The 144,179-nt window shown below is 32.3% G+C and overlaps 1 protein-coding gene across 5 annotated transcripts; it reads right to left on the minus strand.

Moving 5' to 3' along the window:
* Positions 1-3,444: 3,444 nt before the first annotated feature.
* LOC132950545 (prestin-like) lies at positions 3,445-110,528 on the minus strand. 5 transcript variants are annotated; one of them, XM_061022055.1, is made up of 4 exons: positions 110,356-110,528; positions 34,102-34,217; positions 5,536-6,446; positions 3,445-4,818 (listed from the first exon to the last, which is right to left on the minus strand). In XM_061022055.1, exons 2-4 carry the CDS (start codon positions 34,112-34,114, stop codon positions 3,724-3,726), a joined length of 2,019 nt encoding a protein of 672 aa, XP_060878038.1. In that variant the 5' UTR covers positions 34,115-34,217; positions 110,356-110,528; the 3' UTR covers positions 3,445-3,723. The 5 variants fall into 5 exon arrangements, with proteins under 5 accessions (XP_060878038.1, XP_060878039.1, XP_060878037.1 ...); XM_061022056.1 differs by lacking the exon at positions 110,356-110,528 and adding an exon at positions 85,406-85,426; XM_061022054.1 differs by lacking the exon at positions 110,356-110,528 and adding an exon at positions 72,110-72,489.
* Between the last annotated feature and the right edge of the window lie 33,651 nt (positions 110,529-144,179).

Consider the following 144,179-nt stretch of genomic DNA (forward strand, 5'->3'; position numbering starts at 1 on the left):
AGCAAAATAGCGTAGTTACTATACGCATTCAATCGACCGAGGAATTAATAGTCACAGAAATTTGAGCAATTTTTTTTTGTATTCGTGATGTAAACCAGCTATTCATCTGCATCATTTATTAAAACAGAAACTAGAAATTATAAGGTATTAATTATTTATGTATTCGTATATGGCTTATTTAAATGAAACGACGGTATCACAATATTATTTATTATAACCACATAAAATAATAAAAATAATAATTACACAAATAACAAATAGAAAATTCTCTAAAAGTAGACGTCATATAAAATCAGTAGTATCGAAATATAATGGTAATAATTAATTTATAAAATTATTATAAATATATCATAAAATTACAATCGGACGTCAAAGTTCTTGGTCCATTCAATTGCCTCTTTTGCAATTATTTCTTGAATTCATTCGATGCCCTGATTATATTTCTATACTCCTGGCATTCCATTCGCTATAAATGATAATATTATTTTCGAATCATTATAACTGTCAGCGTGGTGCCGGTGATACTTTTTTTGAGGATTCGGTATTTTAAATAATAGACAATAATAATAATAGGTACATGTGAGTATACATATATGCTATATAATAAATATTACTAAAACAGTAGTTTTAACTACTCGAACTAATTTTTTCCAAAACAAATCGCAAATATTAAAAAATAGAGTATAGTATAGTATAGTATAGTATAGTTTAGTATAGTTTAATTTCATATAACATTACTAGGTAGTAGTTATTTACGTGTAAGTTAAATAAATACCGGCGTACCATAGAACGATGTTAATAGCTTTGTGGTACATGGCTTAAGGTTTAAATAATAATAAACATTATCCGTAATGGTGAAAAGTTTCAACTGTGCATGTTATATAAACAAATAAAATCACATTGCAACAAAATAACTAAATTCGTTATTTTTTGTTTAATATCTATTGATGTCAATATTTAAACTTTAAATGTCTACAAAAAACAATTGTACATACTATAAAATAATATGTACCTACCACTTAGGTACGTATATAATTTTAGTATTATTAAGTGGCTGTAAAAAAAATTAATAATGAGTAAAATTTTTATTAAATTTTCTAGATTTTTCCTCATAAACAAATATTGTATCAAATATACCTAAATAGAAAAAAAACTAATTAATTTGTTGAATTCCATCAAAAAAAGATAATCAATTTTGTCAAAATCTGGTTTTGAGTAACAATTCTCATTTTACCCTAATTTTATTTATTTATAGCCTATTATAGGTATTCCCGATTATTTTGAAATGTCAAGACTTGTTCACTTTCAACCCTCCGAGGTACCAACTACAGATTGAAGTTGAATAAAGAAACCACCGTCAAAGATTAGAATTTTTACTGCTCCTACAAGTGACGCAAGATACAAAAAACAAAATTCACATAATTATTGTTAAACCAATTTATTCATCATATTCATCTATCAGATCATAATTGAAAATCGACTGTATTCATTATAATTATAATATTATGTGGTAAGTGTTATCATGTCGTTGTAAAAGCCTAGGTATATAAAAGATTGTTGGGAAATATAATACCTAATATTATGTTATACACATTTACAATTATTAACTGGCTGCAGGCTAGGAGATCATATATCTTTCAAATAAATTCAAAAAAATAGCAGATCTAACTGTATTATATAATATATACAAAAAAGATTACAACTGTGGTGGATCTTTGGAGGAGGGGCTTTCTATAGCCCCTGCTTGATACAAAACTATGAAAGAGTCATATATGCTGAACAAATTTTGGAAACCTATCATACAGTTCAAATAAATAACAAACAAAATACGTACGCAGTTAGAAATACAAAATTCCAAAATAGGGTGTCAGTAATTTAATGTTTTTTTAAGAAAAACGTTAAAAATATAATAGTTTTTTATAATTATAAAAGAAAATTAATTTATCATTATAAGTACCAAATCATATTATTTCACATATAATATACATAAATATACGTATAGAATGCATAGCGGCAATATACTACACGAATTCGATAAAATTCAACTATTATAATCTATATTTTTCACAAAAAAATAAACAATATAACCATAGGCGCAACTAGGGTTAAAATTCTAGGGGGGGGGGGGGCTAACGAAACTATTTATTTAAAATAACCCATATGGGGCTTATATCTACATCAATAAGGGATAGTGGGGGGGGGGCTAAATCTTAATCAGGGGGGGGGGAGCTAAGCCCCCTAGTCCCCTAGTTGCGCCAATGAATATAATAAATATAACTAATAGCCGAACTTACATCATATTACCATCACAGCCCCAGGATCCACACTTTAATTGTTGAATAATTATATAGTAAACACGAAAGTTACAATCATAATATTTCTAATATCATGATAGTTTAAAGAGATTGTCTCAGTGAGGACAATAAAGACAATAATAATATGATAGTTGCTGTCACAATGGCATCGCGTAGAGCAATCACCCTATACACTAACAAACATAATGGGACATGATGGGTCATATCAGTATCCTGGTAACACCTTAATGTTAAAGCAGTGTATATTATGTAGTTGATGTGTGGATCATTCGATCACATCCCATTCTAAAGGTTAGTACAATATTACCTCTACGTAATGTATTTAAAATGGATGATTTTTTTTAAATTTATAGATGAAATATTCTATAGGGTAAGTAATCGAACTCAATTTTTGATTATTTAGGTACATATTATTATTTATCAAAATTAAACACAATTAATTTTTTGCGAACGTTAACGTCATGTGAAACAGTCTTTACCAGCGGTCTTTCACGTAGCTCTTGTTCTAATAATAAATATAATGGATATACACTTATAAATTATAATCCAACTTGACGTGTGCCATAAATGTGGTATTTCGGTGGGTACCTACACTAATTAAACGACTACGTTGTGAAAAAAATGTTAAATTGGAGTGACCACTTCATGAAAAAGTGACCATTTTATGAAATATTTTCGAATTTGTGTAAAAAATTCGTTTCCATTTCATAAAAAGATAATTTTTCATGAAAATATCGATTTCGTAAAGTACAACATTATTCTCATAATAACTTATCTCTTTTTTGTTATTTAAATGCATTAATCTATAGTTATATTATATTATAAACTATATGTTTACAAATTACAACTTAAAAAACTCATCAATTGAAATATACGTAATAATATAAACTCGTACTTATAATTTCATAATTTCTCAAGTAAGAGACTATTTATTATTCATTGTGATGTTTGGAAATAATAATTTTACAGGGTACTTATAATATACAAATTATAAAACAGTATATTTAAAAAAAAATAACAATATACATTATAACTTAACCTATATATAGCAATATTTAACATTAAATATTTATATCAATAATTACAAAACAATTGCCTAATATTATAAAGTAAAAAAATAATTGTATACTACAGTATATAATAATACATAATATTTTATATATTTTATCTTAACTAATAGATATTTATAAAAAAAAAAATAATAGGTAGTTACGAGTACATGGCACCGAAAAAAGGTTAAATACCTATTGTATGGTCGATTACAATTACAAAAAAATATTTTTTGTTTTATACCAATAACAACATTAACGTTGATTAAAAATTTCCGTTTTTTCACAAAAAAAATAATAAATGTTTTTTCAATGGAAAAAAATAGCTATGCACTTTGCAAAGTGCGTCGTTCAATCGTTTACTGCAGTCCATTTAGTGTTTTGGTCGGTTGTGAGTCGTACGTCGAGTCTTGGATTTTTTTGCTACTGCACTGGCGGAAGACGACCGCGTCGTGCACGGTGGGGAAGAATCGCACGGATTTCACGTCGTTATTACATCGGACATACTCCAACGAGCTGTCGGGAACGGCGGCCAGATATACGTCGAACCCGTCGGACACGAGCGATTCGATCGACTCGGACAGCATTTTCACGCCGGCCGCGTCGGCGTACTGCAGGGCCGCCATGTCCAGGACAACGCACAAAGGTCGCCGGCCACCGGTCGCGTGCTTGCCGTCGACCACGGTCACGGTCATGGTCATGGAAGCGTCGTCGCAGCCGGCCCTGGTCACCTCGACCAGCTTCCTCTTGAACATGTACCTGTTGATCACGTTCAGGCTACCGGCGTACCGTACGATCTTGACGTCGGGCACTTCGACGGCGTCGCCGTACAGGTCCAGCCTCACGTACAGGTCGGTGTCCGGTAACCGGCCGAGCTCGTGCACTTCGTTCAGCACCCCCTTGACGAACACGAACAGCAGCGACACGACCACGCCGACCATTAGCCCGGTGTCGATGTCCAACACTATGACGGTGGAGTACGTGACTATCCACACGGCGCCGTCGGTCTTGGACTTGCGCCATATCTCCGGGAAGTCCAACACTTGCAACAGGAGACCCTTGAGCGCCACCACGATGATGCTGGACAGCACGCACCTGGGCAGCGGTTCGAAGACGACGCCTATCCAGAGCAGCACGACCATTATGATGCCCGCGGACACGATGCTGGCCATCTGGGTCTTGCCGCCGACCGTCTGCTGAGAGGCGCTACGCGACGGCGACGCGCCGCTGGGCAGGCACGAGAAGAACGACCCGACGACGTTGCCCAGGCCCTGGGCCAGCAGCTCCTGGTTGGTGTCCAACGGGTATTTCAGTTTTTCCGACACGAGCAACGCCAGCGACATGGTGATCGAGTAACCCACCAATGCTATTACGCATGCGTCCATGAACACCGCCGAAAACAGTTTGACTGGCGGCACCTCGAACGCCGGCAGGCCTGATTTGATTTCACCCATCTGCAATATTATGATTGAATAATTTAAGTTCATCACATTTAAGCATTGCGTATTTTAGATACGTAAGTTTAACTTGGCCACCTTAAAAGTTCAACGCCAAAAGTCAAATGACAAGAGAACCGTAGTTATGCAATTATTATGCAACTCATATATTATTTTGTAAGATTTGAGTACACGCTTACTTAGTTCGATACAATTATACAAATGTGCTATAATATGTATGTCTTCAATGCACGTATGTTTGTTATTTATTTTTTTTGCATATTTTAAATTTGTCATTTGGGAAAACTAATTATTTTATAGGTATTATATATTGCTGTGATGCGACCAAGCGCGTAAAGTGGGCCTAGATTATATATATGGCGAATGACGAAGAGGAAAAATATTAACTAAAGAATTCTTTGAAGTGTGTGATGGTCGCAAGGATATTCCCAGATTTCTATATTATAATGCTAATTTTCTAAGGAAAGTATTATTTATGAGTTATGACTATAGGTACATTTTAAAATTTCTGTTCCATACTCATAGTATTACTAGGTATTAGGTATCATTTGATAATACTTGAATTATAAATATTTAAATATAAACAATTTTTTAAAAACTATTAAATAAGGTAAATATTTTGCCCGATAATCAGATCAAATTTAGAACCTTTGTTGACTTATCGATAATTACAGTTGATAACTATAGAGCCACGTGAATGATCTGTGTATTTACCTGAACCATATCATAGTCCTGGGCGATAGTGGTCACTTGGAAAAGCACGGTGGCAACGATCGTCACGATCAGTTCGATCGGCAGCGGCATGCACAGCTTGCTGTTGATCCTCTCCTTCAGGTACTTGTTGTACACCAACAGAACGGCGATGGTTGTGACGGACACGGCCGTCGTCATCCAGTTGATGGTGTGGAAACGGTCGGCGAAATCGTAGAACGTGTGCGGCACCTGCATCATGCCCACCCGCCGGGCCACGTCCACGCCCAGCAGCTCCTTGAGCTGTGACGTGAGCACGATGACGGCCACGGACGCGGTGAAGCCGCTGACCAGCGTCTCCGACAGCACGGTGCACAGCAGCCCCAGCCGGAACACGTACATGAGCAGCTGCACGAGCCCGGCCACCATGGTGACGGCGGTGGCCACCTGGATGGCCGTGTAACCGGTCCCGGCGTCGGCCCCGGTGCCGTCGGTCGCGTACATGGTCACCACTTTGCCGGTCATCAGGCACAGGACGGACAGCACGCCCAGCGATATGTGACGGGACGTTCCCAGCAGGCTGTACACCAGCACCGGGAACACGGCCATGTAGAGGCCGACGGTCGGCTCGACGTTGCCGAGGATCGAGTAGGCCATACCCTGCGGGATGTTCAACACGGCCACCGCGATGCCGGCCATCGTGTCCTCCGCGAAGTCCTCGGACCAGCGGTAGTTGAGGAACAGCCAGTCAATGGACGGTATCGTCTTCCGCACGTAGTCCATGCACTTCCGTTTTTTCTTGGGCGGTTTCTTCGCGGCCGGCCGCCGATCCGCCATGGCCGGGGCGTTGTTGTTGGCCGACAACGCGTCCACCTGGTACACGTCCCGCTGCGTGTTGATTTCCGGTTGACGATCCATCATCTCGGTCTTGGCGTCTGTAGGGGAAAAAAAAAACCGAAAACCTTACAATATGTCACAGCTGTCGCACATGTTTAAAGGGGAATTTTTTTTCAGCGTATAAACACGTTTGTACGAAAAATTCAATTCGATTCAAATTCAATTTGATTCGGCAGTATAATATGTATTTCGTTTAAAAATTCATATTCGTCGATAAAATGGTTTAATTTTAAAATAAAAGTGTGGACAATAATTGTTAACGGTGTGTTTACCTATGATCCCGTTGACGATCATTGTATTTAATAAATTGAAACTTTAAATCATTGTATAATATCTTCAAACAAATAAAAAAGAGCAATCAGACAAACTACTGTGCTAACGACGCGCATGACATTATGCGCATGACATTATGCGTACACTAATAATATGTTGTGTGAACTATAACACATTCCCGAATATCTGTGTGTTATATACTACTCAACATTTGTATTTGATTTCAAATTTAGCTACGTCCAATTGATATAATATTAAGTGAAGTGTTGATGACATAATATTGTTAATCACGTGTCACACTTTATGTATTGTTCATATTCCTTATCATATTATAATAAGTACGTATTAAAATATAACACTATAATATCATTTGAATATATTATATTTTGATGACCAATAAGTCAACCGAATTATAATTCAATTTGATCAAAATTTGACATTATTACGTTTTAAGAAAATAATAACTTACACCGTGTAACATATTATTAAATTAAAACTACATTTTTGAATTTCATTGTTGTTTATGTTCCCGCTATTTTAGATCAAAAAAGTGATCTTAATGTGTTTTAACTTTGAAGTAGCTTTAACTTCTTTCTGCCTATTGAAACATTTAAAATTATTTAGCATACTTAAATTTTTATAAAGAGGTTGAATGAAAATGGAATTGAATTTCATGAAAGTTTAAAAAAAATGTCATAAAAAAAACAAACTTACACGTGCCTTATAATACTATTTTGTTTAGATTTTTTTATCATATTTTTTGTAAGTATTTATTTACTTTCAATTGGCCATTAAACGATATGAATAACAAATTATTGTATTTTATCTTTGACAGAAGCTAATAAAAGATATTTATATCTATGTTATTTAATTTTATCATTGCATCAAATAAATATTTATTCATTTCAAACAAAAAATATTTTGCAATAGAACTTCTTTTTAAAACAGCATAACAAGTATGTAGTTAATTTTCAAATTACATTTAAGAACATTTAACTGCACTTGCTATACTGCCATCTCAAAATGTACTTGTGAAAATCAAATGGAGACAATATTATGAGTGAAAAAAGTAGCTAACTTGCAACCGAAAAATTGTGTAACCTGGACCACTGTCGTTGTATTATACTATGCTAATGATGTTACAAGACTTTTTTTTAATATTTTATGATGGCTTACTGTGAATTATTATATAATATTTAACTTAAATAACTAGGAAAACTTTTATGGATAAGAAGTTGTGATAATTAATATTTAATGAAAACTTAATTAAAACTAGTAGTACATAATATGAAACCTAGGTAATATTAATTACGGATGAATTCTAAAATAATGAACCATTAAAATATTTTATTCTATTATATGTTTTAAAATAATAAATCATTAAAACTCACTCATTTTTGAACTACGATGAAATATGTTTAGTTCTGCGTATAATATAATAACTAGTAACAAAACTAGGTAGGTACTTGATCACCAAAAATCTATTGAAAATAACCAACGCACCTTTGATGAATACTATTAAATGGGAACATGATTTTTCATCATTTTATATTATATGTAGAAGTGAAATATTTTATCTAAAATTGTCAAGTGGATCGAATTAAAATTATACTTGTGAATCACATTGTTAGGTATAGCCGTATAGGTAGCGAAATAAGTATATTAATATTTGTGTACTTCACCTGTAATAAAACAATACGGCTTTGACGTAAAATTAAACATCATTTATTTTGTTGAGTGGTTTCTGAATTAATTTTAGATAATCATAAAATAGATGCCTTATTCATAGTTCATACATCTTGATTTTAATGATAATGATCTGTTAAATATTATTAACCACAATTCAAAATAATTGTACAAAACGTGATCATGACTTATTCTGTTCGTTAAAATCATAAAAATATATTTGTGATTAGTATATCATATTCGATGAGTTATCAGGTACTATTGTATGCACTACTAATAAATTATCTCATCAACCGTGTCAAGTATCAACAACCATGATAGAAAAATAAGTTAATATTATATTGTAATAATTATTATAAATAATAATAATAAAATATAGCACGATACAATCACAAACAAGTAGGTACCTAGCTAATATAAAAAAATAAAAACATATATGTATATTTTCAATAAATTAAATTAATTTGTAATGAATAGTTGTCAAACAGTGCCTACTAAGTAGACATTTTAATGATTATTATTAAAAAAAAAAACCAAACATATATTTAATATTTTTTATATTTTATTATGATGAAAAAAATTCTAAACTGATCCAAAAGTTATAATAGTAGTTAAACCGAAATTGCGACAAATCGTAGAAATATTTTGTTTCAATATAGCCACGAAACAAAATTGTATGGTTTTCCTAAATCACATAAATCGTATAAATTATATAAACTATAATATTAAATGATGCTGCCGTACATTTTGCAGGCCACTATAATAATGTGTAACTCCTGGTGTGAACAGTGGACATGATGACCATCCGGTATCCAGTGACCAGTGTCCATATCCGCAACAGCTGGAACGTGTACCTAACTACCTATACGTTTTATCGGTGCACCTAACCGCTATAAGAAACCATTAATAAAACAATAATAAATGTATGGATAACCACAGTTATAGATATTTCATACATGGGTTTAGATTACAGAATTTAGTTTACATTACCTATAAAATATCTATAATCTTGTGAATAACTTCGTTACTGATAACTGATATAATTTAGGTTGTGTAATTGACAATATTGTATTACGCGATACTACAATAATAGTACAATTTATACCTCTACAGGTGTAATAATATTATGTACAATCAATAATATTATAACAATATTACACGTCATATTAATTGGTTTAATTCAATTAGAACTATTTTTATCTATCATAAAACTATTTAGTGTTAAATAAATTATACATAACACCAACACTTCTAAATGCATAAACTTATCTCGAATGTAAGTTTGTAAAATTATAACGCACGGTGTTGCATCATATAACATATAAGGTTGATGTCACCGTATTATCCTAATCAACCTAAGCTATATTATGGGTCCTAGATAAATGTACAATAAAATTTACGAATTACTGCAGTCATATAGATTTATAACAAACATAAATAACGAGGTACATAGAATATTATAATCTTACTAACAGCAAACGATTTTATATTATAATATAATTATAAATGATGTATTTATAATACCTCTAAATCAATAACATTTTATTTAGTTAACATAAAATTCGTTCATTTTACTTTCATAGGGACTATTTTGTTATTGGTGTGGTCATCTAAGTGATTATTACACCATATACTCCATTGATCATAATATTATTGGTGTTGTACCTACAAATTAATTCGTATGTTTCGACAACATAAAATTGTTTAGTCAAGTTACTACCTACTATAGTGTTATAAATATTCTAGTATTTTAAATCTATACATATTAATGAAAGTTTGAATATTGTGTTCCTACATTTTTCTTCCAAACGTGTTATTAAATGATCTGCATTTCCAAAAAAAAATTCATGCAATAGTAAGTTCTATTGATTTATAAATAATTCACATATCGATTAATATTTCGTAAAAATGTCTCTATATCCTTTCAAATTGTATGTCCATTAATAGGCAGGTACCTAGTTATTGTTTATTTTTTTAATTAACATTTTTATAAAATCTGAGTAGAGTGAGTATAGGGGCTATATAAGTAGTAACATTAAATTTAGTTAGGTATGTTGTATGATGTATATATCTCAACCATTTTAGGGAAAATCAAGTTACACATCAAGTATTCATATACAAATGTTGTGTTTTATTATTATTTTTAGGTTTTAACTAAAATGTAAGCAAAATAATGTAGGTAATAATTCACACGAATGACAAAGTACGAGAATAAAGACTTTTATCAATAACGAAGAAAGACATAATTTCTGTACGTTTAACTTGACCGTTTTTACCATATTCAAATCATACTTGATACTTCGACATTTGTATAAATTGTTAGTAATATATTTAATTTAATTTATGTTTCTAGTGACAAATTTAATACCATTAACTAACCATCTGTCAAGACTCAAGACGAGTAGTATACATAAATAATAGCTGTGTATGTGTGCCTGTGTGTGAACATACTACATGAACAATAACTTGACAAGTTACAAGTTGACTAGTGAATACAACATTTTTTTTTATAAACAATAAAACCACAACGATATTATATCAACAGTAAATCCATATACATTGTACTTGGCATAAGTATTAATGTACATTGTGTAAATCTTATAGCCAGTATTATTTTTAATTAAGGAACAATACAATTTATAACTAATTTAATACTTAAAGTTATTCAGAAACAATCAAATTATTTCAAACAATTTAATATATTTATATTCAAAAGAAGATAAATTTATATATTTTCATATTATAACATAATATATAACATAGATATTAGCAATAAACTTCCTGTACCTAGTAAAACATAAAACTGATGTAGAACTAATGTGTTTGCTTGATTAAATTGATAGGAAAAAACACTTGTTGCTCGATACAATATTTCTATATAGTATAGTATCATCTTACAATTTATTAACTATTAAGTATTCAGATTATTCAACCGAAATCTAAATACAACAATATTATGCCTGCTTGTGAAACGACTTTATGGGTTATTCATTTTATTATTGTTTGTTGAAACGTAAAAAAAACCATATCTTAAATAATTAATATTATATACAGTTATTTTTTTTTCATGATGGATGATTGTATACCATATATATAAGGATATAATATTATGTTTATTGTTTCGCTTTGTGATCACATTACTAATTTAAAAGTCCGAAATTAACGTAGGTAACAAAAAAAAACAAAAAACAATTAAAACTCCTCTATAGGTTAGGTAGTGGGCGGTTAGGTGACTAAATGCGTTCAACATTCAACATTTCGTTGACAATATTTCTGTGAACTTAACACGGGTGTTACGTGGGTCGACGATAAGTTTTAACGTGACAACGGAAAAGGAAAAAAAAAAGAAAAACGGAACATTAAAAGCCGTCGTCGCTATAAGCGCGGTCGTTTTGTCGCCGAATAACATTTTGTCGTCCGTGTACGTTATTACACGGAGGTGTGCACATTACGTATAAATTACAACAGCTTTGTACTAGAATCTTTATATTGTATATATAGGTACCTACACATAGATACATGTATAATATTATAATATTATATAGGTATTATATTATTATTCACAGTGGCGCGATATACAGGGTGTAACAGATATAACTGACTTTTGGAATAACTTTTGTTCTAATCAATTTTTATATATATATATAATTTGTCGTCACTTGCGTTACACGTATAATATTATAAAAAAATTATTTTTATTTTTTAATACTAAAAATAAAAAATTTAAAATTCGATTTAAATTTTTTTGTTCAAAATAGCCAATTTGTGAATCTGATTATAAGAACAACTTTGATAGTAAAAACATTTATCTAAGTCAAGTATTTATTTTGCTGACATGAGTATATTTCTTAAATTATTTACTAATCATATATAGTTTTAACAATTTTTGTCATACTAAACGTATGTGGCATAATTTTTTTTTTGCTTTTTCGTCAGGTCTTTTTGTTACACCTTGTACACATATACATTTCGAATTCCGGCCGGCCGACGACGAAGAACGTTTTTCTTTCACTTCAGTCTATTATAATAATATAACATAATATTATTATCATAATTTTGTTTGTTTTGTGTCATATTTAATAATACTGATGTGACGTGTACACTCAGCGCAGCAGCCTTTGCCAAGTCGTCGGCGTTTATTACTTCGGACGCACGTGCTCGTGGCGGAAGGGCAAGACGGAACGAAAAGGACCGTCGAAAGCCCATTATAGACGTATCCATATAATATTATTATACGCGTGTGGATCACGACGGCGAGCTCCACGTGACTTTATAACGTCTCGAGAAGAGATCCGGTGCCCCCCCCCCCTGTCGCCCGTCAGCCCCGCGAGAACTCTAAAAATAATGTAATTTAATTAATGCGATGTTTACGCAGTCAGTGTCCGGACTTGTTGAATGATCTATTCGGGTTTTAATGCACGGACGTGTATATAATGCATGTGTATAGTATACAGTGTTGTACGACTCGTATAGTAATAATAATCGTACTTGCTGCAGTATAATATAATGTATTGTATATATTATTATTATTATTATTATATATCTTTTGTCAGCTCATAATTCATTCTCTCCTGGTGGTGTTTTGACTGGGCCGTCACCGTCGTCGTCCGTCGTGTTCCGCGCGCAGACATACCAAAACACATAATAATAATAATAATATACACAATGCGCACGCCATCCTTCACCCTGCTCTCTCCCCCCCCGATGTAGCCGGGACCCTGCTAGCCCTATCTCGTTGCGTTTAACCAAATACACATGATAATATACACAAACACGCCGGAGAAGAACCACACCAAACGGAGCTACTCGAGAGGGTGCTGTATAGGCTTTACACGAGACTATCCGGAGTCGTACTATAAATATTTACCTCTACGCGGCCGCCGCCGTTAACGCGCTCGGAGACTTTCGTCGTCGCCCACACACGTAGAGCCGGTCCCTCGTGTAAACAGTTCGAAACCAATATAATAATAATAATAATATATACATATAAATCGAAGCGGTCGCCGCGCAGCTCATACAATATACATATTATTAAACATAAATTATTATATATATAGGTACGTGCGCGGTCAGCTCCGACGGACGTGTAGGTATAATATTATTATTTATTATCGCGCGGAGAGGCGTTTGCGGGCGGACAAACCGCGCGAAGTAGGTGTGTGTGTGTGTGTGTGTGTGTGTGTGTGTTTATATATAGTCATATAGTGACTATCCTGTATAATATTGCTGCAGCAGGTAGGTCGACTGGACTGTGAAAATCGTAATAATGGCAATATTGTGGCGCACGCGGATCTGCAGAAGGAAAACAAACGTGAATGGATTTTCCGACCGACATGCGATCGTCGTGATACAACACTACGGAGGCCACCGCTGCACCAGTCCAGCCTGTTCACACGGATCGTGCCGAAGTCTTTGCATTCCACCTAAGCGACCCTACAGTGACTAACCTGTATAATATCGCTGCAGCGGGTACCTAAACAACCGCGCCGGAGTCACGACTGGGCCGTGAAAATCGTAACAATAGCAATATCATCGGATCAGAAGGAAAACAGACGCGACTGCACTGGAAAACGTACACTCGTAAACCGTCGCGGATATGCCGGCAAAATGGATTTTCCGACCGACGTGCGATCGTCGTAATACAACACTACGGAGGCCACCGCTGCACCAGTCCGGCCTGTTCAGACGGATCGTGCCGAAGTCGTTGCAATCTGGTTGCATTCTACCTATAATACCTACCTTAGAGTGGTCGGCCGAATACGAATAAACGACAGAAAATCATATTACGCGGCGTGTATGAAATCTCGAATACCGCTCGAACGATGGTATAATAATATAATATTATTAGTATAGTATTATTAGTAGGTAGGTAGGTAATAAGATAACAATTTAGGTATCATGGGGAAAGAGAAAGAGTTTTTCGGAATAATATCACTGCAGCCTGCGAGCAAGTTTTTTTTTCTGATTTCAGATTGTCTAACAACAGAAAACGAACCATATAGTATGACGTAGTGTATTATGTTTTGGAAACATTTTCCATCGCTTTACAATTTTACATAATATGGATACCTAGCTAGAGATTAGACCGGACCGGTGTAGTTAATTACAGTGGCAGTGTTTCGTCAATAAAAATATTGAGTACAAATTAAATGTTATATTGTTTTCACGTAACTCGAATGTTAAAACTTTAATTTTTCAACAACTATGATATTTTTATTCTATATGGGTTATTCATTTTGTGAACAAAAAACCTGAAAACCTAACCTCTGAAATATGATATATGTAACTATATATTATATATATATATAAGTATATAACTAAATATTTTAAAACTAGGTATATAGAAATGTACCGTATTCCACTTTGTTTAAATTATTTTATTATTATTTATGTTAACGGGTGATCAATCTTATTATTTTTTTTTTAACTGCGTGAATGAAATTACTTTATTTATCAGAACAGTAAAACTAGTATTTCATGGGTTTCAGATAACATCATTTTTTCCCCGTGGTTTTAATAAAGTATAAGTATATTGTAACTATCGTTGAGTTATTACTTGATAAAATATTTATAAATATTTATAACTCTTAATTTATATTATATAGTCTTCAAAAAAAAAACTAAAATACGATAACTATTATTGCGTGCTGCGTTAGTTATGATCAGCGGTTTCATTCATTTTTTATTTTATTATTTGTAATTATTTTTTATACACTATTTGGTAAATTTATTATTTTGGGAATTGATAATATAATTATATTTTCTACATATGGAAATAATTTAATTTTATCTGTTTCTATACAAATAACATAGATAGTTGTAATATAAAATAATTTCTGTGTTTTTGTGTGTTGTACAAATAACTATTGTAAAATATAACGGAGTAGTTTATTTTGTAAGTTACGTACATTATATTGTCTATAATGCAACCTTAAAAACTTAAATCAATTTATTGATATGATTATAGTTTATAATAATTTAATCATACATATTAAATATAATCATTAATTTTATAATAATTGTATGTAAAATAAATGTTATACAGTGAACAATTTTCATATTATGCTGGTATCTATAAATTTAAAAATAATTATTTATATTTGTAGGCATTACATGTTTTATTAAAATTCTTTACATCACAAAAATATATAATTTTAATGTGTAATATAATTTATAGTCATATTATTTCATAATAATATATTGTCAAATACAATAATTATAAACTTTAACACTTCATTATAGTTTTTTTTATAGTTATGAGTACACTAAAGTAATAAGTATACTTTAAATACTGAATTGATAATATAATCGTATTATATTAGTAATAATTTATTACTTATTAGTTGTTAATTATTATACATAATAATTAATATAGGTAGGCATATAGCACATAGTGATATGAGTTATGATTTAAAAAAGTCTGTATAATGAATAATAATATAGGTAATATGTTATTTATCTTTAATTTCATGAAAGTAATTGGGTACAAAGTTATAATATTGTCTTGAAGAAATTTAAAATTATTACATATTATACACATCCTAATATATTAAATATTAATACAAATAGTTGCTAATTAGTTTTGCACTAAAGTGCAAATATTGATTATTCCTAAGTATCCAAACACAAATTATAGTGATAACAATTACTATATAGCTGATAATTTTTATAGTAAGTGCCTACACTTAAAAATAGTTGAGCATGACACTTGAAATATATCTGCGACCGCATTTAACCCGTATCTCAAAATGCCACCAATCAAAAAAATAGTTTCTTAAATTATAACTAGAAATATTACTGATCATAATAATAGCTTGTAAACATGCACACTGCAAAGACGTTATCATAAATATTTGTCTTTACGTGGTAGGTACTATTCGATTAGATAATAATTAAACAATAGTTAGATGTAGGTAATAATATTTACAATATTTTGTTGGAATAGTATGCCTCTTCGATCAGCTGACATAACTACAACTGTATGCTATTAAGATCGCCGATAGCTAATTGCATTGAATATAAATACTAGTATTTAAAATCAAAGCTAATAGGTACCAATTATGCCAAATTAATTTTAATCTTGTCAATATTAATATATTTTGGTGTCAAAAAATAAAAACTCTTATAAATGATCAAAGTAATAATTGAATTGATGCTTTTATATACCTACCCTAACTTCTCATCGCGTGTGTGCGATACATCTGGCTATGGTGACCGAAATTTCAAGCTTGGAATGTTTTTGTAATTATTTTACCAAGACAATAATAAGTGACTTTTAGATTCTGAGAGACACGTGCAACAGATATAAGAAATAATTAATAGATATTATCACACAACGTTTCACGACAGCATTCAGTATAAATATAATAATATAATACATACATTTTCAGTGACCTATTCATCATCTCCGCCCTCTAGACTAACATGTGTTCATTTCGGGAAGTTGGTGATTGCGCGTATGCGTGAACGATGAAGTGGTTCTAAACTTAGACAAAGGTCGTAAACACAAAATTAGAGTGATTGAAACCATACAAATATTTTGAATCAGACTCGCGAGTCACTCCAATAACTATTAAAAACGATAAAAAGAGAGACGACAAACGACAATTATTGAGATCTGAGTGTATACGGTATTCATATAAATTATATTATAACAAAAGCTGCCTTTCACGGATTTCACGATGGTTTGAACATTTATAATAATATTATTAATAATAGAACATTTTCCGCTAACTTACAATTACTACACTTTTTTTAATTGTTTGCAGTAATTTTGGTCCCGTCACCAAAAACAGTGGCGTGACGAAGGACTTTATTTGAGGCACGTGCCTCAGCTTAAAGGGTGGTGGGTGTCCTGGAGACTAGGTGCATTTCACATATAGTAAATAATTTATTAAGTACACACTAAGACTCAGCCAATCATTCTCAGTTACCATTTAAGTAAATACGTAATTATTTATACAAGTAATTATAATTACTAATATAAATTATTGTGCCTCATAAGTTAATGAAGTTCGCCACGCCACTGACTGAGGAAACCTCTTATCGGTGATACAGGAGAATCTAATCTGAACTCCTAAATGTAAGAAAAAAAATGTATATAATGATTAATGATCTAAAATATTACATTCGGATACGACGAGGACGGACATGGGACATTACGGACAACGTGGCATCTACGCCGCACGATCTCTCGCGAAGACGTGATCACCGATGCAATAATAAGAAAATAAGATATAGTAAGAAATAATATGATATAAATCAGATAACAAGATGATAATTTTATTGTGATTGATATTTGGCAATGCGATATATTGTATAATATATGTGACGATATAGCAGCGTGTACGTTTTGATTTGATAAGGACGAAGAGCAAATTTCGTAAAATGGGGTGAAACGAACCGTTGACGAGTATACTCGTGGCACGCATCAAAACTACGTGAGCAATAAAACTACCCCTTCCAATCACGACGTCTGTGTACGTCGTGTACTCGTGTGACACATACAATCGCACATAGTATGAGGAGTTGTGTGTGGGTGTGTGTGTTTGAGAGTGTCAGAGAAAGACCGGTGGGGATAGGATTTGTGGCGGGGAAGCTTTCAACGAAATGAAACCATCAACGGAAGGACACACTGATATATGTGTATTGTATATATATATAGGCCAATAGCATCAGACCTCCTCTCTGAGGAAAATAACGAATATTTGCCGCAGTCTCGCGGAAAGAAAGTAATCACACCGCCGCCACCGCCGAATAAGAAAGCGCCTCGACGGGGTGTGGGAAACGCAATGGGGTCGAGGGGTTGATTTATGTACGATCCGTATGTGTGGACTGCGAAGATGATAATATAACTAACGAAATCTTGTCGATTGAACGTCCTGTGGATTTTCTAACGACTATATAGGGTTTTTGCCACGTACACACACGTTGTTATTTTAGTTTATATTATATTATTTTTTTATTATTATTCGTCTCAGACACATTCACAGTCACTTTTTATACATTCAAATCGTTCGTTTTTATTCTCGTGCCCACTGGAAAAACCATTCTGTTGTTCAAACTACGATTTTGTAAGAAAATTGTCTACGAGTATTTAAAATTTTTCAACAGCGTTGATAAAGTTGTTATTATAATATTAATATATTTCTTTTACGGACCAGTCGTATATCACGAAACAATCAGCCTTGAGCTCAACTCTGTGTGTCAGATGTTATGACTAACTATGACTCAACTGGTCGGTTCATAGTGAAACAATAATATTATGAATCGCAACTCGCAAGGTATTAGTGTTTATCAACAAGCTTTTTCTATTGTTTTTATATTCAAATCGATTGTATACCGCACAAAAAACTTATAAATATATGATATATGCTGCAGCTATCTATATTATCTAGAATAATTTAAAATCCTACGAATTCATTTTTGGGTTATCTAAAGTGGCCACGCATATGACAATAGAAACGATAACACGAACCGCTCCGGAGCTGCTACACAATAATAATATTATATTGTGTATATTCTGTTAGGCTTACGGTTAGTCGTTGTACATAATAATATTATTATTTATGTGTGTTAACTTGTAGTAAAGTTTTTGAACCACGCAATCAACTTATCTCCATGAATCATGATTATTAAATTATGGTACTACATAAATTTCCGAATTGTATTTGATGAAAATGTATAGACAGTCACCTCCCACCGTGTAAATGGAAGCATAGAAGTAGGTAAGTGTTCATTGTCGGTTATTTTTTTTCTCTCAACGGTTAGTTAATGAAAATAACTAATAAGGATCGAAACGCGTATTGTGTGACGAGTTGTAGCGGTAAAGAGTTTAAGCTTTTTAACAGTTCAGACGCATTACCTTAATTGAATAAATATATTTGTAGAATGCGTGGTCGTCGGTTACAGTTTTTAGTAGACGATAAAAATCCCTTCCGAGTTCTGACGAATCACTACCGTAAATATTTAATTTATAAACGCACTATTCGAAAAACACATACGATTTTAAATACAACTTAGATTTTGGTAATTTCGTTGGACTATTATGACACTATTGTTATAAATTATAATATGTCACATAGAGCTTTCCATATTGTATTGTACCTATTTTATATTTTTATATAACTTAAACTATTGACTTCTAAAGTGTAATATTATATAGTTTTTAGCTATTACAGTAAGTTAGTTAGCTATTACTATTAAGCCAAACCATTTTCAAAGTGATACATACAAACATAGTATAATATTTCCGTCGGAACTCGAAAAGTTGATAATAAATGTATAAAATATGACATAATCTCATAACTGATATATTATATTAATATTATTATTCATTTTGTATTAATTCATTAACCATTCGATGGAGTTGTTTCGATCGTGAGCCATGATAATTTATTAGCCGGGTTTAATATAAACGTCCAGTTACCCTTATATCCATCACGTGATTTATGTACGATACTAAGCTAAAGAAATGTTAGTTAAATAAACGTTCCATATTATTATATATACCGCCGCAAGCCACTCGTATCTAATAATTGTGTTCGTAATAATTGATAATAGTATTTTATGAGTTATTCGATTTTATAATAATACCTCCGCGCGCGCGTATAATCATTAAAACAATTTATATGGACACAAATTGGTTGACGGGCATTTTCTTCCCAACTATTTTTATTCATGAGACACATTTCCTCTCCGACATGGATCATTTTCTCCTCGTGTATATATTTTACGTACGGTTATTTGTGGACTGTTAATGTGGACCTATCAATACGGCACCTGACTATTAAATATCTCAAAATAATAATTAAGACATCTAAGCGATAACTACTAATGATACGAATGAGGTTGAGTGTTTATACCAAATGTTGGAGATGTTCGATAAGTAATACAAATTACAAAATGTAATTACATTTTACGACAATTTATACTACACAGTTATTGTTGAGTGTACCTACCTATTTTGTTACTGTTTCATTTTTTTTAGTAATATTATTAAGTTTTTATTTATAATGGATACATGGAGTATTACACAATATTGGCAGTATTTTGCACAGTATACGTAGGTAGGTACCTACAAATAATTGTTATAAAAAAAAAATATCAAAAAACATATATTATAATTGTAATTCAAAGACATAAAATAAAAATATAAGGTAAAGATGACGAATGGGGAAAGATGACAAATTCAGGATTTCTCAAAGTTTATCACAGATAGCAGCACGTCCCTGCGTGCATATACCTCCATGTGATTTGAATAATATGTTACTCTATATTATGGTATAAATAGTCGTATATTGACGTTGAAGCGAACTACGATAAACATTTCATTTACAGCGTATTTTATTGGAATTGTTTAATGTCAAAACGCAAAATATCAGCAGACCACGGTCAGTTTTTCAACTTCTTTAATATAATATTCTGAAAGAAAAACTCAAAACTAACAAATACCTACTAATTCATCAGAGACCTATTTCGTTTGAAATAGTTTTGGTTAATGATAAACGTTCTGTTAATAAAAATAGCACGAGGGGAAAGATGACGAATATAATATATAATACCTACTTATTTATATATTATATAAATATGTACCTGTGGAACTTTTGGTTGAATATATCTAAATTAATAATTATACATAGGCATCTATACTTTTTTATACTTTCGCAGTTTTTTATTCTTTCTTTTTCTCAAAATAATAACCACACATACCTTTACACTTTGGCTATTTACACTATTATACTAGTTATATAGCTCGACTTCATCTGGGGAAAATGATCTATGGATATAAAACCATTTATATAAAAAAAATTAATACTAATTTCTACCAATTTCTGCTATTACAATTATTATAATCTGTAACCAATGGCAATCATTTACCTATAAAAAAAATTTCCAATTTCCATCGTGAACCACAAAATTTTTGTTTGAGCACTTCTTTAAAATGCATATTTTAGAAAATCCTTTCTTGGACATCTAAAGCATTTAATCAACCACTAATCCAAATTTCAAGTTCATACACTTTGTAGTTTTTGGGAAGTAGCGATCAGTGGATGAGAGAGTGAATGGTATTTGACTTATATTTATTATATACTATATATAGATTGTTACTGTTATAGTCATAATGTAGGGGTAGGTGCCTTAATACTTAAATGGAAATGTCCAAAATTCACGCGGAAAATGTTCCAAAACTCGAGGAGAAAATATCCTACATTCATTCAAATTGTTTGTCAAGCACTCGAGCGCATATTATAATATTATATACCTATCAACGGTGACGTATAATAATATCATAATTGGATCGGTAGTTGTCGTATTCGCGTTATACCCTACTGCAGTTGTTCGCGTATATTGTATAAGTGTCTGTTGTCGGAAAACTTTATAATCTTCGCGACGAAAACCAGCGATTCGGGACGGTTTACAAGATGAAAAACAACCGTCGGAGGAAACGCGCCACTCGTTTTCGCAGTTATAATAATAATAATAATAATATCTTGTACAACAACGATCGATATTTATTATGGTGTTATAACGTTGTCCATCAAACGAAAGGGAGAATGACGATTTACCCCTGTTCTTGGCGCCCATTCAAACGTCCCAACATAACACGCCGCCGTGTGTCTAGATGCGGCGAATCCTACTTGAACCACAGCCAGATAACTATGTAATTAAAACTAGTTTATTGTATTAGCATAAATCTTCAAAGCGTGTGTCGTTGACGTGTGTTTTGCCTGTGTACTCTGCATTGTAGTGCGTATATGTATAGTTAGCCAGAAATGTCGTTTTGTCGGCCAAAGACACTAAAAATCGACCGTCAAGTCCGTTGACCGTAATGAATTTAATCCGTTTTCTATATACACACACAGCCACGCATTATAATATTTAGCACCACATCCACAATATCCATTCCCTGGTGGTTTTAATAATAATATACAAAACGATATAGCACACTGCGAGCGTTGCAGAGATATCAGAAGAATATTAATATTATCGGACAAATTTCTCGGTCACGTTCAATATAAAATATATGTTACTCGACTCAATGCGGAAGCTGCAGATTGTATTGTTAAAATCTTTTCAAAACTTATATTTTATTTTGTCAAAAAGTGCCCAACTACCTAATAATAGTAATTATAGGCTTAAAAATATTGACTCAGTGACAGTGTATGTGTATCATATAATTATTAATATATTATACAATATACCCATATAATAATAATAATAATAATAATAATAATAATACTATATTATAATATATTATCTATCGTGTTATAAATTATAATAGGCTGTGACATGCAAAGTTCTCGTTCTCTTACAAAATCCGTTTTATCTATCAAATCGTTAAGAACAATAATAGTCGTCGCGGCGTGCGCAGTGTCTAATGCGTTTAGAGGTTCGATCGTTTCTCGTTTAGTGTATATATTTTATAATGGGTACGATCGACGGTTTTATCCCATTTCGGATCGTTTTCAATAACGACGATTGATATTGAATAGTATACCAAACAGTTTACGTCTGATCACACCGATGCATCGACTAATTTATATACATATACACGAGTGGTCTTTACCACTATTTATTGTATTACCTGTAATGTTTGCGCAGTTCCTCTGATACGTATAGTCACCTATAGTCACAGGTAATCACTATAATATTATAATTTATAATATACTGTAATATTGTTCTCGGGCCTTGGGGGTCGATTGTTCCGGAACAAATTGCACGGGAATAATAATTTTCGTCGTCGATAAGCCATCGTCGACTCTACCGCCGCCGTCCTCGTCGTTAAAACTCGTGCCAATATATTATATAACTGCGGCTAGGGACGCGGAGAATTTATTGCTACACGTCGTCGCGCCAATTGTTTTACCCGCTGACACGCGCGACTGCGGTACAAAATATCAGTTATTTGTGCGACAGGCCGCACACGGGAGGTGACACTGCGGCAGGCGTCGTCACGCGCGCAGACTTAGCTTTGGTCGGCTCTGTGTACAAACGACAGCGTTTCGAAAAATGTGTGTCTACGACAGTCGTTTTGCCTCGTTTGCCAGCTGTAGTCATATAGTTACCAGTTACCACCAGTAATATGTGTTTTTGCGGCGTTAATAGGCTACCGCCGCTCAGAGTTAGGCAGTGTGTGTGTGTGTGTGTGTGTCTATACAACATATAAGTAACATTATATAGTAATTCGAGTAGTCTGGTAACACGCGGTGGCCTCATGACCCTTGAACAAAAAGCAAATTGTAATTGTTTTTGTCGTACACTGGTGCTCCTCGCAACTTTATAGAAGTTCAGGGGAGTATAGGTACCCGTGTAATAACTGCGGGATTATTGTACAACCGTCAACTTACCGTCTTAACTATATAGAGAAATCCTTGTAATACCGTTTGCATAAATACCCATATTTAAAGGTTTAATTCTAATTTTTAATATCAGTAACCTTCCCAAAGTCAATTGAAATTCAAGTGTAATGCCGTCGATACTTTTTTTTATGGCATTCAAACAGAAAACAATAATTTCAACGCACAAGTACAGTGTACACACTTTCATATAAGTATTGAAATCGATATCAAACGTTTTAATTTTAACACCATTTAAATCCATAGGTATTTATTAATTTTTACACTGACATCAACGGTGTATTTATGGGTTGTTTGCCAATTTTCAAGATGATTGAACTTTCAACAATATGCTCCTGTATCCTATGTTTTCGAAACCAGGAAGTCACATTATGTGTAGACTGTAGGTATACCAAATCATTAATCAAAGTATCAAAGAGCTATGAAAATACAATTTCATTATGTACCCCTTTCCATTTAGCGTTTACTCTATTAACGCATTTGTATTCAGCAGAATATTGCACTCTTCATCAAGCACTTCATTTTGGCCCAGAATATTAATCAAAACTTAGACATATATTCAATAACAATTCATTTAGGTCTAACCAGTATGAATGAATTAGTATTTAGCATATTGTTCAGTGAATTGTTTTGGACTGATTCATGCATGCATATTACGTGTATTACATAATTACAACACTACTCGTAACATTGTTGCACATTGTGCTACTGCACTGATGTATGATGGCAAAAATGAAGGTGTACCGAACAATGATTTCGTACAATAAATGTACTTTATATTGATAAATTGATTGCTGAGTGACTAGTTAAATCTTTGTTGATTTCGAAAAATAATAATACCTAATATTATTGCATTTAAAATATTAATAACTGATTTGCAACTTATTTTCTATAACAATATTGAGGAGTGATGATGCTAATTGTATACGTAGGTACATTGTACAATTGTTATTTATTTTTATTACATTTTGTAATAAGACAGTGTTCATTATTGTATATTTTTGTTTTATGTAAAATAACTTAAGAGAATAATAAATATTATTTTTCCATATTTTGAATTTAAATTACCAATGGCTGTATTTATCGCAATATTTGTCTCTCAATCCTGAAAATGATGTACTTTAAACGTTTTGAGCGCCATAGATAATAGCTTTATGAAATGGTCATTTTAAGGTAGACTCCCACAGTCCCACTCGAAGTGTATCAGTATCAAGAGTGTATCTCAAAGTTTCTTGTAGAAATGTTTTTTTGATAAAGGTAGACAAACTTATGAGTAATCTTATATTACATTTTAAAATCTTAGATTTAAAAAGAAACATTTTTATGAATTCTCAACTCAAAATAATTTGCTAATTTTCGTGATTTTTCCGTATTTTGTCAAAATTTGAATTTTAAATGCTTATAAATAAAAACTGTGACTAAGGATTTTTAAATTTTTTCATCTGCCTTTGAAACAATAACCTAGGAGCCTTCTATTAAATTTTCAAGCTTTTTTACTTAACATATAAAATTTTATTGATATTTATAGAAAAAAAAACTAAAAAAATTGAAAACTGACAATGTCCGTAAACAGCTCAAAAAGAGTCAAAATATTTTCAAAATTTTATGGTGTATAGAAAATGCTAACATAAACATTCAGTCAAAATTTCATGTCCCTACGGTCATTTGTTTTAGAGTTACACCAAAAACCAAAATCGATTTTCTCGAAAACAGTTTTTGCGTAAAAATTCTCGTTTTTCCTTAATTTTTCTTTTGTTTTTCACGTCGCTTTTGAAAACTACTGGGAAGTTAGGTTAGGTTAGGTTAGGTTAAGTTAGGTTAGGTTTTTACTTTTGACCCCCAAAGTACCAACTAGATTCACTTTCCTATCAGAAAAGTTACTGTTGAAGAAAATCCAAGCACTTTTACTGTCCTAAAAGGTGATGACAGTCACAAAAAAAAAAAAATAAAAAAAAAACACACATCATTGTAAAATCAATACATTCATCGCTTCGCTCAGAATCTAAAACGGAACTCGATATTAATAATAATATTTAGTAGGTAGTTAATGTGACACAAAACGTTTAGTACAATTAAGTTACAATTAATCAATTTCGTATCTCGAGTATGCTATTCACATTAAAGTACGTATACGTGATATCATAGTGTAAATGTAATGTTTAAGTATTGCGTCATATCTTAAACGGAAACGTGATTATTCCAACCAAGTGCCTGGATTGAATAAACACACATGGTTGAATGCATATAGCTAAATGGGTATATAGTATACATTTGAAGTATACTGAGATACAAGTCTCTTGAAGTATAATATTTAAGTTCAATACGATATTCTATATTAACTTATATCTTTAAAGGTAGATTAAAATAACGTTACAACTGTGACAATTAATAAACGTGGGGATATCATTCAGTGGCTTAGTTGGACACGCGTTTCGCATAACTCCATCACCAATCCACATGACACTATGATGGTATCGTATAACTATTATTATAATTCAACTCTTCTACCCCTCTCAGGTTTATCCTAACGATCAATAAAATATGATTTGCAAATTCTAAAAACCAATTTCCAAAACGTTTTCTTGAACGTTGGGGTGGCTTTGGGAAATATCAACCATAATAATAATATATTGAATAACTTATTTTTTGATATCTATATAATATTATTTAATCATCAGTTTATTGCCCATCAAGATTATTTGCGAAAATAAAAATAGATTTATACTTTTACAATATTCAAAACAGATGGCAATAATAATTAAAAATAATTGTTGTATTGCGTTATCGTCTCAAATGAACACGCATATTAGATAAAAAATATTAAGAATTATTAAACAAGAATCTAAATATACCTACTTAACATAATCCGATTATCAAACTCGTATACACATCATGCATCCAAAGCGAGATATTAATGTGCGATTTAGTGTCGCTTTTCAAACTCAACGATATTTATTTGGCACGGTGTATGTGTGTTTAATTTTAGTTGAGTTTCATAGCAGTATAGATACAACTTACAAGTACTATAATTATTAGCATAACTTACTGCCGTGACACAATAATATTAGCTACAATACAGATATATTTTGATGTTAATTGGTAATTAGTCAAAGTATTGGATATATGAACGAATTACTTTCCATTTGGCGTTTTGGCATGTCATGAGCAATTGAGCAAAGCAAATCGCATAGTACATAAAATGTTTACTTCACGAAGTTTGCGCTTTTGTATACGTACAGACAGGCCACACCGATGGACGATCAGAGAAAAGCATTTTTTTTTTTTTACAACAATAAAATCAAATATTGGAAACCTACTGCAAATGTTGAGAGCTCGTATTATATTATATTATACGAGTCTAAGACTGAATAGTTATTGTAATGAGAGCTAGTTAGGTACTGCGACTACTGACGTAAATTATTGTGCTTAAGAACGCGAATGGTCGTTGAATTCTAATCGAAGGCGGCGAGTAAAAATTGTTATAAAACGAAACTACAGAATATTATTCAGTCGCAAATGTCTCAACATGGGTAATCATGGTGTAAGTAAACGCAACGACCTTTCAATCCATTTTAATTACAATTATATTTATTTTCACCAACGAAAATATTACAATAATAAGTTTTATTTTACGTTCGGACAACGTCTGTGCGTCCGGAAATCGGCGAAACTAGCTGAAGCTCCTCCGCGTACCTGTATAATAATATAAAATGGTGATTTTGGAAGCCTTGCTCTACAACTATAATAAATTATGTTTTCTTTAAAAATGAATTAATCTATATTCTGATTTTTAAATTTTTAGTATACTTAAGGTCCATTATTTTAAATAGGTACTTATATTTTATATGTAATTTAATGAATATCCAGGGGCCTGGAGTGTTTCGGTGATTGGCCTCAGTCACTAATGTGTTCTTCGCTAGTTCCCTGATAGGTGACAGCCCGGGTTTTTAGTGACGAATCTTCTCCCCACATGAAACACGTGTCCTCAACCAACCGTAACCCCACTCCAAAATGCTAATGGCCATAGTAGCCGTTGCTTAAGAGTTAAAATCAATAAAAAAAAAATGTCTTGTGGTGATACAAACATATTTATTTCAAATGATAATCATCTTTTTTCCTGTAAGTTCTTAAGCAAATAATATTTGCAAAAAATGTTTAAGGGTATAAATTTAAACTACAACCAGTTGTTTCTAAATTATTAATTTTCTTCACTAATGCCAACATGCATGATAGGTTTAAAATATATATAGGAGCTGCCTATGATGATTCGAAGATAATAGTTATTAATATTGTATTATTAAAAATTAAATTAGATTAATTATTTTAATAATTTAATGATGACACAACCAGGTTAAAACTTTTTATTTAATTTATGTTGACAATATCAGATACATATTTTATTAATTTAAAACTTTTGTTAATTTATCATCATGTCCATTCTATCCATTCTATACTAGTTAATATATATTATGTTGTATTTATTATATGTTCTATAGGTACTGAGCCCAATGTAGTGCGTATCGATTATCAATCAGTAAATAAATAAATAATTAAAATATTGGTATTTTATAATTCGTAAAGAGTATAATAATAGTACTTAGATTAAATATTACATAGTATATCTCCAATATTATTCTTAGTCCCATCACATATATAGTATACAATAACTCGGAAACTAGGTAGGTATATACGTGTTAAAAATTCTATATACATGCATATGGAAATTATCATAAAAAACGTCTAAAGAACAATTGACGGAAGAGAGGAAAGGCCGGTTCTCATATGAAAAAAGTTATTGTATCGCAACAGTACCAAAAAATCTTAGTACCCGAAAATGTGGATAAACTAAAAAGTACCAGTAATCGTGATTTGAATAAATGCAGATTATCTTCGAAGGACGAAAAAAATAGGCAGTTGGTGAATCGCCATCTGTAATATTATTATATATTGCTGTTCTACTTTGTACCTATATATACATATATATACACACACAAGCCAGTCGTATGTCATGTTGTTACTTTGAGCCTTCGCGTTTATATATTTGCATAATATTGAGCACATCCGCGTCGTAGGAGCTTGTAAAAAACTGGGTAAACGCATAATATCACGTTACGACACTGCGCGATCGTCGCGCGCGCCTTGTTGTCGAACACGACCGACGACGACAGCATCTGTCCCGCGGCCCTTTGGCGATTTCCCCACCACCGTCTGTTGGGTGTGTGCGCAGCGACTCTCGGGCCCGTGGAAAGTCGAGCACACTTGCGTGTAATAGTCGTCCGTTCGGCATAAACTTTTCGCCCTACATGTTCCTATATACCAAAACACCCCCCCCCCCCCCCCCCGGTTGTGATGTGCCACTGTTGTTCTATTCGCCCCTCGGTTCGCGTGTCGCAAAACTCTAGTCACAAACTGGATTTGCATAATTTCGTCTTGGCCCCCGCACCGGTGCAGTGTGCGTATGGGGGTTTTGTGCGTGGCTTGTACCCGCCACGTCGCACTGCAACTCTGCACCGTCGTCGTAATGCTCCTCCGCGGGTTATATTAATGGAGTTACTATATTATATTGCGTTTATCGCTCATCGCGACTTTTGCAACTGCCACCGCAACCGACGACGCCGCCGGCGGTAAACTATCGAAAGGTCTCCGTCGGTCTGTTTATGTAAATGCCGATAATTCGTCCGAAACCGATCCCTCCCGCACGTCATATTATTCCATTCCGTATGCCGATGATAGCAATCTGCAACCGCATACGGTGTAAGTTCAGAACTCCAGTCGTTTCATCAGTCCGATATATAGGGTGCTTATAATATGGTGAAAGTTTATTTTCTGTGCTCAGTGCCAACAGTCTCATCAGAAACCGAAGTAGTAAATATTTTCAATTCATTAATTGCATCATTACAAATGTTTCAATAAGTCATATAGTTACGCGGAAAATAAGAAAATCCTAAATTCCTATTTCGGAGGAGGTTGAATATTAATGAAATAAAATTATTTACTTTGAGGGATCGATACGGTTAATTGCTGCAGTGAACTATCGCGGGAACACGGGAAAACAATGATATAAATTATGTAAAAAGTTTTAGGTATATATAATAATATAATCATAGGCATATGATATTTTTAATCAACAAGTGTTGTAAACGATCGCATGTCTTAAGAATAGGCATCATAGATATTAAATACTAATATAAAAATCATCAAAATTCTTCTGGGGTAAGAAAAAGTAGATATATGCGTTACTCAATTTTAGAACAATACGACTTAAACAATTTGTGAATTAAAAAAGTCCTCAGAATTATTCGTCCCGGAAACTCGTTTTGTCGTATTTAAAGACCTCCGGGCGCGTTAAACCCGATGTTTTTTAGGGTTACGCCAGCTCTGCTGTACAATTCGTTGTATAAATCATGATGAACAGTGGCCAAATGCTAATGACATTGTAATTGCGCGTCCGCATTACATATATATATATACATACACTCTCGTGCTTATGTATGTGCGTTTATACGAACAATATACACATATATACGTTATATATTATTATATATATATTATGTGTGTACTCGCGTATACATCTGTCTTTTTTCTCCATAAACGCTACTGCCAACAATAATAATTTACTATAAACACAACCGTAATAACAATAATAATAATCATAATAATGGCTTTACGAGTACGCGGCGGCGGCGGCGGTGGCGGCGTTTCTAAGGGTTTTGGACATTTCATAACATGTGGCTCTTCTGTAACACCATTAGCGCGGATCGAGGGCCTATATGATGGGACCGAAAATGTCATTATCATTAGAGTTCACAGTCGTTAGCGTTTCCCGTCAGATCTCCGAACTCGCGGGTCGGAACGTTTCGAGTTTTTGACCGTTCACACCCTCCCCCCAGACTGGTGCGGTGTTCGAGGTACTCTACGCCCCGCGCCGCCACCAAAGTCGACATTATTTCCTGTACACGAATTGATTAAAAAATTACCCAGCTGATGAGTGCCATCGGGATCATCTCACAAGACTATAGGCATATGTACCACACGAAACTTATGTTCGTGTGTTGAATCGATTATGTAATTGAATGCAGGTATATATATAGTAACCGTAAAGTTACGGTCAAAACCGTAATATCATATACGGTGCTTTTTCAAAAATGTTTACGGTGAGAAAACAAATTACTATTACGAGTGTCAAATTAAAATCGTATTACGTGAATAATACAACAAACGGTATAATATTCTGAATCCAAAGAAAATAATACGATGAAATATATTTCACGTGTTATAATATATATATATATATATATATATGTTCATAAAATTCGTATGAGTAGTTTCGACTAGTCTCGTGAAAAAATATGTTTATATACTGAACAGTGAAATTACCGGATGACTTTTACGTTTTAAGTTTATGTGAGAAACGTTATATATTATATAACAAATAACAATACTATTTACTAATATAATATATTATATAGGTATATTGCATTTCATCATATTCTATTCAAGAAGTTTTGTATTATACGTTATTATATTATTATATTAGTTTCTCAGAGTTACTACAAAATATGACTATTACTATTGAATGATAATAACTAAAGCTATAGTTTGATATCAGAAAAATGTCAGACATAATATTACGTACCTATATATAATATATATTGCATACACAATGATTGAAGTACATTATAAAAATTAGGTATGTGTGAAAGGAATCGCGGACATATCACCTCCCCCCCCCCCGGACATTTCCTCCCACGACTGTTTTCGGTGTAGTGGGACATTTATTTTTGATGCGGACATTTTCCCCCCATTTTTTTTTATGGATACTATTTAATAATATTATTTTATGATTTAATATGAATTGCCTAACATTTAAATTGTCTAATATTTTCATAAATATAATAAATTATATATGTATATTTTTGATCAACTGAACTACTATTGAATCAAATTCAAAAGCAATTATTAAATTGTTAAATATCCAAACTGGTACAGTTTTAAGTTTTAACAAAAAATAAATAAATATGAACAAAGGCTAAAAAATATGTGTTTAGAAATAACAAAAGAATCAGTAATCAAATGTTTTTTACAAAATATATTATTTTTTTTTTTTTTATTGATCTTGAGCCCGGCAGTTGAGGCCATTAGCTATTTTTAGTTTTTACTGTAGGTTATTAAGTCGGTAGGGGGAGGAACACGTATGTGTTTAGTTTGGCAGAATTTTTGATTGGGCACCCGTAGGTATCTGCCATGCCCGGGTGGGGGTTGGCGACACTTGTTCTCCGGACACCGTGACTTGTCCGAAGAAAAATGCCGCCCATGACCTAGGAATCGAACTCGGGTCGACTGCGTCGCAGCCGACGCCTTAGTCCGCTCGGCCACTCCGTCCCCCATATAATTTTTATGTCGGGATTTATAGCCATTTTTATTATTTATTAATTATATTTTATTTTAAACTTATTTTGTTTTTAATTTGTATTGTTTCAAGTAGTTTAGTTGATCAAACATATACATTCATAATATATATATAATCTATTATATTTATGAAAATAAAAAATTTTTTTTTATATATTTCATATTTTATTCAAAAAAATAATTTTACATTAAATAATAAATTATACTGTATTATTCAATTCAATATTATTAGTCAATAATAAACTTTTAAAAAAAAAATGGTGGGGGGGAAATGTCCTACTAGACTGAAAACAGCCGAGGGGGAAATGTCCATTTACCGTGTGCAAGATGAATCTTATGTCGTTCTATATACACAGTTTTTGAATGGATTACAGTAGATCAAGAAATTGGAACTCCAAGAAATGTTTTTTTCTATGACTAAATTACTTTCTACAGAAAATATTTTTTTGGAAACTTCAAAAATCTAAGACACGAAGTGCTTGGTAGAGACCAACAATAAAAACAATAATATCTTCTAGATATAATAATTTATAACATTATATTGAAATCTAAAAATATTTAATTTTACGTTGACAAATATTTTATTTTCTGGATTCTGGCAGGTAAAGCTTAATAAATTCATAGTTTGTCACAGTTGAAATAATCGTAATATATTTAAACTAGAGCTAAATAGTTTATTTAAAATTAATTTTTGATAGAATTTCATATAATATATTTTATAGGTACAATCTGTTGAAAGTAATGGAACAAAATTGATAATTATGTAATAGTACAGACACCTAATATAAAACTTAATCAATTGGTAATAATTGTTATTTCCCTAATTATTTTCTAAAAGATACAAACATTTTTCCACCTGTTCATCTGCCCTCTCCCCTCAATCCAACCACTCCATAAAAATCAAAGCCATGCGCCCTCTTTGGCTTTCAAGTCTTAACAAACCATTTAACAGGACACTGTGTTATAAGTTATAAGTTATTAATTATATTATACTGCATTCATAAATTTATTTAACTCATTAATAATTGAGACCGAGATTGAAGTTCTAATATAAAAACTTACTTGTAAATAAATGTTTTGTATGCGTATGATCTTTGATTTTCTTAATTTAATTATTTATTATTTGTTTCAAGAATAAGGCCAAAAAGAAAAATAGTATATTAAAAAAACACCATTCTGATTAACATTGTTATTGCGATACCTAAAATTAATAATCACAATAAAAAAATCAATACAACAATTACAAATTATAATATCAACCAAAAATTGGTTAACTTCAACTTGATAGCAGAATCAAAGAAAAAATCAAAATATTTTTCCTCATTAGAAGTAGTTAATAATATATCGAGCGGTGACTTAAGCCCACAATTACAACTATGTGTCGATGAATAAAACAAGGAATGAACGAAGGGTATACAATAGTACACATACATAGGTCCGTCAATCCTAGATATATAATAGCATAATATTAATTATTATATTTATGTATACCGCGGAAAAAACTACAAATGTATCAAATTAATACAAATGAATAGGTAAATTACGAAAAAAAATTGTATGATGAAACCAATGGAAATATCTATAATAAAACAATATAAATTCTATTATACTATAATAATATTATATGTATAGTATAGTTTAAAATTAAGAATAATAATTTTTTACGTGTGAAGCTCCTTTAATACCTACATAAGTAGAGATAATAACATGAAATGATAGAAATTACCTAAATAAGTTAGTATTTATCGTTACTATAATATCTAATAAGTATAATAACTAATAATTTATTGGTACTTTAATAACTTTAAGCAATGCAATCAGACCTGATGTTAACGGAATATGAATTATTGTTTTCAAAACAAGATTTCCAAAATACATGATTTTATCACTTTAAATATAATAATAATGAAGTCTAAATATTAGTTGCATTACTTCGATAAATATATAATTAATGTTTAATACTTACGGACAAAATACATGGTGTGCTTCCTTTATATCTTAGGTTTTCGCGGTTGAATAAATTTGTGTAACGTTTTGACTAATGTATTGGTTTGGTTTGAAAATAAGACTGACGCCGATAGCCTAAATCAAAAGTTATGAAAGAGTAAGTACAATGTCAACTAATTATTACTTTAGAACAACTACCAGTCATTATTACAAATAAACTGTCATTAAAGTTGTTAAAGTAACGAAAAAAAAAATAATAAATATTAATTAGAGTATTATACATTTATATAATTATATATACTTTTGTAACAATTGTTGCATATATTTTCGGTTGTTCAAAAAACCAATATGGGTAAACTTAAAAACGATTAAATATTTACTGTAATATACCAGTTTAGAAAGTATTTAAACATGAAATTGCCATCAAGTAAATATGAGTTTCGATAAAAATTTCCTAATATCCACAGAGCTTATAATAAAGAAAAACGATCATGACCCTTTGATGTCTAATAGCGTTGTTATTGGTTTTTAACGCTACATGAATTCGTGTTTTTTTTACGTATCGCATAATATGTATTTATGATAGAATGCTTCTGGAACAATAAAACGAATTTTTTACGGTCAATATATATATCATATATATATATATAAAATGTATGGCCACAATTTTAATAGGTATATATTTATTTTATTTTTGGACCAACAAAAAAACAAACAAACAATAAGCATTAATTGAAATGGAACAAAAAGAAAACATTAATTAATATTGCCGTACTAAAATCATTTATATAATATATAGGTACGTGCTTGTGTGCGTGTGTATACGTCGTATTGTTTTTTCACGGTCTGGCTCGGCGTTTTTTGATCCACGCAAAACTCGTTGAAACTATAAACGCATACTTAAAACTTTGGTGGTTTTTTCTTTTCTTTTCGTAGTCTGTCCTATCCGATTCAAGCATAATTGATGCAGTATAAAATTAACGACCGACGGAACAATGGAATTCTTGATTATCATATGTTCGTGTATAATAATAATAATAATAATAATAATAATACATATCTGTCTTTCTCTCTTGTACACGCGTCATCATCGTAGGTATACAAAAAAATAAATACACACTATATACCTATGTCCGACAAAATGCTACTGGCGAAATTTTTCCCAACTGTTATATAATCGTATTTTTTCCGTTTTTTAATTTAAACGGTCAATAATGATAATAATAATAATAATAATAATAACAACAATAAATTGTGTTCAGGGTCATCCCTTTAAAACGCGATGCCGGCCACACCGGGTTAATTAAACAAAGCCGTCGAACAATTCCTGCGTATACCTATTATTATTATTATTATTATTATTATATAAATATATGCACTCGCTTATAAAACGGTTTTTCGGATGGTACAATAGGTAGGTAGGTAGGTATATGCCGTTTGATGTTTTTTTTTGTATTTATTTTTTATTATCAACAACGCGGTATCGCGCGTTCAAACAGCGTCAAGGGGTCGCGTTTTCTTTTCAACCTGTGCTCGAGAGATACGCGTCCTGCTCCAAACTTTTGTTTTCGTCTTTGATGATAATAATTCGCTTTTGTGGTACGCACCTATACACCGAACGTCAGTCGGTCGAGTGGGTGGGGTATAACGAAATGCGGTTCAGACCCACCCGATTAAGCTTTATACCTACCTGTAGCTGTATACTATATAGTGTCGAATTTACAAGGTATTTCAACTTTCAACTTTCAAGACATCTGGTCGATTTTTTATCATTATATTATATTGTTCATTGCACGTAATATGAATTTTAACCAATTCGTTGGCATTCGTTCTAATCATATTACTGAAATATGTAAATCTTTTATGGCCAGATGTGCCCAATAGGTTTTTTACGATGTCAGGTTCCGCGAATCATGATTATCGAATACAATGATTGTTCGACTATAATATCTTGTGTAGCCGTAATATATTTAGGTAAAAAATAAATAATTCTGCCGGTATATTCAGTACCTACTTATTTTTTAAGCTTTGTATAAGTTAAAAGAGGAAAATTATACTTTCCAATTAGGTACCATCACCAACGCGAAAATTCCATAAACATTAAATTATTATTATACGAGTATAAGGATAACGTCTGTATCCGAAACAATAAAATTACAATTATTGCTTTTAAGTTACAACTTCATTTTCGTTCAGCCGTCATCGTACGGATCATTTTATTCGACGGTTATTTTAATCTTGATAGGTTATATACCTATATACCATTCGTATTCGAAGTGACCGTAAAAACAAAAAGCATGCACACTAACAATAACGTCAAGTGTGGTAGCGCAAGTACGCACCTTTATCATAAATGTATACCTAGGCCGACCGCCTTTTCGATGTTACAAATTACGACTGTTGTTTTAATAAAACAATTAATTGTAATTATACGGTTCTCGTAACAATAAAACTACAGTCGTATAAAACGTCGAGCCAAAAACCCGCGAGTGGATTTTGCGTATTTTCTGACGAGAAGTTCCTAGTGTATTATTATAAGCTAACATTAGATTATTATATGATGATATCAGTTTAATAAGTACCGAAGTATTATATATACACACTGAATTTCTTTACTATTAAGTATGATTATTTTTTTTTTTTTCATGAACTGGAATTATGATAGTTTACGTTTAGATAATAATCTATTCTACATAACAGGCCATAACAGTATAATGGCTGCCCCATAGTTAAACGGTTTTGAGCACAAAATTAAAATCCATTTGTTTTCCACATTGTATATACAATTAAACGACCATAAGCGACTGAACAAACTTTGACTTTATTTTACACCAATCGATAAAATAATCTTCGATAAAAAAAAAAAAAGTAAATTTGCTATATACGTTTGCATTTTGGCGAACAATGCACACAATGTATTATAACGGTCGCTTACACACGTCGTACCTAACTACCTATACAGTCATTTAATCATATATAGCCGCTATATGCGCTTTACATATTATTTTGTTTTCATTTAACGTGCTGATATACATAATGTACAGGTATGTACGCTTATAATTTCCATTAAGGAAACACGATTCCGCTCCCACGTTTAGTCATGTTCGCGGCGACATCATGCGATGACTTTTACTTCTCGGACCATATTTAAATATTATAATATATTTAATAAGCGAACGCGCGTATAACCTGTGTACACAGAGCGTCGTCGTATTGTCATCCCGGAGACGTTTTGTTGTCTTTAGTTTTTCGGTCCGTGATTGTTGTCGTATATACGTTATAATTTACGGTTTGGAAGTATTATGTTTTTTTTTTCGTGCCCCGAAGAAAATGTGCATGGGTTTGGTATACCCTCTCTCTACTAACGACAATCGCCATACCGGCCCGCTGCACAATCGGACAATCGGAGACTTTAATAGTCACAACTCACAACTCGATCTGAGTGACATATTAAAAGCCAATTAGATAATCCCGTCGAGATAACAGGACGCAGTCGACAAACCAATCTAAATAACACGCTTCCGAATGAACTATGCGATAAGGAAATTTATATTCATCGATTGAATATATTTTTTTTCTCTCCGTATGGGGTTACGACATCACAATAATTATTATTCTACAAAAGACTGCTGCGTATTACTATATCTATATACCGCGATGAAACGATAAATAATAATTGACCATTCGTGCAAAGTCGATGAACTTATTGTGATTTTAAAACAAAACCTATATTAAGGGAGGCTTATAATATTATATAATATAATGTGTTATACGCGTTGTGCAATATATTTTATAATAATCCGACAATTTTTGAGATCGTTAAAAGTTTCGAATTCACTTAGCTACCTCCTTTCGTTGTTACCACCTCACATTTAATATGGATTTATTCTAATTCGTTGTCAGTTTAATTAATTTGGCACTCGTCCAGCGGGTTAGCACAAATGCACAATTGACCACGAACATGCACACGATTTTGCGCGGTACAATTTACCGTCTCCACAACAACAATTCGTCTCTCTGAGTGTATGTAAATGAATGCAAATGGTCACACATTTCTATTTTATGCGTTTGCAGTCTCCCTCCTCCTCTTCCTCCGTCGAAATTTAGTTCAGTTTCTTTTTATTTATTCCGTTTGTTTAAATAATTTATTAAGGGGATTTCGTAATTTATCACAAGACTGTTGGTTCGATTCCCACATAATGATCTGTATACGTAAATACGAGTGTACCCAATCTCTCAGGTTTTTGTTATAAAATGTACTAGGTAGTAGGTAGGTATGCAATTTAAAGTGGGAAAAAAATAAAAAATACCATACAGATATTGTTAAGGATACCTCTGTAGATTGTATTACATTACAATATTATTATCGTGCATTTTATTATAATATAATTTAAATATTTTTTCAACTAACTGATCCCTCAAATACTATATAACCACAGGAGTTCGAGTACCTATTTCATTAATATGTATTACACACAGTCACTAAATGGATTTAAATTATTGATTTGTCTCTAGTATAATGCTACAACTAGGTTAGGTTATATTAACCTATAATATTATTTCTGTAACAAATAATATGTTGCTGTTTCCACTTCCAAATATTAAAATTCTTATTCAAAACGTATAGTATACTCCTATTTTATCTTAGTTCTTAGTATAAAGGGTTCTGTAAATCGTTGACAGATGATGCAGTGGCGAGTTCTAAGGGCCAGAAGATTCTGAATCATGAGCATTATAACCATATGCACTCAGATATGTTTAAAGAACACAAAGTAAATAGTAAATATTTAATATACCCAATATAAGAATGTGTGCACGATGCGTAGGTTTATACATTATAATATAATTATTATTATACGTATAATATAGTATAATTTATATAACAATAATATACGCATAAGTATTATGGGTTGTTATAATAGATAAATCTACCTATGTTTATATTAAATTTAAAAAATCCACATGCCCCCGGGGTTACTCAAGTAGGTATTTATAACGCCACTGGTTAACTGAATTTATTTATTATTTTTTTCTATCAAGGAATTAATTTTGCGATTATTATTAGTTTTAAATTCCTGTTTGTAATCCAATATTGTATTTTAATTATCGCATTCCTCAAGGCCCATGGGTGATGTGCGATTGAAAACTTAAACAATGCCTAGCGCGATCTTTGTTTTAGAGAAATCGTATTATTTCCATGACGACGGACATTTAATTCAATAAATTTCTCAGGAATCATATCGGAATAAAAATTTAAAAATGCGAAACGTGTTCGTCATTCTGTTATCATCATTATTTATTAGTATTTTTTTCATTCTCCGATTTCATATTTTATCCGACAGAATTGTTTCCTCCTCATCAGCTATGCATGTGATCCAGCCGATTATTCCGATCTATTAGTCCGACGGCAGTCGATTTCGACGCGGTGATGAGTATAGTGACGACCTACAACAACTGCCGGACTTTAATCTCAGCGATTTTCCATAGATCGATCGATCGATCAAAATATAATGGTGTGTGTTGTACGCTCTCGATTCGCGTATATACCTCTCAAATTTATTGGCATCGCATAAATGTCATGGGTTCTGCCTTCTGCCACTCGAAAGCAATAATTGACTCACCGTGGTCGCCACTATCGATCGCCAGACGCGGACAACTGGCGCCGCACCAATCTATTTGGTTTGTTTTTTTCTCGCTCGTTTTTATTTATATTATTATTATCATTGTTATTATTATTATTATTATGATTATTTCCATAAAACTCACGCGATTTATGAATTGGTGTGTATTTAAACGTCGCATTATTAATCTACGTCTGCCCGCGATTTCACTGCACTATATATAATATAACATAACGCGTTACGAGCGAACAAAATATTATTTGCGTACATACTGCATAATACGAAATACACGATAAATTACGTTGTTTACAATAGCGGATTACTGTATCGAAAAACGCGTATATATAATATTATTATAATATTCGCATTCTCCCGTTTGAAGCACATCATATTTCACAGATAGATTTGTACGCATTATACTTGAACAATTCACGGTCCGCGTACAACAGTCGGTTACCTTTTGTGTAGGTACAATATAATACAATATAATATACGGAGAAAAACATAATTCCTTACGGTATATTATAATATATAATAGGTATGCCCATGCACCAAAAGTATAAAACTACAACCGCGGTCAACCGGCGTCATCGACATATTAATAAATACCTTTTACCTGTTAAGCCCGTTTAATTCGACGCGAGGTCTAAAGCCGGGTTCACACTTCACCGTGTAAAATAATCACAGTTACCACGACAGTTACCAAACGATACCGCATAGTTGAATATACTCAACTTTCGACCGTGTGGTTACATTTATGTGCGGAAAAGTGATAACTAAAATAAAATATAATATTATGTTATCGCATCAGGTACAATATCCATATCATTGGTATTGCATTTTGGTATAAACATAAAAATACGAAATCACACGACACGGTGTAGTAGTGTGGACCCGATTAGGTTAGTAACCGGCTAAGTAAACCCGGCTTTACTTATGTTCACTTGATCTCTTTTGATCCTCTTGTCGTTTTAGAAACTCGCAACGTTTCGGTGGCGACGGCAGTCTGATTTCCATCCTATTTGCGCGAGCGTCTTACTAAAAACTCGCTCGCCGATGGACTAACTGCATCGATTTGTCATAAAATATGATATAGGCTGTCGTTAAAAAAAAAAAAAAACTTTTATGATAACAGTAATGGCTGTATAATAATTATAGTAGCATCGGCACGCAGACACCGTCTCGTGCGTCACTCATCTCGTTCGTCTCCCTTAACTCGAACGGACAATTTCATTTGTAATAATTCGGGGGTTGTGGGGGTGGGTGAAAGGACGGTGGCGACGAGTGGTGCAGACGGATATCCCGTGACATGATGGATTAGACGGCGTCATAAAACGGGGTTGCTGCCGTTAGTCGTGGAAAAACAACAACGCGGGTAATTAACTGTTGATTTACGCCGTTGGCACATTCGGAGATTGAGTGAGAACTGCGCGCGGAGAGGGAATTGAAACTTGCTGGGTAATTTATCACGTCCGCGCGTTCGAAAAATTAAAAAAATAATTATTATATATATTAAACTTTGATTAAAAAAAAAGAAGAGGGATAGAGACCAGAGAGACGAAACAAAATTAAATATTATGATCGTGTTTTCTTTTATTCGTCGTCCATTGGTACAATATTATCACGTTGACTGCAGTTGTTATAGTCACATGCCGAGATCTAACCAATTTGTTTGGTGTATTATATTTTATAAACGGAAAACAAATAATATGAAAGAAGTTATATAATAATAATAGTAGTAATAATATAATATGAAACCAGAACATTGTATATAACGCTGTACAAAAGATGGAATGTTTCAGATTTTCTTTTTAGTGATCTAAGTTGTTCTTATCGTTGAAATGCGATGTTTTTTTAAGCATGATAATTATCTATACAATAGGTTTCATCGACAAACTACGTGGTTGACCATATTCAAGAATATGTATAATAGGTATATTATAAATAATACATATATAGATGGATAAAGACTTTCAAAATAAATACATTGATTGTATGGCAAATCATTGTGATAGAAAATAATTATCACAAATTAAATTCGAAATAATAATAATTAGTAATGACAAATATTTCATTCGAATTGTTAGGACCTACTTTTTACGTAATTTGTGTTATTATTATATCGTAATATGAGGCATAAAACCCATCACCACGGATGAACGGAGTCGGCATTTTTCAAATCATATATATTTTTTTGTATTATTATTATTTAAATCTTATTAATATTTAAATATACTGTTGCTCGTAGACAATTAATGTGCAATGGTAATTGAGATGTACCATAAACAGCATAATATTTATTGTTATTACAATATTATATAACTTTTTTAATTTAGAGTTAAGTTATTACTGTAGGTAATTCCATTACCTACCATTCATTTTACTATTAAATAAAATATTATTCATAATAACGAGCCACAACAACTATTTTAGACCAAATAGAAAACAGATATAACATAACTAACATTAATATTCGTGTTGAAAACTGGTATACGATAGGTATGTACTATTCGGTGAAATCTATACCTTGAAACCCATAGCGCTTTCAATTATAACCCCCTGTAAAGTTAGGTATATGAATGCATACTATAATTTATTTATAATAGATTTGGTTTCTTTTGTATTTGTATACATATATTATATAATAGCTAGTAAACTCTATAACTGGGTACAAGTCATATAATTACTAATATTTATCGATGGGTAACTCTCAATAATCGTGTGCACGGGGCTAGTTGTCGACAATAATAATACGCATTAAAAAACGGATAGAGGTGCATCGAAAACATTCGATCACTGTATTATTATTATTTGTAACTTATATCGTTGTAGATGCTATATATATCGTAGGTACCTCTGCGTACAATAAAATAGGTATTCGATTGGTCGCTTCGCGTGCGGTGTAACTGCGGCTGTGCCGCCGTCGTTATTTTTTATTAATTGTACCGGTCGATCCGAGCTAATCAATTAATTTAAAACCGTATAGTTTACGATAAATAATGTTATGTGTTTTGAATTGAATGGCATTGTGTGTCGGTTAGACGGATTTCGTGGCCGTGCGGTGGCCTCACGCCGAGTTACTCACATGCCAAGGTTAGACACACTACTACTATACCTACACCGAAATATCAGGCAACTATACCTCTACCTATACCTACAGTCTCCTCCGCAACACATCCGAGTCTTTCGTGTATATTATATTATTATATATATATATTATACTATTATTATGATCGTATCACGTCGTTAGTGTAGTAATAATAATAATAATAATAATGTGTAACTGCAAAGAGCTTATATCGAATGTTTGTCTCTCTCGCGCGAGAGTCTCCCGATGGGTTCAACGTATTCACAAAACTTCGACGTCCATTTAAATAATACATAATGGAAATTACTGAATCGAGAATACTCGCGCGCAACACTATTCCAGTTATTTGCATATAGTGAGAGGGTACACCTATCTGTGTGTGTGTGTGTGTGTGTGTGTGTGACGAAGATATTTTTGTTACCGTATTGTTTGTAATGCATTTGTTTTTTGTTCTTTTTTTTTTTTATTAAAATTTTACACAATAATTAACTTTTCGCATCCGTCCGTGTGATGCAATAGCGAAACGATAATAGCGCCGTTTTAAAAACAATCAACGCGGTTTTATTTGTTTTTATTTTTCTGTCGGGTGAGTCGAATAATAATTATTATTACTGCGGTCGACCGATGTGTGTTTTATTATAATAAATTGTCGATACGGGTTTGTTACGATTAGATTTATTATCACTTGGCAATGTAGCGTGACGTCAAGGAAAACTCTATAGATTCTACGGCGGGCCGGATAGACTGACGACGTATCGGATATATAATATACCTATGCAGTATTATTATAATGTTATATTTTTCCGGTTGGCGGCGATTTAAATGTAGGAGTAACGCTATGTCCAAAAATAATAGGTAGGCACTAGATTAGATCGCATTAAACGTACAAAATAGGTACACAAAAAACCATTAACGAAACGAGAATGAAAAACGGCCAAGTCGGAACTATATTTCACCGCATTTAGTCAACAAAACATTCTCCGCAACCAGTTTCTGACATTAATCACGAAAACACTTTAGAATAAATATGAATGGCTTTCAGTGACTCTTCAATTTATATTTTCACTGAAACGCCGTTGGTAAAATAATTATTTTAATTAAATGCGTTTAAGCATTGACAAAACGACATCAACATGTTTGTATAACCGGTCGTAAAATCGAGTTCTCGAAGCAATTAAAAAAAATAAATAAATAAATAAAAATAGGTATATTATTTAGTTAAACAGTATAATAACTAATAACTAATTTAAAATTATTATTGTTTGATCATTGTGGGGGTGGTGAGTTTCGTTTTAATCAGTTCATGCATATCCATTTCTGACCATTTATGCATTCAATAAACAAGAATAATGTTTTCGGTATTTTATTTTATTTGTTCAATGCCTAGTTAAAATTAATTACCTTATCGACATAAAATTGATTTACACGAGTATAATCCCTATACAACGTCGTTGGAAAGTCTTTAATTAGCATCTGCCTTTTTGGTATTTTTAAACTACCTAATGCCCGAGAATCAAAAACATAACCTAACAAACCAATACTCTAAATGTGTATGTATACAAGTAGGTACATAACAGAAAGTGATGCACAGTGCACACAGTGACCTAAAGTTCAAAGTCCACTAAAGAATATACTATTGGCTTTCGATATTTTGTATTCAGAAACTATATTCTGTACTTTCGATTCGATAATATAACGATATTATTATTGTCATCCATTTATTATATCATTGGTGTATCTTTTGTTCGTATACATTATGTATGTACGCATTGACCTCATCCTCCTACTACTTATATTATTATTCTCAACCCATCCGATCATTATTTCGTATATACAATTCGGTAGGTCACATAAAAATTCAGTTATTGATTAGTCATCAGATTTTATAGTTCTTGGACATTTTTGTGACCCCAATTTCCTTTTATTAAACCGTTGTAGACACTAGCAGTTTCGATTCATCGCTACGATATCCTCGGGCTCCCCACGACCCCCTCCCTTTCGTTTACCTAAGCACTCGCCCTGCAAAAGCCTGATAAACCAATTTTAATACGAACTCATTGTATAATGTTATTCAGAAAACGTTTTTAATCAAATTTTGCTATTAACGTAGTTTCGAAACATTTTTAAAACGATAAAAATATGGTAATATTATCCCGTTAGTAAGAAAAGTACATATAGGTATTTGTATTGAAAATGGTTTTTATCAAACAAATATTTAACGACCATTTTCAATTTTTCATTTTTCATTTTCAACAGCTGATGGGTTCTATACTCATTATTTGTGTAATAATCCATTATAACGTATATTAATTTTAAATACCTTACAAATCATTATGAAATCAATTTATTATTAATTACATTTTTCGGATCTATTTAAAATGAAACAGAACGGTCCTGGATTTTTGCTTATCTATTGATTGGTTCCACAAATCTTTGCATTGACAACAATATGTATCGATTCCACTACCTACGCAAAGAGTAATAATTCGATCTCGTCACCTAATCATTTCATCAAAACTTCAGTAAAGGATCGACCATCGAGTCACCCTATGTAACTTATAGTTTGAAACGAGATTTATAAAGTAACTTGCAAATACTATTAAAATATTAGAGGTATGTTAGTCGTTATGTGTGCATGCGTCTTGTCCACTTTATACCTCCTACGTTTACGTATAAGTATTATTTCATATAATATATGCGGATTGAATGGTATTCGAAAATTCCACTTCTCCTCGTGCTGTTTCACGTTACTCAACAATATCGATGACCGATTAAATTATATTATAATATAAAAACGTATTATTGTTATTTAAAATTGATAGTGTTTTTTTTAGGTTTACGACCGAACAAAACCAGAAGAAAACGTATGGCGTTTATATTATTATCTTTGAGTGTGGACCGTTTATAAAACGACCATAGTTTTTGTGACTATCTTTTGCTGGCAGAAAGAAACAATGCGTTTCCCTTACAGAAAGTTGTAGTGCATACGTTTATTATTATTACACATTTATATTCTGTTCTCGAAATTCGTGATAACAATACGAAACTTGATAAAAATATAGCTCCAACGGACTTTCACAATAACTTGAATAACTTTTTACTATACTGATAAGGTTAAATATGAAAAGTTTCGTGGTCAAAGATTTTTTTTGTTTTTACGATATGTACGAAACAGCATAGTAATATATAATAATAATAATATATACAAATTGTACATATTATATACGCTGGTATAAGAAAATCGAACGACTGTCATATAGAATCTAATCGCACTGATCTCGACAATGTTTTACGGTCTTGTCGTTTTTGTGGTTATCGTTTTGCGCATGTTAAACGAAAAATTTGGTCGGTATACATATGTGAATATAATATAGTCGGTATATCACGATGTTGTTTAACTTTGTCGAGAGATTACGTGGTTAGACGGTATAAGTATATGTCCCCGGTCTACATAATAATGCACCTATATTATATTTCGTGGTATACCTATATTATTATATTATATACACGAGGTCCTCCGTTAAATTATGCATTCGGCGGTTGTCCCGGCAAGCGCAGAAAAATGTCGGATGTCATGTAATTTTCGTCGGTGACCACGACCGCGGTATTATACCTGCGTGCAGATAGTAAAGGACAACGGGCGACATAAAACCGAATGCTTATTTACAACAGCTCACCATGTTATCATTATGCACCTCAGCTGCAGTGGGGTAATTATTGTGGTGAAGAGGGTGTTTCCCACTGATATATTTTACCGGAGCGGACACGTTATCGTTTTGCTCTCGCCCCCAGACGTTTTTAATAATGCGCATTATCAAAAAATAAACATACGAATTGGTTTGTGTTATTTGATTGAATCAATTATATTTGTTTTAAAATAATATATACAAGAATAATATTATTCGGTAATTTTTGTATTCATTATGTATATGATGAAAGACTAGGGATATGACGACCACCCCTTGTGGTGCTATTATATGTGGAATAAAATTAATAAGGTAAATTCATTAATTTATTTTTAATATAATTTAGGTGGTTTTCTGTAGTTGAAAATAATATATGAGTGAGAAGGAAATAATATAGGGGTGATGATTGATAGACATCGTGAGGTATGTATTCGTTTGTTTTCCTCTTCTTAAGAAGTTTTCCTCGAATAAATCCTACCTATCCCATAGTCGGGCGCGATTTTTGTGAATTTTGAATTCCTCGCTGAATAAAAGAACCTCCGTATACAGGAGTAGGTAGGTAGTTGTAGGTACATAATATTATGATTTATACTATATATTGTACAGTCGTCCGAAAACGGTCCAGAACAATACGTTTTAAAACGTCCGAGTAAAAATCATAATAATATTACCGTTATAACTTATAAGCATTAAGTAGGTATATACATAATATACTATTATGCTCAATGCGCGGCGCTACAGCAAACGAGCGAATCGTCGCACACAGTATTATTATCGATTGATTGTTATTATTGATTGTAAATATTCCTTTAGTGACGGATCACCCCCACGTATTGTTCCTATGTACGCATTAAACGCCGTCGCTATTTGTTCTGAGTCAATATTATATATATTATACAATATGTATATGTACCCACCGTTCGTAAACTATATATAATACCGTTACTGTGGGTCAATATTATATATAATATTTTAATGAACCCATTGTAAAATAACCTTATCCGTAATAATGAACGCGTTCATTCATATATTGTCTTGTAATATTCCGAATATACACATCGATGTCAATGCTGTATACCTATTATGCGACAATATATCATTATAAGCTATATTTTATAATATGAATTATCATAAGACATGTTCAAAAAAAAAAACAAGTTGGGAAAGCTCACTCTGCGAGCATGCTGAATTCCCGGTTTCTAAACGTATTTTAATACAACGCAATAAATTGTAATATTATTCCATATTATACAATTTAAAAAGAATTTGGTAACCACTATATTTTGCATTTTGGTACTTATTTTTTGTAACGTTTGCTACCTAGTATAAATCTATATTAAATACTCGTATTTTGAATTTTTTTTTAATACTGGCTAGTATAAATTTACTTTGAATAGCACCGTTATACAATTATTATTTATTTATTCAACTGTAAAATATTTATATTAATAGGACTCTCTAGTTAAATGTATTATTCTAGTTTATAGTTTTGAATTATGAATAAGTACTAATATTATTAAAATGGAAAAATTAACGCTAACAAGCGTAACTATGCATGTATAACTAATGGATGGACGGTCACAGCGGGGATCAAACTTATGTTTAGATACCTAAAAGGCTGAAGACATCAGTAATATTTTCTTCACAATTTTTTTTTTTTTAAATTTCTCATAGCTACCATCTATTTATAAAACAAGTGGATAACTATAGCTATACTTATAAGTAAACAATTCAGTGGATTTAAGATTAAAAGAAACGGTTTTTAACAAACTGATTACCTATGGTATTATTATGCGTAGGGTGATTGTTTTAAAGGTAAGTACTCGTCTTCTCAAGGTCTTAATATTTTCGGAAATACATTTTTACATTATTTGAACTTTGAAGTGTTTACAAAACATTTTTGAGAAAAAATTATATTTTGGTAATTTGGAAGTTTTACTTTTTGGAATGTCAGTATCCCTCCTTAGTTTTTATATTTCAAAGAAGAATATTTTTTCTGAGAATAAAATAGAAAACAATTAATATTTTGCAGAATATCCCTGTGGCATTATTTGTATTTGACTTCGCTAAACGTTTAAATACTTGTAACTAATTAACTATACCAGTACATAATTTGATTTTATATATATTTAAATTCTCAAAATAATGTTCTGCTACAATATATTATTAAACTAAAAAAGTTTGTGCTGTTTTCAAAAAGCTAAAGATTATAAAAATTATTAATGAAAAATAGAGAAAAACATCATTTTAATTTTTGGAAAACTGTTGTTTGGTAATTACTGCAATATAATTTTAAAAAATATTTCTAAAAACGTAAAAACATATGAGAAAACGAGTGTTTGTCTTTATATGATTATAACGACTATACCTAATATTATAATGTTCTAAATACGTCGTATTGTTTCAACAGAGCTATGACAAATATACGTTTTCACGCACAATGATATATAAAGGTAATAACAATAAATAATAAACAGAAATAAATTCTAAAAAAAAAAAAATATTAAAGTAAGAAAACTGGTGGTGATTTGTTAGCTACAAAAATAAAACATTAAAAAACAGCAGTCTAAATGTGTTTTCACTTTCTCGGGTTAAAAATAAACTAGTCGTTATTCGTGATTTAGCATTTTAAAGTAAACTCACGAATTTCGTCCCTGACATTTAAGTGGTCTTCTAAAGTCTACTTTGTGGAAACCAATATAAAGTTGGGTATAGTGCCCCACACACTTTAGCGCTGCTGCCGACCATTACACATCAGTATTTTTTCCAGCTCTTAAGGTCATTGTTTTATTATATGAACATAAGAAACATTTTCTTTTTGTATATATAATTTATATAGGTAGTATATACATAAATAATGATAACCACCCCAGTCTTTCTACTGTTGTATTTAAGAAAAGTAATAATACACCAAAAGTCGCTGCAAAGTTGTTATGGAAATGTGGTATTTTTCGTCTTATTAATTTTAAACATTTTTTTTTTTTCAGAGACTGAAAAACTTTCTTCGTAATAATTAAGTTAATGAAATAAAATGTTTATGAAACCAAAAGAGTCCAAATTGTTTAAGTAAGTGAGCGAGTCGTGGGTTTATTATAACGGGCATGGTATTTGAATGATAATTCTAATTAGACGAGGTCGTAATTATTATGAAAAATCATTTTACATGGCCTTTTTTACGTTTATAATTTCCGCCTTAAAAATAATGAATTTAAAAATAAAGTCTATAGAATATAGAAAATATGTTCCAAATAGTGTATTGTGAAAACGCTATAATAATACAACATATCTCTAATTTGTAACAAAGTTATTACTTATTGACAAATTTTGTTTTATTTATAACGGAATTGTATCATAAATAATAATATAATAAATGACAGTGGACCTTTAGCAATATACGCCTATACGAAATAAATTATGGTGAGCTACGGGGTTTATGGAATTATTAAATGGTATGTTGTAGAAATGACAATTAATCACAAACATTCAGACACATGATGTTATTTAATTTTAGACTCGATGACATTTTACGACCCAGCAGATACATAATTATGGAGATGAGCAATTTGTCTTAAAAGTTATGATATATCTTTATAGAATAAAAAATGCTATAACGGTGTACAATTTTCGTGATCTCCAAACTGGGTCTTTGATTATAATATTTCATTCCTATAAAATATATAAAATGTAAATATGGTTTTATATTAAACATATTTTTGTAGAACAAAAAACATATTTTTATCAATAATTGTATAATAATATATTAATATAATGAAGATTGTTCTTTCTATTTACACTATTTGCATACCAATATAATATATCATCAGACATCAAGTATTCAAGTATTTGCATTAACGATTTCATGTTTTTTTCAACATAGCTGTGTGTAGATTTATAGCAAATATCGAAAAAAATTGTTTATGTATAATGTTACGGTGACTAATTTATTTATCACACAATAATTTATAGCCATAGGCATCCAACAAAGTTTCGCTAAGTGTTTTTCATAGTATATTTGTAGGTACACAAACAATCCAACGTACTTATAATATTATAGTATCATATCGTTCGCACCTAACCTAACCTAACCCTACACCGTTCAAGGTCGTAACCATACGTACCTACGGTTATTCGAGATGTTAAGTCCCCAAAGTATGAATAGGATAATAATTAATCGTCCATTCGTCGTCACGTGCGTAGGTACACATAATATAGATACATTATTATTTTTTTAAAACGATTTTCATGCGCGGACACGGTTCGTGGAGGGTTTCGCAGCACTCTTCTTCTGCCCAGGACCCAGCTAGGACTTATTTTTGTTTCAACAAACCACCCGGGGTCGAAATAAACGTGACGGGACGTGGGCAAAAAGGTGTATCTTGAAATCGAATAAATATTCGTTTACTCGGATGTAGAAAAACGATTCGTATACCTACGAAACGACCGTGTTGTGTTGTCACCTGCGCCAAACGGCGTGGGACGTAATCGAGTTTACCGTTACAGTTCTGTCGTGCTCGTGAGTATAACTACACCTATAAAATATACGTTTACGAATAATTTATTTTATTATTATGCCATTACATGGCAGTGAAGTCGTTGTATATTGTTGTAATAAAATATATAAAAAATTGTACCGAAAAAATCGAAAAACTGTTTAAGACATATTTTTATACTACCTATAACCTATACTGAATGATTATTATGAGTTGGTATTTTATATACGTCTGTGTGATATTTATAACCATATAGTATTATAATACTATATAATATTATGATAGCGAATGATTGATAACTGTCGGCCAGCTCTTTTGAAAAAACGTCAATCATAACAATATATAACTTACTTATTGTACTTATTGTAATTCTATACGAATATATAAAATATACCAATACCATAGAATAAGTATAAACAATTGTTTGTTTTTTAAAAAAAAAAAAGTATATATATTATACAATAGGTATGCGGAAGATGTTTACATACACAATTATAATACAAGTACTTTAAAGTTTTGAGTTCTATCTTAGTACATAGCATTTTAATTAATTAATACACTATATTTTGTAGGTATAATTTATCAACTAAATCGAGCTTATCCGAAAGAAGACATTCGTGAATGTAACAGCTTCTCTGTCATAATAGTGTTATTGTTAAACTCGCTTTAAAGTCTGAATCATCAAATATAATATTATACTATGTTCCGTCACACTATAATAATATTACATTATGTTGTACTAATAAATTTGTGTACGCTATCCATTTGCCGGCGGTGACATAAAATATTTTTCCTATACCTATGTAAATTCTTCGGATTTCGCGTCATTATATACCTACGTGGTTACGTCGTATACCACTCTCGTCGACCGCCTTTATTCGTGTGTCCGTCCGTCCGACGAGGAAATATTTTAAGGGCTACGTCCGCGTCGTCGTCGTCGTTCGTCGCGTTTGTAGCGCCTAATGACGACCAAGTCTTTGACACTCGTCGTCGGGGTGGAGACCGACTATAATGGTGAACCGGTTTGCGGGGTGGGCTAGAGGGAGGGGAGGTGCCAGCAGCACCAGCAGCAGCAGACACCGGCGTAATAATAACATAGCGGGGAAAAATAAGAGAAGAAAAAAAAACTCACAAAACCTTCTCGGGCCCGAGTCGGCAGTATCATTAAGATAATGTGAAATAAATTGAAGGCGGGCGGTAAGAAAAAAAAAATGCTCGAAAATCGCTCCCGTCCAAGACACACACACACACACACACACACACACACACACACAAACGAGGACGTTGGCATATGAATGCCTGTACACCACACACAAACAGATACCACTCTCGCTGCACACGGTTATCGTGGTATCCTCTCGCCCGATAATAATCGTTTTTTTTATGCGCGTTTTTTCCTCGTTTATTAAACGCGCGCGCGTTACACGGCCTCCGCGGAATTCTGTTCGGTTTCTCACGGGCAGTACCTAAGGATTTTTCACCGGACGGAGACGATTAATAATGTTTCTCCAGACTAATCGACTAATCGGATGTGTGTGTGTGTGTGTGTGTGTGCATATATAGGTCGTACATATTTACCGTATTGTAATGTATATCAATATCATAATATTATTATCATTATGACGTGTCTGCAGTATAATGTATGACGGACACGTTCGCAGACCACTATCCATCCACCCCGAAGAAAGTCTCATCCTGCCTGCACATTGTCATAGGGATATAATGGTTTTGCAAAATATATTATTTTACGTGACGTCCGCGAGTGGGCGCGAAAACCGTTTCGGTTGTAAACGTACCGTTTTCGTTTTAGCACCCGTCAAACTATTTTGATTTAAAAACTTATAGCAGGTAGGTACTATTAATTATCCGATTACAGTTGTTACAAGTCACGTTACATGAACATCATATAAATGCTGAATACACAATATGATATATACAATTGATTTACGCGTAGTACAATACAATATACAACGATCATATATAAGTGTTAGGTATACTCCTAGACGGTGATTTCATAATAAATTTATGCAATTATGATATTTAGATAGGTAGTAATACAGCGTAAATAATAAGTAAGTAGATAGTAACAAAATATTGTGTACCTACCTGTGTTAAATATGTCGAGTATTAATGTCATAATTTGTTAATATATATTCCTACAAAAATATTATTGCAATAACATATTATATTTTATATTTATTATTGTATACGCGGTTTACTGTAACTTCGAACAGTGTTTAACAAATTATAGGTATTATTATACTACTAACGCGTCTACGCCATAGTCATATACTTTCAGAAATTAGATAAACTATTCATGTGAAACACGTAATCGATTGGAATAATATTGTCGCGTCAGCTGTATTCGTATTTATAATTTATAAAATATACTAATTAACGCAATAGGTGTAACTACTATAACTTATAATTAAAATATAATTTATTTTTGTTGTAACGGTTTGCATAAAAAAAGAGCAAAACAGATTTATTCATTTGTTTTTATTACATAATGTTTTAAGTACGATAATTATTAATCCCTTTTACATCGAAATCGTTTATAAAATTATTTTAACTGGCGTTTGGCATAAGTTTTGTTTGTGATTTAAATAATAATGATGATATTTTTATTATCAAAATATATTTTTTCACTTATAAACTTATATAGTTATATGCTTAATGTCGAGACCGGCAGACCTATATAGTTTTAACATTTAGACATTTATCTAAAAGCTGTTTATTTTTTCAATACTATTATATTATTTTAATAGGTCAATTATGTGATTTATATTATAAAACGTTATACTACGAATTTGTATACACTTATTTTCTAAATATTTGGTAGTTACTCGTATTAATAATGTACCATTTATTAGCTTCTCAAATAATTCCAAGTACCTATTTCATTTATTCCTTTTCCCTGTTGTCAATACACTTAAATATATATCATGGAAAGGGATACAATGACTATTAACTACTACAGTACCTATTTTATAAGTGTTTACCAACTCGATGTCCAATCTAATTATATATTTTGAAGTTTAATTTGTCATGTCAGATCCACGTGAATACGTGATTAAATAAATACTTGTTTAGCAATAATTTCTTACGAGACACATGAAGCACAGATAAATGTTGTTGTTTATTTTATATCGTAAAACAGTAGTTAAAACATTTAAGTATAATTTAAAAGTAAGTAACAAATACCTTATGTAAGTTTAATTATTAGCTCAAATACTTCTAGTGAATTTGAAAGCGTACACAATTATTTCAGATAATATGTAAGTGCATTATAATATAGACATTATACATGAATGGAAAAGTATCTATTTATTTCGACTCTACCATCTACAGGATATTATTTTATAATGGCACATTCATATTTAATGTTTTTTTTTTTAAAAAAAAAATGACAAACAGAACTAAATTGTGCTCAATGAATAGGATAAAGTGTAAATTTCGCTCACCGTTTTAGTGGTCGTAATAACGTATTATCTATATAGTGTCTATGCATAGTTATCTATCTATATTGATCACACAATATTTCTAAGTACTGAGTAGGTATTAATAAGTAGACATTATGTCACGTGTTCACCAAAGCACGCACAGACTGAGCATAGCAAGTATAACAATTACATTCTTTTTATAAACCATAATTTAAATTTTATATTAAATCAATTTTTTGAGGTTAGCTCATAATATCTTTTGCAAGGTAGTACTGAAAAATAGATAGAGACAAATTATTAGTATGAATTTATACTACGAGTGCAATACTTATAGTCGCTCCAAAAAACGGTATTGAGTATTAATATTTAGTACAACTTTTTGATGTTTCCCAGAATAATTTTCCGGGACATTTATTATTCTAATGTATAATATTACCTTCTGGACCGATATCATTAAATGTTTATATTGCATAATAATATGTGACAAGCACGTCAAGGAATTTTTGATCCGGATGTACGGGACGGCTTCCATTTTAATATCACAAAATAAACTAAACTAGTCTCAGATGTCATATAAATCTTTAATTTCTTAAATGAAATTTTAAGAAAAAAATTTAAACTAAAAATAGAAATAAAAAAACAACACTAAAAAGATGATATAAATTTAAAAAAAAAATAAATAATGTTTATAAACAAGCAATTATACAATGCGATAAGGACGCTACATGAAATTACTGCCTATCTGAAGTTATAATATATGGTAAGATATAAAAAGTGAACAGAACAATACATAAATTATCTTAAGATTATTTTGAAGATTTTCTGTAAATGATGTCAGTGTATCGATGTGATCTATAATATTAACACGAACGTAAATAAATATTTCAAAAATGTTTAATTATATCTATTGAAAATTAAAATGCTAAAACTATCGTGAATATTTCAAGTCCATTATAATAATATTACTATTATAATCAATATTGGATAAGGAATAAGGATAATATTCCCATTTTTCATTCACCGTTATAAGAGGTGTCTGTCTTGATAATTTTTTATTCTACATATATTAATGATAAAAAAACGATTTTATAAATATTATCATAACTTATCTATAGTTGAATCTTAAATATTATTGTATGGATCTACATCTATATATTACGCATAAAAAAAAATTAGATTGAAAATTAATTAGGTAGAGTCCGAGTTAGGTTAAGTCACTGTAATTTTTATAGGAATATTAAAAAAAATCTAAATGCATATACTATAAATATGTATCAGTACCACAATCTTTTATTGGATATATTTTAAATGCGAATTCAAAATAAAAGTAAAATGTAATTAAATGTATGCAATACACTAGTCGTTGCTAAAAGAAATTAAAAATAAATAAATAAATAAATACCGTAGAGAATTTTTTCAATAGCTATTTATAACTTTATTAAATCTCTGTAATACAGAATTTATACTATATTATTTATTTTTGTAAACATTTAAAATAATGTATTTTTAATTAAATTAAGTGACAAAAAAAATTCAATTTTAAATAAGGATATCGGTGTAAAGGAAATTGTTTTTTTTTGATAACGGTAACAAACTTATGTCAAATAGAATATTAGGATTGGAAGATATAATAGAGAGAGGATAGATGGGAAAGAAATTTGTACGAAGTGAGAGGGGAAGACTATCAAAGAAGATGTGTTTGTGAAGGTATGGTGAATATTTTATACTTCTTGAAAATTATAGGCTTTAAGCCTTTAACGTTTGTAATATGAAAATAAATTGTCTGAATTGACTTTACCTTTCAGATTTTTTGATTATTGTTAAAACATCATAAACGTGTTGAAACCATGTTTGATAGTATTTATATTTCTTCAGTAGATATTACAATTTATAATTATTAATTGGTAATAAATTTAGGTGTTTTTGGTTATTAAAAAAAAAATAACCAACATTAAACAGGAATTACATGAAAAATAAATTATCAAAGTTTATTTCAAAAAATATGTAAGTAAATAACCATAATATACATTTATAATAATATTATAATGTTCATTTTCATATTGTTTTAAGCAAGGGATTAACAAAAATATAAAAAAATGTTATGTAGATTAACAAAACCGAATTACCGAAAAAAAAATAATATAGAGAATTATTATAATGGATAGGTACATTAAATTTTTAATTAAATTAACTAATGAGGTAGGTATAACCAATGTTTAACTTCTTCTTCACGTTGCTCATGCCTCTTACAGCCTGCACTATACAGGATGATTCACCGTGTATTTTTTACCCCAACTTTTTTTTAAATTATGATTTTTGGAGTTAAGGACCATAATATTTTCAAATAATAAATTATTTATATCATTTAAGGAATGTCCTATGACGATACTAATTCATTTTTTTCAAATGAGTGCCTGCATTCTTCTTGTCGAAATTTTTAATAAAATTATTTGAAAATATTGATATATCTAAAACGACATTTGAACACAGAATTGTTGAGTTAAGTTTGTGTAAAAAGGATATTAAGTCCACGATAATAGGTTTGAAAGATATGGGGGCTATGATTATTTGAAAATTATAGTTAGTAATTTATATTAATCCTTTAAAATATTTGATAAACCTTTTTGTAAAATCATTTTTAAGGAATATTATCCTTAATAATTTATTATAATATACTTTGTATAATATTTACTACTTAGTGCTTAATTAACTCAAAAACTAATTGTTCTAATTTTGATTTAGTATTTAAATACAATTTTTTTTCAAAAAAATCATCTGCATAAAAATACTTACAGTAAAAATTGTTCAGATTGATTCTGATTTATAAAAAGAAGTTTAGATAGAAAAATCTAAATAATTGAAAATATGGTCCTTTAAAAATATTTAAAAATTCCAAAAATTGGCATTTGAATCAATTAATTATTAAAGGGAAACAAAAATATTATTTATAATACTCGGCAATTAGACACTATTAATTTGCATAGCATTATAATTAGCTTTTATGTCAATAGATATTTAAACCAAACATATTATTGAAATTTAATTTTCAAAATAATATATTGTTAAAGATATATTAAAAAATATTATTAAAAATAAGCATTTATATTGCCTATATTATTACTCCTTGAAGAGTGTTACATTATGTTTTCTTCTAAAGAATAACCAACTTAATATTATTTATGAAATATACAAATATCTTGTAATGCGAGGTTAGAAATTGAAATTTATCCATACAATTCTATTCTCGATAATATTTTCCCTGGTATATTACTATACCAAAATTAATTTTTAAATATAATCTAAAACTATAATAGTACTTGATTTATATCTTAAAAATATGGTAGAACTTAAAAAATACGATGTTTTTCAAACAAACACAATTAATATATAAATTGTCTAAATCGATTTGATTAGAAAAAAAAACAATTAGTATGCTTTTTACATTAATTAAAAATTACATCAAGGATCGAATATAAATATCGACTATTTATTTTATTGAAAAACAAATGACCTATATTAATTTTGTATTTCTAGTTTTCATATAATTATTATTGGGAAACATTTAATAAAATAACCTGTGACGAAAATATGTCATCATATTTCAAGTTAACGATATGAATTGATTTCTGTTAAACCGATATTTTTCAGTTAAATAGATATTTTTGATGATTTTATAATAACATTTACGTCATACTTAATTCACAATGACATAATTATTTCTAAGCTGTTTACTCATATTGTACATAAAATACGTCTACAAATGTACAAAGATATAATTAATTATAAGCTAATAAGTTAGATATGTAATATGTATTATGTTCTACATATCAATAGTTTGTACGTCATCATTTGTATCAATAACGTTAAAAATGTTGTTTACTAATAATAATTTATTAGTAATATACATTGAATAAAGTCATATTTACTATTCAATAACGCAACAACGTATACTTCTCAATAATAAAATAGTTCTGTTGACATTTTTATTTCAATTTTAGATACTGATATCAATCAAGATTTCACTTGTCAAAATACTTGAATTTTTTAAAACAAGCTTTTTAATAAGTTTTTAATATACCAATTAAAAATATCTTAAATACCTTAAAGTAATATAATATTTATAAGCGTTTAGAGTTCAAATTTAGACCAACTTTGTCGAAAATTTTCTAATTAATTTGTAAAATTTGCATAGATAAGTTTTAAACAGTTTAAAACAAGGTTTCTTACAAGTAGTGAAACTGAAACCAAAAAATTTAAAAATACATATTAAGCAACTTTTTTATATAGACATTTTAATTTCATTGTGCATAAAAAAAAATTCAACCTACCGCATTATTACTAATTAAAATATACAAATTAATTACTTTAGTATAAATATAATTAATATTTGATCAGAATTTCTTTTCGTACCCATCCGATGATTTACCACCGAATTCAAATTTAGCACATATGTAAATTACAGTAACATATTATACTCAATGACAAGGTACGATCAGAACAAGTTGTTACTTACTTTCCCTCTTTTTATTATTTTAGTTTTATTAGAATTTACATTAAAACAAAATATCGTATGAAAAAATTACGATTTTTATAACATATATAAATATTTTTAAACTATCTTAAATAATTGATTATATAGTTATAAAATTAGTAGCATTGAATAATGAATAATGATTTTAATTGAATAGGTACTAAAAATTAAAAAATGTATTTTATAATTATGTATTTGTGAAAATTATCGATACCTCTTTAGGTTGTTTATTCGATTAAATAATATTCTTATAAATAATATGTTATATCAAATCTCATTTCCACCTCTATATTATTAATACAATTCAGTTAAGATAATTTGTTTTAGAAACTTTGTTATTTATATAACTGAATTTTATTAATTTACATAAAAACTAAAAAGTTTGATCGTTTACTCGAAGAAACTGACTTGATGAAAATTCATTTAAGTAAACGAATCAGGTCATAAAACAACCTTAAATTAGATTAACTTCTTTGAGGATTACAGTTTCTCTATAAGTTTAAACAATTATCCGTAAATAATCGAGTTAAATTCTACACAGAAACATATTTATTTCTGTATAAATAAACTTAATCATATTGTATGATACGATATTAGAATATTGCAATATATTAATCAATAGGTAGGTACACTTATACCGCGAACAAATTATAAATAGGCACCTAATTATTTTTAAGATGTGCATTTAGCTTATTTACAAAATATGATTCTTTCCGGACAAAAATCTAATTAAAAACGAAGTTATCTATTTATTTTGGTTGGTATTAAAGTTATTATTTTTAATTACTTGTTTTAAAATTATTATTTTTTTGGAACGTTGAAATATTTCACCATTTTTCTCATATTAAAATAAATGTTAAAATATTATGGTTTTATATTAATGGAAAATATGAAATATCTCATTTAAAATGTATGCCAGTAAACTGTATAGCCGGTAATAGTAAATTGATCCACTAATGATATTTCTTTACTTATATTCATGACACAAGTACCTGTACACATGAAACAATTCGTAATTTTAATGAAATTATTCAAAAGCATGTCATTTTGTTATTTGACTCCTTATGAAATACAGATTTAACAACAAAATGTCGTTTGTCGAGTGCAGCTGGAACAACGAAAGTTTTTGTTTTCAACTTTTCTTCGAAACTGAACGCGTTCATTAAATTTTACTTACAGTTTACGTTATTTAAAAATAATAACATTTTTCCGAACTGTTATTTTTGTGTACATAAAAACTCTATGGTGTTCCGTATACACTTATATTCATCGAGATGTAACGTATAATTTAACGATTCATATAAATTGCATTAGACGTGTAAAATAAAAAAAACGAGTCGTCCCCAACTCTCGTTTTGATTGTGGAAAATTAAACCCAAACGATTGAACAATTAATATTATATTTTACGCTAAATAAACGAATTTGATTTTAATTTAATTTTTCCTAAATTATCACTATACTATAGGAAATAATTGTAATAAAACATGTAAACGATTATTGTTATAGCAAAATATATCTATAGGTACAATGTTTGTCTTTGTTCGACGACTGATTTGGGTGTGCATATAGATAAACATAAAACAAATACAATTGTGAGATTACTTACGAACGAATTAATGATAAAAATGTAAGCCTAAATTATTTCATGGTGCTATACTAAATCGTTATAAAAAAAAAATACCATCCAAAATAAATTACCGGGAAAAATCATGCGTCTACTTTTAAAAAATTTGAATTATGATTTATGATAATAGATATTATAATATTATAATTATAACGTTAATTCAGTTTTAATATGATTATAATATTGCATTCGTTGGAATTTTTTTTTTATAATAATCGTGCACAATTTGAAGAATACATAATGTTATATTGAGTATGTACTTGTAACAATTTTAGTTGGGAAATTCTATATTACATTATTACCCTATAGTAAGTGTTCGTTCGAAAAAGTTATAAAGCCTGGTTTTTGTTATATTATCGCCTAAAGGAATACCGCGCGACAGTGTGCTACTTTTTGATTAACGCTGCACTATGAAAGGCGAAAGCGGCAAAGGCTCTCTTTATTAAGTAAGTTTTTTTATTTCGAAATGATCATACATACACGCGACCCGCGTCTTTGCACATATATAGGTACTTCGTCGGATAAAATTATGGTCGAATAAACTACAAAATAGAAAAAATAAACGTTTATGATAATATTATAATGATTAAAAAAAATGTATTTACACAATTTTCCAAACAAATAAGGTCGTTATCTTTTTATAATTTTCACAAAATTCTATAATATTTGAATATTGTAGTTTTGTAATGCTGATTTTTTTTTGCTGTAGGTACATTTATATTTGGAATTCCGATCACTAATTTTAGGTAGGTACTCAGTACTCACACTATAATATTATCACGAAAATGTGATACACCTATTGAATGTATAGCAAACATATATTGAATATTATCAAAATATTATTTCATAAATTTGAATAGCTCATTGAAATAGTATTCTTTCTCGTACTGTCACACACATTATAATATAAGCAAGGCGGAAACGATAACACTAAATACACCGGTACCAATAATTTTGTATGGTGAGAACGCGCGTTATACTTTATAATTACGGATTATTACTCCCATCGTTCTGGCTCGGAAATGCAGGTTTGCTGGTATAATTGTGGTGTTATACACGATTGTCCGTACACACGATATCAAGACTAGGATTTCGGTGAAGTATGAAAATTTCAAACGGCTTTCGATCTGGGCAAAGGGTTATATACATAGAAATCGCGGACTTGCAACGGCCGCGTGCCCCGTCGTCGGATTTTAATAATCAAAAAGCTTCTACGCTACGTTCCGCGGTTCCTTAGAGTATCGGTGGCGGTCGTCGTCGTCGGAATAAACATGGTAAAAAGAAACGGAGCGCACTCACGCACTCTCTCTCTCTCTCTCTCACACACACACACACGTGCGCACTCGGCAGAGAAAATGTAGAATAAAGATTTATGGAGAGAAAAAAGCCTGGTCGTGAAAAGCTGCCGTAAATATATCGCCGCATGGCGGCGGTGGAACGTATATATATATATATATGCAACAGCAGTAACCGATATATATATATATATGCACGCGGTAGAGGAGAAAATAATAATATATATATATAAAAAATAATAATAATAGAAAGAAAGGAAGAAAGAAAAAAGTGAATAAAGAGAAAACCCGTCGTGTGGGTGGGTGTGTGTGTGAGCGAGTATAGGGAAAAGGCGCACTATCCAATCGGTTGTCGGTGAAATATACGGTCCCGGGGCCTGTTTGCCGGCGTGGATAGGCCGGTGTGGAGTGTCGATCGTGGGTCGGTGGTGGGTTGTTGTGGGGGGGGGGGGGGGAGGCAGCGTGTTGTGTAATATGTTTTCTCAAACGTCTTTCGAAATAAATTGTTTTCCCGGGCCCACGACGACGCGTGCTCCTCGACCTATATGCGGATTATAATACGGTTTGGCATCATGCACGCCCGCACTAACCCAGGCCGACTCTGTGCAGTCATGTTCATAATAAGTACCTAATAAGAATAATAATTTACACAGGTAAAATAATTGACAACTTTCGGAAACGTTATCGTCGTTGCCCAGCAAATCTATGATATATTATGCTTCGCCGACGTAATCGTCCTTAGAAATTTCGTAAATCGCGTAAACCATAATATTTGAGGTTGTACTGTACGTGTACCATGAGTTATCACCACGTGGTATGCAAAACTGCTATTATACTGCAGTCTGCAGCTGTGTCTGTGTATGTTGTGTGACCTAGTGATATCAAAATAAATCAAAGTAAAAATAATAAAAAATTGTTTGCATCCCATCGATGGTGTTTGGGCTGAGAGGAACCCTTCAGAAGATAATTTGAATAATATTTTGTGTGGTTAATACAATGTACCTATACATACTTGTGAAGCGACGCACTGCAACTGCCTGGATGTTATGGCACATGTTTTTAAATATATATTGTACACGTCTTGATATAATGTGATCTTATATAAAACTATTATACAATAGATTTTGAATATTTTGTGGTTATTTAGAAAACGAATTTGATATTGCTAGGAAGACGGATGCTGGGCAGGTCTAATAAACACAATGCGTCAATTTGATTACCTATCAACAGTGTTCGGACTTATCTAGATAATTATTTGTTCATCTCTTATCTAATTTAGATAAATAGTTACAAGGTATTTAAAAGTTCATCTTAGATAATTTTTTTACTAATCTAAATAAATTCATCTAAATACATTTTTTATTGAATAACATTGCGAAATTGTTCAAACGCATTTTAAATTTTTATATAGATTCTCAAACCAAGTATATGGTTTATAAATAACGTAATTGTTTTTATTTATATCATTATTGTTATTATGTTCCTAGTGCCCAACTAAAATATATCTAAATTTAAAACCCATTTAAAAAAATTGTATCTTTTTTTTATCTAGATAAATATGAGTCAAGTTATCTTTTATATCTATCTAGATACATTTTCGTTCCATTATCTTTATTTTTATCTAGATAAAAAAATACTTATCCGAATACTGCCTATCAACCCCGAAGAGATACGATGACTGAAGAAGACCTGAAGACCTTACATCTGATAGCTGACATTTCGAAACCAAGACCAAATACCTCATTAAAAGGCCTGTATATTTTGTGCTCTAACTATGGTCAAATCGAACTTGCTAGCTACGTATTAAAAACAAATTAGCCAACCGGGTTGTTTCAAAATTTAGGCAGAAACTCTTTGGCTAACCACGCGCATGCTCGAGCATAAGTTTCTTAAATAATATTCTAAACATTAAAACCGAATATCCACCTCTTTTATCTCAAGTAATTCTCAAAGTTCCCTCACATTCCACGTTTTCCGTTTTTTACACTCAAATTAGTTCCATTCCGTATATTTAGATCTGCTACTTATTATGAAGATAATAGAACCCCATAGCTGTTAGTTAGGTGTGGACCTCTCCTTCTCTCAGGAAGGGCTCTCTGAGCCTGTGGGTTTATAATTTGTGTGTATTACATTTCAACATTTGTAACTTTTATGACCGTTACTTAAATAAATAAATACTCGTTGATTGATTAATTAGTCAATCAATTCATTATAAAACATATAATTATAAGTTCTACAAATCAATACACTCAAAACATACATAATATATAATATAAATAATTTGTTAACTTTCAGTACAAAATAGAAAACCACAGAACTGGGAAACTTGAGATAGATTTGAAAACTTTGTAACTCTTATGTATTAATTAAATATTAACTGCGATTTAAGTAATTTAAAAAAGTTATAGTAAATATTTTTAGTTGTATATTGTGTATACAAACAATTTATTTCAAAAGATCTATAGTTAAAGCTTAACATCTGAATTATTAACTTTATGTATTTTGTGTTGATTTATGAACTGAAAAGTTTGAAAACTCTATGAAGGTGTATTTAATTTATTGATCACCGATTTTCTATATTGACCACCAAAGGTTAATAAATATTTATTTTTTTAGGATTTATTTGACTAGGATACTATAAACAAATTAAATAATCGCATTCGTGTTTATCGAGTATCATCTGTACGAACTACAAATGGTTTTTATCAGTAATTCGGAATAGTTGGTCAGTTCTTCAAAATATTACGCAATCTTCTTAATATAAGGTTAAAAATTACGAATAATAATAGATTATTACTTAAAATACGCACAGATAAGTACTTACAATTGAGTCTTTTACACCTCCAAGAAATGTAATTAATAACTAATCATTTAACAAAATATATTTGCCAGTTTATTGTTTGCACTACCATCACCGGCTCCATTCATTTTATCTGAACAATATAAAAGTATAGTTATACCTACCTACTTGTTCATAATTCACGGCTGCAGAATATGGAAATGATATTTAAAAATATATATTATGATTAAATTTAACGATATAACGTAATTACTTGTTACTTATATAAAAATGTATAACAATAACAATTAATTGTGAACAATGATTCCGTCTATTTAATAATTCCACACTGAAACAATTGGATTTAAATCGATTAAATCACACGCCTATCCAAAAATATTTTCTCCGATTGGAAAATAACGATCAAGTATAGTTATATAGTTCCGAGGATGCATCTATACGGAGACAAACGGCGATCTTTAGATATACCACAGCAATATGTATATAGTCATAAATATTTTATAATATAATAATATTCGTGCAGTGATGATAATAATAATAAAAAAAAAATTGTACCCCTCGAAATTGCGTTATTATTTCCACTCTGCTAAAAGCGATATTCGTTATGCTTTTCGAGACTACTCGTCATGGCAGTCCGACACAGTAGTTCTATTCAAAAACGGGTTCACCGGGACCATTATAATATTGTCCCCCGCAATTATATTTATGCCGGATACTGCAGTCGCCACTCGACAGGTCATGTATTATTGTATAGGAGTCAATATAAGTCCTGCGATCGAAAATGGCACCGTTCGAATGCGTGATAAAATAACGATCGTTAGTAGGGATATTAAAATTTGTCCGCTACTAAAAGGTGATTGTGGTAGACTGAAAATCCAGACCCCCCCCCCCCAAAAAAAAAAAAAAATTGGTGTTTTATTGATACAAAAATGTTAGCTATAAAAGTTGAACATTTTACAAGTTTTTAACTACATAATCATAATTAAATTTTAAATTTGATACATTTTGTCAAAATTTGTACTTAAAATGCTTTTAAAAAAAGTTGTGTCAATGTATATTTTTAATGCTATTCAATTAATGCTATTGTTACAATATATCAGGAGCCTTGTATTACATTTTCACGCTTTTTGACCTAACAACATTTTGTTGACATTTATAAAAAAAAAAAAATTAAAAATTAAAAATGTCCGTAAACAGCTCACAAACGAGTCACAATATTTTAAAAATCGTTTCAAGTATAGGAATTGATAAAATGAACACATGGTGTAAATTTCAAGTAACTAAGGTTATTTGTTTTTGAATTACAACAAAATAAGAAAATAATAAGCTACATGAGAAATCGAATGAATATCCAATATTGTAAACATTCGAACTTGGAACGCTCATACAAATTGTATTTGACTTTCCGGTAGACATCAAGGTAGACAAACTTATGAGGAATATTGTATTAAATTTTCAAAACATAGATTTAAAAATTAAAGGTTTTATGAATTTCTAACCCAAAATAATTTGCAAATTTTCGTGGTTTTTACGTATTTTATGAAAATCCGAACTATATATGGATACGAATCTATATATTCATCGCTCTATTTACAATCTAAAATTATTACACAAATTCATAATATAATTTTAGAACAGATATTCGTATTGTTAATACCGTTTAATACGCCATTTTACGGGGAACAATAATTTATACTAGATAATATACTTTAATAAATTTCTAATTTCTTGATTGTTTTTCCAACTTGCATATTATTTTATACTGAAAATGATGGCGCAATCATAATTCAATCTTTGGCTTTACAGATTTGAAGTTATAATTTCAATAGTTATTCCATACTTTTTTGGTCATAAATCTTAATATATTTTAGCTTCATTTATTGCTAAAAATTATTTTCATTTAAAATAACATCTTGTTCCTTCGTCTTTATTTATAATTGTGATATTTTAATACTTTAAATTATTTTAAACATAAATAATATTTTTTAATGTCTAAGAACTTCAGGTTTTTAAAAAAATTGTGTTAAAATTTTATAATTTTTTTCTTCATAAAACCCGTTTTTTTCGAAGTTGTAATTCTTAGTTGATAATTATTATAAACAAAATCGATTTATTTTTAGTCGCTGTAATAAATGTAATTCCTATTACAAGGCAAAGCTCTCCGTTTACTGCCTTTCCATTGAAAATTCCTTAATCATTAGGTGTTCATAAATGGAGGTTCAATTTGGCATTTGGTTCATAATATTGCCGATTCGCAATTCGCAGTTTTATTCGTCACTCGAATTGCGCGCGGCCAAGTCAAACAAGAAATATCGTTTAAATACGTGTTGTAGCTATATGTATAGTATATATAGGTACTCGTTTGTATTATATATTGTACGAGTATAAAATGTAATTTTTATAATTAATTTTTTCTTCAATTTTTTCCACAGTAGGGCAAATGACAAGCAAATATTGTCTACCTTCCGAATGACTCATGGGAAATCAGCTGTATATAATAATAATATATAGTCTTGTGGACTTAGAAATACACTTCCACGTCGAAGCGAAAATAAAAACACGTCATATATTGAAACGTCTCCTCGAGCGTTATTCGTAATACATAATAATTATAGAGTGTACACTGTACAGTAGGTACCTACCAAATACAAATATATTATATTGGTATATACCGTGTATATACCTATAAATATATTATATTGCAACTGTACGGCTACTGGAGTAATGCGATTATAAATTGCACGCGTAATATATATTATAATATAGTTTTCATTCAATTCAGTTCAGTTTTCAATAGAGTCACGTCAGTTTTCAATATCGCGTCTCATTCAGTCATTCGTCGTTAACGTCAGTATTGTCATGCTAAACTGGCCACCGGTGGTGGTGGGGGTGCGTAAGTCGATTACAAAAATATTATCGCCCTCGTGTCCTCCGCCAACTATATATTATAATATTATGTATATGGGTACAGGCAGAGTCGCGCACACCGCCGGGTCATTATTAAACGTCGACGGTGGTGGAGGGTGTCGTTTATTGTTATTATAATTATTTTTCAAATCGGAAAACCGTCATTGTTCGATGGTAAAAAATTTAACTTTTTCTTTTCTCTCTAGTCTCTCTACTCGCGCTGCACACTGCGCACATTTAATACACAGCAAGAAATAAAGTCCGGAAAAAGCTATCAATTATATTCGAAATCGGACGACGGATCCGCGCTGCAGAGGACTAAAACGCGCGAGTTTATTTAATATAATATATATTTTCTTCTCCCCGTCTAGTTATTTTTTCCCCCCATTACCGAGAAAAAAACTTTTCTGCTTCTTCGGGTCGTCCGCATGCAACTATATATATATATATATATGTATATATATAATAGCAGTACACTTCTTATTTTATTTTGTTTCGTCGCCGTGGGTGGAGGTGCGTGCGGGTGTAGTAGTGACGGTGATTTTTTCCCCCTATCTAACGATTTCCGAACCTTTTCCGAATTTTTGCCGAAGACCCGTTATCGTTTAGCCCACTGGCGCTACGGGCGCTTAACGACTTCCGGAGAGACGACACAAAAAGATACCATATACGTATACAATGTGCATCGAGACGGGTTCTTCGTGCGATGGTCATATTACTGTATACTATCATCATTGAAGGCCTGATCTCCGGCCGACGATATCGGAACGCCAAGACGTTTCCGAACGATAAATCTGTATATCTATATAATAATGTAATATATTATTAAGGGTCCGCCGAAACGTCCGTTGTTTTGTTAACAACACATATTATACACAATGAGAACAATATACACATAAATACAGTCGAGTAGTTTATATAGTAATAATATGATAAAATATGTACACATGGTACACTATTTCGATTATATAGTTTCGACGCAAGTCTGCGAGTGAAGACCGACCGTGACAGCGGTAATATATAATATACTTACAGTAATATGCTTAATACAAATATATTTACTAAACATTCATTTATATTTTATCTGTGATAAACCTGTCCACAAATTTGGCATGGTTCAACGTTACTGTCTTGAATCGAGCAAACGTTTTGATGCAACTCAAAAAATAACTACAGACAAACAATTAAAAATAAAAAAAATGAAACTGCAACCGCAACCGCAAAACAATATCGTATCGCAAGTACGACACTATAAGTTAAATAAAATATAACTGTATAGTAGGTATAATTAGTTTTGTGTTCATACATTGTAACGAGTTTTTATGACAGTGTGACATTTATGATCAAATTTAAAAAATATATGGGTTATGTTTATGTTTTTTTATACACTCAATAAAAACTTTTTTTCAGTGTATCGATGATTGAAGTTATAGTTTTTTGAACTGTTTATGTTAAATTATTATTTAATGAAAATAATGAAATACCTTATAATGCGCTTATATTATGTGTTATTGTTTTTTAATGTAGTTATTCTTTAGCAAATAAAATATTGTTGAATAATCTGAAAAAAAATCGGTCTCGTATATTTGAAATTAAATATAATTGGAATATTTTCAAAACATGACGTTTCGAATATTAAAAGTTTATTTTTCATCAAATATCTTCAAAATATTTGGTCGCCATACATTTGAAATCAAATATAAATGAAATATTTTCAAAACGTTGCATATCAGATATTATTAACAAAACGTATTGTTTATAGAATATTTAAATATCATATAGTATCATATTATATAGGTTCGACAGGAACGGTTGCGTAATAAACATTTACAAGACTGTTTTTAAAGTGTGATTATTAAGCGTGATGTACAATTATAACTATAGTAGTATTGTTCTTCTGACACGGTTTATTATTTAATTTGAAAATAAAACAATAAATAGGTGTTATATCAGTTAGGTTAGATTTTATAACGACGACTGTTTGTAACGAATTTTAATTTGGTAATTTTAACATTCAAACAACGATTATATTATATGGTGTGTAAAACCGATTAGGACGATTTTACGATATTTTTCGAACAAAAGGAAATTAAATTATATTATATGTCCGACGAATACGAACAATACCTATAATAGTATAATGATAATAATACCTATAACACGTGCACTCACATCTATTGTAATATTATCGCACACAAGTTAGTTATTTGTGAAATAATGACTATATAGTTTTCTTGCTGACGAAAAAATGATATAAATATATTATAATAATATGATAAAGTGGTGTTTGGAGTTGTATTATTAAGTAGGTATATTGTCATAATATCTATTAGTTATTGCGTCGTCTCCGAGAGCACAACCTATCGTTATGGTATTTTTTAGCCCGTTAAAAAATGTCATCGCGCTCGCCCAAATTTGCGGCTTATATGTTTGAAAAAAAAACACAATATAATATCATATAATATACATCATAATACTCGAAATCCGATTAATGCGGTGTGTGTTTCTATTGTATATATTATAGACAATTTAAGTATTAATCCGCGGGCGGACGCGCGGCATCGGCGAAAAGTTTCTTCGCTCCGCCGAAGACGGAACTTTGCGCGTTATTTGGCTTCATCCAGTCCAGGCCAAAGTACCGGTTAAAATAGTATAATAATAATAATAATACTGTGTAGCCCGAATAATATATATTATGGATTAGTGCTGCCCTTTCGAGCTTCGGATTGGGCGTGTTGAGGCAACGTAAATATATATATATGTGTGTGTGTGTGTGTGTGTGTGTGTGTGTACATAGGCGCTCGAAAAGCCGTAAAGACCTAATGAGGTTTCTGTACAATATTATGCGACTGTCAAATTTAATTAACGTAATTCGTCGAGAGAACCCAGCGGCAATATTTAGTTGTACAGCCGTTAAACCTTTCAGACATTTTTAATACTCGGGAGTACGAAAAAAAAAATAGAGTAAAAGAACACCGCTCAAGTTCGTACAACTATGGATCATATTCTTACAACACAACGTGTCGTCCATAAATCCGTTAACGTTATTTAGTCATAATGCTATTATGTAATATTATTATAATATGGCGTCGAAAATCGCTACGGAGTTGATGAAATCCTAAACATAAATTAAATTAGATTGGCAGTGTTTGATTCCAAAAGCCGTTTAATTATTACAGATAAAAAAAAAATATATATAACCGAACTCTGGAGTCGTAACCTATGTGGATATGTGACTACAGGATAACCGACAGTTCCTATAATACGCATTCGATATTGCGATAAGGCAGGTTTTACATAAAAAATAAAAATATTAATTTCATGATTAATTTTTTCAGTAAAATGATAATGTTATAGTACAATCATATAGCTTTGTGTGTGTGTATCTCTCCAACCTGAGAGAGAGAGAGAGGTTTTGATATTTTTTAGTAATCGTTACAGTATAGTATTATACAAGATTTGAAGTGACTTTAGTACTATAGTCGTACAGAAATAATTTTTACGATCCGCATAATTCTTTTTGTAATCTTTTCCCGTTCACTGAGCGCGTGTAGTTAAACATGTTGGGTAATAATTAAAGAAAACATTTACAACACGAAAATATGTTTCACGCTCATCGCCCTGTGCAGTGCTTGCCTTTTCAAAACGGCGTGTGTATATACTTAAGACCGGCTGGTGTTTATTTTATTATATTGTAGTTCGTTACTGCAACGATAGCGTATACACTGAAAAGCGACTTGTACGATACTACGCACATAATACGTCCTATATCTGAGCCCAACGCTCTGATTTCGTATAAACCTATGACCTGCCTTCATGTTATTGTCAATCAACAAGCATAATAATATGTACGCACTAATACTACGCTTAATAGACGATAAATTAAATTAAAATGATTTTTAAGACGTCTTGTCGAACGCGGTTCATCGATTTTGGTTTCTTTCGCATTTGATTAAAAAAATCAATATAGCATAATAATATACTACGCTATATAGTAATCCGTGTGGTTTCGAGAAAAATTCGACTCGTATAGTGTGGGTGAACACATCACACGCGTCGTATGTACTTACGACTTTTTTCGATGTTTTTTCGACCCGAGTGAACAAAACGCATAAAACAGTCCACTCGTAAAATACTATTATGCACAGACGGGCGAGTCGAGATGAGTACGAAACGAACGCGACAGAGTGCAGCGAATATCGTTGCCCGACGGCACCGCCGCCGCCGCCGATAAATTCTCGACATGTGTCTATTATGATATCATATTATAGTGATAGCGGGAACGCGGGTGGCGGCGGTGGTGGTTGTATGTATATTATTATAATAATATTAACATGTTTATATTATATAAGTCGCGCACAGATGTCGGTTGAGACGCGTGTCTGCAGCCGGCGTCGACGAGCGGGTTTATCTTTTGGGATTTCCATCACAAAACCCTCCCCCCCACCCAATAGATCACGTGGCGCCCGGGGCGATGTGATGCGCTCACATAACTACACTCACTTTCAAATAATATACTAATAATATTATACCTACGTTACCTGTGCAATGTTGATATGTTTACGCGACGATATTGTGCAGCACAATATCATATTTTCGTAAGTCGCGTCACCGCTACAGGTGTCGGTTTGGCGCTTGCAGCATGTGATGATCTCCGTCGGCCGGTCCCTTTTGCGCAGCACCTATATAATATGGCCGGCGAACGCGTATATAATGTATTATTATCTAAAATAATATAATTATATAATATTTTATATTAAACACGTAAACGGGTAGGTAATATTATACTACTGCGCGTGACGGCGGCGATCGAGTGCGGACCGAGATGGCGTTTATATTAATAAATTATTATATTATATACGCCGAGCGCGTCGATACAACGCGCGAGCCGATAGTGGTCCGCGGACTGAAAACGAGCGAGATCGAGATGGGGACAGAGACTATCGATAATGTCGCGGACAAGGCACGCGGGTGACACGCATCCGCGACCTATAACACGCGGTATGTTATTAATATTAAATATTGTGATGTAAAAAATATTATATTGTACGCCACACTCAGCCGGCGATAACGTTTATTTTTTATTATTTTTTTTTTTTTTTACTTTTTAAATACCGTATAATAAAATATTACAATAATAATAATAATAATTACAACCGTCGGGTGTCGCGTTCCGTCGATCCGCGCGTCATCCACGACGACTCTCCGACCACGATAGAAAATGGCCGTCGGGTCGCGTGAAAAACAGCAGCGGAAGTCTGCCGCAGCCGGTGGCGGATACGACGATAATAGCGCAATATTGTTTTTACAAGAGGAATATCGTGAGCGTTTCGTATGCATTGAGACGATGATGTTGTACAATAATGTACGACTATTATTATTGATACAGACAGTCTATACGTGCGCAGTCGTAAATTTTCAATTGTAATGTCCGCCGCCGCGTACGTATTACGACAGTTTTAATCGATTTGTTAAAATCGTATCCACATTTCCGAGCATAAAATATTGTTTATTTATATATATATATATATTGTGTGCGTGTGAGTGTGTGAGTGTAAATACGTCCGGTCAATTTTTCTGATGGTTTTAAATTGATATTACATGCTACGACACACACTGGCACACTGCACACACGTTGTGTAAGACTCCTCTTTACACAATAACAATATTATATCTATACAGGCCAATCCATTCGATCAGCTACACTCGTTTTACGGTAATCTATATAATTATTATTTTCAAATGTGGGCTTTAACTAGTTAAAAAGTTAATTTTCTAATTAACTTAAGAACTGGTTTAATTGACTGTTGAAACAACTTGCAGCCTTTTTTCATTTGTTTTGAAATGGTTGGTTTTAATAGTTTTATACGCATTAGTTACTGTGTACACACGGTTTTAAATAAAAATATTATAATGCTATAATAATAATAGTCATGACTAATAATACTATAATCATTAATTTCTGATTTCTGTTATGTTACCTACTTTATAAAATAGGAAATATTTTTATTTCGAAAATCAAAAATATTGGCTGAGAAATCTATAGTGATACCCGATAATCGCATCATCCTGTATAAAATATATTATTTTTATTATATTGCGTGGCATGACATTTGCTCGTAACTTGTAACACTGCAATTATTATATATTATAGAATATAGATAAAAAAATAAGTTACGAGAATTACGAGTCCTTGTTTTTTTTCCTAAGAAACTAACCGGCCAATAGTAAGCGTGTGTGGAATAAATAAAAACATTTTCATTGCTTGTAAATGCGCTTTGTTAGAGTGAATATTAACATTAGGCATACTTCGATGCTTACAATTATTTACGATATGTTTGTATTTTGTTCACAGTATATTATTATAATATTATGACCCAAATCCGATTATTTTTATACGTTAGAGAGCGTGCAAGTAAATATAATGAATTTAAAGAAGAATAAGATACAAGCACAGTTGTACTGAAATATTTCTATAGGTTACTTGTTGATGCCGAACTGGTCGATTGTTCACAATTAACAGACTGCATTTTGGAAAACAAATCCTACCACACCTATGATATTTTTAAAATTGATTTGGCAGATTAAACATTTTTTTTTCCATAAGTTATAATATTACCAAAATATTTATTTTAGAAAAATTCCATCCTCACATGAAAAAAATGAACTTTTATTGAATCACTGAGAATTTCTATATTTTTTTTTCATTGTATTACTAAATATTTATATCTCAACTGTGTGCTGAAATCTAAACAGGTGTACTTTGGAGAATGGAGTTCATTCAATAGATAAATAAAACAATGCAGTACGATTTATCTCTCAGAATATAATATAGTAAAACTCGGATTTATATATTTTGTTTAGGATTTAAAAATTAATTAAATTATTACTTTGACATGCAATTATAAATTATGGTTTGTATTATATTATTATAAGCAATTTATATTAATAACGATAACAACAATTAAGAAAATTAAAATATTTTACGGTCCACCGTATTCTTCATGAAGAATGTTGTCTGCACGTATATAATAATATATAATAGATATATTATATATTGTGCAGTAGGTATAGTCTCAATTCTGTCATTATCAATGGTATTGTATCATTGTAAGATTATTTCGTTTTTAAACTTAATTTTTAAAGTTTGAACATTAACTAAAGACATTCAAAGTTATTTTCAGTTATTCGACTTTATTTCGTAAATGTGACTTTTCTTATTTTTAATTTCAGATTAAGCTTACCTAATTTTTTTTTATCTGCATCCCAGCGTGAATATTAACCGGTTGCTATGAATATTCATTGAGTAGATTCGTACAAAGTACAACTGTCGTTTGTATTGATATGAAAATACTAAAACAACGCAACAAAACACGAACAAATTATCCCTCTTGTAATGCATTTTCATAAATCGTTTGAACAATATACAATATTTCATCATAATAGAACAGCCAGAGTTTGAAACGAGCTTTTGTTTCCACCCAAATAAACTCTTGTAAATATATCATACTTATTTTGTGCCGAAATGTAATTATTACAACAGAAAATTACATTAGTATGGAAAACCTTGACGTGAATATTAATTCGTCCGTCGTATACCGTATGGCATACCTATTATATTAATATGTTTATTTTTATTTATTCTTCAAGTATAATATAATGGGCTCCGCTGAACGTCTGTGGGGTGGACCCAAAATAATAAAATATTAATGTATAATAATATATGTAGGTAGGTATAGAAGAAAGTGTATGATATTATGGGATTGTACATTATAATATATACCTGAAAATCCCCGCGTATATTTCACAACAAATGTTTTCTTCGAATCGTGTACACAATGCTTAGTATTGCTGTCGATAGGTACACCAATATTAGGACGAGGAAACCAAGGTTTTGTACTAGATATTTCGTTCAGGATCGTCTAAAAGTCCACGGTTGAGGAGATCCTTAAACTTAAAGAAGAATCGGAGATGACCAGATAGGCGGTAAATAGATGAGGAACCATTTTCTGAAGAACCAGCAATGTGGTGGGTTCTGGCCGGATTGTGAAGAGGACTTCCTAGAAGGCGGCGAAGTCTACAGCTGGTCTGGTCGGCCTAAGACGTCATAATAGACAAAGTAGCTAATAAACATAAATAATAAATAAATAATCTAACGACTTGTACACCCACTGGAGGCTCTGGAATCTGAGCTTGTTCACTATAGCGTTCCCTGTGGCAGGCAGTCCCCGGTCCTCTATGTGTGCCATAATAGTATTGCTATATTTTTGATTATTTGAATAAACGATCCAGCATGGGGGCAAGTCTCGTGAAAACAATTCACCCCCATATACCAATCGATTTAAAAAAAAAAGGTATACCAATATGATACCGTATACCACGTGTAGCGAGAAATAATCAGATCACACTATTTACGTTTGTACAAATGCATAAAAAGTATCCAATAGGCAATAGCCGAATAGCGTATAATTATTATAAGTAGGTATATATACTGCGGACGTCGATTGTATTATGGGATTTCGGTTCGTTTAACGTTGTGCAGACACGACTACCGCTTTTCACATCATAATAATATTATAATAATTATATAATAATAATATTATAATAATTATATAATAATAATATTGTACATATTATTATTATTATTATTATATTAATAGCGCGAGTGGTGAGCCCACTTTGTGTATATCGCGGACTCCGATCTCCCGAGTCGACTCGTCGAGAACCCGGAAAACAAAGAGGTTATAGGTTAGATTCGGTCTTTGACGTCTTTGTACGCGGGCACGGTTGTACATAATAGGAGGCGGTACACGATAATACGACGTCGTTGCTGCAGTAGTTATATTATTATTATATGTTAAGTTCGGCGCGCATTGTTGTTCGCGGATTTTGTTATTCCGTCCGCGCGGTCAGCCGAAAAATTTGAATACCTACGCCGCCGTAGTTGGCGGCCGAAAACCGGCGGCGACAGTTCTCCGCTCGGCTCGTTCACAATTAAGACGCGTTTTTCCCGTTTCGGTTATTTCTCTTCTTCTTTACATCTACCGCGACGGCGGCGGTGGATTACCATCTCCGTATATTATTATACATTATTATTATATTATAAGCTTCTCGTCGTGACGCGCTCCTACCTACCTACGTGTCCGGGTTTTGATATCGTCCGCGACATCCGACGACGAGGTCTCGCCGCCCGTGACGCACACGGCCCTCCCGTGAAAACCCTCGTCCCCAGAAGTATACAATACCATAATGTTGTGCGGTGACGACGGGAGGAAAATATCGTCTCTCTTGCGGTAAGAGGAGGAAGGGAGGACGACGACGACCACCGACCAACAGCAATCGCGGGGACAACAAACTGACGACGACGACCGGCAGCGATGACCATCGTAATAATAATAATAATAATATGCTCGTGGGATTCCGTCGCGGTGCGTTAGTATAATGTTATTATTATTATTATTATCATTATTATGCGCAGTCGGAACGTCGGCGACGCGTAAAAGAAAAATATTATACCGGCTGTCGCCGCGCTCGCAAAAAAAAAAAAAACAAAAAAAATATTTTAAATTTAGTCTGGGAATCGAAAAATTTTGCCAACCGCACACACGCGCGTTATTAGGTATATATATATATATATATAGTAATAATATGTTGTATATAACGGAGCGTAGTACCTATACGCCAAAGAATTTCGACGCGTGATGCCCGCCGACCGGCGGCGGTACGTTTTCACAGCGCGTATTCAGCTCCGTTTTATATTTTATACACGATACATACCACCTACATTATACTATAACAATATGTGCCCGTGTGCGTGGTGTGCGTTCGTACAATAGGTGATGAATTACACGACCTCTGTCCGTATAATATAACAATATCTTTCCGGTGCTAATGCGTATTTCGTCGAGCGGTGTGCGCCGAATGTGTCGCGAGCCGAAATATTCGCACGACGAGACGCGATCTCGAAACGTCGTCCACATAATCCGCCGCCGCCGCCGCCGTCATTCGTTTAAGAGCAAATTCGTGACGTCCGCGATACATCAACACTGCCACGGAGGAGGATATAGTGAATGGAGTCTCTGGCAAACCGATTCGGAACACGCGAGTGATGCAGCGTTTAGACACATAGGCTGCAGTGCACTCGAATCGGGAAAAAATTTAGTAGACGAGCTCGATCCGACGATTTAAAAACTGCATTCCGAATGCAAAGTTATTGAACACAGACCCGGCTTTATATATTTATTATTTAAATTAAACATATAATTCGTGTCTTGCATTTAACTTAAAAAAATATATTTTAACATAAATATAAAATTTCCATTTTGTTAATTAAACCAGATAAAAAATAAAATAACTATCAACACCATTATTCAATATATTATTATTTATTAAAATTTCAATAAACATAATATAATAACAAAGTTATTATTGTATTCGGCTAGAGAGAAGGGTCGTTGAACAGACGGAGTGGGTCGCCGCAACGACGTGCCTATCGCGTGGGAACCGTGTCTATATAGAATAGCCGAACAATAATGTCTACACACGTGTTATAAAATAAACTGATCTAAAAATTTTAAAACAATTATTAAATCTATTTAAATTTTTCAACAAATTTATTGACAACAATTTAAATCCACATTTGATGAAAAATTAATTAGGGCATTAGATTGTGCCGTTGCGTCCTTCCGTCCCGGTCAAATAAAATAGTTGGGGTGGCTGGTACGCAAATCAAAAGAAAAATAATAATTAAGGCGCAACATCCCCCTGCACACCCTCTCACCATTTGAGAAATGCATATAGGTATTGTTAAAGCGACTAACCACAAGTATTGCTGCAGTATTGGGTGCAATATATTGTGCAAGACTTTAAACAGGGGCGGCATTTCAGATCTTTGCGTGAAATGCAAATATATTACCTTAATCAGAGTCGTTATAGCCATATAAGTAGGTACATTCAGTCATTCAGAATTAAAAATGTTTCTATAACACATTACGACACTTCAATAATTAATCGTTTTTTCTCTAACACCAATTAAAACAAGTAGGTACGCCAAAAAATTTTTAATATTGTTTTCAACTAAAAATAATTAAGTAAAAGAAAATTTAGGAGATAATTTAGGATGGTTATAGTCTTGAAGTGCTTAAAATGTTCAATACTAATAATAATTCAATAATAATATATCTATAGAAGAAATTAAATTCAAAAACAATCCGTTTTATCATAAAAAATAACTTCATTAACAAAGTATTATGTGTGAAATATAAAGAGAATCTATATATGGGATGCAAATATACTCCCTATTGGATCTCGAAAATTACGCCTCTGTTCCTAAGTAATTTTTTTTAGAATTTTATAGGAAATGAAAACTTAATTTATGTTACCGAAAATATGAAAATATGGTAAAAAATATTTCGATATCTAATTCGGCGTAAATATAGCTTTTTTCAACGCGCTGCTGATATTGTGTCATAGTTGGTTTAGAAATAGTGGTATTTCAAAGATAATTAATGTGCGGTGGAAACTCGATTTTTAAAAATGTTTTACTTTAACTGAACATGACATTATGAACTACACTCATTGTGCCTAATGCCTGTGTACACGTATAATAACATGTCGCAGCGTATGCGCCGTGTGCGTGGAAACGGTGCGATTCATTTATGGTGCGGCGCTCGCGGTCGGTAAACAATAAACGGAAACAGACGCGATCGACGGCGTTCAACTACGATCGATAATATGCAGTTTATATGCTGTATATAGGTGTTCTCTTTCCCCATTCAGGTACAGCTGAGTATTGGAGCGAGAGTAAAATGAAATATATATTTCTCTCGGAGAACGCACATAATCGAATGGCTCGAAGACGACGACGTTCGATGAAATCCGTATATAGTATTTACGCGGCGGAACTGCGGCCGTCATCGAAGACCGAAGTAGGCAGGTAATGATATATATAATATATAGGCAGGTACGGTGTAAAAAAAATAACCGTGTGCGGTCTTTCGGTTAGAACTACAACTACAGGCGCGTCTAGATGGATGTTTGTTCGGACGGGAAAACGAAGAGTACGAGGCGGAAAACGAAATGATTTATCCGAGTGGAACATAATAATATAATATTCTTGTCCTACCATACAACTGCTGAAGCTATTTCATTGTTTCGGGTAATCGCGTGAAGGGCACACACATACACAACGAGAAAAAACGTTCTATTCGCCTGTCCCTCCCTGCTGCCGCGCCACGAGGCAGACATCCCATTCGTTATACGACAGATATAAATTCTCAGAACGTCACCGTAAGCGCGAAATGAAATTTTAAACGCGAAATATCGTCTCGAACTACGCTTTTCTGCGCTGAAGGTTTTTACGCCGTGGAGTCGACGGAATGATGGGTCTTATAACGACATCACTATATATACCTACCTATCTTGGAGTGTAACTCAATTTTCATTTTTTTCGCGTGTGATCGATGGGGAAATTCGTCGAACCTGTCATCGTAACGCGTTGTTCGGTGAGTGGAAAACGATTTTCTACAGTTGTAATGAACTTGAAAATGTTAAACAATTCTTAACGAATAAAATAATTAATCTACTGTGAAGAATTTGTTCATGGAACGCCATGAAGTCATTTAAACGTTTTCAAGCGGCAAGACATCACGTCCTGTGCAGAGAGACAGGCCGGGAAAAGGTGTCACATACGTATACATAATATATTTAGGATGATGCGAGTGAAAAGTATTTGTAGTTTTAAACTAAAATACATATCTAACGGCTAACCGATTATAATATTATCAAACAATTTAATGGCAACTAGGACAAATTTTATGTTGGCTTCGTGACCTTTCTTTCTTCAATTGTGTGAAATATTATCATCTACCCATCTTATGTATTTATAAGTGGATAGTTTAAGACACTCTAGCAAGTTCTAGCAGTTTGGTACCTTGAACTGGTGACTTCACCTTTTTCGGGCCGTTTGCAATAAATTTATTTCGATGTAGGTAACTGCATGCAAGTATCAAATTTAAGTGTTATACATAATAATTAATAATATATTAGATGCTATATAATATATGTAATATATATATAAATTATAAAAATGTTTTAGCAGTTTTATATACCTATATGTACTGGTGAGTTTAAAAGTTTATTATTATTATTATTATTGGATGGCTGCATCCAAATTGCATGACAAAACTCAAATTCGGGTCGAATTGTGTGCCAATTTTTTATTGGGTGCAATAGAATTGCATGGCTGATTTTTAAATTTTCATATATTAATATGTTCACAAAATTGAAGGTTCAACATCTTCCTCCGTTCAGTTTTACCGAGGAGAGTCTACTCCAATAGTATATCAGAGATTAGATTTAGTTACCAAAATTCTATAGTCAGTAAAGACAATTTTAAATCGTATATCGATATACGACAAAAATCACTTGAAAATTCATTGAATCTTAAATTAAGGGGACTTATTATACCTATAGTGATTAAGATTTTCTATTATTTAATGATGGAAATGTAAATATAATAAATTATAGTCTATGCTATATTATATAGGCCCTATATAGGTTTATAGGTGGACAGATTGCTTCTCAATAAAAATCTTGCTAACACACGCCACTAAAAAATTCTACAATTGCAGTCCTAAGCCTGGAAAAGTGTAAAGGAAAATTTAAAAATACCTAAATATATATTGTAGCATCTATATTATGTTACAGTTTATAATATAATGTACTATATATTATTAAAACACCTTAAATTTTATACTCGAGTAGATACTAATGTCCCAGAAGTCATCATTTCTTGAACTAAATAGAACGGGAAGAACTATTAAACATATATTATATTTTCCGATTTATGTTTCGATAAAAATATGATAACTGATAATAAAAAATACTTCAATCATCCGTATACTTATCAGTTGTTACATAAAGGTTATAATATATAAATGTTATAAATTGGCAATTGCCATAAGCGAGGAAAACAATTTTTACTTTAATGACTTATTAGTTATATTATATCCAATTTATATTTGATGGACATATTATGAAAACTTTTAGATGGCTTAACCACATCCCACCTCCTCGAGCTATTGCCTATAGTTACGCCCATTAATATGCTGATTCCCAGTTACAAGGTACCTATTACTTCGTAATTTTAATAATGATTTTAATATCATATATGATAAATGTATAATGTGTGTTTCTATATATTGTTTTTGAAATGCAACATAGATTGGAGAGTACACAGAGATGCATCGAAGAACAACACTTTTTTCTCATCTTAAATTTTGCATTTTAATAAGGATATTTATAAATAAAACCAATAAATTGATTACAAGTGTATGTGCTCCAATCACTTATTTTATTTTTTGTTTCAGAAATTTGAAGTTATCAGAAAACCCTGGCTGACTGGAGAAACCTGAATCAAAGTTCGAGTCCATACTGTAGCTGGCGTATACATAATTATAAATTATCATATACATTTGGAATGTCGACAAGTATTTAAAAAATTAGAAACTATCGGTCGACAAAAATACTTTATTCGCTATACTTGTTTGTTTGGAGATTAATTCCGAAATATTAGATTAGGTTTGCAACGAACAAAATAGTGGTCGGACAAACATATTATTATGACATTGACGGACTGATTGCGTTAAGAATTCGAATGGATGTTAAGTTTTGATTTTAAATATTACGCAATTCCATGGCCATCATCGTCGTCGATACTGTTATTGAAAATAAAAATCCGTAAAGAGGCCGTACACTGGTGCGCGATAATAGTAAGTTGTTGCTGTAGGATTGAGCGCAAGACGTCATGTTTTTTAAATAAATATAACCAAACGTGAGACAGCTGCGGAAACATTAAAGCTGTTGGAAACGCACACGAAACACAAGGAAAACCGGCTGCGCTATACTCCGCGTGCTCGCTCGATACACGATTCGAAAGCGTCATAAATTTAGTGATTAATTATTACCATCCGAACAATCAACGAAATTCGTTAAATATTATAAAAGAGTAAGTAAACAGAATTCCGTCAAGAAGCTGTATGTATAGAAATTTAATGAAATAAAACTTATTCACGAATTTATTTAATTTGCAATAAAAAAAATGTGGATATAATAGTAATAGATTTAATAAGCCAGCGGAGACAGGAGTAATCAAACGGCTTAAAAACGTTCAAAATTTAATTACGATTTTAATGGTAGGCATTTACTATTTACAAATTACACGTTATTATATATTGGAGTTGTTTAAAATAGTTTATAGTAATCTTCAGACGACTAAAGCCTACACGGAGTGATTCATAAAATACAAAACAATCAATTATCCATTTTTTTTTTCTTACTTTTAAATAAATACATTTTAAAGTAAGAAAATGTTGACTTACATTAGATGTAGACGCTTTTATTATATAACAAATTTATAGAAACAATCGACGAAGCAATGTATTTTATAATATAATATGTATACAGCTGAATATCATAATTTGTATCATATAATTTTTTCATGACATCATTGAATTTTATATCTACTTTCTGCGATCGGGTGTAAATCCTAAATAGCGGTATAGACGTCATTATTGATGATAATATAAGTCATCAACAAATGAATTTCAAGTATTGATTATGCGAAAGATGTGCAGCATAATAATATCAACAATCTAATGAGGAGATCTCGTTGAAACTATTAACTAATCTTATAAAAAAAAATAATTACCAGTTTAGACCAAAATATTGCGCATGTTGATATAAAGCGTATGTGAACGTATGAACCTGTTGGAACCAATTTCTAATATTTTAATACAAACAGCATTTTGCCATTACATTTCTCAAGGGCCTAGGACTGTCAAACAGTGGTGGCGTTGTAAAATTGTGATTGTAAAATGTTTTAAAATGTTGGTGTATTGTTATTGTTGTTTTAGAGTTACATATCTATTCACTTTTTGGCTATACCGCACAGTATACCATTATAGGCATATATGGATGAAAAATGGAAAATTGTGCTCAACTGACAAAAACATCTAAAATGTTCAAGTCTTAATATATTAAGTTTTAAATATCCATCGAATGGTCCAAACGTGCTTTACCTCGTTATACCTATCAACGCCCAAAATAAATATATTTTTTCGTATAAAATGCGTTATGGATACAATAATAATGTATAATATTATACATGGTTTACTTACGGTATATACCTGAGTGTATGGAGATTTACTATATATTATAAGTACCGTCGACCGTACGAAAATCTACCTGTGTTTTATCCTCTGCAGTTTCGCACTTACAACACCCACGCCCTATACATATTTTATAGGTACGCTCACGACTTAGTATTCACTTACAATGCTCGACCCGTATTTTACCTGGACGCTGTTTACACATAAAAAAGGTCGTGTTATTGTAATCGCATTTCATCACGCTAGCAATCAAAAGACCTCATCTCACAATGATTTTATATCATTATATCGTTATTATGGACACAATAAAATCATATTAATATACTGGCGCCACTTTACATACACGTGCATATACATAATACGTAACTTGAAGTATATTATATTATTTTAATACGAAATAAAAACAACAACATATAGAACCGATAAGTTATGATTAGGTACCTAGTCAAAAGTCAAATGAATATATACTTCATAATATTATGACGAGTGGATGTTACCATACGATTTAATCTTTTTCAAAAAATCCTACGTCCAAACTTTCAAAGTTAAATAATCCAAAAATTGTTATGGTTTTGTAACACACAAACTAAAACAAATTTCCCTATTAATTTTAGTCTAAACCGTATTTCTTGGCGTTTGAATCGTTATAATAATATCATTATAAATATATTATAGCCTAAACAAATACAATCTTGCATTTACATCGTACAGCAAATAGCAATTGTTTATGTCATTCACGCGAAAGTAATATTAAAAGGTACCCTTATATAATGTTTCAAACAAGATGTTTATAATATATATTTTTTTAAATACAATTATTAAGTATATTTTGTGGTTTGTACCCGCAGTAAAGACATTAACGATGTGATAGTTTTCATACCACGTACACATTCACCGTGACGGTTCGATGCTGAATCGTTAGAATATAAAATATAATATACTATCTCATTCGCTGTATATGAATAATAATTTGCTTTTCTCTCACTATATACAACTACTGACAACTATACGGCGAGATAACGATTGTCTCGTGTCGATGTACAAATACTATATAGTATATAGTAGTTGTACGTGTCGCAGTGTGTATTTATAACGTATAGGAGGTACCCTATATAATTTGTATCATTATTGCATGCTCGGCTATAATAGTATTATACAATATTGTTGAGTACATCATAATATTATATTATATATAAATTGTACATTTTCGTATACAGCAGTTCTCCGGACAAGGATTCTTCTAAAGTGAATTTTTTATTATATGTGTGTGTGTGTGCGGATAATAATGAGAAACACAAAATTATAATAGGTAGGCTGTCGCAATCGAAACAAAACGCGTTCGTGTGTTCTGCGTGTGGACTATATTAATACTAAACAATGATTATAATCAGCAAAAACGACTACCGGTGGTGCAAGGGGGTACAATTCAGTCGTACACCGGATCGGTTTGATTTTAAATTATATATATTACGATTTAATCTACCTACGCATTTTTTACCACGTCCAACTGTGATTTTTTTAACCCAACTGATATTACTTAAAAATTGAATTTTGACCGGGCCGCACTAAATATTGTAATGTACACTTGCGCCCCCGCCGATAAATATCTATAGTTTCAGCACTGATTGTAGTATTATGTAGGTATATGCATATAGTTTTGTATATTACCCGGCTATAATAGAAAAATAGCTGAAACGTCTCCGAACCGGCCGCCCGCGCTATGATATTGCGACGTGTGCTGATATAATATGTTTGGTGTTGAATCCGCCTCTCCTCCAGTAATATGGACCACGTGCAGTTGACTGTTCGGTCGTCGTAATCACACTGCCGCTCTCTTTGTGGGGTGTCGGAAAAGGGATCAATGTATTATGCGGGGCGTATTGTTACCGCACGGGAGGTTCATGGTAGGTAGACGACGACCAAATTCGTATGTATACAATATATTATTATGTGTGCAAAGACGTATTCAGATTTGTTGTGCTCGGGTGCTGTTTTTTCACCACCGGACCACCACTCATCGACCCCACTCATCGACAGTCCTTATAAACGAGTATTTTTTTTCACAATAGAATTAACGTAGAAGTTACATAATATAATATAGTTTACCAGGAAAAACAAATTCAACAAAGAAAAAGTGAATCCAATGAACAAGATCTCTGTGTTATTCAGTTCATCGTTAAATCATTATCAGTGCGCGTGATAACGAGATTGAAAAAAAAAATAACGAACAAAATTACAGCAAGGCTGTAGCCCCTGGGCCGTATTTACTTTTACGTGGTTCTAATATTTTATAGACTATTATAGATGTTTATGGGTATGGACGGTATGGTTGCAAATTTATTAAATTTTTTTTATTTATAATATTATAATAGCTAAACATGTTTGCTGACAATAAAACATCACATAATACAAATCCTTTATAAATAGGTATAATATATTACTAATATATCATATAAATAAATTTTAATCCACACCTCCTCCATTTAACTGCACCTGAATCCGCTACTGTGGTACTTAGTGGTTGCAGGGCCGGAACTACTAAAGGACAGCCGGAGAAATGCCACTGGTCGGTTAGTCAAAGTACCTCTAATCGTCGGGAATCGGATGGCGCGGTGGACGTGGAGAAAACATCGAACGGTAGCCATTGTTTTTATTTAGGGCCTGACCTCCGGAAAATATAAACAACGTGGTTACCAGCTCATGGACATATCAAAAAGGTCGGTTTCCACTCATTGAGATAAAACACACGGATTCCTATCTTCACAAAACACTATATTTTTTTGGCCAACGTAACGGAGAGAGAAACGATGCGGATCTCACAGAAGCTTATGATCGATAAAGGAACTAACGTTATACTATTTTAAACAAGAGTGAAAAGAGATGCAACTTTATATGATTGCAATTAACAATAATGGTATCAGTCGTTGTGTTGGCCAACCGATTCGTATACAGTGCCACACTCATAAGTTTAATACCTAACCTGCAATTGTTTCCACTACATACGCTCGCGTGCACGTGCATAAAAACCCTTTGCTGTGATAAGTATCCGTGATAAGCTTTCGGTATACTAGAGTGTTTATATAGGTACGTACTTACCACATGATAAACCACGTTTTCGTGTGGTTGGATCTAGTTCAACAATATTTCGTGCACACGCGGTAGAATAATATTGATACCTACTCAACCTTCCACCTAAATATTTCTGTTAACATGTTTATACAACGTAAACACGTAATTTTGGTGTCGCAAAACCGAATCACGTGAGTTGCGTCCACGATGAATTTTACGAATTACGATATTAATTATTAATATACTGCAGTAAACCTAAGCTGACACGCGAGTAAAGGATCAGAAGGGATCGAAATATTTTAAATACATAGCCGGTATATGAGTATACTAAATTCCTGCAGGTGATTCTACACATTTATTTTGAAAACCGTGACCATCCGAAAATATCCCGAAATCTGAAGTCCAGATACTTTGAGTATAATTTCTATATACTATTTAAATTTGAATTCAACGCTTTTATTCAAATTTTTGGCGCAACTCGGAGAAATTAAAAATAAAATAAATAAGTAAATACACAGGTTTTCAAATGATTTAGTCGAAATTTTTGAATGCTTAAAAAATTAGACGATTGCCTGCGTGCATCTGATTCACAAATACAATAATAGGCGTATAAAATATATTGTATTTTAAACAATTCGTTGAAAATGATTCATATTTTTCTACATTATAATTTATTAAGACACACGTCTTTAAGATGACGATAGCGTACCGCGGTTGACCACACATATCGCGTGAAATCATACGGAATATTATCTTCGGTTAACTCGATAATGCCTGTTGGTACGACACGATTTTTAATGAAATCGACCAATTTTCAACTTTCGACGTTATCAACGATTGCAGGGTGTGAATATTATGATACAGGTGCTTGTAAATCGGAACCGTTCGCAGCTGACTCACGCGATACCATACCGTACAACATGTTATTATATTATTGGACGTGGTCACGTGGACTTCTATTAAAATCACTTAAGCTACACTCTGTAGCAGTATATTCCGTCATTGGCAGTACTACAGATAAGGAGGGCTCGGGAGGCCAATTCTTCCAATAAAAAAAAATTAGCCTCCCTTCGGTTAATTTAAATTCTTTTAAACACGATATGGGTGTGAACAAGTTACCTACTAATCATTGTGAAAACTTAAAACTTAAAATTATGGCGGTCAACTTCACAGAAATCACATTTTATTCGCGTGAATAATAAAGCTGATAAAAAATAGTTTCACCCCTTCTATAAAATATAAATGTATCAATAACTCCGCTCGCGTTCATCCGTGCGCAGATCATGGCCGTGTCCTCGTCGCCAAACTTTACCGACGATACCCTGCAGTTTCCCACCACAGATTAATTAGCATTATGATGAATATAATATTATTATTATTATATAAATCGACGATCGTTTGAATGTTTAGTAAATCGCTAATTCCACAAGCACGCGCGGTCTGCTCGGATTAAGGTTCGAATAATGCGTAAGTACACCCAGTCTGCACACGCATATGGATCAACACTAGAATCCGCCGGGCGCGGACGATGTACATAATATCACGTACAACCCAGCACTGTGCCGGTGTACACATAATGTGAAATATATTATAATAATATTATACATTGTACCTAATCGTTTGCAGCGCTACGTAGGCGTATACATGTGCATATTATACAGATATTAAATATATTATGTAACCTACGATTCGCGACAAATATAATAATATTATACTGTGCAGATATTGTAAATCGAACTCAAGGACGTCGAGTGTGATTTTTTTGTTTCGGAAGTATTTTGCGTCCAACCAATATTGACATTTGACAATATTTTAAGCCTCGCGACCCATGCATGCATGCGCTCGGATGAGACCATGCGTGAGTTATATCTACCTGAAATATGAATCGGGGACATCGCAATAATGAAAATTTGGAAACGTCAGTTATTACTGTAAAACAAAATAATATTTTTTATAAAAGTGGTTGATTTTAATTATTATCTGTCAAATCAGCTTAGTCTTATAATTCCATAACGCATTTCCAACTACCACTTATGATATTATTTTATTATCTATTAATTTATTATTTTAATTATTGTTCGATTTTAAAACGATTATTTTTCAATTTGAACGTAAATGCATAATATTATAATAATGTCAAACTATCGACCGACTATACTTCCGGTGTAGGTACTAATAGTATCTGGTACTACAACGCTCGTATATACAATATACCTATCTACGCGGAAGACTTCCTCCGTGTACTTGTACATTATTATTTCGTATAACAACCATGTTAGATGGTAGTGATAAATCCTTGTATTTTTACCGTTGAATTTGCTTGTAATTGTTTTCCTAATTCCGGTGTAAAAAAACGCGACAGGATTTTAGTGCGCTGTGGCCTGTAGGTCGATGAGAACGCGCTGAATTTCGGGTTTCTCGTGAATTCCCTCAGGATTTAATTTAATCTAATTAACGTCAATTATATTATATAAACGTCGAACGTCGCTACTTAGAGTAATAATAATAATATAATATAACATAATATGGCTATTAAAATTCTGTTATAAACTAGAATTACGCCGGTACGAGGAGGAGTAGTATTATGGTATAGAAGTACTAAAAATTAATTACGATTAATTCGCGATATTAAATTCCCTCTCGACATGTTTTTTCATTATTTTTTTTAATAATATCGAGTTTACACACAAAATATATGTTATACTCGTTCTACTCGGTATAATGTTATACGCATAATTATTATTGCTTGTAATTATATACACACACCGGGCTCGCACACCGTCCGGTTAAAATGTATTATTTTCCTCCACGGACCGATGGATTTACACGATATTCGGAATCGAAACGATTTATATATAGGTACGCGAGAATAATATAGAAAGACGCGAACTTATAGCTTCAAATTATATACATCGTTATTTACACCGAGTGCATTTAATCGTTTTACCACTACAACACACGCTACTGTTTCAAAATAATTTAGATGTTATGTACATTATTGTGTAATAATATAATAAACATGCATTTTTCGTTAAGTTTTTCGTGGTTTTCGGCAACGTGAGATAATGTATTTGAATACCAATTACTACACACTGCAGTCAGTGATAATATTATACCACCATAATATTATAGTACAATCAAGCCCGGATTAAGGATTAATTGGGCCCCGGGGCACCATACACTTAGTGGGCCCCCTTTTAAATTTAACTTCAAATAAAAAGTACAATATTACTACCTACTAAAATGATTTTAATTTTTTGAAAACTGTTTTGAACGCATTAAAAAATTAATATTTTGGGGATAAAAATGGGCCCTCAACATCAATGGGCCTCTGGACCTTGCCCCTTCTGAACCTCCTCTTAATCCGGGCTTGAGTACAATGGGATAAAAACACGAACAAAAATAAGTAACTATAGGTATTCCAATATTTCGTTTTTTTCGGCATGTGTACAGCATTAGCGCAGACAAACCTAAAATTATATTTTTATTTTTTACATTCGCTCATTATTTGATGTGCATTTGCCTATACAAATATTATATTCACCAACAGTCGTCTGCAGAAAATCAGCATGGCAAATATTTTGTATTTGATTATTTGTTTAATCTTTATTGACCAACGTGTACCATATACCATGATTGGTGATCGACGAGAATACTAACAATAGTTGTATAATATTCTGTCATTTGTATGGATCAATCGTAAAATGTAAATTAATATAATGTCCACAGACGACGGACAGCTACAGGGATATGCTGCTACTCATTATTCAGTGTCGATTTATATTTTAACTAAAACACCATAGTCTATATTATATTATAGCCTGTTATAATGTATAATATAATTATTATGAGTAGTGTTTGAAATTCACACTTTTATAGTATAACGTCTGTGAAATTGTCGGAATGATAATTGGCGCTAATTACCACTGAAACCGCATAATTATAAATAAAAATACGGTAAATGAATCCTCTTTAATTGGACGCATATAAATATATATGTATAACATAACATAAAAATGAACCATTTAGCATTTAATTTCTCATATTTAGATTTAATTTGAGATATTTTTTCACTCTCTTTATTCGTAATCTACCTATTTTGAATATTGAATTAAATAAAATAAATGTGATGCCTGCCACATATACTTTCCCACTATTATTTTCCTTTTTCACTGTATCACAGACCGTGTAGGTAGATCAGTCATTCACCATTATTACAGGTCATAAATCACAGTTATATACTAGATAGTACAGGTGACATTAGAAAATTGTTTGCCGTGTTGGCACCATAACTAAAATACTGCAGCAATGCTGCTCATATAGTTGTAGCCATCTTTGAATGGCTTAGACAACCAAAATGTTTGCAATAATTAATTATCCAATACAAGAATTTGAATATTATTCATAGTCCGATTAAGGTATAGTCTTGATATGATTGGTTCGACTGATTATAACTTATAGAGAACTATTGTCATAGTAATAATATGTACCTAACATAATATTTTTGACAGTATAAGGTGTGCAGTTCTGCAGCCAATCGATGATTTAGTCCAATCGACTAAAAAAATTATGTAATTATAGTTTACATGTCAATATTTCAATAAACAGGTACTTTTCATATGGGTATATATGGTTATTATGTTGATATAAACGAATAGGTAATGTAAATTTCTAAAAAAAAATCACGGGGGAAACATAACCCCGAATACGAATCCAATTCGTCGTTATTACAATATTGTATTTAGACGCTTATTCGCCACGAGGTTACTACACATAAACACGGCCCATTTGGAACACTACTCGTTAAAACGACGTTTTATGTTGCACACGTGTGTCATTCGCGTTGTCATCGGTAACTGCGTTCCCCAGGGAGCTGGGAAACGAATCCATTTTATACACTTTGTATAACATATTTTAAAATAGCCCGCCTCCCGAGTCCTCCCCGACACATTATTATCTTAAGTACTGCGGCGGCGTGTACATCGCCGAGCGGAGTGAAATATTTTTTTTCACCATTTGAAAAACACGAACGCGTCTGAACAGCTGCTGCTGCTGCTGCTGCTGCTGCTGCTGCTGCTGCCGGTGCGATCGTTGCACGCGAAATAAATTTTACTTTGGGTCGCGGCCGACATAGGTCAACTAGGGACACCCTGCGGACTGTGCGAGCAAAGGAACAAAAAAACGCGACGAATTTCACGATTTACCCACCGCCGCAATATTATGTTTATTTATTCAAATTCTAACGGTTCGTAAGATCCAAGTACAATATATATATATAATAGTACAATATTTACAATGATATTAATAATACAAATTATAAACAATAACATTAATAATAATACAAATCCATTAAAAACATAAAAATCTATTAACATAATATTATTAAAAGATTCCAAGGAAGTAAAATTAAATAAATCAAAGTTGGTATCGTTTGCTAATGACATAATTATGTTGATAGGTGAAGATAAAGAATATGTTCTTTGAGAACCTATATAAAAAAATATTAGTAGACCTAGTTCTATGCCGAGGAACGTTGAAACCGAGGAAGTTTAATAGTTCTGGACAATCAGTGTATCCGTTTACAAGTTTAAACAAAAATTTTAAATCTATTTTTTTTCTTCCATCTCATAAACAATCAATGTGAAACAAATTTAATAATGGCTGGTAAGGAGAATGTGGTTCACGGATAATATTACATTTGAAACGATTTTGAACATTATCTAAGCAGTGAATTCGATATTTCATGTAAGTGGACCAAACCACAGAGTTATACTATAATTTTGCCCGGACTAAAGAAGTAAATAATGTTTTTAAATCAATAGGATCAGTGAAGTCTTTTTACAGTTCCTTATAATAACTTCTGATATCATAGAGGACTTACTAGCCATATATAATAGGTGTTGGTTGAACGATAGATTGGAATCGAATATTACACATAGATCATGGACACGTGCTAATGGAGATTTATTTATATGATGGTAAGAATGGAGAAGTGGAACCCGAGACCTAGAAAATGTTATTAATTTACACTTTTCAATGTTTAGTGATAATTTATTAACTGTACACCAGTCCGATGGAATATTCACATCTATTTGTAAAATGGTACATCATAAGATGAATTAACTATTCGGAATAATTTTAAATCGCGTCAGCAAAGAGTGGTTTTCTTGAATTGAGGAAGTTGTTAGCATTTATAAATAATACAAATATTATTATAATATTATCTCATGTCGAAGCCGACATTTCGTTTCGGATCCATACACTCGTCCGATATAAATATATAATATTATAATTTTGAACGTAATCGTATTCATCGTGCGGCATATAATTATAGTTTTGTCTACATAAAAAGACGTCCCGCGCGATTGCCACGCTATAACGACCCACCGCACATCGATACGTATTTATCTAACCATCTTTGCGTGCACACGAGAGGGTTCGTTTACGTCGAAGAAAACTATGGGGCTATGTTTATTTTGGTTTTGTTTTTATTGTTAGACGTCGTCGTGGCGTATACGCCATCATCATTAGCTCGAAAACTGCTGTGACGACCCCGGACCCGCTACTCCGCGTCGCAAGACCTATGTCTGTGGTGTGTATATATATATATTATAATGACATACGATATAATATATTACGGTGTATTATAATTTATTTGCTCGATAAAAATAATATTAAACCCTATACCTATAATAATGTCACATGGTATCATAATATTATTATGTGTACATAAATCGCGGCATACATAATATACAGTATACATGATGTACTATATACATTTATACCACTCTACGATATTATGTAACGACGTTGAAGGGTGCGTTTTACGATTTTATATTTGGATGTACACATTTTGGTTTACGATCGAGCACACGGCGTGTATTATCCAAAGTTTGCGTACTATACTAAGTTTCTATGAACGAAATTATTATCATATAACGATATTATTACTATCATTGAATATACATATTATAATATAATCAATAAGTATAATATATGTATAATCAATATGTTATTAAATCGTTTTCAGGCGGAATAAGGCTACATAAAAACATACAAATTAAAAACGCTGAACGGCATGGATCTCTGACCTACTAAGAGTTATGTTTATTCAGTTGCTATAGAATTTTTATAGTAAATTATAAGAATAGTCTACACTAATGTTTTGTTACATCAGGGGCCGCCATTTGAGTTTTATAACGGGGGTGCCAAAATTTAAGCAGGCCAATTTTTTTGCCAGGCCACTTTTTCAAAAATAGTAAATACAGATATTGTTTATACTGGATACCCCCACCAACAACCGCTGTTACGCGACGTGCATGCAGTGCCGTCAGTCCGCTATGAACTATAATATACAGCCAGTTCCAATTTGGCGACCGTCATGCACGATCGAATGCGAGAGTGGGAGAAATTGGGCTCGGGATGGCCGTCGGCGCATTCTAAATTTTAATCCAGGCCAATAAGACACAGAAAAAAATAGGGGAGCCAAAGTATACCCTGCTCCCCCCCCCCCCCAAATGGCGCCCCTGAGTTACATGCTATGATATAGGTAAGAACAATGTTATGTCTAGTGTCTACCCGGAATAGCGAGTGAAATAGTTCCGCTACCGTTATGATACTTTTATTACCCAAGTAAATATATTATATTATTATAAATTATTTATTTACTGCTATTGTACATAGATATGGTTTTTAAAAATATTTTATGAGCATTTTCTCTTTATTTTCAACAGTTATGAATTCTTACGCCAATGCATCGAACTTGATTGGCTTTAATATTTCGAAATGGTTTTTAGTTTTAATTTATATTAATAAATAATTGGTATAGTTGACTGTTAATGCTAGCTATTATGTTAACTCCTTTGATGTATAAATATTTAATGAACACCAACTGGGATTTATAGATATATTAGTATTAAATATGTTTCAGCCCTCGCTTTGAATATTATATATTATTTTCATTTTTGGAACTCTGTAGTAGTTAATATTGTTAATAGCCTACAATTCGTTATCTTTGTTAATAATATACCAATAGTCGTAAGAAAAATATTTAAAATTTTTGAATATTAATAAATTGAAGATAAAAACAAAAAATACGAGTATCTCTTATAGTAAATATTCAATAAAGATAAAAAATATATATTGAATAATTTACTGAAATAATTCACGAATGACTTACCTCTGAAATAATACTGTACAAATGTAGTTCCTGCGTTTAAAATAACACAATGTTGTTTTTAGTTAAACACGCATTGGCCACGATTTAAATGACATTTTTCAAACACCCAACCACCACGACAAATAATTACAGTATAATATACTTATAATAATTCTTTTCGACTTGTCAAATAAAAATTATACTTACGGGCTTATGGTCTTATTTTACATACAACGGTTCGTCGTAATACGACTTGCGTGTTTGATCGCATGACATTTACGTTTGGGACTCGGCCAAACCGTGGTACATCATGATCTACCCGATCGTCTATATAGGCATCGACCGATCAATACTGAATTTGCATTATGTTCCAATGCTTTGTCTGTGAATTTGATAGGATTAACCAGTGGATACGAAAACTCACATATTTTCATGCACTACTCATAACAGAAAATTAACTCGCGTGACGTGTTTGACCACCCATAGATGGGTAATATCAATGTATTAATATTTAATAAACTAGGTAACACATTTCTTTGAGATGACTTCCGAGCGTTCTGGAGACCCCGTGCAAAAGTTTAACGCCATCGGAGTGATGCGCTTCTGTGATTATGTAAAGTATATATAGTATATATAACAAAGTAATTGTTTGAAATATAATTTGACATCGACGGTCGACCAATCAATATATTAATAATATACCTACGTTCTAAAAAGTAGGTACGGAGTACGGACGGCACATTATATTTTATGCTTGATCAATGTACATTATTATTATTATTTCTGCATCGCAGATATTATAATACTTATTAGTGTAAGTACTTGAGTATTAATTTCTCATTGTCAAAACTTATTTAGGTATATTTTCATTTTACCCAATCAATACTATATAAATATCGCATTGTGCGCAATTGAATATGATCCTTTAGGTACATTGCTGTACTTATCTTCTATATTTTCTCAAACAAATTTACTTTACAATAATTCAACACGACATCAAAAGAACTCACTTACTCACCACTCACGTTATCGTGGCAATAATAACGATGGTAGTTTTATTGATGGAACAAAATATTTAATATTATTTTCCCCAGTATATTAAACATTTTGCATTAAAACGTACTTTATAAACGTTTAGAAATTATAACAATAGCGGTGAGCGTTTTTTGTATAATTTTATTTTTTAAGGTCATGTTTTTTTAAGTTTTTCTTCACTAAGAAGACTTTTTATCGATGAACTATATTATATACAGATACATTTTTATTGAAAAAGTTGTTACATTTCCTTCTTCCACATAACCACACGCTTGTAACTGATATAGTAATATATAGTGCATAGTTTATTTTATATTATATATATATTTTTGAAAACAACACTCGCCGTTTTATACTACAAAAGACATTTTCAACAATAGAAGATCACTATAAAAATCAAAACGTCTTTTTTAACACCTCACAAGTTACAATAGTCTCATGTTTTTGACGATTTTGTAACTTCGAACAATCTCTACACTTGTTTGTCTCCACTTAAAACTGTAGCATTTCCATTGAAGTGATTAATTCCAATTGAAATCCAAACGTTTCTATCTAAATCATTCTCTGTGAAACAAAAACGTTATAATAATCGTCAGTAGAAGAAAACCTTGATGGATTCTAACTTGTTACAAAAGACAAAATTACCGATAGCCATATCCGTCGTCTAAAACTTGATGAATGAACTTGCGACTAATATATTAATGGTTAAAACCTATTTATACCGTTGGTATGTCATAATTATTTAGCTCTTGTGATTTTTACTATCTCAAACAAAGCCGTAAACTTCTATACATTACATAGGTAATGTGTTTATATTGTACAAAATAAACTCTGCAGTAATAGTTTTCAAATAAATATAAATAAATACTGCAAGAGTACATGGAACACTCTTGTTGTACATATATATAGACCAGCGAAGATAAATTAAAAGAATAACACACTATGTTAAACCCTGGAAAAAATGCATAAATCGAAATCGAAAATATGAGGTGGTATTCAGCCGATTAGGAATTCGTCACTTTAAATATTCTCTCTTCTTCGTCCCAACATGCAATACAAATAACTACGGCAAACACCGTTTACTGTCCAAATTTTACCGCAGCCTGAAATGAACTTAACATCATGGACAGCTAAACAAAGCAATTGGTCCATTATCAGCTGATACTAAAAACATGATTTCCTATCTTAATAAAATCGAAATGTATAACTTATATAACAATGCAAATATTTAAGTTAAGCAATAACCATTATAGTCGAGGCTATACAAACAATATGAAAAAAAAACTTTGCAGCCGTGTAGATAGAAAGTTTAAAATTGAAAAATCTGTGTTAAATAAGAGCTCGAAATTTCGGTAACAATATGATTTGTTGTACTTGTAAAAAAAATAAAGCAAAAAAGTTTGGTGTGTTCAACCGGAATTATTCCCATCCGACAGTCGTAGTTTCTGTGTATAATAATACATATTATAATACATTATCGTGTGTATAATAAAATGCACCTATACATGCAAGTCGCGAACGTCGTTACGTGTTATTGTGACATGTTTTTATTTCATTTTTGACGGGTTTTGTGGCTATTAACACGTCCCGTATACGATTTCGGTCGCACGAAAACATTCAATTTTAAACACAAAACGGGAAGATTAATAAAAAATAAGATAAAATAATAGCGCTATAACAATATAATATGTACGTACACGACGGCGCACACACATAAATAACGAAACGATTTAAACGTTGTTTATGCGTGTCTTGGGAGACGAACGTCTGGGAGGACGTGTTAATTCGTTTGCGCGAGGAGTCTATATGGATTTTACGATTTCCGTTGTCCTTGTAAAAGGAAAAAAAAAACGGGCACCAAAGACTATATTTTAACTCGGGAATGTCTGCTTCAAGACGGTGCTTGTCGGGTTCGCACGTTTTTCGAATACGACCAATACACATTATACCGTCGTGTTTTACTGTCATCGCGGGCATACGCATATACACATGTAGGATATTGTATAATATTATATCGAAATGTCTCGGCCACGTCGATTTGTTTAGGAGTTATAATATGGTTTGACACAATTTACACGCCTGCAGTTACGACAGGGTTCGTTTGCGGCTCGATGACCGATAGACGCGTGTATACCGTTACATGCAACGTAATACCTACTCCCTTAGAGGTTAGAGGCATACCTACAGCAGCAGGGATGATATCATTGGACATTCGTTGTTTCGAAGAGTACCTAATTGACTTTTTAAGAAAATTTAAATTATATACGGCGCGAATCACCAGGCACGCCCCGTTTTGTATTTCTTTTATGCTTAATTTATTCAAATTATGATTTTTTGAATTTCTAAATATATGCACGTTTTTCGAATACGACCTATACATATTATATCGTCGTGTTTTACTGTCATACGCATATACATTTTATATAATATTATATCGAAATGTCTCGGTCACGTCGATTTGCTTAGGAGTTATATGGTTTGACACACTTTACACGCGTACAGTTACAACAGGGCCGCGCAGGGTCTTTTGCGACTAATCGACCGATAGACGATAGCGTGTACCGTTACATGCAATGTAATACCTATAACTCCCTTAAAGGCCTACCTACTGCAGCCTAGGGATGATGTCATTGGCCATTCGTTATTTCGAAGAGTATCTAATTGCGAATTTTTAAGAAAATTTAAATTATATACGGCGCGAATCGCCAGCACGCCTCGTTTTGTACTTCTTTTATAATTAATTTATTCAAATTATGATTTTTGGAATTTCTAAATGACTAAATAATATATTTACACACGCCGTGAGTCCATACATTTTCTTATTTTTTAATTACTCTCTTTATATACTTTTAAGTACATTACTACAAACTTCTGTTTTTCAAATGAGAAGCTACATTTTCCATCTTTGCGTTTGTAACTTAATATAAGTGCCACGCTATTGACCATTTTGATTTTTAACTCTCAACGACGACCTTACCGGGTGAAAGTTATAAGGGTAAGGGTAACAGGAAAATTGCACGAACCTTCATAATTGATTGATTGATAAGAGCGTGCTGCATATCAATATATGTTTTAATTTTGGTGTATGTACACGTTCTTCTGAGATTGAGAAGGATAACAATATTCATAATAGGTACATTACATGTTGTAACAATGTATATTGTACCTAATATTGTACGTAATTACACCGCGATCGAGTACCGCTAATAACTTTCGTCTCCAAATAAATCAGCTCGTTCACTCGTTCAGCGTAATATTTTTATATTTTTATATACGCTTTAGCTGAGTATGTTGTGCATTTATCACACGGTATTATATTATATTACAGTACAATAATATAAATGTATAGTTCGGTTGACATTTTTGCCGTCGTCGATTAACTTCGCTGTATACATTACTATTATGTGTGTATCTATACATAATCGTGCACGATGCAATATGGGACATATCCCGCGCGTTTATGTATAATAATAGTAACAATATACATACCATACTTTCCCCTTTTCCGCCATTTCCACTCCCCTGCGTTGTATATTGTACACGCGAAAAGCGTAAGTACGCGCATGCAATCGGATATATTATGGCCCGTCATATGCGAACATACTATATACATATACATGTATGAACATTTGTACATATATACTTATTCTTTATATTCAATTTTTTTTCAAACGTATACGGTGAAAATCGTTTTCCTTCGCACTGCGCCGCGGTTCTGTATCAGGCACGCAAGCCAAAACAATATTTTTTTCCGATTTATTCGGCGAACGCGAGTCGGATGTAAAGTTTTTTCTCGACCGTATATATTTTACAAGCGCGCAAACACCAATGAAAGCTATAAACTGTCAAAACTTTAAAATAAAAAACAGCGTTTTTTTTTCTTATCGCCTACAACAACTATATAGTACAATATACTTTAAAACATATTTATTAAAAAGTTTAATAATAATATACGTATTATATAATATATTACAATATAACACCACAGTTGTTTAGATATTACGCGGACCGTAAATTGGACTTTGCAATCTGTTAACCTGCAATGTTTGATAAGTATAAAATACAATAATATATTTAAAGGCACCTATATACTCGCGTTACACATATTATACGGAGGTATCGTATACGCGTTATATACATATTATATTTAATCAGGCCATGTTTTCCCGTTTTTCCGTGTCAGCCATGGTATATATACTGCAGCCTGCAGGCCTCTTTCATATGTTTTGAGGTAAAAGTGTTTTGGTTTTAAATATGTTTTAATAATATTATGTTCTAAGAAATTTTTGTTTTTAAATTTTGATTGCATTTTATTATGATATTAAATATTAATGTTAAATAATAATCTACGTTTAGTTTCAATCTAACTCATTCGTAATATAATTAATATTCACTTCTTTTACGAACCCTCGGGAACATATTATTACGAAATACAAGCTACAGAAAGTTTACGTTTTTACGTGTTTATATGGGTCAACAGAGTATAATACTCCACACGAGTGCAAGTACTGATCATTTTATCGCATAGCACATAATATAATATGTTATGAGTTTACTGCTGTTTTGTATTCCTCGCAAAACCTCTATTTATAATATCGTTACCCCAAAGAATCGCCATCAGTCACCGCTACATAGGAACTATAATATTATGTATATAAACGCGGTACAGTGCCGGTTATGAACTAAATTTATGTCCCCTCGAAAAAAATTAATGTTTATTTATATATTATAATTTATAAGTTCCTGCAGGCGAGAAGAATTATGAACCATATACCACAGTATATATACCGAGCTTGGAGTGTATCTATTTTCCTTGTTAAGACTTTTGTCACAAAATTCTAAAGCTTTAATTATAGGGCTAGGATATAAAATATTTTTATATTATAAACTATAATAGTTGAAAACATACCTACCTAAGTGGTTTACAATTTATACAAATGTTTTTCACCACTAAAAGGATTATTTATATTTTAAATTTAATTTTGCATTTATTTTGGCGCTTTCTTTCACTGCTCATAAGTGCATATTTGGCTAGTTTTCAGATATAAATGAATATTTTATACACATTTTTGATATAAATACTTATCTATCTAATAAACAAAAAAGTTTCGACAAATAATTACAATGGCGACCATACCATAAAGAAATATTGTTATGACTTATAAGTATTGCAAAATAAATAAAACATAGATATTATTATATTTTTCCAACAAAATGTTTATATGGTCAATATCATATTATGATACCAATACGTTGCATTTTAACTATGTAAAAGTCGTGGTGGAATCAGGATTGAGTGTAAATTTGTAGAAAAATCAATTATAAAATATTGTACCTATATTTAATGAAGGATTACAGTAATGTGTGTATTATATATTTTTTAAATGTTTTTCAATAATTTTTAATTCAAATTTGTATATTAGATTTATAAGCTCTAAGCTCCCAAAAAACAGGAGGTTGGTGAGCAAAGCGGACTGGGGACGAAGGCCACAAGGGCAGAGCCCCTCAGTGAATTTATAAAATAATGAAATTCAAAATAAATAAATAAAATTAATTAAGAACTATTATTAGTTGAAAAGTAACTATTAAATATTCTAATAATTGTCAATAATTAATCCACATTCCACACATATCTAATTTATACTATATTAATTTATATGAATGTAAATAAAGTACATATTATTTAATTGTTTTTTATAAATAAATCAGACGTACAAATCGAGACATATTTTTCAGTCTAAAATTAATGTTTATAAGTTATAACTAAGTATATAAGTAGTATACATAATATTATATAGTGTAACATTCATTATATATTTGTATATATTTGATAAACTAAACAGTAATCACACATTATAGGATTATAATTATTTTGACCAATACAAAAAATATAAAATTATTATTTATTATTAAAATGACACACGGCAATTAGTTCGACAGGAGCGAACTCACTTATGTACACTTATTTACAGCCACTTCCCTATATGGTACAGTACTATTTTAAATATAATAATTATTATAGATCCATAAACCATTTACCAAGTGTGTCTTATTATTTATAAAATACCTCATAGTTCATACACAGTGCTCTAACCCCCAGCTACGGAGAACTTATCCATAAGGAATAGAAAACCTTCTCTGGATAACCAATATCGTAACAAGGTTCCCCCGACTACGTTTCAATATTTTAAAATACGTTTAAGCGTTTAAATTAAAATAAAAATTAATGCATGTTTTGAGACCATGATATTTGGTAACTTTTATGTAAAAATAGTGTACATTATAATATAATTTATAGGTTTTTAAGGGAACAAAGTCCCTGGCGCTTTAGTTAGGTAAATACGAGCGGCGGTCGATTATAGAATAATAATATTATCATCTCGATAATAATTCCGAATTCGTACGATATAGCCATCGTATTCGCTGTAACTATTGTACAATATAAACTTTCGACTTTTAACAAGAAGTGTATGTTGTCGTAATAATATGACGGAACCTTGTTTATACGCATTACGCGCGTGCCCGCCACAAAAACCGTCGACGCGACCAAAACGTATGAATTGAATTGCATCGTAAACTATTTTTGACCGACCGCGCACTATTTACACACATTATAGCGTTCCGGACGATTAAAATAATATGTTTGCAAAACTCACGTCATGTGCGCATTTAAGACGAATAACATACACACACGACGAATAATACATATGATGCATAAATGTTATGACACGAAACGGCCGTGCTAAGACTCCCGGATTAAGCGTTTGACGTTTTTTTACTGCGGGGACTTTTAAATCTCCGGCGACGTCGTTTCGTCGGCAATTTAATCGTAGTAGATTTATTATAATATCATAATAAATTATTATATTTAATAATATTTATTACTTACTACATCTTACACACGTGATGCATACGCCGCTTGCTCGTGACAATAACGACGGTGGGAATCGAATCCATTCCGAAGTCGTGTGAGGTACCTACCCTTATTATAATACCATATTATATTATGCGTAGGTATAATATATTAATATGACTGTATGAGGCATGAGCATATTACTCCTACTACTACTACTACTACTACTACTGATGATAATAATAATATGTAGTACCATTGAATTTAAAATATTTTAAAATCAATATAGGTAGTACCTACAAATTATACGATTTAAAAGGTTATCGACGCCGACACGTCACATCCGACGGGGTACATTATCACAACAGTATAATGTTATGGTAAATGACGAATTTTGTTCGATTAGCTGATAAACGAGCGGGCGTGTGCTTAGGGATTGTTTGACATCACAAGCGTGTATTATAAATTATAATATTAATATATTATAAATTATAATACGTATATAATAATAACATAGTATAATATAAGTCTGAAATGTCGCTCGGAAAGCGGTTGGCGTGCATACGATATTAAAAAATAAACACGACGACGTAATATTATATTATACATAACACGTGTACACGTGTGTGTGCTGATGCTAAGCTCATACTCTCTTTTTAGATAGAGGGGAACGTCATAATATTGTATGTGAGTGTGTACATTTCAGTTTCTTATCTCTGTTTTTGGGGGAGTTTCACCCCAAAAGCGTCGTGCCCGCCGCCTTTTACTATAACAACAAACGTGTCCGGTTTATTATTGCGCATACACAATATCATTATACCTATATTATGCATGATAGCATCGTGTACGGATACCTTTTATTTACCAAAACATCGGACGTAGAGTTGACGCACGCAGTAGTTTATAATATTATACCCGTGGCCGCCGACGACGTATGTATATATCGACGCACATTTTTCATGTTTACTCCGTTCGCTAAATTTACCTGTCAAAACTATATATTGTACTATTTACCAAACTACACACACATGCACGTTACACGTATTGTATATATAAATAATATTATGCACACTCACTATAGTATTATTATTATCGTATAATACTATATAATAATGTATACAGACTCACAATTCGTATGGAGATCAGAAAAGCACCGATGGCAGTGTTATATTATTTATATTAAACTAAACTTGTGTTGCATTATTATTGTTGTCGTATTCCTCCGTGTGCGCGTGTTATGATGATAATAGTAATATTATTGTGCCCCACGCGCGTACGAAAACACTATTGAAATCACCCGTATCATATATAATATCATAATGCATATTATATATTATTTATATGCAACATTATAATATAGAGTATATGCATATATGATCATTATGCATTTGTATTATACTACTTATATAGCGATGTTGTGTACCCATTCACCACTCCTTTGTCGAACGCCCCCATACGATGACTGTAAATCTGTTTAATTCGACTGCCGAGTGAACCTAGTTGTTAAGAAAAACATTTCACAGCAACAAAACGCGAGCGTGTGTTTGAAAAGAAAAAGAAATATTAATATTGTGTGTGCGCAGTAGGTACGCGCGACGACCCACGTCACAACGAATCGTTTGCAAACGTCTGTTGTTTACTCTAAAATGTCTGAATGTCTCTCTTTACGACCATAATATTATTAAAAATTATCGATACCAATTATTACCAAATCACAATAATTTTAATATGATACTTCGACAGCCGATAGTCCGGATGAATCCAGACCAAGTGTCATCCGAATTACTAGAAGTGTTTTCGAGGGTTCTCGAATTAACATTACATTATGTTACACATCACACCACATTTATGTGGCAGTTATATGATTAAAAAGTTCAAACAGGGAGTAAGTTGTCGTAATTGAATTATTTATTTGTAAAGAAATCAGTAATTATTTTTTGAGTAGTGGTCTCAACTTTAATTAAAAACAATTTAAAAAGTGTTTGAAGAATAGACACGGTCCAATAATACAGGTCGAATAGAGACCACTGTATTGTCTATCGTAATATAATAATGCATGGTATAAAATATTTATTATAATACACACATTTTGTACAAGTCATTCTGCAATAGTATGTACGGAGTGTTTGCCGTTTGGACATCGCGTTCACCGGACTGTCCAGTTTTTACTGTGTATGTTATACGAAATTAAATTCGTAGAATGCATTTCGGAAATTTAGCCAAACCTAATCTGAGCGATGTGTGGCTTAGAGAGGAAACGCGTGGAAAATGAAAATCATGCGAAGGGCAAAATATTATAATTTCATGTGAAAATAATAATCATTGCGCCAGACCGTTCGGCGGTGGCTTCTCCGAAAACCATCTCGAAACACGACATTTTATTATAATAAATTGTACGAGTGATAATTAATATAATTATATGGTATAATAAAATATACTTACTATCGTCAGTCGTCCGGCGTACAGCACGTCGACCGTTTTCCGCATCGCATTATATAATATCTTATTTTCTCCGTATTAATTTCGTTTCATCTCCTCGGCATGACATTATAATAATATTATTATACGTAGGTACATAATATCTGTGCAATCTTGACACGCGGACGAGCCACCGCGTTACTATAAATTATTATAACGCATACGTAATAATATAATAATAGTAATAATATATTATGCAGACTGCGCGCGCTGTTGCAGTCCTGGCGGCGGCGCGCGAGACGGTTTTTATTTATACTATAAAATAATAATAATATCATACGCGTACTATGTTTTTCACCGTCGTTTTTATTTTTTTTTTTTTTTGCCCCGTCTTCGGTAATAAGCTAATAGACGGCTAACGTCGTTGTCGTCAGACGGTTTATTGATGATGGGTTAGGAGAACTGAATATTATTATTATTATTTGCTCGTGTGTGGGCTCGTGTCGTCGATCTGGCGTTGTACGACGACGACTACTACATCGACGACGACGTTTATAGAAACGAGCAATCACCGCTGTAGTGTATACACACATAATACAAAATATGTAGTATAGTGCAGCAGTACTCTATACAGTAGTAGTTGCTGCAGCTGTCGATGCGCCGCGACAAATGCAGATGAACGTCTCGGCTCGCTCTTATATATAATAATAATAATATGCCTATCGTATGGCGCGCTGAGACTCGGTGCAGACACGTCTCGAAGACCATAGACAGTGTGTAACCGTGCAACTGCGCCAGGACCATAGAAAATATATGCCAGACCAGGACCTTCTCCTCCGGGGGTAAACAAATTATCGCGCCGAACGCGGTAGCAGTAAACCGTCACAGACGCACGCGCATGCGCATCCTCCCCGCGTCTAAATCCGTACGAGACGCGTGCAGCGTTTTGCCGGTCTGTGTATAATAATATTATTATATAAATTATATAATGTAATTATTGTGCAGTGTCGTATGACGCGAACTCGTCGAGCTATTTATAAGGTTCACGTGTGCGACGCGTCGCCCCCGCGGCTGCAGAGACGACGACTTTTTGCGATCCAATGTATCTACAAGGACCGGAAAGGCCGTCGCGAGCTAGTCATCGCGTGTTACAAATCAAATCCGTGGCATGCCACGATTTTTCTAGAAAACAGCGCTCGACTATGTCATCGTACATAATTAAGTTATAGTTTATAATGACGTTTCTCGCGTTTTTCCTTCCCCTCACGCTCTTCGACTATCTCTAATTGCCGCTACAGTCCGACTGTGTGTTATAATATTATACACAATATAATGTAATATTATTGTGCAGTGTCATACGACGTGAACGGTATAGCCGTCGAGCTATTTATAAGGATCACGTGTGCGACACGTCGCCCCCGCGGCTGCAGAGACGACGACTTTTTGCGATCCAATGTATCTACAAGGACCGGAAAGGCCGCGTCGCAACAATCAGCTTTCGCGATGACACGATGCTTTTTTTTCGACCGCAGTGCGAATGAAAAATAAGTTTTGTAATTTATTTGATATTTGTATATTCATACGATCGAAATTTATGCAATATAAAATATATGATAATATGTATATTAATAATAAAATGTACACATTTCATATATGGAGTACAATATTGGAGAAGACGTCGTCAAAGGCGCTAGCCGTAGCGAGTTACAAATTAAATCCGTGACATCCCAAGATTTTTCTAGAAAACAGCGCTCGACTATGTCATCGTACATAATTAATTTATAGCTTATAATGACGTTTCTCGCGTTTTTCCTTCCCCTCACGCTCTTCCACTATCTCTCATTCACTCTCTCGCCACTTCCTCTATATTTTGTGGCAACCGTATTTTGAAAATACTCTGCGGCATTAGTACCGTCGTTAATAGCATTACATCGCCGACGTCGTAAGGTCGCACGCGTTCGCGGGGCGGTATGTATTTTCTTTGAGCTTGAGTTGTTCCAATTTTCTCATTCGTCATTAAGATAAGTTTTTTTTCTTTTGTTATTGATCGCGTTCAATAAATTTCCTCGTGCGCGGAAATTAGTTATCGATTTGAATAAAGTCAAAAGCCGTAGTAGATTCTTAATGAAAACTCAAAGAAACGCGAATTCGTTTTCTCGGAAACGGTTCAAAGTGCTATGTGTAATTGTAATATTTATGAGTTGTACCGAAACGCGGATAAGCTTCACATAAATAAAGTTTGGCTCGCTGCAAGCTCGGTTTTCTTGACGTTTGCAATTTATTTACTCGTAGCGATCGGAAATGGAGTTCGTCAAAATTCCGTTAAAAATATCCCTCTATTTAGTAGGTACCGTCGTGAGCTGTATAGTCGTGTAAATTATAAAACATGCTCGTAATAAGACTTAAAAAGAAACTAGGACGTATTAATATTGCAGCTTTTTCCTTCCAAAAATTGGTTCTACATACATAAAATCTGCTTAGTTGAAAAAAACTGCTCCTCAATATATCTACATATAATATAATAACATTATATAATATATTATTACGCTATAAGTACGCCATAATAATATTAAGGAGTTATTTTCGATCTGAACTTTCTTTATCAGTAGGTACATGAAAAACGTCATGATTTCATAATAATATCTCTTTCGCACGCCTGCACATAATATTATATACGCTCAGGGTCGGAAGGAAGTCAGGTAGCGCGTCCGTGACGTGCCGTCATCGTAATGACAGTCGACAGTCGGCATTTTTTTTTTTTGACAAAAGTATACCAGCTATTTGTTTGATTTAAACATTAAAACTAACTTGGAATGGAAAAGAAATATTTTATACAGTCGTCACTCGTCACACTGCTATTCAACCGACATCATATTTTGAATTCGTTATAAATACTTCGAGTTCTGACTTAAGGAGACGTAACACAGGCAAATGTCGTCTCCGTACAATCACAAGGGCGTAACATATTATAGCAAATGTACGCTCAGCAATCAGCAGATCGCGTTTAGCTTCGTTAATCGACTTATTATGAAAGTCGATGGTAAGAAAATTAGGTATCTGTGTTTGTGTGTGGGTTTTTTACGATACTTTAATTTTTTGGCGAGTTTTGCGAATATAATATACCGTAAATGAAAAATGATCATACCTCACGTAAAAACTGAATTATATAATTTATTTTATATTAACACTATTGAAAATTATTTTAACGCTATAATGGCAGTCATACTATCAATAAATTATTCGTGAGCCATAATCATAATATTATAAATACAATTATTATTATTGTTTTTGTTTACTGTGGGATAATCAAATATGATTTAAAGACGCATTATTAAGTCGGTTATACTTCAAAAAAGAGCAGTTTGGGTGGTTCATTGGGTTCAATGTGAAGTTCAATGTTTTAACTCTAAAATTATACGTTAACGAGGGCTAATGTCAATAGTGTTATATTTGAATACTATATTTCTCTAGCATGGGAAATACTCGAAATACCTATCATCAAGATGTAATATTATGTGAATTAATACAACTAAAATGTTAAATCATAATAGATAGTAATATACTATTATACGTTGCCCCCGCGAACTCTTCAAACTGCGTAGCGTTTGTGATGGTATCATAGAGCCCAATATTATAATTATAATATACATAATTATCATTGTTATTATCAACTTCAGTGCGTGATTTGTATTATAATATAATTATCAATATTGTTATCAACATCAGTGCGCAATTTGTATTATAATATTAATAATGTCCGTCACGCTGTCATGTCACTCTATTGAGCAGAAGACGGGCCATCGGTATATTAAATTTGTCGCCACCGCTACACACAAACACACCCTATCGATAGTAATTAATTTTAATATTTGTAAATGTTCCGTCTGTTTCACGTTGATATTAATTATTATTCCCGTCGTCCGATCCAAGTCCAACAGTGTCTGTATAATTTATGCGATAAATAAATATAATATTATACAATACCTACTACTGCACGTTATACTACCGCAATACTCGTGCATACCGCAGTGGTTCTAATTAACCAATAATACGTATTCCCCATCTGTGTTTATATAGTAAAATATGTTATTATTTATTATATCATTAGTAGTTAGGCTTAAATAGGTGAACAATTTACTATTATGTTCATTATAATACTAGAGCAAGTGTGTGCATTGTATACTATTATTGATCTACAACGAGTGCACTTATCAGTTCTCTATACGTAATACGTATATTATAATATTTGTAGTGTCCGTACTCTGTGTTTTGTGAAGAATTTATTCGGTTTTTAAGCACCAAATATCTTTTGGGTTAAAAAACTACGCCAGCCCGTCTTTGTTGGTGAGTTACCAGGTGTACAATTTAATATTTTTACTATTTTTACCAAATATGGTGGGTCGGGTTCACTATTAATGTTGAGCCATAAGGGCTGTAGGGCTCTTGTGGTTTAATCTCAGACGCATACCACGTTATTGTTCTAATTGAAAACATAATAAAACGTATTATATTATGCACAAGCCTAGCTAATTGAAGGCTACTCACACCAAATACATACGATGCGTACGATGTGTACACATACGCAAACAGATCACTCGGTCGGTGTCGGTCGCGGTGAAGTGCGTGAAGTCTTATAAGTTATTACTGGGTAATTCACTACCGTCGTGGTTTTCGCGCGGTGTTATCCGGTGAGCCACCGCCGATTGATAACCGAACAATAACACGTTCGCTTCGTTAATAGTTATTGATGACTCACAGTTTACAGCTCGAGATCCGTCAGCCTGGAATCGCGATTTTAGAAAGTTGAATTCCAATTTTTTTGGAAATTAGCAGATATAGGTAGATACATCGATCGTCTAAATTAGCGACGCAATTTATAGCGAAAAATTCGTATACCATACAATAAACCCGGGACATATTTTTAACACAATGACTAAGTGTTTCCACCATCGTACCTGCCGCACGCGGTGCAGTTCTAATATCATTTCATCAACGTCCGTCGCGCGTAGGTATGCAGTTTAATATTGTAACATACATTTGTATAATTGACTATAATATTATTATAATAATATACTTTTTACATACCTAAATGTGCGTTACCGGCATTCCTTCGTCGTCGTCGGGGTTGTGCTCTCTCTCTCTCTCTCTGTCGTCGTCGTGGTCTCAATTCGCGACGAACGTTATTGTCTTCCAATGATTTATATTACACCCTCGTGTGTCGTATTGTCGACGACGACCTCAATGTGTCCGTGCCTTTGCTGCAGTGGTGAGCAATGAGCATTTTCAACTGTCATCAGATGTTATTTCGTCACCGTTGGTCGCGTGTGTGCGACATAATATTATGCATAACGTAATAATATAGACACACCATTTTAGTGAAACTGATATAATCGATTATCAAATTAATTAAAAATAAACACCCCACATTGTTCTACTATAATTACATAAATTACAAATTATAAATTATAATAATTTATTAATAACTATTAATCTAAGAATGTAAACTATATAATATATATTATAAATTATAATAATTGTTTTTGAATATCAATATAAAATTAATATAATACATACAATTTATATGTATTATAATATGATATAAAACTTTAAGCACGCCGCTTTTATGAGCACACTGCAATTATAAAAATTACCAAATTGGTAATAACCTGCAGGCTATCAAAAACTATCCATATAGATGACCTGTTAACTTAATTTAACAAGTGTTTATTAAATACTTCAATTACCTAACGATTAAATTCGTATTTTTAATAATTAATAAAGGTACCAATAGTAATATTATATTGATTGTGTGTTCGGGTCAGGGGGTATCCGTATAGTAAAAAAATTGTATTCTTCATAACTATTTTAATCACAGAAATGTATGGTGTAACGTGGTCGAGGGAACCGCATTTCGATATTAGTTATCCACAGGAGGATTTCTATTCCTTATGGATAAGTTTTCCGTAGCTGCAGGAGGTTTGAGCACTTGTGCAAGCTGTTTTTATCAACAAAAAGACACGCGTTTGGTTTACAAATCCAGAATATTTATTAACATATTTTACTACATCGGATATTAATAATTATATCGGTGAGTTCGTTGGTGTTGATGCTGACTGTCGAACTGACCTCCGTGTGTCATTTTAATAATTAGTATGATATTATATTGGGCTTACGCAACGCCTGTAATTATTATAAATAAAATAAAATAATTATTATTTTGGACGGAGTCGAAAAGGGTCGAGTGTATACATATATTTTTTGTTGGTCAATTCTACAATGTGTGTATAGACATTACTCATTAGTTTATATAATGTACATAACGTAAAAAATGTTACAGTAGGTAGTGTCCAGTAGCCAGTAGGTACCTATAAGTATACCTCATGTGATTCAAATCATGCCACTGTAAAATGTTGTCACTAATAATTATTTGTCCCTGGTCCAACCCTCATAGGAATTAAGAGTATCTCATTATAATACAATACCATATTATAATTTATAACAAACTAAATATCGCTTTGTATAGGTATTATATTATAATTGATCGATTATAAATACTGCTAGTGCCCAAAACATCTACCTACTAATTAATACTCTAGGCCGGATTAAGTATAAATTAGCCTCAAGGCAATGATTTTATCTTGGCCCCAAATTACATCCCTAGCATTTTTTTTTTTTTTTTTGGAACATGTGCTCATACATAACACATATTACATCAACGCCCATCTATTAGAGTATTTTTCATACCAGTTCACATCAACTACTAGAAGTAGGAGTGCAGTGCCTACATTACTAATAAGTAAACATACAAATTCAAATTAATTATTTACCTCTAAAAATGAAGTATACATTAAATACCAACACCAGGTTGATAATATTTGACGCCTTCGAAAAATTCGTCGCTCCAGGCAATCGACGTTAATCTGGTAGTAAGTACTGTAAATACTAGCACAGTAGCACAGACACTAGACAAGCAACATACTAGTATATTTAATCTATGATACTATAGTAATAATTTATGGTTATATTAAATAATATATCTTATCTACTGTAACCAGCGATGCCTCTCCAGCATTCGAATATTACGTTAACACAGCCTGACAACCATCATTTGCTCATTTTCAGGAATAATATGGCCACTCGAACACAGTTGGTCACTGGACGCATTAATATTATAAACACTCCCGGCCCATACCTTTTGTTGACCTCATTGTGATTGCGTGACATTTTATATTACGATTTACGTCATATTTTCATGTATTTTGTTAATTGGGAATGTAATCAGTTTTTGTTTTTTCTGTTTATAATTTGAATTTTTAAATCTTATTTTATGACTCCGTTTTAGTGTCAATATTATACAAAATTTACAACCGAACATTTATATATTTATATCTTTGTACATTTATATATCGTGAGTGCATATAAGTTTGTAAAGAGTTTCTATTTAAATTATAATTGATTATTATTATTTTTAATGCATCCTTAATATTTGAAATAATTATACAGTTTGAAGTTTGAAGTTTTATTTTATTTATAATTGTGGATTTTAGAATCGTCAAACGCTTTTAAATTTGAAAATATAGGAAAAACCATCGTAATCCAATGTAATCCTGTTATATATTTGCATATTTTATGCCAAGAAGTCGATTGCTTGAAAACTGTTGTAGGTATGACCTCGTGGTTAATACCTATAGCTCTTGTATTTGTATTATAATTTGTTGTATTTTGGGTAAGTGTTTCTGTGTATAACAACAAAGACGTAGTACATGTTTAACAAACAAATATTATAAAATTAATAAGAACCTTAACCCTGGCCTTGTGGCTCAATAATAATAATAATATGGACCTTCTGACCCACCAGTTCAATACTGTACAATATTATAATATAGATAAAAAAACAACGGTATTTATTAAAACTTATTATTGGTAACTTCTCACATGGTCGGCAGCTAGAAAGAAAATATTATTACGTTGCCTAAAATCCGAATACATTCTTCTGCACAGAACAAATAAAATATAAATATTACGTGTACCAATATCAATAACAGATAATTCACACACTTGTTAGTATAAAATATATAATAATAAATCGTACGTCTAACCGAGCCTAACTAATGATACAATAAATAATTTTTACATTTTTACTAATTAGAGCCGTAGGAGCAGCAGATGAGCCATTCGACGAGTTGCTATTACAATTATTAATATAAACACAAAACGAAGAACTGGTATTATATTGGTTAATTAGAGTCACTGATGCGCCATGCACAAGTATTTATTGGATATATATTTTATATTTATCGCATAAATTATAAAGCGACCGTCGGACTAGGATTCATGATCGAACGATGGAAATAATATAATTAATATGGACGTGATACGGATAATGTATGAATATTAAATTAATTAGTAATTACCTACGTACTATAATTATTGTAAGAGAGTGCGTTTGTGTGCGTATCGTTCGGCGACAAATAAAATAATATGACGATGGCCCATCTACCGCTCAATATAGAGTGATATAATGGCGACGAGACGGACAAAAATAATATATTATAATAGAAATCGCGTACTGATGTTAATAATAATAACATTCATAGGCGTAGCGTGATGAATTTATGTACGGGGCCTATAGCCTATTATGTTTCTGGTAAACAACATATTATATTCTAAAAATTTAACTAAAATAAATGTACGAAAGGGGGGGGGGGGTCTAAACAAAATTCCAAGACGGCTATAGCCCCCTTAGACCCCCCCCCCCCCCATTCCACGCCTATGATAACATTATATTTTTAATACGTGTCATATTGCGCCGGATCATACCAGCACAGACATTTCTGTATAGTTGTGCGCTGCTCGTCTTGCGCAGTTCGCGAAAAACGTATAATATTATGCTTTGCAGATTTCATAATTATATGAATTCATATTGTATAAAACAATATCATACTCGCTGACAATTTTTATACATAATATTATATAAATAAGAACTATTTAAAATCGTTTAAATAATCGTCTATTCAATATCGGAATACATTTAAAACAATTAGTTTACCTCGGAGTTACGTCATTCTCACACTGCAGTATAGGTCTGCTGTAGGAGTTATTGCGGAATTCTGATAATGCAAGGAACGGTTTAAACTTAGTACCTAAGTTTGCAAGACCATTCTGATGGGCATCAGGAAATAATTATAATAAAATATCGTATGTTCCTGGAGAATCATATGGTGATCGGTACGGAGACAGTGACTTTTGAAGGCCTTTTGGCAACCTAAATGTGAACCCAAAATTATTTAGTTTTTATTATACATTTTTTACGCGTTTGATTCCTGTCCACGTATAATAGGCCTATAAAGTTCGACATTTTTAGTTTATATTTTATTTGCCTTGTACTTTTTTTTTATTATTATTGATTTTTACGACGGACTCCTGCGAGATTTTGCGTTTACGTCCATATACGACGCGTTTGAAACATCAAAGCGGTGATGGAGGCGGTGGTGGCGGCGGTCTTGTAGGGGAATTCGATTTTTGTCCAAAAATTCACGAATTTGCGGTGAGATAAGACGCGCATCATACTACGTACAACTACGACGCACACGCGTAAGACGCAATACGCTATACATAATATATAGTATAATACTGTTATTATAAATTATAATACAATAATAATTGTTTCGTTATTTTAGCACGTAGTACACACACGGTAATAATACTATAACAATATTCGGTTAAACACAGTCGTTCCATATTATAATATAGGCGTGTTATAGGTAGGTACGCGTATATTCACTAATGGCAATCGCTGTGCGCTATGAGAATTTATGAATATACTGTCGGGCGAATGTACACGAACGAGTTTGCATATAGGCAGGTAATTTCCTGGCACGGAATATCCAGGGTGTGTGTGTGTACCGAGGTTTTAATTTAATTGAATTTCGTGTTCATTTAGTACGAAACATGTACCTATAACTAATAGTTATTACTAACAAATTGGACACGTGAAACGAACGGTTTATATTATAATATTTCGCTACATATTTATATTTTATTATTCGGTTAGTAAACCTCCTCCGACACATAGGCACGTTCTACAGCGCGTTTGTTCGTCTCATTCCGTGTATACGTTTAGATACTGTAAAATAAATCAGACTCATTATAATAACACTAACCGAAACAACAGTTTAACGATCTACATATAACATAATAATGATGGTTTTAAATCGATGTGACACACATTATACCTAAGGTACCCCAGGTATTATACAGTCAACGATATAATATATATTAAATATAATATTACCTACGTTACCGACTATTAAAACAATAGGTACGCATGCTATTGAATAACAACTACGCTGTACCTACCTATTATATAGATTCGCCCGTTTAGTGTTTCATGAGGAATTTTAATCGTGGAAAGATAACATTTTTAGGAGATCGTCCGCGGATACGTTTACGTGTGCTTATACGTATCCCGGTAAATATAACATTTGGCTCGAGTTCATGATGATATAATTAACCAGAAATGCTGAGGGTATACCTACACAGTTCTAAGGCGTTATAATTTGTATGCATCGACCTGCAGCGATAGAACGACTCGCGAATATTATATTCATATAAATATTGATAACGTAATATCTACCTTATAACCTACAACAGTGAGTAGAGTCACATTATTATGTTTTACGTCAAATAGACGTATCTGATCCGACGTTGACGCCAAATATATTATACGTTATCACTTATCGTCGGCGGTTTATTGAGTGATTTTTTTATTTAACAATATTTTAATTCGTTATATTCCATGTCGTTTAGTATATTAATTGTTTAACGTTCATTGCCGTATTGAAAATTTACGTTTATTCAAATATTGTATTTATATTATTTATAATGAATAAATACAAAATGATATCCAAAGGCCTCAGAGCCGCGATGCAAAACAAACCCACGAAAACGAGAACTGGGATCGCATTTGTTTAAAGATTTAAGTAGATTCAAAATAAAAGTTTTTTCCAATACCTTCGAAGTCCCAATTGTATTCACTCAAACAACAAGAATTTAAAATTGAAATAGCCGTGCCCTTTAAATCAAAACTTAATTTATACACCCATGTTTTCTGTTTGTAAAATATAAAATATGTTTGAAATTAATTGTGAGTTGTTTTAGATCAATATCATTTACATTGTCGCTTAACATATTATTATAATTTCGTAGCGAGAATAGCGACCGTTGTAAAACAAATAATAACTTATTTTTATTATAGTATTTATTTTATTGAAACCAATAAAAGAACCTGTTAAAAAACCTCTAAAAATATCGATTTGAATTTCAAAAAGTTTCCGGTTCCAACACCGGTTCTTTACGGTTCGGTTCCAGACGTGTAATTTTATTATAGCCCCGCACATACATATATACTTATAATAAAATAATATAAATTTAAACTAAACAATTCAAATAAGGTAATGTATAGTGTCTATATTAGTTTTTTCGAAAATTATCAAACCGTTAGATTTTCCAATTATATTGTAATTTGTAAAAAAAAATATTTTCAAAAAAGTTCAAACTTTTTGAAAAAATAACGAGTGTAGACACTTAAATGGATCACCTTGTACATTATTGCAATGGCGTCTCGTAAATATTTACGATATACTGTGTTATTGTAATACTCAATAAACCTACCGGGGCGTGGTTTAACCGGTCGAATAGCCCTCGAAATAACGAATTTAATCTACTAAAACATTTATGAGTGTTGTAGTTGTTTGATGGAAGTTTTTTTTTTTTTTTTAATTAAGAACTTTTAACTGATTTTAATGAAAAATTTATTCAAAACGTCAATTCTCGGAAAAGTAGAGCAGAGCAGAGCTGAAACAACGTTAATTAATCCCACTCCGATATTTTTCGACGTAATAATATTATTATATTGCAAGGCTGCTAAAAGACGCGCGCGTTTGGCGGAATCAAAAAACGAAAACACGAAAACGAGCGAGAAGGCGCAATATAATAGAGGGAAAAAGAAAATACAGAAACGAAAACTACATGATGAGCCTCTAAATTAAATTTCGTCAAAATATCCGTTCGCCGACGGGTCTCCTCCGGTATATCCGTCGTATGTGACGTGCGATGTGAGGAGACCTCTCGCGCGTTTGTGTGCCATCCGAAGCTATACATTTATTATTGTGCCGCGACGGAATGGCGTGTTGATGTACACACGCGTCTAATGTGCTGCCGTCAAACACATTATTATTATTATTATTATCATTACTATTATTGTATACGAAAGAGCAATATTATATTGTCGAGGGTACACTTTTGTGGCACACTGTTTTTTTTTCCTCCGAGTTTTCGCCGAGGCGAACACGGGATAACGCGTGAACGCATCGCGGCGGCCCCCCTGTATATTATGACGTTTTGTGAACGTTATTTCGATTGTCAAAAAAAAAAGACGTATTTTCGAATAAAGATTCGTCGTCGTATTCGCCTCGTATAAAATATATAATAATATAATATGTGTCTGCATATAGCAAGACTAACGAAAATAACAATAATCGTAAAACGAATAAAATCAACATTAATCTGGTCGTCTGTCACGCGCACTCGTCACTGCGGCGACGTCGAGTTATGCAAATAATATTATTATTATAATACTGGGTACACCTCGCATCGTTTATATTCTTCGCCAATCTCCGGAAGCCAACGGCGGCGCACCTGCCAGATGTATGCATTACACATACACACACGCGAGAGAGAGAGAGAGAAATGCGATCATGATAATATGTATAAAACGGAATCTGCGATGTAGAAAAATGTAATGCGAGAAAAGGGGCGAGAAAATGTCGGGGAGACGTGTGCTGCCGCAGTGGCCTTGAATATTTTTCGCACAAGGGATGGAACGAATTTAGTAGTGCATATAATATTACAATAGCTTAATATTGTTATTACTATTCGATATAGCGCGATGCCGTGTAATATAATACGACGGCGGGTTTTAGTGATTTCGCTTTGTATTAAAATACAAAAACATGAACCAAATCATATTATTATATTCGTAATGTTAAATGGACCTCTTATCAGAATATCTGTGTACCGAATAATATTCAATAACTATTACGGATTTAAAATTTAAATGTTAAAACAACAGTTGATCGTAATCATAAGTAGGCAGTAGACTATGGACTAATAAAAAAACGTACAAAATATATTCATGAAGATGATAATATTATGCTTCAACAAATAAACAAAAAATAGTTGGCATTTTTATATTTTATTTATTTGTATCATTGATTTTTCTCTTTATTTTTAATTAAATCGATTCCACATTGTAATGTCATCGCGTATTCTTTAATAAAAACAAAATCATTAGCCAATATAATATAAAAATTGTCAGCATGGATATTATATCATGTGGAAAGTTGAGATTTTTATTAACATTATTTTTTGCAGAATAGTTTAAGAAAAATCACTAAAAAGCTTGATAATTTATATTTTGCATTTAAAACCATGCAAAATAAAATTTTGGATTTACTATGCAATAAATAGAATTTTTTTTACCATCGCTATTTTAGTTATTTAATTATGCTAAAAATCGTGTAAATGCTAGAAATCCTTAAGCCTAAATTTATAACAGCATCGCATACCTAAATAAGTTCGTTATGTAATTGTACGCCAGTGCATTCCCAATCCGTTAATATAAGCAACAACATTACCTGCAGTCTGCACCAATGCGATCACACAGGAACTCACTTGAATTATTGTACAAAATATTATTTTACATGGTCACGTGGGTACTTACTTAGCCTACACGTGTACAAGTGATGCGTTTGATGTGCGTTATACGTTTGCTGGCACTGTATTCGTACGTAAGTTACTCCAACACACCATAGTACCATACACGTATAAACATTATTGTTTTGCAAATATGTAGTTTAGTTGTGTGACTATTTGCCAAATTTGTGAGACTAAATAGTTTTTGTGCCTAAAAAAAATCTTTTCCCCTTCACTTAAACATTTTTAACAACTGGTGGTTTTTTGAGTTTATTATTTAGTATACATTAGTATGATTTTGTATATGCTGATTTTCGAATCGAATGTGCAAAGTATATTTTTCGTTTCTTTTGATATCTTAAAATACTGTTAGAAGGCTTCTGCCCACAGTGATTAAAAAGTATTTAAACGATGCAGAAATGTGTGCACCGCTCTTGAGTCATGACTTATAACTACTCACCGGAAGGTGTCGTTTAGAAAAATAATAAAAGGTACGCAGCTGAGACATTAAAAAAAAAAATGAATAAATACTTCGCCCCACGACACTTGTATATTCAAGCACTGGCCCAGATCAATAATAAAATAATAATGGTTTATAGAAATGAAGTCTTGAACTATATTTAATTACTACGTTGGACGTTTATTAAAATGGAATAATATTATTTGCATTTCATAAGGGGACGTCGGTGCACCATTTTTTTTCTCTGTCTGATCCGCGCACAACATAGAAAATTTGCGTCCAGTAGAATCGATCTTGTGATGTTAATTTTGGTATTATATTATTGAATTGGCCTGAAAAATTTAAGAATCTTATCCGTGTTCTTACAAAAGATTTTTTTGGTGTTACAGTTTGTTTGCTAGTTATGAGCATGTAAAATGTTATAGTTTAAAAATACTCATAACTATCATTAAAATCGAAAATCCTAAATAATCCAACTTAAGAACACAGATAATGTTCTTAACTTTAAGTCTGCGATACTTTGATAATAGGTATCCACTTTAATACTTATAAAGCTAACAACAAACAGAAATACAGAACGACAAAATGTTGATTCTGTTGAATGTAAATTTGCCATGTTGCACACTTGCACCTACGTGCAGGGAGATAGAGTGAGAAAAAAAATAGTGCGATGACATATGTAACCCTCCCTACGTGTTGAAAAATAATAATAAAAAAAACGTCTTGTGTAAAATCGTCACGTAATCCTCGTTTTAGGCGGTCATATACTTTTGTTTTGTGTCATTGACCATTGTATCAAGGCGCAATATTTACACGAACATAATATATTTTGCATTTATGCGTACACAAAGACTAAATAGTCTTCTTTTTACGGTGGACGTTTAATTAGCACCGGGAATACCGAGGGCTCCAAGCGCCAATTATAATACATTAGGTATGCCTCGACGGTTTTGATTCAATAAAATTATTATTGTCGTGCAAAAAATCTCGTAAAAAATTGCACGTACTTGCTATAATATTATAATATTAAGAGTTTAATAGTTGGTTGCGAAAAAAATCTATAAGCATTTAACTAATCAATTTTAGTGGCCCATGATTGGTCCATTACATTTTAGTGAACCATTTTAATATTAATCAATATTTTATGAAACTCATGTTAAGTACGATTGTTCTAAAATATTAAAAGAGAGCGTCTACCGATTTTTTTTGTTTTTAGTAATTAAAAATACGTAAAAGAGTTGTTAACTGTATATTATGAAAATAGACTGAAAGAGAATACTTTACAAATTACTATTAAAAAAACTTCTCCATATTCGAGTCCTGCAATTCAATGTCAGGATAAGCGGAACTTATCGCATCACGGTGCGTCGCCATTTATACTTAGGTACCTATATAAAGTAAAATATGTTTAATTAAACAACTTGCCTACTAAATGTGAATAGTTGTACAAAGTTAATATGACTAGAATTTTAATTGAAAAAATTAAAAGACACCGACTGCAATGCTATAATAATAATAATAGTATTGCACTCTCGACTTAAGTTTGTATACATGCCATTTTGAATAAAACGTAGTACCTACACACATTGGCAAGATACAATTAGTCATGATTGTTACATGATGAATGGCAATTATTATAATTTTGCGTCGTAATAAATAGTACGCATTAATCTCGTGTTCAATTAGACGCTCTTTAGACAAAATATATTAATTATATTACAAACCTGCTGCATATAATAACAATCATTCATATTATTTTAAATTACCCGATTTACGCAGTGCACTGTAAAATTATTCGCACATATTAATTAATTTCAGAAATAGGTATACCTACTAGCAACTAGCAAATATTAATAATAATAGTTGTACGATTATTTAACATCAACGTTGTCTACCAACATTTCTTTTTTTTTTTTAACAACCAACAGTATAACAACAGTCTTATTCGATACACCGTGATTGTTTTAACACACGACGTTGCAGCATTTGTGGTAAATTTGTTGCGTATAGATTGATTTTTATTTTTAACTCGTCGTACGCATATATTGTAAGGTCTGCGTTTCACTGTCGCCGCGTCCCTTCGACTGCCGCTAAAAAAAAGTGATTTGTTTGAAGTTTATTGGAAGCTACACAAAATTTTGCTCGCATTTTTTTAGATTTTATTTTACTTTTTTTCCAATACGAAATCCACTACCGGCCGTCCCACAGCTCCCACCGTCGTGCTGGATGAACTATGTACGAGGGAGACGTCTGCAGACGTCGTGATACGATGATATTTCACACGCGACGTATACAAACGTATTTGATTAAAACTTGGAGATCCCGTCCGCGGGGCACATAATAATAATAATACATTAATCCCTACAACAATTTGATTGTGAATCGTGCATAAAGACGAAAGTCTGAAAGTCAGTTCCTTGTTCAATTATTAATTTATGTAGTAGAATGTGTACTAGTATACGTACATTGTATTTCATTCGCTAATTGTTACCTATCTCTATAATCTTACATTATTTATACACGTGTAAAGTGTGCATCGATTAATTAATGGATTTACACCCATTCATACTGTTTGAGTTTTTAATTTGAAAATGTCACTCTTCATGAAATAGTTCAATAGAATTATAAAAAATAAACATTTTTTTTAAAATATTTGTTCAGTTATAGATGATTATTGATTTGAATTGATTAGTGATCACGCACACAGTGACCAGTAATAATGCACGATTTATATTTTATCAACGTCAATATCCGTTGTTTGGGTATAACCTTAGTAATGATTATAATGGTTAAATAAGTTTATAATTTTATCACTTATCAATAATTTAGTACCTATCTAATTTTCATTTATATGCTATTTGAGTAAAATAATGGTGTGTGTAACTTGTATCCATTGCAGTATTGAGTATTAGCATATTTTCTCTTTATAAGTAAATGAGTAACTTTAATAATATTAACCAATAAATAACAACTTATAACACAACTATTATTTTAAAATGTATTATAATTTTAAGTAACCGTTAAACAATATTATGATGGTATAGGTAACAAATACTAAACAGTACATAGTATAATTTGTAAAACAAAACATTTTTTACCTAGGTTTTAAAATGTGCTATTTAATGTTATGAGTTATGCTTATGAGTTAGGATATTATAAGGTTATGTAGTAATGTTTGAATAGTTTTTTTTTTTTTTACTAAGCAAAGTCTTTATACAGACCAATTTATTTACGATGTACCAATATGCAAGGCTGGGCATTAACGAGTTAAAAAGTTAAAAAGTTAATTTAATTTTAACTTTTTAACTTAACTAGTTACTTTTGGCTTTTCATTAACTTAACTGTTAACTTACTAAATTTCTTTCTTAATTAACGTGAAATTAACGAGTTAATTTTTCATTTTAAGAAGTAAGTTAAGTTAATTTATTTTGTTTTAAATTTTATAATATTTCACTATATTTCAGTCTATTTCGTTTTCAAGTCAAAAAATATGTATCGTAAATTGTTTAAAGTTAAAAATTATATCATTCGAATCTAAATTATATGGAAATACTGTATGAAGTATAAACACTAGGTATATCCTATAATTTAGTTTTGGGTTGGAAAAAAATTAAGTACACTAGCGTTGTATAAACAAATAATTTTTTTTTAACTTAATAAAAAGTTCATAAAAAGTGTGTATTAACTTAACTGAGTTAACCTATATTTAAATTAACTTTTAATTTTTTGTTATTGGTGCATATTAACTTAACTTAACTGAGTTAAAAAAAAGCATTAACTATTGCCCAGCTTTGCCAATATGTACCTAATACCTATAAAGCAACGTCTACATCGCATGGTAATAGTTTTATCATTTTTCATACAATTAACATATCTACTTTAAAAAAAGTTCTTTCGCTCTATACCTATACATCTAGAATATTAAAACATTTTTTTTTTTATTAATTTGAGTTTTATTTCGTTTTTACAAATATGAGATATTATTTTATGACATTTTAAAACTAAATTTTCAAATTGTTTGATATACGTTATGTTTAAAAACAAAGTTGTCAATTATAATACAATATCTTCTCCTGCAGCTACGAAGTTGGTTCCATGTTTCAGCGATTCTGAAATAAAAAATAAGTTAGTGTAATATGACGTAAAATAAAGATATAGTACACAAAACGTACAAATAATGTCGCTTTAGAGAAACTATGAAGTCATATCTCACTATCAAAAACATAGTATAGAAATTTAAATTGTTGAAATCGTTTAGTATGTCACAGCAGTTGATCACGATGTGTATTTCTATGGCAAATACGGTGGACAAGTACGAGAAATATAACGATTATAACTTGAAATTGAATACATATTATTATATATAAAGTTCGATGAACTATATTGAAATTAAGTCATTTACAAGTTTGTAAACAAGAGGAACGTCGTCGTAATATCGCACCACATCACGATTATAAGTCGTTCAAGCCGCGGCATCAAACTTGCGAGAGATTATACTTAGGTACCGTTCGGGGGAATATCTCACGATTCAGTCAAGAATTTAATTTCCGTCCAATGTACCCAACCCGCATTATACATAATATGATAATTTGTGTTTTGTACTATTTCTAAGGGTTTGAGGCGAGGCGCGACCGATAGAGAAGTTACGGCAGACGGTGGACGAATAATGGTCTCACAAAGTAACACAATATTATATATTATACAGAGATCGGTGCTCACTCGCTACCGATTTTGATGTCGTTCGCCAGAATTGAGAAATCAACTTTGTACGGACCCATAACAGAATATAACATTGTCGGTATGACGCCAAGTGTGATTGCATTGCACTGCAGCGGTGGTTGAACTTAAAAATTGCAATTCTGACGAAATAAATAATAATATATTGTTTTTTCCGCCGTATTATGGACGGTCGAAGCGGTCGCGGACGGGTTTGTGTTCTACTAACAGCACAAATTATAAATGGTTCGACATTGTACTATTATAATTATTAAAATGGCTTTTGGTCCGCCGTATGATGTTTGATAAGAATAAAAATCCTATAAATGATGCACGCAGACCGCGAACGAACTGAGTAAGTGTTGGTTTTATATAATCAGTGGTTCTCGTGAGATCTTTCTCAGTTAGGCCGCGATATACGCTGAATTCTCGTCCGAATTCTTTCGGTAATATTTCATGCTGATCAACATCCGTTCACGGACTCACGCAAACGCACTTTAAAGGTTGGTTAAAGGTCTTTAGTTGCGTATAGAGACCACGCGGCGACAATGATAAAAACTGGTTTGATATATTTTTTTAGAAATTCGAATTTGTAGTCGATTTAATGATTTTTAACCGTCACGGTTAAACGTACAACGATAGTATTATTATAGGTACGAATTAGCCTAATCTTATAATGGTGAATATTAACCGGGCCGCCATATTCGGATTAGATCTTTTTCGAAGTCATCTTTGCAGCGGCTACTTGTCTGCAGCCTACGCCGCTGCAGTGGTGTATTACGGCATTTATCGTTCGTATAATAATATTATTGTAATGTTCATAATATAACAATGCGCGCAGGTGCAGATTATCATAATAATTGTATTATTAGTATATAATAGTAATAGCACGGCGGTGTTGGTAGCTTCGCGTGCACCGGCTCGTGATGGGACATTAACATTTTCTAAACGTTTATATTATAGACGGTCCGTCATGTATATAACGGCCGCATTTATATATGATAATAATATAGTTTATAATAAATAATAATATATAATAGAATATAATATAGTTTGGACGTCACGCACCCCTTTCGCCGTTATCGATATCTCTCGGTGTGCTCGGGGAGCTACTTACTACTCGAAGAACAAAAAAAAAAAACCCCGAGTACGCGCGTGCATAATTTATGGTTTGATTCTTATCCGTAGCACATTATCTCGTAATATTATACACGTAAATATATATATATATAATGCGCATACACAAATGACCCTATAATAGATTGTTCCGATTCACTTTGATCTTTCGAGCAGCAATATTTTATATTTTCATTAATAATTTATGTAAGCCAATGGCGCGTGCTTTTCGGTAGATAATTTTTCTATCGTTTTATACCGTTAAAACTATATAGTAAAAATACATTAAGTTATATAGTTGGTTTGAAAATGTCAAGACGTCCAACTTAATTATGCATTACGATAAGATATATTACGATAAGCCGATAAGGTATGTGTATGATAAATTACGATAGTGATCTTGTAGGGTACTAAAAGTATATAATATATATATATATGTATAAGGAATACCAATTCTTTTATTGAATCTTAAGCCATGAATCGTATAGCGCGGATAGAATATAAGTATACATTGTAATATTTATAACAGACTTTTGGAAAAATTAAAAACGAAAGGGAATTAAGAAGACGATACTCAGCCGCATGCTGTCTCCGTCCTATACTAACGCATATAACATCATATCAAAATTGTACGTTCAGTATTTCAAATTTTAGTGTTGTATTGTTACAGCTTATTACAGTGGCGCCCAGACAGGTTGGGAGGCACTGCAACTGCACATGCTCTCGAAGGGGGTGTGGAGCGTCATACTGTAAATTACTGGTGACACAGGGAAGATTATAAATTTATAATATAAACTATAGTCTATAAAATAATTAAATTCTGTGAGAATATCATTTTAAAATAAAAAAAAAAATTGGTGGGTTGGTAATTTGCACAGTCTGTTATTAGCTGAATACCAAGCCTATTTTAACCTTCATTGAGAGAAGTATTTAAATTTAAGTATTTTAACTAAACGAAAAAAAAAACATTTACAAAATACTCGGCGATTTTCGCACACGATTCACGCTAATATAGATTTCACACAAAATTATGTATTGACATTGAGAAATTAACTGTCAAATAGCTGAGAGAGAAGAGGTACTGTTGAACTGTCTATAAAAACGTTTTTAAAGTTTTTTTGCCCGTTTTTAAAATACGTGCTCTACATTCAAACATTTTTGTAAATAAACGTTTTACCAAAATAATATACTGCGTACCATAAATCATTTTATAATATTAATCTTCTTGCTTACCCAAACGATACGTATACATATAGTATATTAATATTAATCACGTTTGTATATACGACCACATAATACTGATACCTACACCTGCACGTATGATTTATAATATGTCCTGTAATTTACTGAGTGATATGACGTAAATATCTCATAACTCGACACAAACAACACAGGAACTATGCAGCTGTCGTTCTGATATCTGCTAGTATTTACTAAATTTTAGATAAAAATATTAAATATTACAGGGTGACACGTATTCGTATCCCTCCTCTCCATTTAAAATTCCTGGGCACGCCACTGAGGTTAGGTTAATCAGCACCCACCAACATTTATAAATATTAAATACGCCTATACTCGCCTAAATTTTAACATTTACATCATTTTGTTATTATATTTGCACAACTTAATAATAGAAACGGTTTTTGTTTTAAATAAACTTAATTTTTATATTTTTTCCTCATCTCAAACCGGTGTGCATAGTAAAACATCATATTATAAACCATAATGACCGCAGTGGCTCTCTGCAGAGTATAGTAGGTTCGACTACGATTTTTCATATGTTACGTGCCAGGCCTTATCAAAAGTTATTATCACCAAACCACCTCCGACCACCAAAAACACCTTCATTAGTTCATTACAAGTGCGACTTTTATAATTCAATCGACTGTGTCTCTAAAATGTGTATCCACATTTAGCTAATACCGGGGCCTGGGAGGTCCGGGAGTCTCCCCCGACTAGACCTGAGGGCTAGGATTGTTTAAAATTTGAAATCGTACAATATTGTAGACATGGGAGAATTTACCTTTAAAATACGTCTATAACCATTGTCCATTTTCTTATTTATTCACATGACGGTAATAATAAATTATTATAATATACCCGTATAAAAACGGTACTCACGGCAGACATCATATTTTTTTTGAAAACCCGAGTGTGTGGTTTTCATTATTGGCGCCTTGTGTAATCTTGTTTTGGTTGGTGATCGCTCGGCTTTGCCATACGTTATTTACGTACTGCAGACATTATATAATACTATAGGATATGATTAATAAAGAAAAATATTACTAAACCCATAACCAACGTATTGCAGTTGGCCGCGCGCGACTGTTGAGAATTAAATAATTCTCGTAAAAAAAAAAGTAAAAAAATATAAAATAATAATAATATAGGAATATAGGATATTATTATATATAAAAGGTCGTAAGACTACAATAACCGAGTCATAAATCAAACATCACGCGTTTCCCGCGTCCGAATCACTATACATACCCTCTGAAAATTAATCCTAAACATATATATATAATATATAAATAGGTACACCACTCGGACAGTCTTCGCCGTCGTCGTAGCGCCTCTTGTACACACGATGAATCTCGTCGTCGTGTCGTGAATTTTTACCAACCGTAAATCATCGATCACGCGCGCACACACGCACACACACACAATCGTCCAGAACTACAGTGTTTATGTGTATATAAGTACGAGAAACCGGTTTGTTTTTTTTTCTATGTTTTTTTAATTTCACTTTATTAATAATATTTCACAGTTTCATACATCGAGAACTAGTACGTCATCGTGGCGCGAGCTCGTGTATACACTGTGTACACACGCACACACACACACATACACACACACACACACACACACACACACACACACACACACACACACGCACACACACACACAAGAGACCAAGTCGTGTTGAACGTGGGGATGCGCGCGACCGAGAAATTATTACCGCAGATAACATCTCGAACTGGTCGAAAACGCACTGAAACATTAAACGGTTATTGATTATGGTAATTCTTAATTGGAAACTAAAAAAAGAAAAAAAAATAGTCGGTAAGCCGAGCGCATATCACACCATACAGTAAGAATTTTTTCCTCTTCATTTGTGCCGAGCGCGGTTAAGAATATTATTAATTACTCGGGTTACCATTCTCATTCGGCCGATTTTTCAATCGGCATCATACGCGATTCGTTTTGTTTTTAACGACTTGGACGTGGTTCGGGCCGGCACGCGCGCGCAAATTAAAACACATTTTTTATCGAACGCGACGACAATAACACAGTGGAGGTATAATGGCATGGAGGTTCTGTGCATTTTCAATATGATTACCTTTGCGGTGTATTATTTCATACCCAATACATTATAGACGACGTATTTCTCACAAGTCCGCCGTAAGTTTTCGCGCAGTAGTCTGAAATCATCGTTTCTTGCTGCGCACGCGCGTACGATACTGCGGCGTTTCCCGTATAACGACGAGAACATGATTAGAATTAATATATTGTGTAAATCACAAAATCATAATCAGTTACCTTACCTGTATAAGTGAATGTGATGGATTTACCGATGAAATCTAGTCTTATTTACTGTATATTATATGTTTTAATATACATTTAGGTGTAATTACAATATTATGATAAACCATATACGCCATCGGTGTCTTACATTATAATGGCAAAGGGGTTATAGTGTGCGCATGCGTGTTGAATTGTTAAATAAATGATAACTATTAACGGGCCTATAAGAGGCAGATATATAATATATATTATATTATATACAATATAGGTACATATTAATCTATTATACACTTATCGCAGGTAATTTTGAAAATATTTCACTTTAACAAACTTCATCGTGGAAATCTCGGCTCCCGCAGCATCTCGATCGTTCTCTTGCGAAATTGTTTTCCGAAACTTTGCAGTACGCCCGTTGTCTTATTCCTCGCGGTGGGTCTTCAAACGATTATTTATTGTTACTTTTATTGTTAAATACACAATTATTCTAATTGGTTTTCCGTCAATAAAAATACATAGTATACTTACCTATGTTAGTATACTCGATGAGAATTCGCTATTCAATTGATGATTTACGTACATCTGCCACAGCAGAAAATGCATTGATGCAAAATAATATTTAAAGTTTGAAATCACTGTTTTCGACGTGTCAATAACGTTTTCGTTCATAATAAAAGCCACAATTAGCATACAAATTTTAATTTTAAATATTTATTTTTTAAAAAAAAATGCGAAGAAGAATATTAAAAATTAAAATAATATAGTAAATATAAATATTATATTATAATTTTTAGTTTGATAGAAAAGAGTTGTTGAATTAAGCAGTGATTTGAAAAACTATAACTATAATATAGCCATAGTGGTCCTTGCTAATGAGTAATGACCATTGTTTCCTCAAAGCCTGTCCTGCCCAATTCACTCTCCTTTTGAAATTTATTTTATAATGGGTGCGGCCTTTGGAAAAGTATTCATTTAGCTACTCATTGTGCTTTTTTCTTCTCCAAGTGTCGATAAACGGACCATATTAGATTCTTTTCAAGATTTTTCTTTTAAATACACTTAATCTTAATTCCTCAAGTTTTATAAGTGGCCATGTCTCTGAGGCATTGGCTGTATCAACGTAATATACATATCCATTTTCAGATTTATCGATATTGATCTCCAGATTAGTATCTTTCCAAGTCCAATGTAATACTAATTACCCTTTTGTATTCTTGTATTGATTTATCCATTTTAAGGCCGTTATTGTCTTGTGTTAGTTATGATCAACTATAAGTACTTGAAACAAGTTTCTCTTTTAAACACACGTTATGACCGAGTTAGCTTATGTGCGTTAATGTATTAAAAGTTAAACTATTATATTGTCATTATATTATATCTATTCAGATTTAGTCGTACGTTGAAGCTTAGGCTGGTACTATTTAGGATGTCATAGTACGAGTATATAAGCATATTTGGCGAGCTCGAGGTCAAACACGGAGAGGCACCCTGTATAGTATGCATACAATCTGTACAGTGCAGTAATATGTGTCTTACAACCTTACACAACCACCGACCTTCTTATATTATATACATCGGGAAACTGCCAACGTGCACACACACACACACAAATATATTATATACATGCCATAAAAGACTCAAGTAAAATATAATAATATTATAATGTATTAATCAAAGCACCGGAGCGGTGTACTATATACAAATCACACGGTACAGCAACAACAGCAGCAGCAGAAGCAGCACTGTCGGCCGTATATTACGCGTGCGTTAAGTCCGTATAGACATAGGCGGACGGGATGGTAAAATATAATATGCATATAAATATATAGGTACTACGCATGATATAAGTACCTACGACGTTTTGTTGCCACGTCACTCCGGTTAATATTGTTTACGCGCTACTCGTCTCTCCATATACTATACACGAGCATAATAGTAATAATAATATTATTATATATTATATGCCTACCTCCGTATATTATCTATACATATGTACAATAATATACGCACCTATCCAAACTACATTAAACTGTCGTACAACGCAGTAACTCTCTCTCTCTCACCCTATCTCTCTCTCTCTCTCTCTCTCTCTCTCACCACGCCGGTGACTCCTCTCCGCGACGGATGCTGCTGCTGCTGCTGCTGCTGCCGTTGTGCACCGGTGCTTATCACGTATCTATGGCGCACAATATATAATATTTAATAACAATGCTCCTGGCAGCACATACCGCGGTTGTATATTATGCGTATAAGCTCCCGAGTTATGATTATTGTGCGCGTGCGGCTCTTCGTGCGCAGCGGTGGTAGACTGGACGCTATATAATATTATATTATATTGTAACGTAACAGTATATTATGGTCGGTCGGTCGTCGTCGTAAAGAAATGAAAAGAAAAAAAAATACGTATATGGAAATTAATTTACCCGGTTCGACCGATGACCGCTCGATTCGGTGACGGTGACGGCGGCGACGGTGGCGGTGGAGAGTGAAATATCTCAATTTAAAACCCGACGACTATTATAATAATACGCGTATACGTCGTATAGATTTTTATTGCCGTGTGTAATGTTTCACGGCTTCCTCTACGGAAACTCGCGATAATTTAAAGTGACTTATCTCGCCATCCGGCTGCGCGTAAGTAATTCGAATTGATTTTCCGACTAGTGCCGCCGCCGCCGTCGTTGTGCGGTGCTACAGATGTTACCTCTCACATTATATATATATTATATTATACTTGAGATGATAATTATTAATTTGTAACCGCCGCGGTACACGTCTTGCGCTTGTAGCGAAATAGCCGGTACCAGCTACCTCCTATCGACCATAAAAGGCGTTCGCTTGACGTGAGTGCATCAAAAATGTATTTCGAACAAGTGTTACGAGCTAAAACTAGGTAGTGAAACTTCTGGAAAACGCCGAGACGGCTATAACCGCAGGATGGGGTACGTACACGACGCAAATGGCGTTTGAAAACTGGTTTTCGCACAACCTAAAACGACGCGTGATATTATATGATTTATTCCATGACTTAGATTTACATAAAATTATATGATTAAAACGAAATTAGACTCGATGAAAACGCATAATATATGGTGTGCATATACGCGTCCTATAAAGATCTATATTTTATGGTTATTATAATACAAACTGACTACTAAAAAATGATTCTATGTAACGAAATAATATTATATATTACGAACGTTAAAAATACGAAGTACTGATGTCGATCTTTCAGAGGACGATGCGTGAATTCACTATTATAAGAGGTAGTGGATATACCTATAGTCAGTTATTTATTTTTTTAAATATTTAAACCTAATCAGTTGGTTTATTTTCTAGCTAATTTAATAATTTTAAATGAGTACCTAGTTAAATAATTGATTTCGAAAAACTATTAGCGTTTGAAGTTTAATTATTTGAAAAATAATACATTCAGTTAAAATCATGTAACCTAACCTATCCTATTACACTAAAATTAAGTTCCTAGCGAAATGCAGCATGCTACTAGATATTTTTCCTATGCACTATACACAAAAACAAATCTATGATTTTTCAATTTTCCTTGCAGAGGAAAAAATATCTAGCGGCATGCAAAATTTTTGTTTAATCACTCGACATACTGATTATGTGCAGTAATTTTAAAATACGTCATATTCCTTGATTTAATGATTTATACTACTCAAATTACACTTTTATTCAATTACACTTGCCCAAGCCATTTAACTATTACATCTAGTGAGGAAGAAGAAGGAATAATATTTTATTGCGCACGTTTAAAGAAATGTTTGGTTATTATTGACAAAAAAAAATGTAAAGTCGCCCAATCACTATAATATAATGTGCGACTACATAATATTAACTTTAAACTTTAAGAGTTGAATATTTTATATGTTAATTATTAATTACAAACTTATTGCGTAACTTAGTCTAACTAACTCAACTTTTTTCATAGGTAAGCTTACAGCTCACCATTGCCTACAGTACAATATATCAATTCGGAACTAAACCGATCGCGTTGCACATATATATATTGACGTATTGTATTTCGGATAAAGTTAAAACAATAGTCTTAACAAATGATGACTATCAGACAAACGAAATATGATTAAATCACACACACACATTTACAATGGGAAAAAGAAATTTCGAATCTCTACACTCATATATTATACAACTGATGCGGCCTGCACCGGTTCGATCACGGAAACACACATATCGATCGATAACAATATATTATACAATCGACAGATCGACGGAAATGATACAAAATATATAATAGATATCATAGTATTTAGGCATTGTGCGATAATCTCGAATCTTCTATACCTCGAAACCATACAGGGATGGTATTTTTTAAGTAAAATATCTTTTGTCGAGAATAAAATCGCGTGTTCGAGATAGATTATTTGAACCGTCATCGCTCATCTCGCGCGATTGGGTCCGACCAGCAGTCCAACCTTCTAAACATCCACTGCAGTTCACACACCGCACATCACTATAATATATATTATATAATTTAATGTACAAAATACATTATTATACGATTGACTCTTTTCGTCGGCGCCGGGCTCTTTGTCTTTCATCTTTCGAATGACCATAATGTTATATAATATATATATATTCATTATATTGTGATGCACAATGTACCTACATGGTATAGTTATACATTATATATAATTATATAAAATAAAAATTATAATGCAATGTGCTCGACGAAAAAAAAACTACGTGAGTGGTGGCGCGTATGTGCTTTCCTCTTAAAATAATATCATTGTGTAGGACCCCGGCGGAAAGGGTCACCTGGCAAATGTCGCCGCCCGAATCGGTTACCCGGACAACGACGACGACGACGACGGTATAAGGTTTTGAGCGGGGAAACGTATTCAAATAAAAAAATGTATGTTGATAATAATTATAATATTGCATATTATAATAATAATATATATAATATATTGTACGTAATAATGAAATTGTTATACATATTTTATCGACCCAGGCGGAACCAGTTTAAAAACGGTGCAGTTATAATCGGCGCGGTGAATAACGTAGTTTTTTGGATATTTTTTGTTGTTGTTTTTATAATGAAAACGTTTCTTCGGTGGGCAGTCAAATTAATATTTTATATTATAATATACACTATATATTATACATATAGTTATTGCGTCACACTCGACGTGTGTGTTTATTATTTATGCCGAAAACATATTATCACTACCTCCTCGTGTGTGTTTACACGCGACTTCGTATATTATAATATTTACACCGTTTTTTTTTTTTGTTGTTTCAAATAATTTTCGTTCACCGTACATAGGTATACCTATATTAATATTTAGAAATAAACATAAACGTATTTATATACAATATATATATGACGGCGCAGCGTGCGCGTGTATTATATCCTATACATGTACCTGTATATAATATAGACGTGGCTTGTGCGAAAAACGTAATTTATGTATCGGTTTCGATTTATTTAGGTATTATATACGCGCGCGACGGAAGACGAAATATGGTTGTTGTTTTTTTTTTTTCATTTTGTTTAAATGATCGAAAAAATCGTTCGCTTAAGTCATCTGACGTTTTTATCATCACGAAATAATTGCCAATTTATATTTTATTCCGTCGTTCGAAAGTAAATAAATGCCAATTTTTTTTCACGGAAAATACGTCAATAATAATTGAGACCCACAGAGCCGGCCGGCCATAACTCTACGTGAAATTCGTTAATATATTAAACTGTATATTATGCGTAGATATATACGATATACGTATATATTCGTATTATTATACGCTGCAGCAGTTATATATTCGTCTCGAGCACGTCGTATGCATAATAAATATAAAATATAAAGTATTACATTATCTTGACGAATGGGAAATATGACGCTTTTTAATGATATTCGCGCATATTATAATAATATAACGATGTGGGTACACGCCGTCCGGTTTTGAGAACACAGAAATTACATTTTTTTTTCCCTCCACATCGTGCGGTGCGTGTACTGTGTACACAACTTCTATACACAATATTATATATTTAATATAATATGCGTTATGTAGGTATATACCTATTAACCACCTATAATACTACTACTCGTATAGGACTTGGTAAAATATAATTTTACGTTTTAAATTCAATTATACACGGCGAATGTAATATCATGTACGCGTGGATAATAACGTAAACGCAATAACATTACGATGCTCGTGAAGTAATAAAAATTAATGACCCAAGCAGAAGACAGTAAACTAATTACCTTTTTCCGTACAGGTACATCATACTATATTATAGGTACCTATATATGCGCATGATGTATAATATACAGCTGCGATGATTCGGATTCACTTAGAATATTATTTAATTCTTTGGTATTAGTAAAATTATTAATCGATTAGAGTAGTTATTGTCAAACATATAGTTTATCAAAACCGAGAGCGGCTATAACTTTTGGAGAATTTTAAGTTTTACGTATACCTTTAATATTTTTTTATACCAGACACATTATATATAGGTACTCGAATAATATATCGATTGCAATATTCGAAAAGTCATCACCGAGGGAAAACAATAACATATATGAGTATGGGACAAATAAACTGAATAATAATCATTCAATTTACACAGTGCGATATTGGAAACATATAGAGTATTTCTACAATATTGTTTGGAGGTAAATGTGATACTGGGAACCGAAGGAGTGGCAAAGGACTTCAGGCAGGTCAGCTGAGGTACTGCAGCTATATAGTCGTGACTGTACGAGCGAGATTTTCGCGTCAGAATTTTACATTTAAAAAAATACATTTTAGAGTTTTTTAGTTTGGGAACGCGAGTTTATACATACTGAATTCCTGAACACATCAGTATTCTTGTAAAAGAAAATGTGATAGTAATAATCTCTATTAATATTTTAGAAACTGCGTCTTGTCGAAAAAAAATCGTCACGCTGAAAGAAGGTCAAACGACATAGTCAAAAATTATTAGCCACTGTAGGTATATGTGTATATAAATATTATATTATTTATTTATCTTGAACTTTGTTTCATATTATACAGAAATAATAAATAGTATAAGAAAAATATTTTAGTACAGAAATGTTGATATAACTTATAAGTATTAGATATTGCGGTAATATTGTAATATAACTATTTATATTATTAAGTTTATATATATTATTATATATAGTAATAATCAGAACAACCTTTCTCTAACACAAGCAGCATAAGTTTACAAGAGGTGAGTTAATCTGTAATAATAATATGATTATTTGATACATAATCACTTTTTTTTTACAAGTGCTTAAAGTTAAATTTGTATAGCTACCTTTATAGTTTTTGCGTCAATAATAACGATAATATAGGTACATATTATGCATGAGTACACTTAATCTTGTTTTCATTCAAAATTTTTTTCAAAATATGATAAAATACTGAAGTCACTTTTTAAAAACCGTAGTTATGCTTTTAAAAATACAATATTATCGAATAATCAGGTTTGAATATGGTTTTGTTTTAATTACCTGTCAATTGAATAAATTAGTGTTTTGTAAACAAGTATTTTTATTTTTTAGATAAAAATTCATGGAAAAAAATAGTAAGCGCTTATCTTGAAAATATTTATGATAACAATTCAGGGTAACTATAACTTGATCAGTGACCCAAAACATTGAATAATAAGTTATAAATAACACAGAATATTCACAGATTTTTTTGGATCAATGCCTGTCAAAATCCACTAAGTTTTACCTACTCGTCGAGTCAGTCAAAATCATCTCATTGCCGTACTCAACCAGTGCATCCTCATTGTTTGCCACACAAGTAGCACAATCTCCTACCGACCTTAACCCTCTCACAGCTCCCGACGTACTAATATTACGTCCAAAACATTTACATCATTCACTGCTAGCTATCAAATGACTGTATTTTACAATATTATAATTTTCCAGTAACCTTACAACTTTGAGAAACCCCGGATCTTTTCACCAGGGGGGGGGGGGAGTAATTTCTAATTTTACGCTGCCAAGTTCACGCCAGCAGCGCAAATATGATATTGTAGGGACTTGGGACATGTTTTTTGTGTTACACATGTTTATCTTAATTTGTTGGACACTGTTGGATAATTTTCAGAATTTTGGGACGTTATTTTGAACGAGGGGACAATTCCCAATTTTGCGATGCTAAGTTCACGCCAACAAAGCAACTAGAAATGTTTACGCCAGTGAAAATAATGTCCAACAAATTTTGTAAGTTGTCAAATTTGTTGGATTAATTAGATCGATTTCTGCTAATGTTGCGCTACCAAATTCACAGAGGTGGAAAGTTTGTTTTAAATTTTTAATCCTCATTGGTATAAAAATTGTATAAATAATTTTAAACATTTCATACATTTTTAACTACAAAATAATTAATAAATTTTCGAGATTTTGATGAATTTAGTCAGAATTTGAACTTTAAATGATTATAATAAAAAACCGTGCCTATGTCATTTTAATATTTTTCAGCTGTCATAATAAAAACGTATAAGGAACCTTGTATTAAAATGTTAAATTGTTTTGAACCATACAAAAATTTTATCGACATTTACAGAAAAAAACCAAAAAAAAAAATTTAGATAAATATATTGTAAAGAAAAAGATAAAATAAACATTTGGCGATAAGCATCAGCTACTGTTATTCGTTTTTGAATTCCAGCAAAATAAGAAAATAGTTAACCAGAAATGATTTACTGAAACTGAAAATCGAACCATTTTTTCGACTAGGTACTTAAATTGCAGTGTGCCTACCTACCTACACAGACACAAAACGAAAACACACATCATTGTACAATCAATACATTTATCGCTCCGCTCAGAATCTAAAAGATAATTAATAATATTATATACTACATACATGTAGGTACCCGTATTATAATACATATAATATTTGAAAGGCCAATAATGCGTTATGCGTGCGTCCCGGTGAAGTTTTCTCGCGTTGTGTTCGACTCGAGAGTTTGTGGCGGTTATTGGCACTTTAAAAAAAAAAAAATCATTTTTCTTTTTTCCACGAACCGAATATAGAAAACGGCGTACTTAGATACGCGCATAAAATATAAAACGGGTCACATATAGTGTCGCGCGTGTATAGTAAAATGCAATATCAACGCGCGCGAGTCTTCCGAATTCTTCGCTTACCCCATTACACATATACGTAAGTACACGACGCACACACACGACACGCGTATAGTCACCCCACTGCAGAATTCGGAGGAGAGCCCGTGGGGGATGGTATATGCGTGTGTTTTTTTTTTTTTTGTTATTATTCAAACGTGAATATATTCCCCGGCAAACGGAATAATAAAAAATGCGAAAATAAAGAAAAAGGAGGGGTCGGGCGACGAAAAAAAAAAGCTCCCGACGACGCGTGGGCAACTATTCATGTGTGTATTGAACAAATTTGGAATTCCGTCGGGATGGCGTACAGCGTGCACGAAAATTCACTTCGTGGATGTGCGGGGGCGTTACAATGGCGAATTTTCAATATAATTATGTACTGCAACAATTGATTTCTGTCGGACTATAATACCTACGTCTTGTACTTCAATACGTAATAATAGTAATATGCTCGTATAATATTTATTAAAATTATGTTACGCAGGACTAAGAGCGCCAATTTTTTTAGTCAATATTAATGGTTTTGAGATTATATCGTACCTAGGTATACAATAATGTTTTTCACTAGTTTCTAGTTTCAGGGTTAAACTAGTCACGGAGTAAGATTGTTGTGGTTGGCACTATAGATACATTAATTATCCAAACTTAAAGTGTTCATAGAAAACAACCATTTGTTCGATATTCATACTGTTTCCAAAAGTATTATGCTTTAGAAAATATTTAGAATATTTTAACGAAACTAAAACTATTATTGTAATTGACATTTTATAAATCTGCAAGGCAGTTAAGTATAGATACCTTGAACATCATACTACAACCTACCTATAAATATTAAATATGTGCAAAGCACCCGTAATATTGGTAAAATTATTGATATTTGTGTAAAATTGTAGAGTGCTGTATTATCAGCGTGATTTTTATAAGGGAAATGTAAAAAAGACATGTTCGGAGTGTATTGGAAAATGTTTTTTTTGTTTATAAATTTACATAATTTGTATCAACATAATATTTAAACATTACTCACATATAATAAAAATATTATACTCACTATTACATTCTATAAATTATTTTAAATATAGAGGTATATAATAGGTCAAACATGGGTCAAAAACAGCTGTGCAAATTGCTGTTTTTATAGTTAAGCGAATAAACTGATTGCAAAAGTCAACGAAATTTGATTACGAGTCAATATTATGTTTGCTTTAGACGAGTAGGCGTTCCTACCTTACTTAATTATCGATGACCAAGTGCGTATTGCAGTGGCGTATACATAACTTTTGTATGGGGGGGGATCAGTTGCAAACAAATTATTATGGAACAAAAATACCTAAACCTAGGTATGTGCACATTTAAATACCTAATAAATGATAAAACATATATATATTCAATACATTTTATTTTAAATTCTACAAGTAGTTATATGTAGTTATGACTTGTTCGTACAACTGACATAATATTTGTGGTTGATTTTTGTTTTTAGATAATAATAATATTTATTATTTAAGCTATTTTTAGCTATTTTTATATTTCTTTTTCTAATGTGTAGGAAAATGTATTATTATACGCACGGACATGCGGGCGTCGTCTTCGCCGCGTTGATATCGGTGACGGTGGCGACTGGCGACGGCCCGTGGCTGGTCTGCCACATATTATTATCTTATAATAATTTATTATACTTGTATATATTATATACATATTATCAAATATCACATAATACGATTATATGAATATGAAATAAATATATGATTACTGATTAATATTAAGTAAATTATTTTTAATTAATTGTTGAATGTGTTAAAATAAAAATTTACAAAAAATCCTTGCCATTTTTTTTCCTTGTAATTTCCTTACATTAAGTCATTAAGAACACTATTTTATAAAATTTAAAAAAAGGCCTATTGGGGGGGGATCTGACCCCCACATCCCCCCCCCTTGTATACGCCCCTGGCGTATTGGCGTGTGTTCCCAATATTAAAGTTTTTTTCCTTCGATTATAATATTAAATTTTCGAAGAATGTTGGTTTGTAATGACTTAAAATTACGTGAAACGAAAAGATTTCCAAAAACGACTAAACCGTAACTCTTCGAGTAAATTAGTGTTCATACCATTAAAAAGAATCATAATTTTGTATATTTACATAAATATCTGTTTTCTGTTATAGTACCTAAGTTATTAACCTCGTTTAATGTTCGGTGGTGCGGTGCACTTTATCCATAATACCTATGTCACCAGATTCGAAGACTTTGCTCGGCCCGGACAAGGAAGTGTCGGAGGTGGATGGTGCTGCTGCGATGGCGGTGGCGGTGAAGGGTAGTCGTCGTGGAGCGACCGACCAGACAAGATGAGCTGTTGTGGCCATAAGGAAGAGGAGCGGGGAAAGCCAATCTATAAAACGTTCTGGTTTTTCAGCTGACGTGTATTTACAATATGTATAAAATATATTATCAATGTGTGTGTGAGCGTGCGAGTCCCGCGGGGGTCGACGCGTCGGTTTTGTCTGCCCACGTTTTTTTTTTTCGCTCTCGCTTTAAGTCGCTTTATATTTATTGGTATTGTTGTTTGTTTTATTTTATAATCATTATTATTATTATTTTTTTTTTCATAGTTCGACGCGTACTGGTATTATATTATACACATGGTATACATATGGTATATATTGTATATCATATATATATACATACGAAAAGTTATGTATACATATTATAATCGTATACAATGTACGATACCGTTGCGTCGTCGTCGTCGCAGTGCTCTGGTGTCGTATGCGTCGTGTTTATTTCAATTTGTAATTCTCTTTTACACGATTTTCGTGTGTGGGATCGCGTACCTATATGTTGTATGTGATCCGAAAATGCACGAGGCCACTTAGGACGCGACGCGTGCAACACGGCCCGTGACGGGTCGGACGTGTTCTGGTCGCGCGTTTCCCTGCGAAAAAAAAATTACTTCATAAAATACAATATTATAAAAAATAAAGGACCGACTCCTCGGAGGATGTGATGGCGGTACACGCCAATATATTAAATCGTTGCACGCGAGTTTGAAAACTAGTTTCGGTGCACCAGTTGTCTGTCGCGGACATTACAATGCACATTATTATCATGCTGTTTTTCGTCGTCACGTCGTCTTGGTTTTACCGAATTTGCGGACGGTTTCAGGCTATTCCGCCGGAGGCGATAATCAACTACGACATTGAAATGTCGGCATTTCAACGACGACGGTGGCGGCGGCGTTGGTCCACTCGGAAAAATACGCTTTTCGTCGGTTCAATCGGAGCCACCGCGGTTTTCCGTCGAAGGGTTAAGAGCGTTAAGAGCTATATTATTATATTATGCTGTATACACTATTACTATGTACACAATATTAATAGTGGTATTATTATGTTGTTATACCTACTACGACGACGCGCGTTGTTCGAACCGTACAGGGAAAAAAAAAAAAATTTGGTATGATAATATAATATTATGTCATTTTTATAATATTATTATACACGCTCGAAGAATAACATTATCCTTTGCCGCGCATATACGTCAAACGGTCTTACGATCTTACATATACCTAAACGTTTGACGCGTGGAGAGGTATTTTTTTTTTAAACTCGCTTTTGTGTTTTCCCTCTTCGCGGCCAACTTCGCGTAACATATATTATAATAATTTATACGTATACAAGTAATTATAATATTATATGCGAACACTGCGTTTTTAACGGGGCACTAAATCCGCGATTTCTCTCGCGTGGTGCGGACGGGACGACAAAAAGTGTTTTAAAATACGATAATATACATATACTGTGCATTATTACGCCACGTACGCATAAAAAAACTGTGACGGACGTCCGCTGTCACGTGGTTGTCGAGAAAAAACAAAACCGTACGAATTGCATCGGAGGGGTGCAGCAGACAAAACGTTTATAAACGCCGCTCCGCAACCTTTCTTATTTATTTGTTTTTGTGTTTTGCAATTGACATACAATTTACGCGCTGATCGTGTAAAACGGTTGCTGTATATAATATTATTATAATAATAATAATAATATTGTCGATGAATAACGAAAATGGAATGTAACGGGAGCAGAGCAGCGCGCAAACGAACTGCAAAATTACTAAGTATAAGCACAAGATAATATTTATTTATTTATTTATTTACAATTTATACGCCAAAGAGCGGTTACAGAGGGGTAAACGAAACTAGTATATTATATATAGAGAATCACCGCGTATCTAAGAAAGACGAAACATATACATCACGCGCACCCTTTGAAGTCGGAGATCGTTTCGCAATAATTAAAAACATATTATTATTATTATTATTATCATCGTAACAACTGCAGTGCTGCTCGCTGCAAGCATATTATTTTAATACTTCGACGAGAATAACGCGTCGTTTAATCGCCGCCAATAGCGAGTTCTGGTCGAGTTTTTCCCCTATCTTCGTATATGAATACCAAAGTGTGTGTATGTTTGCACGTGGAAATTGTCAAATAGTATAACGCGTTTGCATGCGCGCGGAGTATTCGCATTTCGCGGGCACAAAGATGGTTGACATAGAAAATTTGAATACGACTACGCACGGAGATATTGAAATTCCTGTCCCGTCGCGTAATCGTTCTCGGGGGTTTTTTTTCCCAGTTTATTATATTATTCTTTTTTAATCGAATTTACCCGCACAGGGAACTTTCACGGGCGAGTATTTTCCCCATTTCGATCGCGATAATAAATCGATCGGCAATTTATTTTCCCGGTCGTGTGTGTGTGTGGTGTGAGTATAATATACTCTCTTATAAAATAATATAATAATATATGAGAAATGCACGCCAAACCTAACATATTATTTTCTCTTTACACCGTATCGGACCATATTATATTTTAAACATATTCACGAAGCCGAGGGCGGCGATCTCACGAGACTAGGTTTTTTTTTTTTTTTTTGTAACACATATCATATCGCTGCGTGGCTCATCCGACTCGTACGTGATATTAATTTGCATAATTTACGCATTTTTACCGTGTCGTAATGTATTCACGAGCGCTTCCGTTTATGCGAGCATTAATATTTGCCGTAGGTACACCGGATTAATCTTTCACGTCATATTATATAGTCGTCGTCGCCGTCGCGTATATTATATTATGATCTGCAGACGGATCGTTTAAACCAACCGAGAAAAAAAAGCCAAAATAACTCGTTTTGAAAAAAATGCTTTTGTACGGTGTGCACTCGCATAAAGTTCTCGAAATAATAATAATATTATACTGTGTATAATGTACATAATATATATTATTTAATATAAACGTGCGCAACACACTAAATTGTATACTTGGTACCTACCTACACAGATATCCGTCGTGTGTGGTGAAGGTACCTACCTACTTTTTGCATAAAAAATGTTTGATATTATATCAAATGGTTATTATAATAACTAATAACATATAATAATATTATATGTGTTGTACAGTATTATGATGTAATGACATACTATAGGGGGTTGTCATCCTGCTTATCTATATTGAGTTTCGACAAACATATATTCAAAAACTATATGGGTCAGGAAACACAAATTGTATATGACGGATATTGGATACAACCATACAGGGAAAATCTTGCACTGTGATAGCCCCGGCCTAAGTCGACCTAATTATCATACTTCAAGTGTGCATGAAGTTGGACCAGGGTCTTAACCTAACCAAGGTTTGTTGTTAATTCGGAGTATTTTGAAAAGATTTAAACGAAAATTAATTTATAAAATCGATTGCAATAGTTTTATTTTAAGTTGCAATACGTATGGTATTTTTCTCAAAATTACGTTAAATTTGAGGATTATAATATTATAATAATATTATCGTTTTATGAAATTATCACCGAATTCCTTCCACCGATTTCAATAGTCCCATTCCGACGATGACAATTATTTATCATCATTTATCATACTATAATCTTAAGATAAAATAATATGTATTCTTACGGGCCACATTTTTTTTAACATGATAATAATATTATGATTGTTGTAGATAATATAACATTAAATATTCGAACACGATTATGCATTATTATGTAGCGTACTGTATTATTATACACGCGACACATGAATAGACGCCGCGTCAATATTAATTAAATATTTGTAAAATCGTATTACTTGTTACGAACACGGAATACCTACATGACAGACTAACGACGCGCTACCTAACCACTGACC

Source organism: Metopolophium dirhodum, chromosome 8 (assembly GCF_019925205.1).
Source record: "Metopolophium dirhodum isolate CAU chromosome 8, ASM1992520v1, whole genome shotgun sequence".
In the NCBI taxonomy this organism is placed as follows: domain Eukaryota; kingdom Metazoa; phylum Arthropoda; class Insecta; order Hemiptera; family Aphididae; genus Metopolophium; species Metopolophium dirhodum.

Excerpts from the sequence above, each read along its gene's own strand:
- LOC132950545 (XM_061022053.1), bottom strand. The coding sequence starts at position 6,702 with ATGATCGTCAACGGGATCATAG. Across the intron at positions 6,447-6,680 it reads GATCGTCAACGGGATCATAG|ACGCCAAGACCGAGATGATG; the intron begins GTAAACACACCG and ends TTTCCCCTACAG. Across the intron at positions 4,819-5,535 it reads AGGACTATGATATGGTTCAG|ATGGGTGAAATCAAATCAGG; the intron begins GTAAATACACAG and ends ATAATATTGCAG.